We start from the raw sequence: 144,179 nt of genomic DNA on the forward strand, positions 1-144,179 counted from the left end.
ACTCAACTTGTATGCATACACAATGCAGTGTTTCCCCTAGGTTTACAGCTTTTTTTGGAGAGAATAATCCTGTCAGACGCAGCACTGCTGTGAACTCGCATTCACGTTTAAACACAATTTAAAAAATGTATTATTCAATGCATTACTTCTATATAATTATATATTAAGTTGCTCAGGCGAGTGGTAAAATATTTAACCATGCACTTATATTAAAATCGCATAGCCTACATTTTAAATTAAAACTTAAAATTGACAAAAACAACTGACTCTCATGCCTTTTCTTTTGCATTTAAATATTAATACAATAAATCTTGCATGTCACAAAGAACTTGTTTTTCCACCTCCGCGAATAAGACGAGTGTTCATTATGTCGCCTTGTATAGGTAAATTGTAGTTTTCCTTGCTTTACCGGTCTTAAAGTGAAAAAAGTAGTATTTAATTAAATACATTTATGGTGAGATTACTACATTTTATTTAATTAAATCCATTTATGGTGAAATTACTACATTTTCAGGTCAATCTGTATTCATTTTGACCACAAAACATGTGTTGTCACTTTAATTCAGCGAGTGTAGCTCAGCAAAAATAGACTCGTTGCGGAAACGATCGCTGCACTGCTGTATACGCACCGCAACTGGAACGGATTGACGGACTGCAACCGCGTTGCGGTGCGTATACAGCAGTGCAGCGATCGTTTCCGCATCGAGTCTATTTTTGCTGAGCTACACTCGCTGAATTAAAGTGACAACACATGTTTTGTGGTCAAAATGAATACAGATTGACCTGAAAATGTAATAATTTCACCATAAATGGATTTAATTAAATAAAATGTAGTAATCTCACCATCAATGCATTTAATTAAATACTAGCCTACTATTTTTCACAGTCATCTTTTTACTTTAAGACCGGGGTAAATCAAGGAAAACTACAATTTACTTCAACAAGGGACATAATGAACAACACTCGTCTCTTTCTTCTTTGAAAGTTCTTTGTGACATGCAGGATTTATTGTATAAAGATTTATATTATGCAAAAGAAAGGGTATGAGTCTGCTGTTTTTGTCAATTTTAAGTTTTAAGTTAAAATGTATGCGATAAGTACATGGTTAAATATTTTACCACTTGCTTGAGCAACTTAATATATAATTATATAGAAATAATGCATTGAATAATAGTTTGATTAAATTGTGTTTAAATGTGAATACTAATAGTAATATTTTTTAAAATAAATTTGCTGATAACTTCTGGATTTGAAATACAATGTGTTTGTGGGACAGCCGGATCAGTTACACACTGCAAACGCAGCTTATGTGAAAGCACTTTAGCGCGTGCTGCTCCTGCACCGCATACGCACTGCAACACGCACTGCACACGGAGTATGTGTGACTTGGAGCAGGAGAGCTACTCCGGCTGCTACTCGCAGTAGAGCGAGTGTTGCCATCTTCAGTTCAGCGACATATTTCCCGCCGCGCACTCTCTGTCCACTAGTGCTCATCTGTATGTGACGCAAGTGTTTGTTTGTGTGTGAGTGTGCGTGAGTGCGCACTCATTGGGATAATTGTAAACGCGCAAACACAGACAGAAAAGACATGCCATCGTTGAAATAAGATAAATAACATATTACTTAAGGGCTATTTAGTTTTTTTAATAAAATAACAAATTGTAATCTGGCGCTATAAAGAAAATCGAATCAAATTTGATGGGGCGGGGTGCCCCCCTTATATAATGGTAGGGGAAACACTGCAATGGAGTTGCATAAAGTTCCTGGAATATCTAATTTGGTCTGACAGAGTTAATGTTGGACATGTGTTCCTAATATAATACAATGTTCACAAATTTAGTTTTTTTGGTGTATCACATGTAATTGTGTTAACAATTCGTTATAGCCTAAATAGTGCAATTAAATTATTCGGCACAGGAAGTCAGTAGGAAGAGGTTGCGACTTAAGCCGGAAGGTGTAGCACTGCAACATGTGCGTAGTGCCACAGACAACACGTGTTTTTTGGAGGCACGATACATAAATCCAATAAAAGGCAAGTTTAACATGAAATGTTTTACAAAATATTTGATTTACCACAATTCTGGATTATTTATGCAGACCTGCCAACCATAGCGGATACGCATTTTGACTTCAAAGTACGCTGGTACGATTTGTCACTCTAAACTACGCAAAAACCTGGTGACGCCTCTGTGCACGTGCAGTCCTCAAATCAAGCTACAACAAAAGAAGAGTTCGACCAATCAAAGCGCTGGGTTCATTCCCCAAATAGCAAGCAGGGATGATTGACAGATGCGTAAGGCCTATCATTAAAAAGAGACTGAAAATCGACACCAATAAAGATTCTCGCTCGATCCCCCTTCCACTCCCGCGGCCGACGTCTGACTGATGTCATAAGCGAGGACAGTACAGTACGGTACTTCTGACTCCTGATTCTGAAGGTAAACGGCCTGGGGTGGATGTGGAAAGTTGATTGTTGAGTTAACTTAATCTTATGGATTCGATGATCACACAGATCGCATGGATTATCTTAAAGGACAACTCCAGTGAAAAATGAACCTAGGGGTAATTAACACATGGTTACCGAGTCACGAACGCCGTCGATAGGAGTTACAATTGTGAAATCTAACGTAGCACGGTGTTCGTCGCTCGATTAGTCGAGACTGTTTACCAAGATGGATCCTGCATGTAAAGGCGTAATGTACTGTCTTTATAAAGTATCTTCTTATTAAACTGTCTGTACACTTACAAAGTTCTTAATGCTTCGGTTTGCATGTAGGGACCCTCATTATGTTACCGTGTTAGTGTGAGGCTATTTTGAGCCTTGTTAGTGGTATTAACTAGCGATTTACTTTTACTTACTCTATGCCCTATATACTACTGCTATGAGCTAATCTGTTTTTAGAGATAAAACTCTATACATTCCATTTTCATGAAAACCCATCGCAGGGAACGATCGACTCGGTAACCATGTGTTAATTACCCCTAGGTTAATTTTTCACTGGATTTGTCCTTTAAAATACTCCGTTAAGTTATTCATGGTCACTCAGAAAACAGGAAGACATCATTCAGTCATGCATATAATAAAATGCTCAAGTAATGCTTAACTATAAATCTTGAAATCGCTATGGTTTAGTGATTATGAAAGTGCTGTGATTTGTGGATTAGCCTACCGATAAGCACGAGTCTGGAGAAACAGGCGTTTATTTATTCATTCTCAGTGTTGAGAAACATGTTACGTTATTGTGTTAATTATGTTACATATATTTATTTTGTATGAAAACTAGCGTGTTAGTTACTTATGGATTAAAAAGTACCGTTGTCTCAGTGCTGCGCGAGCTCTCTCACAAACATGGACGCACGCACACAGAGAGAGAAGATCATTGTAAAATGAAAATTGACTGGCTAAGTTTAAATTTTGTTCTTGCTTGATTTTTTTGTCAAAAAGCATTTAGTATTATCCATCCCTGCTTTTAAAATTCGTTAAATGACGGACGTTTTACTGTTAACACAGCCCGGATTTGGAGCTTATAATTTATATTATTTTTAGAATAAGTGATTCGTTATGCTATTATTTGACTCCTGTCTATTCATTGTCAACTGTTTTCTATAAATATGTTTGTATTGGCTAACATTTATTCAGCTAATGCGTGTCCTGTTTAAAATGTGCAATGTTCAAATGCAAAGACAGCACGTCACAAATAGAAGCCCTTTTCCCTGTGGTATTTAGTATCATATTTGGATATTGGAAAATAAATTATCTAAATTATAATAAATCTTGTACACAATTTTGCTATGTTTTTATATTTTTCTATATATATTTTTCATTTTACTGTGTTCTAGGGGTTTCTTAATTTTAGACTAGTTGACCAGCACACATTATATGCAATGCAATTATATAATGCATGTGTGTCGTCGTCCAAACCGCCCATACAATCACCCGCCCCCCCTGGCGTCGGTACGCAAAAATTTTTTGCAAGGTTGGCAGGTATCTTTATGTATATTTTTGTACAATGAATTTAGATTGCCTTTACTGTCAATAACAGTGGTTATTGACAGTAAACGCTTGCATTCTTGCCACATCAGATGTGATATCTTTATGCATTTTTTGTTGATAGGTCGTGGTGTGTTTGCCCTGTCCCCATTTCAAAAAGGGGATTTTGTTGTGGAGTACAGAGGAGAAATGTTAGACTCTGCTGAATCCCAAGCCAGGAGGAAGAAGTATCATCCATCACAGGCAGTTTTTATGTTTGACTTCTACTGGCATGGCAAACAATGGTGGTAAGAATCTAGTCAGCATTCAAACAGGTTACTTTTTCAATAGCATACATGAATCCTTCAATAACAAGTTCACTTTTTCAAAACTCTGTAAAAACTTATCGACCATATTATGTACCCAATTGAAAAAATATGAATGGACAGTGTTAAATGGGAACACCAACAAAATTCTTTAATTGGTCTATGTTCATAAATCACTTTAAGTCATAATTTGACTCTCTTATCAAGCAGCTCTCTTACCAAGGGAGATCAGAGCTGGTAGTATTGCTACATCAGCTGGAGACATGGACTATGTTCTGTCCAATGGGCTAAGATGGAACTTTGTGAAATAATGAGAAAATGTGTGAAATAACACAACCATGGCAGCACAATGGCTTTTGGGACACAACATTTATGTTTTATGTGATAAATGTTGGTCGCATGGCTTATAGCTAACCTTTCTGACTTGTCTGCTAAAGACAGAAAAAAGCCAGCTTGCGGGCTTCATGCACATCCACAGTTGTTGCGTGCACTACAGATCTACCCGGGGAAACATTAGAGGTTTTTTTTTTTCCATTCAGTCGGTTACCTTTGAACTTAACGGATCCTTCTCCCTCTCGCTGGTCTATGTGTTCCGGGACAGGGCTCCAGACTAACTTTTTTCACTAGGAGCGCTGTAGCCCCTGACTGAAAATTTTAGGAGCACAAGCAGAAAATTTAGGGGCACACCTTAAATCAGCTTGCAAAGCAATTATTAAAATTTCCCCCAAAATAACTGTAATACTGACAAATTCTTTAATAATAAATAGACTTAACGTACAGAAATTACAGTGTGCAGTTTTATCTTAAGTTCACAGGCTCCAGACTAACATCTGACGGCAGCAGCATCGCAGACACTGAGCTGGGGCTGACAATAAAGCACTAAGCTTAATTTAGAGTGTAGATGAAATTAACTTTAATTATTATCATTCAAAATGTCTTTATTAATTAAAGGGGTGGTAAAACACCTTTTTTTCGAAGGCTTGATTGTGTTTATGGGGTTCACTGTAACATATGTTCATGCTTCGTTTGTAAAAATTCACATTATTTTTCACATATTTAACCATTATTCTACTCTGCTCTGTCCCTCCTTGTAAAAACGGTCGGATGATTTCCTGGTTCTATGAAGCCCCGCCCTCAAAAATACGCAATGGGCTCAGATTGGTTAGCTGGCCCAGTGTGTTGTGATTCGCTCCTACCACAACAACTCTTTTCAAAAGCAACATAAAATGGCCTTGCCCCCTTTATGTATTGTGGTCCCAGAGGAGGGGTTTATGTAAATATTGGGCTTAGTGATGTCAGCAAGCCCACAGGAATGTCGTGTAGTCTCTATCAGCCGTTTCTGTAGTTCTTAGAAATTGATTTATTTAAAAGCAAATATCTCCCTTTGCTTTAAACTTTGAACGTTGTAACTTTGCAGATGTTGTTTATGCTCAAACAGCAACATTACACACTAACTAAAGTTAGAAAAGTGAAATCGTGTTTTACCACCCCTTTAAAAAAGCAAAACGAGTAAAAAAATGATATTAGGGAGTGAAAATAGCCAACAAGCATCCTACTGTTTACAATGGTATTTATTTTTTTAAACAAGTGTTTAAATAAGAGTTTTCCTACACAGGGTTCCAGACTGCGACCATTTTTTGAGAATGTGCGAGTTAAAATTGTGTGTGGTCGCATTTGTGCGAGTGCATTGGCATGTAGCTTACTAAGATAAATTCACGCATGAATTTTCCAGCATTGAACTTGTTTTAGCGCCCGCCAAAGTGAATTTTTGTCCCGCCAAAGTCTTATTTGATCGGTGAGTAATGTAGATGAACTGCCGCACTTGTGACAGGGCTTATGTTCAACTGAAAAAACGAGCAGAGAGAGAGGGAGAGAGAGCCCCGGTCGCGCGCACACTCTCTCTTCGGAGCCAGGCGAAGGTGTAAACAAGACTTCACCGTCTCCAAACTAGACGCTGTCTTGCTCTCTCTCCCTCGCACATATTAATCAAAATAAATCGACACGGTGGTAAAAGGTCGGAGGACCAAAGTTTCATGTAGAGCATTCAGAGTTTTTTTTTATTTATTTTTTATTACCGCTGGGTGTGAATTAGAGACCTGCGCGGGACACAATTTTCAGTCCCGCTTGCGCCCGCTCCTGCAGTGTTCAGTTCTGCTCCCGCAAAGATTTGTCATTTTTTTTCCCGCTCCCGCCCGCATCTGTGATATTATGTCCCGCTCCCGCCCGCAAGACGGCAGGCAAGGATGTATGTTCACTTTGTCTCACGAAAGGTCTTGGAAAAAAGAGATTTGTGTCCGTTGTATGTAAACACCTTTTGGTATTTATCGCAGCAGGCAAAAGGTAGGCTATGATTCCCCTCTCCATCATGCACAACCGAAAAAGACTGCCAAATGTCTGATTTGAGGTTTCGTGATATTTTTTTTGTAGTAAATGTGCCTTTCTTTAGAGAAGTGCTTACATCTGAAGCGCTTAGGCCTATATCTGAAGCACTAGAGGTGCTCTTTTCCTCGTCCATGCTGTCTATTTTAAACTTGAAGCTTTCGAACACGGAGCAGCAGGAAGAAACTGTCTCTAAACAAGTGTGCGTGAGATTAGGCCCCGCCCTACCCCAAACGACAACATCCAAGTTTAGGCTGCTTAAAACATTTTTATTGCTGCCAAACAGAATCTCCCTCACAACTACAAATTATGTACGCTACTTTAATCATTTATATATTTTACTTTACACTAATATTTAATTTGCGGGAGTGCAGCGTAACATCCCCCCGCCCGCACCCGCAAGTGCACCTTTATCATCCCGCCCGCTCCCGCAATGACCTTTCAAAATTTGTCCCGCGCCGCTCTGTTTTGCATCGGGTCCCGCGGGTGCAGAACTCTAGTGTGAATTATGCTAAATAACATGTCCTGAATGCTGGAATAATCACACAACGTGCATGACACGTCCAATTTGCGAACTAATGACTCCTTTGAACAGATTCATTTTAATGAATGGTTAAAACAACTGATCTTTCCAACAGTGAACTTCTTTGAAAAGCATATGACTACATTTTTCCACACAGTGCTATCAAGAATCGATAAGAGAATTGTTCAAGAATCGGATCGATAAGCAGAATCATCAGTGGCATTATTATTAGAGATGCACCGATTACAATTTTCTAGGCCGATTTCCGATTTTTCATTGAGTTTGACCTGCCGATACCGATTTTAGCCGATTCCGATTTAATTTTTTTCTAACCACTTTATAGCACACACAAATATTTATTTTCGATCTTTTTCTTAACCCTTTCACGCGTAAGTTTAAAATATTCTAACTGACACCCCCTCCCCCACCCCAGGAGTGAGTTTTTTCAAGGCGAACGTTCCCTTTAATGTTTCCATGGCGACGCGTCACGCGATACACCGCAGCCGCAATAATACACAGGACAGATGTTTCGCTTTTATTCCGCTTTTCCTTTTTTATTCAAAATATTCACAAACTTGCTTACCATGTCATCAACTAGCCTATCTGATATTCCGATTCTCAAATACATGTAAGTTAGTGTGTTTGGTCGTTTAAAAACCATAAATAATCTTGATCTATAACATGAGATGGGCGCCGCAATGTTGTCCTGTCAGTCGGATTTACAACACGTGAATGAATCAGTTTCTCCCGAAATAAATGAAAGAAAGTGGCCAGTGAACTGAGAAGAATAGAGTAAACTTTATAGTTACTTCCACTATGTTTGTCTGATATGAATAACACATGTCGGCGAATTATATTTGATTAGATTGTTATTGCTGCTTCCACAGACTTCATTGTGTATTTTACAAACTCCAAATGTATTGTTTTACTCGTGCTTATGTGTATTTAAATATCTGAAACCTAAAATAAACATTATGAGGTTGAAAACACTGCTTAGTGGTGATATATGACAGCGCTGAACGCGTCCGACTCTGGCTCAGCGCCAGGCAACGCGCAAAAACACAGTTTGAATCTGGCAGTGATGCGACGTCACTGAACATTATAAATGTGCCGCTGTAACGTTACTCTCAGGGGCACAGAAATAAAAATCCCATATATAAGACCGTACCGCTCAAAAGGTTAATCGAGTGCATTTGACCGGCAAAAAATCGGCATATGTCGGACTGACCGGCCGGTCACCGGCCATGGCCGATCACGTGAAAATCGGCCAATTCCGGTCACCAGCCGATCAATCGGTGCATCTCTAATTATTATTGATAAAATATTATCAATTCCCATCCCTATGTGAAGACAGTAAAATTATAATCAAACATTAAAGAACATACATTTTTTTTAATAGTTTTTTTGAGAGATAAAAGATTTAAACATTTTGCTAACATGAGGTCTTTCTTATGTCACTGTCAGTCTTTTTACATCAGTGCAAAACTAGGGTATGCAGATTAAGACCACTATTCATCAGCATGCATTGATTAATCCCATGGCATGTAGCAAAAAAAAAAAAAAAATAGGTGTGGCCAAATCATATGCTGGTGCGACCAACTTGAGAAAGTTGGTAGCACCAGTGCAACCAGTGGAAACGTTAGTCTGGAGCCCTGCTACATCTTAATTTTTTGTTTTAGGACAATCTTTGAAGGATGAACAAAAAATGTGTTGGTCATCACATTAAAAATAACATTTATATATGATATTATAGTTTTGAAGTGCTGGAAAATGATGTGTAGTAGGCTACTTGTACTGTAAGCGTTTGACTATTTCTGTCACAATACCATAGTTATGGTTAGAGTACTACATTGGCCTAAATCCATGGTGGATGTTGCTGATTTGTGGACTGAAAGCCTTCTATAAGTGTTTATACTGGTTTCCACGTCAGGGCTGTTTGATCTGATATCTATGGTTTAGAACAGAACTATGCGCCGAATCAGAATGTTTCTCACTGGATCTTGCAGAGATGATGTTATTAATTCTGAGGCGAATTCAATGGATTTCTTCACTGGATCTCCTAGTAACAGTATCGCATGACCGAGCTCGGCCCGTGACTGGCAAGTTCGGGGGGCTGCGCTGTTATTGGTCTTGAACTAATAAGCGGTCCGTAAAGCATAATGAGTAGCGCATTTTCGTTCCGCTTTCATTTTGTTTGCATTCGCTGCTCGGCAACATTGTTGTCGTGTCAGCGCGACCTAAATAAATATCTTGTCGCACCGGGCCGGCAGGAAAAATGGACGCAAACTGCGACCAATTGGTCACAGTCTAGAGTCCTGCGGGACCTTTGAATTTACAAAATAAGCACTGCTATCCATCCCACAAGAAATCCAGGATTTGATTCAACCACACACAAAAATCATGTGACCTTTATCTCAAGCTTATGTTGAGCTATAGAAAGGCCTTTATATTCTTTTAGGTCCTGTAAATTATTTGTATTTATCATTTGTTTTTGGCTTCTTTTAGCATTGATGCTGCTGTGGAAAATTCATCATTGGGGAGGCTGGTCAATGATGACCATGTTAATCCTAACTGCCGGATGAAAAAAATTGTTGCAGACGGAAAGCCACATCTAGTACTGTTTGCTTTACAAAACATAGAGAGAGAAGATGAACTCACATATGATTATGGAGGAAGTGATTGGCCTTGGAGGGTAAGGTATACTATATTAGAACATGTGGGTTAAAAAAAAATGTTACTTAGCATTTTGTCATCTTTTCCATTGTAATATTACAACATGTAATACATTTCCTAGCAGAGTTGGACAACTATTGGTTGCTTGAGCAATGATTAAAAAATTGACTGTAATCCATGTTTTAGGTTGATGAACACAGCAACCAGGTACTGATGGAAAGTTCCAACACAAGGGTACAAGACAGCATTGAGGTTTCCCCTTCAATTCTGAAGGTGAGTCGTCTTGTTTGGTGAACATGCCAATACACTTTCACCATTCAAGTGGGAAGCAGCAATCATATTCCAGGTTAATGTTACTTCTCTTGTCCAGTGGCACAAGGTAGTTATTTGTATTTGCTTCAGAGTGTTTGTGTAGTTTGAAAAACACTTTCTCTAGTTCACCCTTGTGGGAACCATGTATGACATTTGGGCTAAAAACCTACTTTAAAATGTTACATTCCTATTCATTTTGTTCTTCTAATGTGGAAAAATCCTTTTAATTGTTGGTGTCTCTTTTAGTATTGCCCAAAACAGAGTTCTTCCATCACTTGGTCACATGTTAGTGTATAAGTACATGTTTATACACACATAGACTGGTCTACCCTTGTGGGGTCCAAATATCAATATGGCTGATAAAAGTCTTCTATATTTCTTATTTCCTATATATTTTGTCATTATAACAAGAAACATTCCTATTAATTGGAGTTTCTTTTGGTAAAGACAGATTTAATCCACCACTTGGTCATATGTTAGTGTATAAGTACATGTTTATACACACATATACTGGTCTACCCTTGTGGGGTCCAAATATCAATTCTAGAAATTCTGAATTCTTATTGATTTTGTCATTGTAACAAGAAACATTCCTATTAATTGGAGTTTCTTTTGGTAATGACAGATTTAATCCATCACTTGGTCATATGTTAGTGTATAGGTACATGTTTATACACACATAGACTGGTCTACCCTTGTGGGGTCCAAATATCAATATGGCTGATAAAAGTCTTCTATATTTCTTATTTCCTATATATTTTGTCATTATAACAAGAAACATTCCTATTAATTGGAGTTTCTTTTGGTAAAGACAGATTTAATCCACCACTTGGTCACATGTTAGTGTATAAGTACATGTTTATACACACATAGACTGGTCTACCCTTGTGGGGTCCAAATATCAATATGGCTGATAAAAGTCTTCTATATTTCTTATTTCCTATATATTTTGTCATTATAACAAGAAACATTCCTTTTAATTGGAGTTTCTTTTGGTAATGACAGATTTAATCCATCACTTGGTCATATGTTAGTGTATAAGTACATGTTTATACACACATAGACTGGTCTACCCTTGTGGGGTCCAAATATCAATATGGCTGATAAAAGTCTTCTATATTTCTTATTTCCTATATATTTTGTCATTATAACAAGAAACTTTCCTATTAATTGGAGTTTCTTTTGGTAATGACAGATTTAATCCATCACTTGGTCATATGTTAGTGTATAAGTACATGTTTATACACACATAGACTGGTCTACCCTTGTGGGGTCCAAATATCAATATGGCTGATAAAAGTCTTCTATATTTCTTATTTCCTATATATTTTGTCATTATAACAAGAAACATTCCTATTAATTGGAGTTTCTTTTGGTAAAGACAGATTTAATCCACCACTTGGTCACATGTTAGTGTATAAGTACATGTTTATACACACATAGACTGGTCTACCCTTGTGGGGTCCAAATATCAATATGGCTGATAAAAGTCTTCTATATTTCTTATTTCCTATATATTTTGTCATTATAACAAGAAACATTCCTTTTAATTGGAGTTTCTTTTGGTAATGACAGATTTAATCCATCACTTGGTCATATGTTAGTGTATAAGTACATGTTTATACACACATAGACTGGTCTACCCTTGTGGGGTCCAAATATCAATATGGCTGATAAAAGTCTTCTATATTTCTTATTTCCTATATATTTTGTCATTATAACAAGAAACATTCCTTTTAATTGGAGTTTCTTTTGGTAAAGACAGATTTAATCCATCACTTGGTCACATGTTAGTGTATAAGTACATGTTTATACACACATAGACTGGTCTACCCTTGTGGGGTCCAAATATCAATATGGCTGATAAAAGTCTTCTATATTTCTTATTTCCTATATATTTTGTCATTATAACAAGAAACATTCCTTTTAATTGGAGTTTCTTTTGGTAAAGACAGATTTAATCCATCACTTGGTCACATGTTAGTGTATAAGTACATGTTTATACACACATAGACTGGTCTACCCTTGTGGGGTCCAAATATCAATATGGCTGATAAAAGTCTTCTATATTTCTTATTTCCTATATATTTTGTCATTATAACAAGAAACATTCCTTTTAATTGGAGTTTCTTTTGGTAATGACAGATTTAATCCATCATTTGGTCATATGTTAGTGTATAAGTACATGTTTATACACACATATACTGGTCTACCCTTGTGGGGTCCAAATATCAATATGGCTGATAAAAGTCTTCTATATTTCTTATTTCCTATATATTTTGTCATTATAACAAGAAACATTCCTTTTAATTGGAGTTTCTTTTGGTAATGACAGATTTAATCCATCATTTGGTCATATGTTAGTGTATAAGTACATGTTTATACACACATAGACTGGTCTACCCTTGTGGGGTCCAAATATCAATATGGCTGATAAAAGTCTTCTATATTTCTTATTTCCTATATATTTTGTCATTATAACAAGAAACATTCCTTTTAATTGGAGTTTCTTTTGGTAAAGACAGATTTAATCCATCACTTGGTCACATGTTAGTGTATAAGTACATGTTTATACACACATAGACTGGTCTACCCTTGTGGGGTCCAAATATCAATATGGCTGATAAAAGTCTTCTATATTTCTTATTTCCTATATATTTTGTCATTATAACAAGAAACATTCCTTTTAATTGGAGTTTCTTTTGGTAATGACAGATTTAATCCATCACTTGGTCATATGTTAGTGTATAAGTACATGTTTATACACACATAGACTGGTCTACCCTTGTGGGGTCCAAATATCAATATGGCTGATAAAAGTCTTCTATATTTCTTATTTCCTATATATTTTGTCATTATAACAAGAAACATTCCTTTTAATTGGAGTTTCTTTTGGTAAAGACAGATTTAATCCATCACTTGGTCACATGTTAGTGTATAAGTACATGTTTATACACACATAGACTGGTCTACCCTTGTGGGGTCCAAATATCAATTCTAGAAATTCTGAATTCTTATTGATTTTGTCATTGTAACAAGAAACATTCCTTTTAATTGGAGTTTCTTTTGGTAATGACAGATTTAATCCATCACTTGGTCATATGTTAGTGTATAAGTACATGTTTATACACACATAGACTGGTCTACCCTTGTGGGGTCCAAATATCAATATGGCTGATAAAAGTCTTCTAGAATGTTCAATCTTCTGTCCAAAATCAATGCATTGAATTTCATTGTCTTTTGATGATTAAACATCTGATTTTGCACATGTATTGGTCATGTGTGTTTTAATGAGTACAAACATATTGTTGTTCATGAGTTTACTGCTCTAGTGTTTGATTTCACAATTATTAAATGTAATTCATGTTACAGGTTGATGGTGGGCATTCTACCCATGTGGCCTTTGAACACAGCAACAAGGAAAGTTCCAACACAAGGGTACAAGACAGCATTGAGGTTTCCCCTTCAATTCTGAAGGTGAGTCGTCTTATTTGGTGAACATGCCAATACACTTTCACCATTCAAGTGGGAAGCAGCAATCATATTCCAGGTTAATGTTACTTCTCTTGTCCAGTGGCACAAGGTAGTTATTTGTATTTGCTTCAGAGTGTTTGTGTAGTTTGAAAAACACTTTCTCTAGTTCACCCTTGTGGGAACCATGTATGACATTTGGGCTAAAAACCTACTTTAAAATGTTACATTCCTATTCATTTTGTTCTTCTAATGTGGAAAAATCCTTTTAATTGTTGGTGTCTCTTTTAGTATGCCCAAAACAGAGTTCTTCCATCACTTGGTCACATGTTAGTGTATAAGTACATGTTTATACACACATATACTGGTCTACCCTTGTGGGGTCCAAATATCAATATGGCTGATAAAAGTCTTCTATATTTCTTATTTCCTATATATTTTGTCATTATAACAAGAAACATTCCTATTAATTGGAGTTTCTTTTGGTAATGACAGATTTAATCCATCACTTGGTCATATGTTAGTGTATAAGTACATGTTTATACACACATATACTGGTCTACCCTTGTGGGGTCCAAATATCAATTCTAGAAATTCTGAATTCTTATTGATTTTGTCATTGTAACAAGAAACATTCCTATTAATTGGAGTTTCTTTTGGTAATGACAGATTTAATCCATCACTTGGTCATATGTTAGTGTATAAGTACATGTTTATACACACATAGACTGGTCTACCCTTGTGGGGTCCAAATATCAATATGGCTGATAAAAGTCTTCTATATTTCTTATTTCCTATATATTTTGTCATTATAACAAGAAACATTCCTTTTAATTGGAGTTTCTTTTGGTAATGACAGATTTAATCCATCACTTGGTCATATGTTAGTGTATAAGTACATGTTTATACACACATAGACTGGTCTACCCTTGTGGGGTCCAAATATCAATATGGCTGATAAAAGTCTTCTATATTTCTTATTTCCTATATATTTTGTCATTGTAACAAGAAACATTCCTTTTAATTGGAGTTTCTTTTGGTAATGACAGATTTAATCCACCACTTGGTCACATGTTAGCGTATAAGTACATGTTTATACACACATAGACTGGTCTACCCTTGTGGGGTCCAAATATCAATATGGCTGATAAAAGTCTTCTAGAATGTTCAATCTTCTGTCCAAAATCAATGCATTGAATTTCATTGTCTTTTGATGATTTAAGGCGAGACACGGCAGGCAAAAACATTGTTTTTTTTTTACTGGTCAATTTTGAGATTTTTGGATATTTGTCTTCAATAACATGTCTTCTTTCAGACTGTGGTGAAAAAAAGTCCGAAATACACATTTAGGTCTTTATTTTATTATACTTTGTCTGTTTGCGTCTGTAGATTTCGCGTAAATTCAACAAAAGTTGTCGTTGTAAATCCTCCCGCCGATCCGCGATCTCTGTCTGCTCTCTGTCATCACAGGCACGGCTGGAAAGCTCTCTCTTCACTGTACAATGCTGTTGGATCCAAATATGGTCATTTCCTTTTTATCAGCAACCAATCGCGAAAGTAAAAGGGCTGAATGCGCAATCTCATTGGCTGATGATAAATCTTTAAAGCCCGTTTTCTCAAAATGACTTTTCTCTCATACTCCAAGTCCGAAATCTCCACTTCAGTAGCACCTATATACACAAAACTTTCCAGTCTTGTACATAGTTATATTATGAAGACATTTACAGAGGGATTTGTAAATATATTATTCCTAGCCTGATTTATATAACATTTTATTCCAAAAAACATGGCGAAAATCATTTTTTTAAGGCTATTGACAGTATATTCTGATTTACAGGATAACAGAAGTAGATATGCATAAATCCCTCTGTAATTATTTTCCCATCTAATATGTAAACACAATGAAAAAATAATTTTTAACCTGGCTTTATCCAATACTCAGATTTCATTTTTTTTAAATATATGCAAAATAGCGCATATTTAATAAGAAATGGCCTAATTTGCATATTTAAACATTAAATTACAGAAAACTTGTAATACATTTTTTTATCATCTTAATGTAGGCAATCAACTAGGAAAGTTTCATGGTGATATCTGCTAGTTAAAAATTTTACCCTATTCACCTGTAGTGTCTCGCCTTAACATCTGATTTTGCACATGAATTGGTCATGTGTGTTTTAATGAGTACAAACATATTGTTGTTCATGAGTTTACTGCTGTAGTGTTTGATTTCACAATTATTAAATGTAATTCATGTTACAGGTTGATGGTGGGCATTCTACCCATGTGGCCTTTGAACACAGCAACAAGGAAAGTTCCAACACAAGGGTACAAGACAGCATTGAGGTTTCCCCTTCAATTCTGAAGGTGAGTCGTCTTATTTGGTGAACATGCCAATACACTTTCACCATTCAAGTGGGAAGCAGCAATCATATTCCAGGTTAATGTTACTTCTCTTGTCCAGTGGCACAAGGTAGTTATTTGTATTTGCTTCAGAGTGTTTGTGTAGTTTGAAAAACACTTTCTCTAGTTCACCCTTGTGGGAACCATGTATGACATTTGGGCTAAAAACCTACTTTAAAATGTTACATTCCTATTCATTTTGTTCTTCTAATGTGGAAAAATCCTTTTAATTGTTGTCTCTTTTAGTATTGCCCAAAACAGAGTTCTTCCATCACTTGGTCATATGTTAGTGTATAAGTACATGTTTATACACACATAGACTGGTCTACCCTTGTGGGGTCCAAATATCAATTCTAGAAATTCTGAATTCTTATGGATTTTGTCATTGTAACAAGAAACATTCCTTTTAATTGGAGTTTCTTTTGGTAAAGACAGATTTAATCCATCACTTGGTCATATGTTAGTGTATAAGTACATGTTTATACACACATAGACTGGTCTACCCTTGTGGGGTCCAAATATCAATATGGCTGATAAAAGTCTTCTATATTTCTTATTTCCTATATATTTTGTCATTGTAACAAGAAACATTCCTATTAATTGGAGTTTCTTTTGGTAAAGACAGATTTAATCCATCACTTGGTCATATGTTAGTGTATAAGTACATGTTTATACACACATAGACTGGTCTACCCTTGTGGGGTCCAAATATCAATTCTAGAAATTCTGAATTCTTATGGATTTTGTCATTGTAACAAGAAACATTCCTTTTAATTGGAGTTTCTTTTGGTAATGACAGATTTAATCCATCACTTGGTCATATGTTAGTGTATAAGTACATGTTTATACACACATAGACTGGTCTACCCTTGTGGGGTCCAAATATCAATATGGCTGATAAAAGTCTTCTATATTTCTTATTTCCTATATATTTTGTCATTATAACAAGAAACATTCCTATTAATTGGAGTTTCTTTTGGTAAAGACAGATTTAATCCACCACTTGGTCATATGTTAGTGTATAAGTACATGTTTATACACACATAGACTGGTCTACCCTTGTGGGGTCCAAATATCAATATGGCTGATAAAAGTCTTCTATATTTCTTATTTCCTATATATTTTGTCATTATAACAAGAAACATTCCTATTAATTGGAGTTTCTTTTGGTAAAGACAGATTTAATCCATCACTTGGTCATATGTTAGTGTATAAGTACATGTTTATACACACATAGACTGGTCTACCCTTGTGGGGTCCAAATATCAATATGGCTGATAAAAGTCTTCTATATTTCTTATTTCCTATATATTTTGTCATTATAACAAGAAACATTCCTTTTAATTGGAGTTTCTTTTGGTAAAGACAGATTTAATCCACCACTTGGTCATATGTTAGTGTATAAGTACATGTTTATACACACATAGACTGGTCTACCCTTGTGGGGTCCAAATATCAATATGGCTGATAAAAGTCTTCTATATTTCTTATTTCCTATATATTTTGTCATTATAACAAGAAACATTCCTTTTAATTGGAGTTTCTTTTGGTAAAGACAGATTTAATCCACCACTTGGTCATATGTTAGTGTATAAGTACATGTTTATACACACATAGACTGGTCTACCCTTGTGGGGTCCAAATATCAATTCTAGAAATTCTGAATTCTTATGGATTTTGTCATTGTAACAAGAAACATTCCTTTTAATTGGAGTTTCTTTTGGTAATGACAGATTTAATCCATCACTTGGTCATATGTTAGTGTTTAAGTACATGTTTATACACACATAGACTGGTCTACCCTTGTGGGGTCCAAATATCAATATGGCTGATAAAAGTCTTCTATATTTCTTATTTCCTATATATTTTGTCATTATAACAAGAAACATTCCTATTAATTGGAGTTTCTTTTGGTAAAGACAGATTTAATCCATCACTTGGTCATATGTTAGTGTATAAGTACATGTTTATACACACATAGACTGGTCTACCCTTGTGGGGTCCAAATATCAATATGGCTGATAAAAGTCTTCTATATTTCTTATTTCCTATATATTTTGTCATTATAACAAGAAACATTCCTTTTAATTGGAGTTTCTTTTGGTAAAGACAGATTTAATCCACCACTTGGTCACATGTTAGTGTATAAGTACATGTTTATACACACATAGACTGGTCTACCCTTGTGGGGTCCAAATATCAATTCTAGAAATTCTGAATTCTTATTGATTTTGTCATTGTAACAAGAAACATTCCTTTTAATTGGAGTTTCTTTTGGTAATGACAGATTTAATCCATCACTTGGTCACATGTTAGTGTATAAGTACATGTTTATACACACATATACTGGTCTACCCTTGTGGGGTCCAAATATCAATATGGCTGATAAAAGTCTTCTAGAATGTTCAATCTTCTGTCCAAAATCAATGCATTGAATTTCATTGTCTTTTGATGATTAAACATCTGATTTTGCACATGTATTGGTCATGTGTGTTTTAATGAGTACAAACATATTGTTGTTCATGCATTTACTGCTCTAGTGTTTGATTTCACAATTATTAAATGTAATTCATGTTACAGGTTGATGGTGGGCATTCTACCCATGTGGCCTTTGAACACAGCAACAAGGAAAGTTCCAACACAAGGGTACAAGACAGCATTGAGGTTTCCCCTTCAATTCTGAAGGTGAGTCGTCTTGTTTGGTGAACATGCCAATACACTTTCACCATTCAAGTGGGAAGCAGCAATCATATTCCAGGTTAATGTTACTTCTCTTGTCCAGTGGCACAAGGTAGTTATTTGTATTTGCTTCAGAGTGTTTGTGTAGTTTGAAAAACACTTTCTCTAGTTCACCCTTGTGGGAACCATGTATGACATTTGGGCTAAAAACCTAGGTTTTTCTTCAATTCTGAAGGTGAGTCTCAGGGCTCTACACTAACCTTTTCCGCTACTAACTTTTTTAATTACTGGCTCAAAAACATGATTTGGTGTCACAAATGTTTTCGCTGTGCGCCTATGACCTAACTTCAAATCCCATGAATGTCATTGCTGGTTGTTACTGACAGCATAGGGGATTTTCTATTAAGATAGTTATGGTGATTTATATTATTTTTGTGATTTTTTTTATTTTATTTTTGTGATTCTTTTTTTTATTATTATTATTTTTTCATCTATAATTATGTCAGTTTTTCAATAATAATCAGATCTTTATTTTTGAGCATTAGAATAATCATCAATGTATAGGTTTATGACCATTTTACAAGTTCTCTTTTTTAAAACAATTTGTTATTGCATTTCTATATTCATACAGGTTACAAAGAAACCAATGAATTCCTTAGTTGAGTACACAGACTCTGATGAAGTCAGCTCTGGACAAGATTTTTCTTTTCCACAACCTGATACCATTTCAGATTTACCATCTAGCAGCATACAGGTTGGTTCTTTCTGATTTGCATTAACTGATTCATTAATCTGTTTTTCTTTTTTCATTACAAAACTGCACTTTCAGTAGATGTCATCCTGTTTATAATTTGTTTTCCTTTATAGCATCTCATTAGTAAAAGTACTGTGGAAGGAGAACATGTGCCGCAGCATTTTTACAGATAGCTGTTCTATTTATAGGCACCACCTATTGCATGTTTGGTCCCTATTTAAAATTACTCTCCGTCAGTCAAGTCCAATGTTTTTATGTGGTGAAACTGTGTGAACATGCCATTTACAAAACGCCTGCCTCTTTGACAGCTTTGCTCTGTCAAGTACATTTTAAACAAATACGTGCTCTAGCTCTATATTTTTATTTGTAAATTATTCATGATTTCACCAAACAGTTTTATTTATCAGCCACTGACCTGTTGTAGTGTTTTGTAAGAAAATGGTACAATTATTCCACAGAATCTGTGAAATTTTAACATTTCATTAATTGTTTTTAAGATGGAGGAGACTCTTAATTGGTCTGAAGAGCTTTTTGACAGTCCAGATGAAGAAAATATTCAAATGAATGTGCTACAATTTAAGCGGACAAGAAAAAGTTTTGACTCAAGTACAGATGAGGAGGAAGAAAACGTTGTACATAAAATTTTGCCAAGACTTAGGAAGTCCAGAAGCATTTTGGTAAGCTCCCATAGTGCAAGGCATGATGTGCAAGAATGTATGTTCCTTGATAAGTAGTGTTGTTTCTGAAAATTTACACTGTTACTATGAAATGTTTTATAAATATGCATTACCCATGATCAGTGCAACAAACTGCATCAATGAGTAGGTTAATTATTTTTGCCAGTAAATCCTTAAATGGCAAGTAAACAAGCCTTTTTATTCTGCCAATACTCAGGGGTTGAAACAGGGGGCTCTATCTTGCAACCGGCGCAGTGCAGCACAAAGCCCGACACAAGCTGTGTTTGCTAGTATAAGATCAATGCAGTTGTCAATTTCCCATCAAGCGCTCACGTCATTAAAATAGCAACTCGCCCTGAGCTAATTTTTGCGCTCATGGGCGTGCTGGTCTTACTGGGAGTTGTTCAGGATAATCCTTGGCATATTGCTATCTTAATACATCGGAAAGTGATCGCGCCATTGACCCACAAAAACCTGGTCTAAAGTCAGTAGCGCACATTCTAGTATTATTTTAACAGCACATCAGTGAAATGCGTCTCTAGGAGAAAACATTGTTTTGTTAAGAACAAAAAAAAAAAAAAGAACTCTGTTCTTTTTTTACATCGATGTAAGCTAGGGGATTCGTTTTGCCTTTATGGTGAAAACACTTGAACTGTTACTTCATTATAGAATAAACGAAACCAAGGACAACAAAAACGTTCTTGTGTTTCTGTTTTTATTTTGAATTCGTAAAGTGGTGTTGGCCTTCTACCAACTCGGTTTCACAGGCGGAGAAGACAACGGGTCATCCAAATCTTTCCTGATTGCTTAGCAAATCCGCCATCATAATAGCAATGTGCCATGGTACAAACGGGCCTGGCTCTTAAAGGGAATGAAAAGCTCTTAAAGACGACACTCTGATTGGATTATTGCATGTTACGCCCAAACCACAACTAATTATTATTTATGCAACAGAGTACAACCCTTTTAGACCACTCTTTTCCACCATCAAACTAGCAAAAGAGGATTTGGACACACTCAAATGTGTACTGTGCTAAGCTGTGCGCTTATATTGTTAAAATAGGGTCCAAGGTCTCTCAAAACAATGAGTATTGAGTAGCTTAACTTAGCCAGTTACTATGAACACAATTGTAATACATTCCTATTGTTTAAGACCCACGTGATTTTTTTTATTACAATCAAGAGAGATATATCAAAAGCGAATTCTTACTCAAATGCATTTTTTTGTACAAAATTAAGAAATGTAGACTTACAAGAACTAAAATAATAGACATCAGAGACGAGAATGCGCATGATAATATAAGGTATTCTTACATAATTATATTGGCATTCTGTGACTTTTTTGTGAACAACAACAGGCTTCAGCCATATTAAAAATGGAAAACAATTCTAATCAATAATATTTAGATTTATACATTATCAGTGTAGTCATCTGTGTAGCTATAATTAAGCTATTCCTGTTGTATTGGAAAAACCTAGTTGTGTGTTGTGTAGCTTATTTGTTATGTTTTTTATAGGTTAATCAGAAGATTTCTGCTGGATCTGAAAAATTAAGCGAATCAAGCCAGGACAGTGGAGAAGAATATGTTCCATCCACAAGTGGGGATAGTACGGATAGTAACGTGAGCAAAGAACTATCATTAAAAAGTCAAGCTGATGCAACAGTACTTCCATGCAAGCGCAAATTCAAGACACCTCTTGCTAAGTTCCAGGACAATGACAGAATTGCTGCTATAACACAAAGCCAACATAATGCTCCTGACAGCACCACATCAGGTAAATCAGTACTTGTTCCTGCTGTCGTCAGAACGAGTAATGGAGCTCGAATGTACAACAAGCGACAGTACTGCCTATATTGTAGATCAGCGGTCCAAAAAATATCTAGGCACTTGGAGCGTGTTCACTTAAAAGAGATAGAGGTTTCAAGAGCATTGAGTTTTCCAAAGGGATCCCATCAAAGGAAATTGCAGCTTGAATTTCTGAGAAACAAAGGAAACTTTGCACATAATGCTGAAGTTATAAAAACAGGGTCTGGAATTCTTGTTCCATTCAAACAACCAAAAAATAAGTGTGAAGGTCAAGACTTTATTCACTGTGTGTACTGTCAAGGGTTGTTTATGAAAAGAGTGCTTTGGAGACACATGCAGAGCTGTAAATTCCAACCTAGCAGTGTTAAAACTAAACCTGGAAAAACTAGAGTCCAATCCCTCTGTGCGTTTGCTGAACCGGCACCCTCTGCGGTTAGTGAAAGTGTTTGGAAGCTGGTGAGCAACATGACACAAGATGATATCTCTTTTGAAGTAAAAAATGATCACTGCATCATGGAGTTTGGAAAACATCTATTTAACAGGCTTGGAGCGGATGTCAGCAAGCATGAATACATTCGGCAAAAGTTGAGGGAGCTTGGTCGGCTGTGTTTACATGGTAGAGAGGTCACACCACTGCAAACTATCAAAGATTATGTCACACCAGAGAACTTCATGCTAGCAGTTACTGCAGTAAGACACACAGCGGGTTTTAACGAGGAAACTAGCAAATACAAAACTGCAACACTTGCTCTAAAGCTTGGACATGGACTGAAAAATGTGTCCATGCTCCTTGAAACCGATGCAATGATGAAAGGTGATAATGATGGTGCAACAGCGGCTCGCTGCTTTCGTCAAGTGTATGATTCCAGGTGGAATGAGCTTATATCAGCCAAAGCCTTACAGGGCCTAACAGAGTCCAAGTGGAATTCCCCACAGCTGTTACCTTTTACAGAAGATGTAAAAACTCTGCATTGCTACCTGGATGACAAGCAGCGCCAGTTCTACAGTGACTTGACATCAGAGTGCTCTTCTTGCAACTGGGCTAACTTGACAAAAGTGACTCTGGCACAAGTTATTTTATTCAACAGGCGCAGAGAAGGGGAAGTCTCCAAAATGCTTCTTTCAACATTCATCCTAAGAGACAAATCAGATCCTCATGAAGATGTCAATGTAGCTCTCTCTAAGTTAGAGAAAAGTCTCTGCAAGCATTTTGTGAGACTTGAAATTAGAGGGAAGAGAGGGCGGAAGGTGCCTGTGCTCTTAACCCCTGCGATGGTGGATTCCCTTAATTTGCTTGTGGAGAAAAGAATAGAATGTGGAGTGGCTGATAACAACTCATACATGTTTGCACGTCCATATGCAGTGTCCCACTACAGAGGGTCAGATTGCATTCGTTACTTTGTGAAAGCTTGTGGAGCCAAGAACCCTCTCTCACTCACCTCTACAAAGCTCAGGAAGCATGTTGCTACACTCTCAAAAGTACTCAATCTCAATGACACAGAGCTTGACCAACTGGCAGATTTCCTTGGCCATGACATCCGAGTCCATCGCCAGTTCTATCGCTTACCTGAGGGCACTCTCCAGCTTGCGAAGATCAGCAAGATTCTCATGGCCCTTGAGCAGGGGCGTTTGTCAGAGTTTAAAGGAATGACCCTAGATGATATCAACATCGCCCCAAATGGTACCAATGCCTTTTTATTAGACAAATATAAGGAAATGCAGATATTGTTTTTCCAGTACACTCCGAATAGCGCTCTGATGGTTTTGTTACCTGCCTTCTTTTTATTTTAGAGACAATCCTGTGTGACAAAGAAATCCAAGAGGCCAGGCTGGAGGAAAACATGCCAGGTATCTATTTCAATACTTGCTGTATTTGTAGATGCATGTCTGCATCAGTTTTTCCTGTCTGAGGTATTTGCTTCCAGAAAAATATGATTTAAGTTTGAGTATGATTTTTACTACACTTTTAACAGAATTTGGGTTATCAAAAAGAAATGTTCCCTTTCTTTACTATGCCAAATCCTAACTCCTGCTTCCACCTAGAATGGGGTGTAAACTTAGCTTTGAGGTAATATAAAGCAGCAGCTTCTGAATTCCTTTCCAACATCATAAATTAGGCTGTGTTTATCTATATCATGATGGTCAGAGCGTGAAGGAACTTTGGTTGAGATTCACAGGCCTTAAATGACCCAAAGCTGACAAATATTTTTTACAGTGTAGGGCTGGCAAGATTTTTTGCAGATTTGTTTTTTGTAAACAAATTAATCTAACCTCTCAACCAACTGACTAGTCAAAATTGAAAAGTTTCAAGTTTTACATTTTTCAAATGATCAGAAGACTGCAGGTGTTCTTGCATCTAGAGTGAAAATATTGTTCCCGGCTCCAACTCCAACAATGCAGAAATAATAATAAATAACAAAAAATAAAATGTAAGAATGTGCAAAAGAAAATGGGCACCATCTCTATCAATTACCATATTATAAGAAGGTGGCCAGAGTATTAAGCATAATATATAAATATATACAGTGGGGAGAACAAGTATTGGATTGCAGGTTTTTGCAGGTTTTCCCACTTATAAAGCATGTAAAAGTCTGTAATTTTTATCATAGGTAGTACTTTTTAACTGAGTGAAATGAATCTAAAACAAAATCCAGAAAATCACATTGTATGATTTTTAAGTAATTAATTTGCATTTTATTGCATGACACAAGTATTTGATACATCAGAAAAGCAGAACTTAATATTTGGTACAGAAACCTTTGTTTGCAATTACAGAGATCATGTGTTTCCTGTAGTTCTTGACCAGGTTTGCACACACTGCAGGGATTCTGGCCCACTCCCCCATACAGACCTTCTCCAGATCCTGCAGGTTTTGGGGCTGTCGCTGGGCAATACGGGCTTCCAGCTCCTCCAGAGATGTTCTATTGGGTTCAGGTCTGGAGACGGGCTAGGCCACTCCAGGAGCTTGAGATGCTTCTTGCGGAGCCACTCCTCAGTTGCCCTGGCTGTGTGTTTCGGGTCGCTGTCCTGCTGGAAGACCCAGCCACGACCCATCTTCAATGCTCTTACGGCGCTGATCCACTTGTCCGTGCGACACTTCTGTCGCGCCGCGCTCCACTATATTCCTATGGGTGACGTCAAGCGAGTTTGTCGCACCCGCAAAGCATTCCGGGAAGGCGGCGCTTCATTTGAAAAAGTGCTGCGCGTCAAAAAGCTGGCCGATGCCCATCTTTATGCAAATGAATTCCGTTAAACGCGGTGCGTCTATCCGATAGAAGAACAGCATATGGAGACGGAGGGAAGTCTCTTGCTGGTCCTCTGTTCTAATACGCTACATTTCCCGCTCGGTCAGAACCACGCCCATAGCGGTAAACGCCCTCAACTTACCAATGTGGGGAGGCGTCGCGACACCACGCGACAGTCGTGTCGGACAAGTGGATCAGCGCCGTTACTGAGGGAAGGAGGTTGTTGGCCAAGATCTCACGATACGTGGCCCCATCCACCCTCCCCTCAATACGGTGCAGTCGTCCTTTCCCCTTTGCAGAAGAGCATCCCCAAAGAATGATGTTTCTACCTCCATGCTTCACGGTTGGGATGGGTTTCTTGGGGTTGTACTCATCCTTCTAAAACACGGCGAGTGGAGTTTAGACCAAAAAGCTCTATTTTTGTCTCATCAGACCACATGACCTTCTCCCATTCCTCCTCTGGATCATCCAGATGGTCATTGGCAAGCTTCAGACGGGCCTGGACATGCGCTGGCTTGAGCAGGGGGACCTTGCTTGCGCTGCAGGATTTTAATCCATGTTGGCGTAGTGTGTTACTAATGGTTTTCTTTGAGACTGTGGTCCCAGCTCTCTCTTCAGGTCATTGACCAGGTCCTGCCATGTAGTTCTGGGCAGATCCCTCACCTTCCTCATGATCATTGAGGCCCCACAAGGTGAGATCTTGCATGGTGCCCCAGACCGAGGGAGATTGACCGTCATCTTGAACTTCTTCCATCTTCTAATAATTGCGCCAACAGTTGTTGCCTTCTCTCCAAGCTGCTTGCCTATTGTCCTGTTGCCCATCCCAGCCTTGTGCAGGAATTCTTACTGGTTGGTAGGCGATCAAATACTTATGTCATGCAATAAAATGCAAATTAATTATTTAAAAACCTAGGATAAAAATGACAGACCTCTACATGCTTTGTAAGTAGGAAAACCTGTAAAATCGGCAGTGTATCAAACTTGTTCTCCCCACTGTATATAAGTAAAAGTATGTACATGTAAACATTAGACAGTAGCCACAGTGTACTACTTGTGGATTCAGTAGTCATATCATTATCTTAAGTGACGCAGTAAAATAATGTACATTGCCTATAGAAAATCATCATATCCCTTTGAAATAGTTAGTTTTTGTCTTACAGCCTGAAATCAAAAACATGTTTTTGTTTTGTTCCAACTTTATTTACACATTCTGCCTTGCAACATTCAAATAAAGTAAAAAGGCAACAGTTCGGATACGTAAAAAAAAAAAAATAACAGAGTTGGAAAACTGGTCAGTCCCATGATTTAAAGGTTGTATCAGTGATTTCAGGCCCAAACATAAATTATCACATTCATCTAATCTTTCCTAACGACCCGCTAGCTGCCCGCCCCATAAGCAGGTCGTCAAAAAAAAACGCCTCTCTGTAGGCAGCCTAGGCTCTGAGATCCTGCACACAAAAACAATTGGTTTCACCAATATGGAAGTAAAAGAATGTCAAATGTTTTTGAAATTAAAAAGCCTGTTGAATTGCACTACTTGAAAAAACTTGAGATTATAATGTTATTCCCCGATGCGGATGTATGGATCCAATGTTACATTTTTGAGGTTGACATATTTCTCTTGGTTGTTTAGTTGCCTTAACTTTATATTGTGGCGATGTGCTGCATGCAGGCTATTAGCATACCTGCCGACCTGTACGCATCTTGCGTAGCGGATACGCATTTTGACTTCAAAGTACGCTGGTACGATTTGTCACTCTAAACTACGCAAAAACCTGGTGACGCCTCTGTGCACGTGCAGTCCTCAAATCAAGCTACAACAAAAGAAGAGTTCGACCAATCAAAGCGCTGGGTTCATTCCCCAAATAGCAAGCAGGGATGATTGACAGATGCGTAAGGCCTATCATTAAAAAGAGACTGAAAATCGACACCAATAAAGATTCTCGCTCGATCCCCCTTCCACTCCCGCGGCCGACGTCTGACTGATGTCATAAGCGAGGACAGTACAGTACGGTACTTCTGACTCCTGATTCTGAAGGTAAACGGCCTGGGGTGGATGTGGAAAGTTGATTGTTGAGTTAACTTAATCTTATGGATTCGATGATCACACAGATCGCATGGATTATCTTAAAATACTCCGTTAAGTTATTCATGGTCACTCAGAAAAGAGGAAGACATCATTCAGTCATGCAAATAATAAAATGCTCAAGTAATGCTGAACTATAAATCCAACATGACATCATGACTTTGCGTAAACATAACACGCTAATTTTGACTTGAAAGTGGCGTGTATATACGCATTTTGAGCTATTTGCGTGTATGTTCACGCCGAAACGAACCATCATCTTCCGCGTGTCTACGCCGTTAAATGTCCGAACGAAACAGAGCAAAATGTACGTGAAATAATCATGTTGGTCCCCTTTGGAAAACGTGTCGATGTCACAGTTTAACAGCCTCAGACATGAATCTTACACGTACCATTATCCCCGGACGTTTGCTAATCCTACCATCTAATCATAACCATTTCTTAAATTTACGTAGGCTACAATTATAAAGAAAAACAACAGACAGACAAGTATAATCACAATAATTTATTTAATGAGAAAATGTCAAAATCGGTACCAAAAGTTGTTCACGTGACGATGTGTCGCAGTCCTCTCTGGCAGTGGTTTTGTATGAGGTAACAGAGCAGAATTTAAGTTATTAATTCAAATCCATGAAAACGTTAATCCGTCTTCGGTTCGGTTCGCTCTGAGGGCTGCGCGGCGGCAGTGTACGCGTCATTTCAAATGTGAATGTGCATGACGCAATCTGTGACGAAGCAGGCGAGGCGAGAGCCAATGAGCGTTTGATATTACTGCCGTAACCATAGTAACCTGTCGTAATGCTTCTTGAGGGCGCAATTTTTGAATTTGAATTCATAACAAGCACGGGGTTTGACGTTTACGGTCAAGATGACGATTACTGGATAAAGGGCCAAGTTTGGATCTTTTTCTTGCAAATAATGGATTCTGAAGGTTTGGATTACATCAAGCTAATAAAATTGGTGTATTTTGTGAATCGATGTTGTGTTGTAAGGTTAGTATATTAAATTATTGTGATTATACTCGTCTGTCTGTTGTTTTTCTTTATAATTGTTGCCTAGGTAGTTATAAGAAATGGTTATGGTTAGGTTTAGGAGTAGGATTCGTGGCTCAAACTATCTTTTAATGCCATATTGTTCATAAAAATGCCATTTTCCTACATATCTGTCCATTACGTTTTATCATTTTAATATTGTCCATAAAATGGGTATGTTTAGGTGTGGGAGTAGAGTTAAGGGATCTTACATTTATAATCTATACATGGTATTAACCCCAGTGACGGGTAGGTTTAGGGACGGATTTGGGCAGGTCATATTTATACAGTAATGTAACGTTCGGTCAACGGTGTTGATAAACACGCTAAAAAGCGATTATGCGTGTTGATAGCACGCCAAAAATGGAAATCGAATTGGCGTGTCATACATACGCCATTTCATGAGATCAGTCTGATAAATCTTGAAATCGCTATGGTTTAGTGATTATGAAAGTGCTGTGATTTGTGGATTAGCCTACCGATAAGTGCGAGCCTGGAGAAACAGGCGTTTATTTATTCATTCTCATTGTTGAGAAACGTATGTGTTACGTTATTGTTTTAATTATAACTAAAGTACCTAATTATGTTACATATTTATTTTGTATGAAAACTAGCGCGTTAGTTACTTATGGATTAAAAAGTACCGTTGTCTGTGCTTCGCAAGCTCTCTCACAAACATGGACGCACGCACACAGAGAGAGAAGATCATTGTAAAATGAAAATTGACTGGCTAAGTTTAAATTTTAAAATTCACGGTTCGGTTTGATACGATACACTTGTCACGGTTCGGTATGGTTCGATACATTTTCGATACTGCAAAAAGAACGAAATGCCAGAGAAATTTCCTTGATTTATTTTTTTTATTCTTTTTTTTTTAATTAAAACTAACATCATAAAGTATGATTTTTTTTTTTTACTTTGAGCAATTCTGGAGCTATAATCGACTCTTCTTAGGAGCATATAAAACAAAACAGTGAAAAAATGAAATTTAATATTGTAGTAGTTATAAACAAAGGTTTATTTTAGTTCAGATTAATATTTGAGGGCAGCAAATGCATTCATAATGTCAAAATAAAACCGACGTAATGTTACTTGAAAGCATTATAGCCCACTATTCCTGCCAAACTTCCATACCTTGCAGTTAGTGTTACTACAGTAAATCCACGGTGAATGTTGCAGATCTGTGGACACTGGATAGTTCATTAATGCCACAATGTTTCTTCTGGTTTCCACGTCAGCACTGTTTGATCCGTTAATAACGGAGAAATGTGAATGTTTCTCACTATATCACACAGCGATGTTATGACTTCTGTGGCGAATTAAAATGCTTTCTTTACTGGATCTCTTACTATCGCTGTGTAGTAACAGTGTTGCTTGATCAAGATCGGCTTGCACTGCTTTGGTTAAAACTGATAAACGGTCCGTCAACCACACAATAACGAGCAGTTTCGTTCCGCTTGCATTACGTTAGCCATTTGATGTTGGGCACTGTTGTGGTCGCGCCGGCGTCTCTTACATGTATGCCAGGCAACGCGCCTACATTTAAAATAACGAAATTTTGGTTGGCAGGAAAAATGGTCCAATGCGTACCGAAAACCGAACCGAAAGCCTCGAACCGAATGGTTCAATACGAATATGTGCGTCATTACACCCTAGCTCACGTGCAATATTTGTTCTTTTTAATTTAACAGATTGTGTGGTGAAGCCACCCTTGTGCAGTGTGACATCTCAAAATGAAAGTCAGCATCCAAGGAACAAGGACTGTGTTGAGGACACAGCCAAGTCACCATTTGCTTCAGGCAGTCAGATGCGAAATGAGACAAAGAAAAACTCTCAAGCTATCCAATTATCTCAAAAAAATGGTGAGTGACTTGTGTGAATGATCTGATTAACTGAAACAGTGCTGCTGTTCTCTAACAGTATTTGTAGTGAAGAACTCAGTTTAATTTAAAGGAACTGTTTTGGCAGGTGATTTATTTATGGGTTTGGTTATTGGGTTGTGAGAATGCTAGCAAAACTTATAAATTTGTTCTGCTTTTAAGTTCAGTAATTTCATTCTCATTTAGGTCGCAAACCAGTCAAGAAAAAGAATTGGCAGAAGGTGGAGGTTGATGCGGTCGAAAAACACATGATGCACTTCATTGAATCCTGTCGTGTTCCAGGAAAGGCTGCCTGCGATTTGTGCCTCAAATCTGAGCCTGAAGCCCTAAAACGGAGGGACTGGCTGGCTATTAAATTTTACATCAAAAACCGGATATCTGCCCTGCAAAGAAAAATTTGAGCTATGCTCCTGATCTGCAAGTGTAAAGTACTCCCAAAGTATAAAGTTGTACATGGCTAAATGTAAAACGGTCAGATTTTAGGGAATTTTAAATGTTTTCCCATAGTGAATGCTTTCAACATCTGGGAAAAATGTTGGTTTTGAAATCAGTCTTTTTTAGTTCAAAGGTAAAGGATTCAGAGAGACAGGGTCAGTTTTATAGTAGGAGTGCATTTTACCAAATATATTATCTTATGCAACACTTGTGCTCTTATTAATATTTGGGAGAGGTTAAAGTTTGATGTAGTTCCAAAATACATGATGCACTTCATTTATTCCAGTTTTGTATGATCAAAGGCTATATCAGATCATTGAGTCATGATTTAGGATATCAGGCCATTGAGTCGTAGTTTAGGATTTCAGATCATTCAGTTGTGGATTAGGATATCACGTCAATGAGTTGTGATTTAGCATATCAGGTCATTGTGGATTGAAATCTATAGTAGTTGTCAGTTGTTGTTGATTCTTCAGTCAACTAATTCTTCAGATTCCAGCTTGTTCTTTTACCGTCTACAGTTATAGACGAGTGTTTTCCTGTCCATTTATGGCGTTATTAGCTTATAAGCGACAGTGTTACATTGTAATGAGTTTAGTCTGTAAGAGGTCAGTGAGCACTTGGGAGTAAGAAAGTGTCACAAGGAAATCCTAATGCAGATACAATTTTAAACAATGCTCCTGAGCTGCAGGTATAATTCACAGAAAGCAGTGTTGAAAATAACTACACTGAACAAAAATATGAACGCAACACTTGTGTTTTTGCCCCCATTTATCATAAACTGAACTCAAAGATCTACAACTTTTTATATGTAAACAAAAGGCCTGTTTCTCCCAAATCTGTCTAAACCTGTGTTCGTGAGCACTTCTCCTGTGCCGAGATAATCCATCCACCTCACAGGTGTGGCATATAAAGATGCTGATTAGACAGCATGATTATTGCACAGGTGTGCCTTAGGCTGTCCACAATAAAAGGCCACTCTAAAATGTGCAGTTTCATCACACAGCACAATCCTACAGATGTCGAAAGTTTACAGGGAGCGAAACTGACAACTCCCATGCAGTGATTTAAAGCCACAACAGGTGGATTCAGCTCCATGGCCGCCTAAGGAATCACAAACAATTCAGTAGGCTGCGAAGCAGGCCATGGAGCTGAATCCACCAGTTGTGACTTTAAATCACTGCATGGGAGTTGTCAGTTTCATCACATCTGTGGCATTGTGCTGTGTGATGAAACTGCACATTTTAGAGTGGCCTTTTATTGTGGACAGCCTAAGGCACACCTGTGCAATAATCATGCTGTCTAATCAGCATCTTTATATGCCACACCTGTGAGGTGGATGGATTATCTCGGCACAGGAGAAGTGCTCACTAACACAGATTTAAACAGATTTGTGAACAATATTTGGGAGAAATAGGCCTTTTGTGTATATATAAAAAGTCTTAGATCTTTGAACAAAAATATGAACACAACACTTGTTTTTGCCCCCATTTATCATGAGCTGAATTCAAAGATCTACAACTTTTTATATGTACACAAAAGGTCTATTTCTCTCAAATATTGTTCACAAATCTGTCTAAACCTGTGTTCGTGAGCACCTCTCCTGTGCCGAGATAATCCATCCACCTCACAGGTGTGGCATATAAAGATGCCGATTAGACAGCATGATTATTGCACAGGTGTGTCTTAGGCTGTCCACAATTAAAGGCCACTCTAAAATGTGCAGTTTCATCACACAGCACAATGCCACAGATGTCGAAAGTTTACAGGGAGCGAAACTGACAACTCCCATGCAGTGATTTAAAGCCACAACATGTGGATTCAGCTCCATGGCCGCCTAAGGAATCACAAACAATTCAGTAGGCTGCGAAGCTGGCCATGGAGCTGAATCCACCAGTTGTGGCTTTAAATCACTGCATGGGAGTTGTCAGTTTCATCACATCTGTAGGATTGTGCTGTGTGATGAAACTGCACATTTTAGAGTGGCCTTTTATTGTGGACAGCCTAAGGCACACCTGTGCAATAATCATGCTGTCTAATCAGCATCTTTATATGCCACACCTGTGAGGTGGATGGATTATCTCGGCACAGGAGAAGTGCTCACTAACACAGATTTAGACAGATTTGTGAACAATATTTGGGAGAAATAGGCCTTTTGTGTATATGAATTTCCTCAAATTAAACGATAAGAAAACCGAGATATTAGTGATTGGTTCAACTGCCTCAGTCAAAAGGATGGACCAGTCCTTTGATATTGATGGTATTCACGTTAAGCCTTCATCGTCAATTCGTAACCTTGGTGTCTTATTCGATCCAACTCTATCTTTTGGCTTTCATATTTCTTCTATTGTTAAAAACTCTTTTTTCCATCTTCTCTCACTTTAGCCGATGCTGAAACATTAATTCATGCATTAATCACATCACGCCTGGACTATTGTAATGCCTTATTTCTTGGTCTTCCCAAAAAACTTATTTCAAGATTACAGTATGTTCAAAACTCTGCAGCAAGAGTTCTCACCTCCACTAGGCGTTCTGCTCACATTACTCCTCTGCTTCATGAACTTCACTGGCTACCTGTGGCATCACGTATCCACTTTAAGGTATTGCTCTCAACAATTAAAGCATTAAATGGTCTTGCTCCCCAATATTTGTCTGACCTACTCTACTCTACCCTTACCGCCCTGCCCGGTCCCTTAGATCAGCTGAACTTGGTTTATTGTCCATCCCTCGTTTCCGGCTGTCTACTGTAGGTGGAAGGTCATTTAGTGTTAATGCTCCTCAATTGTGGAATTCGCTACCTCTCACACTACGTAATACCTCATCTGTGGCTACTTTCAAGACCCAGTTAAAAACATCTATATAATATGCATTTTGGATAATGTGACTATCTGTATCCTATGTGACTGTAATGTATGTGTGAGTGTTTAGATGTATTGTAATTTACAATGTAAAGCGACCTTGAGTTTGGAAAGGCGCTATATAAATAAAACTTCTTCTTCTTCTATATGGAAAAAGTCTTAGATTTTGAGTTCAGCTCATGAAAAATGGGGGCAAAAGTGTTGCGTTTATATTTTCGTTCAGTGTATATTATAAATGGTCAGATATTAGTGAATGTTAAATGTTCTCGCTTAGGGTCCCCGAAACATTTGTCTAATGTATTATCTCATGAAAAACGTGTTGTTTAATTGTCTTAACATGGAATGTAATACATTATTGTTAACTACACATACTGATCCTGCTTGTGATTTCACAGTCCTGCAAAGTACTAAAAATAAGATAAGTGGTACTGTTAAATTACTGATGATTCATTAAATTGTGTTGTGCCATTTGATTAAAAATAGATGACTCCCCACACGACTGTTTCTCTCAGACAGATTTTCAATATTTCACAGGGCAAGGTTAGTTTGTAACTGAGACAATTGTGGTTTATTGGTGTTGGTTGGTAAAAGACAAACCAATCAAAAGTGATTGTGCCTCAAACAGCAGGCAGAATGAAGACTGTATGTCTAAAACAGTTGTCAACTGACTTGTTTTTGTTTTTGTCCGACTTGTTTTTTCACTGTGAAGTAAAGGATATAGATTTTTATTCAACTGAAAGACAATGTGCAAAGGGCCCCACAACTACTGAATAGTTAGGCATGGCCTCACAAAGTATGTAAAACTCGAAGTGTGTGTAGGTGGACCCACAAGGAAGGAAAACCAGTTTGGGACCCCACATGTGACAGCCCAGTCAGGTCTTGTGCAAAAGTTCTTAAATTTGAGATTATCAAGTGAGATCTGTGTTTATGAATGTGTTCTGATCTTGCCTGATTTTTTTAAGAAGTGTACCTCTTCTAGAAAGGGTGGACCCCACAAGTGACGTCCCAGTCATGGGGCCTCACAAAGTAACAAAAACAAGGATGTGTGTGTGTGCTGTGTGTCAGTGTAAATAACTGTGCTGTGCGTGTCGGTGTAAATAACTGTGCTGTGCTGTGCGTGTCAGTGTAAATAACTGCTGTGTGTGTGTGTGTGTGTGTGTGTGTGTGTCAGTGTAAATAACTGGTGTGTGTGTGTGTGTGTGTGTCAGTGTAAATAACTGCTGTGTGTGTGTGTGTGTGTGTGTGTGTGTGTGTGTGTGTGTGTGTCAGTGTAAATAACTGGTGTGTGTGTGTGTGTGTCAGTGTAAACAACTGTGCTGTGTGTGTCAGTGTAAATAACTGCTGTGTGTGTGTGTGTGTGTGTGTGTGTGTGTGTGTGTGTGTGTGTGTGTGTGTGTGTGTGTGTGTGTGTGTGTGTGTGTGTGTGTGTGTGTGTGTGTGTGTGTGTGTGTGTGTGAACAGTTAAGTCTGTCTTTATTTTGTATGTCTTTATGTCTTTATGTTCATATATATAATATATAATAACATATATATAATATATGTTCACACAGGCATCAGAGATCACAATATGCATAGTTAAACATATACAATAAATTTTTTTAAAAAAGAATGACGAACATCATCAGTTATCAAAAACTTAATTGCTTGAGGAAAGACCATTTAAATCTACAACGGGGTAAAAAATACAGACGGCCCGGCTGTAATAAGGATCCACTGAAGGCAAGTGTAAATGAGAACCCAAATGCAGTTTATTACAAACAAAAGCAAAGATAAAACAAAAACATGGTGTGGCGTGAAAAAAAAAACTAAAAAACCAGAACATGAACAAAGACTTACAAACAGTGGTCTACAGGAAACAATACTTTACAAAGACACATGGAAAACATGAGGGCTAAATACAAAGACTAATGACAAGACAAGGGACACCTGTGATGAACAGTGATCACACAATTAACCAATGACAAGACACATGGCAGGATCACATGACAAACAGGGAATCACATGACAGACATGGAAACATGACATGACACAAAAACATGACAAGAACAAACCCAAAATCGTGACACCGGCAGCAGCAGTTCAAAATCAGAGGCGAGAATATCCTCTTATCATTCATAATATTATTTTTCTTATTTAACACTCTCTCTTCAGAGATACTTTCTAAGCTTGGTTATGCAGTCCCTAACAATTTACTTGTCATTGTTATGTGCCATTGCACACACACACACACAAGAGGGGATCTGCAACTCAATGTTATAATTATAATGTAATTATTATTATATTATTAAGATATTGCAACTGATAGTATTGGCTGCATATTAATTAAAACATAATTTCTACTGTAATAAATTCAGTAGACATGTCCTTATTTTTTTTGTTTCCTTTGTTTCTAGGATGTTGATGTACAGAGATATTAAGTGTTTGAAATATTGCTCAATTTAAATGCAACCAAACATGTGTCGCTCGTTACCATCCAACAGTGGACCTTTCTTGAAGATCAAATTCAAAACTTTTAAGTTGACTTGCTGCATCTCGTCATTTTGAAGAAACAAAAATGAAATACACAATTTTCTTGTAAGGTCTTTTTTCATAATATAACTTCAAATATGCAAAAAAAAAAATTTTTAAACATGCCAAGATGGAATCTCAACTCTGAACGATGTCTACCTATACAAGTGGGGACTTTCTGAACGATCTCTACCTATACAAGTGGGGACTCACAATAGCCTGCAATGGAGCTGTGTGTGTGTGTGTGTGTGTGTGTGTGTGTGAACAGTGAAGTGAACTGGCAGTGAAGTCTGTCTTCATTATGTAACTATATATATATATATATATATATATATATATATATATATATATATATATAGTATATGATATATTATGCCTTTTATCATTCATAATATTATTTCTCTTATTTAAAGCTTATTTTCTCTCTTCATAGATACTTTCTATGCTTGGTTATGCAGTCCCTTTAGGGTTTATGGAATTAATCAAACAGAAATAGCTCTTTAAGGTAACAATTTCAGGTGACCTATATTTAGTATAGTGTAAAGCATACTTTAAACAGTGAATAATGATTTTATTAGTCAAAATGAACTTCGCGTCCCCAGTTGGATGGTAAAGAACGATACGTGTTTGGCTGCTTTGTACATTTCTTGCCATCACAAACACACTGTAAAGATTTTGGAGGTCAATCTCAAAATGTTATGTAGACTTGCTGCACTGAACATTTTTAGTTGGTTCAGTTTAAATATATGAAGTAGGGATGTTCATTTAACATTTTGTTTTCTGACTGACAGCTGATGCTTGTTTACCAGTCAGATCAGTTAACTGACATGATTTGAAGGTTAGATTAGAATTAAATGGAATTAGAATAGATAATAGTCTGTGACCGATTCAAATACCTCAAACATGTAGACTTACATGTGCAAATAGCAGCATAGACAACAGAACATGAGGATTCACACACCGTCACATCAAGCACCCGCAGTGCTTCTGTGAACACAGTAAACCAGAATAAAACTGTATATATAACTGTATAATAAATAGGCCAACTTAAATGAACAATTAACAAAACTAAAGTGCAATAAATAATAAACGCTTTAGGGTCTGTTTACACAACATCATTTTCAACTGAAAACTGAAAACGTTTTGGCCGTTCATTTCAACGAAAATGCCATTTTGGGGGCCTGACAATGCAAGCTTTTGAAAACGAGTTTTAAAGTGCAAGGTTTTGAAAATTATGCCTTTACCATCTGCATGTAAACAACATAAACGGGAATTTGTGAAATTGGTATGTCATTCCAACCCGGTCACACTAAATGCTTCTCTATAGCAGACATTGGGCCCTATCTTTCACCCAGCGCAATTGACTTTGTACAGCGACGCATGTATCATTCCTATTTTGCACCCGCGCAAAGCGGACTTTTCCCTCCACAGACGCACGTCGGTTAACTAAGAAATACACTTGCGCTCCCCGGGGCGGTTCAGCGCAAAGAGGAGGCGTGTTCCAGCGCAAACGTTCCCTCATGCTATTTTACAGGTTTAGAAAACAATTGCGCCACTGACCGAAAAAAAAAACAGTTTAAAGTAAGTGGCGCGTTGCGCATGTTATTCATATGCTATTTTAAGGGCGCATGCTTGGCCATAATCAATGTAGCGTGTGCACAACATACACTTTTATTCTCTCATCTACACAGAAGCAGCAGTTCTCATTTTTGCAAATCATACATTATTACGATAGATAGATAGATAGATAGATAGATAGATAGATAGATAGATAGTTTATGTCATGATCCTGGTTCTTCCTTTACTTTGTCTCCCCCCTCTGGTCACACACATTCTCACACACACACACACACACACACACACACACACACACACACACACACACACACACACACACACACACACACACACACACGCTCACACATTCCTGATTACTTCATTGGTGATTACGCACACACATCGCTTTCTTCCCAGGTGTTATCATTCATTACTTATTATCCTCATCATCAGTTCCTCACCAGTCATCGCTTTCCCTAATTATCTTCTCTTTTTCTAGCCTTGTTTTCCCCTGTCTCTTTGCCAGATTATTTCAGAAGCTATGCGTACGAATTGTCTGCCAAACGTCCTGCCGTGTCTGTCCTGTCCTGTCCTGTCTGTTCTGTGCACGTAAGAGGATTGTTCTACCACTGTGAATTGCTACTAAGCTATACTTGTTACAGAGTACCTGTGACTGTGCTCGTTGCTTTCTGTTCACCTGGAGATCCCGGAGTCGGCTGGCTTTCTCACGGTACCCTCTACTACCAGAGACGCTCCGCTGCTTAGACGGAGGAATTCAGTTAAAGTTCCCGGCATCAATTTTCCCGGAAGATTTTCGTTGTCTATTATTTTTATGCTGAAGATTTCTGTTCTTACCTCTGGACATTCTGACTCTGTTACTTAAAGACTGCTTGCTGCATTTCGCTCTTGGGTCATCTTTCTCTCCACTTATAACAGTTTATTATAAAAGCATACATCTAGCTTACTGTCACATTCACTGTCTGTCATCGTCCTGTCTGCACTACAGTTCCCAGAATCCTCCTTGTTTCCACACCTGAACTCACTCCCTTCATTACCCACCTGTTCATCATCATTATCTGCATCACCTGTCTTGTGTTCATCTGTGTGTGTATTTAAGTTCCTGGTTTTCACTCATCACTTGTCGGTCAATGTTGAATGTTAGGTTTTCACTGTTCTGAGCACACGCTCCCTTTTGTTTGTATTTGTTTAATATTGAGAATTAAAACCTTGGAATTCATCATCTTCGTGTTCGTCTCCTACTTCATCCACCCAAGAAGCCTGACAGATTGACCGACCATAAAAAAGGAGAAGATGGAGCTATGGAGGCAGGCCTTTGTGGGAACCCGCCAAGCTGTGTTCCGGGGTATCCGTGGAGGTCACAGGGGAGGATATGGGCGATATATCTGCACAATCAAACCTATCTCCAGGGATGACTTCTCTGATCTCCCTCCTCTCATCAGCCCAACCAAGCCTGCACTTCACGCCAGTCCAGCCGAGCCTGCACTTCACGCCAGTCCAGCCGAGCCTGCACTTCACGCCAGTCCAGCCGAGCCTGCACTTCACGCCAGTCCAGCCGAGCCAGCACTTCACGCCAGTCCAGCCGAGCCAGCACTTCACGCCAGATCTGCCGAAGCCAAGGCAGTATGCGTCATGCCCGCCGCCCCTGAGACTGTGAGTGTTATGCCCGCTGCACCTGGGACTGACAGCGTCATGCCCGCAGAGATTTTGTTTTCTTTTATTCCGCCGAGCTTGAAGCTCCCTTCGCCGCTGGTTCCGTCCAGCTCAAAGCCTTCTTCGCCGCTGGTCCTGCCCAGCTCAGAGCCTTCTTCGCCGCTGGTCCTGTCCAGCTCAGAGCCTTCTTCGCCACTGGTCCTGTCCAGCTCAGGGCCTTCTTCGCCGCTGGTCCTGTCCAGCTCAGAGCCTTCTTCGCCGCTGGTCCTGCCCAGCTCAGAGCCCTCTTCGTCGCTGGATCTGCCCAGCACAAAGCCCTCACCGCTGGATCTGCCCAGCACAAAGCCCTCACCGCTGGATCTGCCCAGCACAAAGCCCTCACCGCTGGATCTGCCCAGCACAAAGCCCTCGTCGCTGGATCTGCCCAGCACAAAGCCCTCGTCTCTGGATCTGCCCAGCACAGAGCCCTCGTCGCTGGATCTGCCCAGCACCGAGCCCTCGTCGCTGGATCTGCCCAGCACCGAGCCCTCGTCGCTGGATCTGCCCAGCACCGAGCCCTCGTCGCTGGATCTGCCCAGCACCGAGCCCTCGTCGCTGGATCTGCCCAGCACCGAGCCCTCGTCGCTGGATCTGCCCAGCACCGAGCCCTCGTCGCTGGATCTGCCCAGCACCGAGCCCTCGTCGCTGGATCTGCCCAGCACCGAGCCCTCGTCGCTGGATCTGCCCAGCACCGAGCCCTCGTCGCTGGATCTGCCCAGCACCGAGCCCTCGTCGCTGGATCTGCCCAGCACCGAGCCCTCGTCGCTGGATCTGCCCAGCACCGAGCCCTCGTCGCTGGATCTGCCCAGCACCGAGCCCTCGTCGCTGGATCTGCCCAGCACCGAGCCCTCGTCGCTGGATCTGCCCAGCACCGAGCCCTCGTCGCTGGATCTGCCCAGCACCGAGCCCTCGTCGCTGGATCTGCCCAGCACCGAGCCCTCGTCGCTGGATCTGCCCAGCACCGAGCCCTCGTCGCTGGATCTGCCCAGCACCGAGCCCTCGTCGCTGGATCTGCCCAGCACCGAGCCCTCGTCGCTGGATCTGCCCAGCACCGAGCCCTCGTCGCTGGATCTGCCCAGCACCGAGCCCTCGTCGCTGGATCTGCCCAGCACCGAGCCCTCGTCGCTGGATCTGCCCAGCACCGAGCCCTCTCTGGTACCCGGGACTTTTCCCAAGTATTTTTTGGGGGGGGGCCATAGGGCTCCGTCCTGGCCACTCGAGGGGCCATGGCCACCTGAAGGGTCTTCACCGCCGTGGCCACCTGAGGGGTCTTCTCCGCCATGGCCACCTGAAGGGTCTTCACCGCCGTGGCCACCTGAAGGGTCTTCTCCGCCATGGCCACCTGAAGGGTCTTCTCCGCCATGGCCACCTGAAGGGTCTTCTCCGCCATGGCCACCTGAAGGGTCTTCTCCGCCATTATTATTATTTCATTTTTATTTCACACACGTCATATTAAAGACAAATACAAAATTGCAGTAGTTATAGGATGATTATTGTGTGAAAAGGGGGAACCCCAAACAAGCTATTAAAAGCTTTTAATAGGGGGCCCAATACCAACATACAACAAATAAATAACATACAAAAAAAAAAAAAATAGATAAAATAAATAGACTAAATCCATAGACACAAATAAATAATATAATAAATACAACAAGACACAACAAACAGACAATCCCAGCACAAGTATAATACTGAAGTATTCAAATGGTGTATGTTAATAGCATTTTTACCTTAAGATGTTTCTTAAAAGCGGAGATAGAATGCAAAAGTTTAAGATTTTCCTCAAGCTCGTTCCAAATCTGCGGACCTCTACAGACTACACTCAGGCTCGTACATTTCAATCGTCTTATTTTTCCAGTAATTAAATGTTTTTCCCTTGTATGATGTGTATGCTGGGGTCGACTGATTGGGACAAGTTCACACAATCGGTAATTTAGCTTATGGACAACCTGAAATATTGTACAGGCATTATGAAAAGCATTATATTCTGTAAGTCTTAATAAACCAAGGCGATAAAACAAAGGACGCGAAGGGGTATTTTGCTCAGACCACGTTAATACCCTAATAATTTTTTTCTGTAAAGACTGTATTTTTATCAAGTAGCTAATAAAAGTGTTACACCATATAACGTTACAATAATTTAAATGTGACTCAAACAAGGTTTTATATAAGATGACAAGTGCTGACTGTGGGAGAAAATGTCGTACTTTGAAAAATAGTCCAACGTATTTTGATAATTTGTTTACTAACTGATCAATATGATATTTAAATTGTAGACATTCATCAATAAAGACTCCAAGAAATTTAGTGGTGTTTACTCTTTCAATAATTTGTTCATTAATTTTAAGACAAACATGCTTATTAGCCAATTGATTCTTTTTGGAATGAAACACAATGTAGTTTGTCTTGTTTATGTTAAGAGATAATTTATTACACCGAAACCAGATAGCAACATTTCTTAGCTCTCTATTTATTGTTTCTTCCATCACATCTGGATTCTTATGAGCCATAAATAGGTTTGTGTCGTCAGCAAATAAGACCCTGTGTAAAGCCATTGTTGAATTTTCAAAATCATTTATATATATTAAAAAAAGAAGAGGGCCCAAAATGGATCCCTGAGGGACTCCACATTTAATGGGTTTACTTATAGAAATTTGGTCATTGATACTTACATAGTGCTTTCTATCAAGTAGGTAACTTGTAAACCAGCTAAGGCCTATTCCTCGAACTCCATAATGGTTTAATTTATTCAAGAGGATATTAAAATCAATAGTATCAAACGCCTTAGATAAATCTAAAAAAATACCAGTAGCGGTATCACCTTTATCGATGGCATCATTGATCTTTTCAATCAAATCGAGTACCGCCATACATGTGCTTCTTTTTTTTCTAAAACCATATTGAGAAGAAGAAATAATATTAAATTTATCAAGGTAGCCATATAGCCTATTGTACACTACTCTCTCTAAAACTTTTGAGATTGTGGGCAAGATTGATATCGGACGATAATTGCACATATCATTTTTATCTCCAGATTTAAACACTGGTATAATTCTGGCAATTTTTGTCCTTTTTGGTACAATTCCAGAGAACAGAGAGAGATTAATACAATAAGTCAATGGCTCCATGATATTATATGCTATGGCTTTCAGAACTTTACTACAAATTTCATCCTCACCAGCAGTGTACGTGCTACGTAAATTTGTAATTATTTTATAGACTTCATCGCAATTAGTTGGTTTCATAAAAAAAGAATTTACATAGGAGCCCCGCAAGTAGTGGTCAAAAGTGATACCCAGAGGTTGAACTATTTTGTTAGAAAGTTTTTCCCCAATAGAGTTAAAATAGTTATTAAAATTATTTGCTAAATCAATGTCATGCGTATATTTATTACCCAAATTTAAGTGTATGCCCACAGAATCTGGAAACACAGCGTTGTTTTTGCTCTTGTTAAGAACTTCATTTAGTACTTTCCAAGACTTCTTAGAGTCACCATGTGCCGCTTTTAGGAGGTATGTATAGTGGTTACTTTTACTTTTCCTTATTATGTTAGTAAGTTTATTCCTGTAAGTAGTATATGTGTCCTTGTTCGTAGCACTTGGACATTTTAAGAACCGTTTATAAAGCTTATTTTTATGGGTAATAGATTTTAAGATACCCTTTGTAAGCCAAGGGTTGAGACCAGTTGCGCGGTGTCTGGCGTTCTTTTCAGAAATAGTACAACCAATAGAGCTTGTAATCTCCTTTATTAAGTTATCATACGCAATATCAGCATTGTTGCTGTCATAGACTGCTTTCCATGTTTTAGCCTGTAAGTTTTCACTCAGTAGTTTCAGGGTTCTCTCATTTATTACTTTAATTTTTGTTTTTTTCCGTGGTAATTCGTTCTTATTTGCAAGATCTAGAAACAATACAATCGGAAAATGGTCAGTAATGTCAGATAACACAACTCCAGATTCTAGTCTAGTATTTCGAATGTTTGTGATGATATTGTCAATAACTGTCCTAGTAGAACGCGTTACTCTGGTAAATTGATTTATAGTACAAAAAAAAGAAAATGAGTGCAAATTATTAACAAAGTTTCTTTTTACAACGTCATCTTTGGAGACATCAATATTGAAGTCCCCAAGTATGACACAATCTTTGTTTTTCTTGTTTATGGAAAATAAAATGTCCTCCAGTTTACCCTCGAAAACATCAAGGTCAGAGTCAGGAGGACGATAAATCACTCCTACTATAATTTTTTTTGCATTAGGGAGGTTTATCTCAATAAAAAGTGAATCAGAATGATTGTCATCTAAGACAACATCATCACAAACATTAATATGATATCTAGAGTGAACATATAAACAAACACCACCACCAGTACGGCCAAGCCTATTCTTGGTAATGAGCTTATATCCATCTAGGTTGAGAATATCAGTAAAGGTCTTATCATTAAGCCAGGTTTCACTGCAACAAAATAACATCAAAGCTACAGTCAGAGTTAGAAAGTAAAGTAACTAATTCTTCATGGTGTTTACCCAAGCTTCTAATGTTAAGGTGCAGAAATGAACAACTGTTTGTATTATTTAAGCTTTTTAATTGTTCAGGAGTGTAATATCTGCAATTTAAATTATTATCTATATCAGTACAATGTTTTACATCCTCTCCATCATAATTCAATTCATCAAAGGCCATAAAATAATAGTATCGTATTTGATTTGATTAGTTTGATAAGTTGATTAGGCAAGAAGTTTGCTGGGATCATATAAAAATAAAAATAACATATACACACAAAACCCATACATACATACACAGACATGTTTACACAGATAATGTTAATCTACTGCTATAATAAACTAAACTAGCTCCCTATTTAATTAGCTCTCTACCCACAGCATTACATTGAGAGCTTATAAGGAAAATAAATTAAAAACAAATCTGAAGGATAACGTCAGGCGCTGTACTTCAAAAGAAAACAAAATAACTCTCCCCTTTATGAGATGCATACAATAAAATACCAGAACACATGATAGGGGAAGAGTGAGTCACCTCTGAAAAACAATGTCTCAATAGTAAAGTCTTAGAGCGTCATTAATCAAAATCAAGTCCATGATCATCAATACTTTACTTAACAGTCTGACAAGCATACTACTGTTTTACGAACTAGGGTATACACACACACTCCCCGGGGCAGACAAATGCAATCGTGCACAGTGATTAGTGAAGTGAATAGCATGGTTTAACGAAAAGATGCTATATAATCTTTGGCTTCCGCGACTGATGCAAATCCTTTCCTGCCTCCCTCTTTCAGTTTAATGGTGAGCCTGGCAGGGAACAGCAGGGCTGGTTTAAGTTCTAGTTTATATAGCTCAGTCATTACCTCTCGGTATTGTTGTCGTTGTTCCAGAACCTCCGGAGCGTAATCCTCATATATGGAGATCAGGTTATCCCGGTACTTCAGCTTCCCTCTCATTGACCGTGCTTCGCGAATTATTTTATCCTTTACCTGGAAACTCTGAAGGCGGATGATCACCGGTCTCGGCCGCTGACCCGGCTGTGGTTTCCCAATGAAGGTCCGGTGAGCTCTGTCGCATTCCGGCGGAGAGTCAAGAATCTTATCGCCAAAGATCTCAGCAAGCATCTTTGAAAAGAAAGTAGTGGGATTGTCCCCCTCGATCGATTCCGGAAGACCAAGCACTCTGATATTCTTGCGCCGACTACGAGATTCAAGATCAATAACTTTAGCAACAAGTTTAGCATTGCTCTCAGTTAGCTTGGTACATGTAGTTTCCAGAGCTAGCAGACGTTCGTCCTGCAGGTTAGCATTCAATTCGAGATCTCCGATCTTCACAGCGTGATCCGTCACCGTAGTTTGAATACGATCAAGCTTTTTTTCAAGTTTCACCATGCAAGCGTTGAAATCAGCTGTAAGGGCTTTTCGGTTCTCCTCTAACAGGGTGGCTATGGACGCCAATGTCAGCACTTCTCCCCCGTCGTCAGAACTTGTAACTCCTTGATCAACTCTGCTCTTCCCAACTTTTGGAGGCATAATCCAGCAGGATGGTAAAGTTTCTTCCGTTGTGAATGAAGTTCAGTTAAAGCATAGCTTAATTTAAATAGTTAATGCAACATAAGTTGTGGGAGCATAGCTCGGCTTGCACGTGTACATGTAGTTACGTCATTTCCGCCATTAGTGACGCCCATTAGTGGCCATGGCCACCTGAAGGGTCTTCTCCGCCATGGCCACCTGAAGGGTCTTCTCCGCCATGGCCACCTGAAGGGTCTTCACCACCGTGGCCACCTGAAGGGTCTTCTCCGCCATGGCCACCTGAAGGGTCTTCACCGCCTTGGCCACCCGAAGGGTCCGGACCGCCATGGCCACCTGAAGGGTCCTCACTGCCGTGGTCGCCTGAGGGGACATCACCGCCCTGGCCACCCGAAGGGTCCTCTCCGCCGTGGCCACCCGAAGGGTCCTCACCACCGTGGCCGCCCGAGGGGTCGTCTCCGTCCTGGCCACGCCCACAGCCTGCTCCACCGTGACCACACCCACAGTCTGCTCCGCCCTGGAGGCTTCCTGCCTTGTCTCCCTTGCCTTGTCTTCCCCGTCAGCCTCCAGGGCGCCCACCCTCCCACCCCTTTGGTCTTTCTACGGCGCGAGGACGCGCCTACCGGGAGGGGGGAGTAATGTCACATTCACTGTCTGTCATCGTCCTGTCTGCACTACAGTTCCCAGAATCCTCCTTGTTTCCACACCTGAACTCACTCCCTTCATTACCCACCTGTTCATCATCATTATCTGCATCACCTGTCTTGTGTTCATCTGTGTGTGTATTTAAGTTCCTGGTTTTCACTCATCACTTGTCGGTCAATGTTGAATGTTAGGTTTTCACTGTTCTGAGCACACACTCCCTTTTGTTTGTATTTGTTTAATATTGAGAATTAAAACCTTGGAATTCATCATCTTCGTGTTCGTCTCCTACTTCATCCACCCAAGAAGCCTGACACTTACACATTTACCCAAATTATCATACGCCTGTTTAATGTTTAACCGAAGTTAATTTGGGTGTGTTTCTCCATCCCCAACGTCCCTGATGAGAACGTCGGTCTCCTCGGCTGTGAACCGCTCCTCGCGTGCGCCTGGCAAATCCGCCGTTATAATAGGACTCCGCTATAGAACAAGCGCGCCTGCTCTTAAAGGGAATGTGAGATGACGCTCTGATTGGTTTATTTCACGTTACGCCCAAACCACACCTATGAATAATGAAGCTACTTCAGACCAACCCCTTTTAGATTTGCGCCGGGCGCAAGAGTCATTTATCCCGCCGGGAAAATAGCAACAGTGCCGAGATCCGTCCACAAAGTTACTTGCGCTTTGCGCTTTGACACTTGCGTTTCAGATCGTTAAAATAGGGCCCATTGTGTTTATTGTGCAATTTATACGCGGAAATGAGTTTTTACGTGTATGTGATACGCATGGGTGGGTTTAGGGTAGGTTTAGTAGTGGTGTGTAATATGTAATATGTATTATATGTTTGGTTAGGATTAGTGCTGTAGGGTGTGTGTACACGCAAATAAAGTGCGTATCATATGCATGTAAAAAACTAATTTTCGCATAAAACATTGCACGATAAACTGTGTGCTATAGAGATGCATGTTCATGAGATCAGGCTGGTCATGCACAAGTATATAACATGTTCACATGTGTACTTATCATCAGGTGTTCACATGGTCATGAGTATTACGTGTTTGCCGTTTTTTTTTTTTTGTACAAAGTGAACTACTGGCCTGGCTTGCATAATACAGCCCTTTTAGTGTTTATAGGGTTTGTTTGTAAACAATGTTATAGTTGTATTTAACAATATTTTACATTTTGCACGCAGTTGTGTAGTGTATTACTTTAGTTTGAAAATTACTTGCATTATCTTTTTAACTGTTTCTCATTAATTTCTCTTTCATTATGCTTAGATGAGGTTAAATCTTGGCTTGCTCAAAACTTTTTGTCTTTAAATGAAGACAAAACTGAGGTGATCGTTTTTGGCCGGGGGTGAATAGAGCAGAAATATTACTTTAAGGTAACAATTGCAGGTCACCACACAAGTTAAACTGTACATGATCTAGACTCTAGATAAATATAATGCGACCGCAGCAGTAAGTCAGGGGAATGCTTATATTTATTCCTTTGGTTTCAATTTTTGAACATGTTGCCGTTCTTTTTAAAAAGGTACACATTTTACATTTTTTCTCGATTGCTTAAACACTATAACCAGGCTTTTGAACTAAATTTTCAAAACCATAACGCCATTTATCAAAAAGCACACCCATTTCACTAAACTATAAACACTATTCCCTGTTTTGACACATGAGTCAGATTTGTTGAACTGTCACTGCAAAACTCTACACACAAATCCCTTCATTTTTCATTGCTTAGACCATGTTGTCATTTAGAAAGCACTAGCATTCAATATTGTTCACTCAAGTCAGCACATCTTCAGCTCAGTTAGCACACAATTACCCAAGTGGAAACACTAAGAGTCAAAATTTAACACACATCAATCAGAACCTTCAATAGATAGATAAAAGGGCCCAGATCAGTTTATTGCGTTTTGGAACAATGGATCCAGAAAGACATGAAGGAAGAGGGATAAGAATGAGGAGGCAAGGACAAGAAGACAAGCAGTCTCAGATGAAATTCAAGCCACTCTAGTTGCCCATGTCTTTATCAATGGTATGACTATGAGGGAGGCTGGGCTACGAGTAAGGCCAAATTTGAGTCGCTTTACCGTCACCTCGAGAACCTTCAGGGAGGTGTGGTGGCAAACAAAATTCTATAACTGAATATGAGACAAACATTTCCAATAGTCTTTGATGAGGTTTATTTTCTTGCAAGAAAAGGCCAGCAGTCATACAGTCAGACAGTGTGGCTGCAGAGTGTGACAGTGAAGGGAGGGCATCCTTTCTCCTTTATAGTCTTGACTCCCAGAATGTTATCTTTCTAGGTATTTCAACCATATGTGGAACATTCTTAGACGTGTCCATCATATTGTATCCTTGAGTGGAGGCCCTCCTGTTACGTCCCAACACTCTTTACCATTCCAATACAATTCGAATTCCATATTAGAATATGGATTGTGTGTGCTCTTTTACTGTCATATGTTGGTCACACACATCTTACTGTAAGTAAATATAAAAAAAAATTAGAGGAGAGAGTAAAAAAAAAAAGAGTAAAAAAAGAGTAAAACAGAAAAAAAAAGGTTTTGTGTGTGTGTGTTTTCTGTGTATGAATAAAAATGTGACAATGTATCCACTGGTTGTGTCTTTTGTGTTCATAATGTGAAAAGGTTTGTGAGAGGGGGAACCACAAGCAACATAACTTAGCAGTTTTGGAAATGTTGTTTTGAATTTATTGCACCAGTGTGTTAGACTATGTTGTAGTGTGTGTGATTTTGAGGGCTTGTGTGTCCTGTCTGAGGGCAAAGTTTGGTTTTTCAGCAAGAGTGAATGGTTTTGAGTGTAGAGCTTCATTTTGACCTGAAAATAGGATGTTTGGGGAATTGGGTGAGACGTTATGGATTTGTGTTTATAGTTTTGAGAATACTAGGCATAGTTTCAAGAAATGTGTTTAAGCAATCGAGAAAAACTGTAATACAATTATAAAATGATATAACATGATTTGATACTGTATATTAGCAGCAATTACGGTACACATTTTTCACTTTAGCAACAAAGAGGAGACCCTCTTTTCTGTAATGAAAGACCAATCTTATGGGTTGTGGTCTCTCAGACATTGGCAGTAATAAAAATAAAATAAATACATTGTTTCCCTTTGGACTTAAATTACACTTGATACTGGGCATCATTACATTTTTCCCCTGACTGAAAGGGGATGCTTGTAACCCGATCATAATCTGTTATCCGACAAGATTAGAATGTTATATTCTAATTAAATTAAATTAGAATGTATGTATTTCTCAATACTTATCACTTCTTCCAAAGCTCTTCACTCCCATTGTCTTAACCAACTTTCAGCTTCACTGCAGTTAATTTCACATTTAAACACATTAAAACTACCAGAACACATCATTCATGTCTCAAATTATGTCATTCTTTCAGAACTGTGAAGGTTTCAGCCAACAAACATAAATTAAATATACAAAACAAAACACACACAAACAACAGGCAGCAATATGCACTATTTTCTGCTGTTCAGAATTCAATGCAGTTTATGTTACATGGTTCATGTTTACATTAATGTACAAAATTATTTCCTTTTGTATAGATGGTGATGAAATTGAAAGACTAAGACCTGTGTATGTGTTTAGTTACATCTTCATTTTTCAGATTTTTTTTTTTCAAAAAAGAATATTCAGAATATATATCAATGTGGTATACGGTAGAAATATTGCACATTTCAGTCTAGCTTAGGTTTTTAAATTAAATAACACAGTCTTGGAAAAATATGTAAGCATGTGCAAATAAGCCTGTATAGTAAATCAAGTTCTGTTGGTCTTTGTGTTTAAGTGAGAAATTAATTCATTTAAATTGAAAGATCTCAATGTTTATAAGATCTTTCAATTATGTTTAACAGTTTTGAGCGTATAAAATAGTGTATAAAAATGGGCTCTGAGTTTTGGCAGTGGTTGTGTCTAAGTGAAATATGTAGTTTGGAAGATGTAGTCACTGAATGCATTAATACAACATTGAATGACACAGACATTTGCAACACTTCTACAGTAATACCGTATTAAAATATATTCAGAATCTAAAAAATTAAATACTATCAAAACAATTAGATGTAGCTGAACACATACAGGTATTAAAAAACCAGCATAGACCAGCATAGCTGGTCATACCAGCTAGACCAGCATATGTTGTGTTTTGGTGCTGGTATGCTGGTGACCAGCATGGGATGCTGGTGTGACCAGCATGGTATGCTGGTGTGCTGGTGTGACCAGCCTGGGATGCTGGTGTGCTGGTGTGACCAGCATGGGATGCTGGTGTGCTGGTGTGACCAGCATGGGATGCTGGTGTGCTGGTATGCTTGCTGTATGCATTAATTAAATGCATCCCATGCTGGTCACACCATCACCAACATTGGATGCTGGTTACACACATTGGAAACTATGCTGGTAAACAGTAATAGATGTTAAGGATGGTAGCCTGTTCACCAGGGTGGAATGCAGGACAGCTACATTGAATTTTGGTATGATGAAAATCATGAAAATACAAGCTTACATTAATACATGTAACAAGTTCATTTAATAATAACAAATAAACATTAATACGTTAATACAATAATAACAATTATTTAACAAAAAACAACACTCTTCTGGCTCAACAAGCAAATTACAATAAAACGCATTAACAACAATTGATCTTAATTAAGTGCTCACTATGGGGTTCTAAAAATGAGTCGACTGCTTTGTGCTTTGTACTACACATTTGTCCTTGTCAACAGTAACCTGCTAACAGTTGCCTACTTTTTCAGATAAATTAGTATAAGTTGATGTGTATGCTCTCCGTTTATGTCGTTTTGTTCTGTTATCCTTACTGTATTGATCCTACTTTTTCAGGTAAATTACTAAATGTTGATGTGTATGTTCTTTGTTTATGTCGATTTGTTCTGTCGTCCTCAGTGTCATCTTAACTGTCGTCTTGTTCTGTCATCTTAACTGTTGTCTCTTTCTGTCGTCTTGTTCTGTCGTCTTAACTGTTGTCTCGTTCTGTCGTCTTGTTCTGTCGTCTTGTTCTGTCGTCTCTTTGTCGTCTCGTTCTGTTGTCTCTTTCTGTCGTCTTGTTCTGTCGTCTTAAATGTTGTCTCGTTCTGTCGTCTTGTTCTGTCGTCTCGTTCTGTCGTCTTGTTCTGTCGTCTCGTTCTGTTGTCTCGTTCTGTTGTCTCGTTCTGTCGTCTTGTTCTGTCGTCTCTTTCTATCGTCTCTTTCTGTCGTCTCTTTCTGTCGTCTTAACTGTTGTCTCGTTCTGTCGTCTTGTTCTGTCGTCTCGTTCTGTCGTCTCTTTCTGTCGTCTTGTTCTGTCGTCTTGTTCTGTAGTCTCTTTCTGTAGTCTCTTTCTGTCGTCTCTTTCTGTCGTCTTGTTCTGTCGTCTCTTTCTGTCGTCTTGTTCTGTCGTCTTGTTCTGTAGTCTCTTTCTGTAGTCTCTTTCTGTCGTCTCTTTCTGTCGTCTTGTTCTGTCATCTCTTTCTGTCGTCTTGTTCTGTCGTCTTAACTGTTGTCTCGTTCTGTCGTCTCGTTCTGTCGTCTTGTTCTGTCGTCTCTGTGTCGTCTCGTTCTGTCGTCTCTTTCTGTCGTCTTGTTCTGTCGTCTTAACTGTTGTCTCGTTCTGTCGTCTCTTTCTGTCAACAAGACGACAGAACGAGACGACAGAACGAGACGACAGAATGAGACAACAGAACGAGACAACAGTTAAGACGACAGAAAGAGACGACAGAAAGAGACGACAGAAAGACGACAGAACGAGACGACAGAACGAGACGACAGAACGAGACGACAGAACGAGACGACAGAAAGAGACGACAGAAAGAGACGACAGAAAGACGATAGAAAGAGACGACAGAACGAGACGACAGAACGAGACGACAGAACGAGACGACAGAACGAGACGACAGAAAGAGACGGCAGAAAGAGACGACAGAACGAGACGACAGAACGAGACGACAGAACGAGACGACAGAACGAGACGACAGAAAGAGACGACAGAACGAGACGACAGAACGAGACGACAGAACGAGACGACAGAACGAGACGACAGAACGAGACGACAGAACGAGACGACAGAAAGAGACGGCAGAAAGAGACGGCAGAAAGAGACGACAGAACGAGACGACAGAACGAGGCGACAGAAAGAGACGACAGAACGAGACGACAGAACGAGACGACAGAACGAGACGACAGAACGAGACGACAGAACAAGACGACAGAACAAGACGACAGAACAAGACGACAGTTAAGATGACACTGAGGACGACAGAACGAGACGACAGAACGAGACGACAGAACAAGACGACAGAACAAGACGACAGAACAAGATGACAGAACGAGACGACAGAACGAGACGACAGAACGAGACGACAGAACAAAACAACAGTTAAGATGACAGAACAAGACGACAGAAAGAGACGACAGAACGAGACGACAGAAAGAGACGACAGAACAAGACGACAGAACAAGAAGACAGAACGAGACAACAGTTAAGACGACAGAACAAGACGACAGAAAGAGACAACAGTTAAGATGACAGAACAAGACGACAGTTAAGATGACACTGAGGACGACAGAACAAATCGACATAAACAAAGAACATACACATCAACATTTAGTAATTTACCTGAAAAAGTAGGATCAATACAGTAAGGATGACAGAACAAAACGACATAAACGGAGAGCATACACATCAACTTATACTAATTTATCTGAAAAAGTAGGCAACTGTTAGCAGGTTACTGTTGACAAGGACAAATGTGTAGTACAAAGCACAAAGCAGTCGACTCATTTTTGGCACAAATGGAACCCCATACTCACATTTTAAAGTTTTTTTTTTAGTCTGTTAATGTCCATTATTTTTTCTGTGATGAACCGTTCGGCCTTCATCCATCTGGCCTGCAACTCTGTCTCCTCCACATTCTTTCTGTCAAGCCACTCCTTGAAGCAGACTGAAAAGAAATGAACAGATAAATAGTGATGCTTGTGTCGCACCAGAACAAATAAAAATGTATTACTCCATAACCCAGTACTTGGCATCCCACAAAGACCTTGTGGCTACTGCTACCTTTTAATGTCTGAAGTTTCTGGGGGGTTAAAGGCTGCCTGCTGGTTTTGGTTGTGGGGCATTCCTTCCCTGTGAGACTTCTTTCCCCCAGAGTCTTAGTGCCCCAGATTGCCACTGCCAACTCCTTGACAAATAAGGAATCCCGCGTGCTGTTTTGAATCCTTGACCAGGCCTCTCTGCGCACTCGAACATCTCCCCCCAAGTGAATCTGACAAAATTAAAAACAAAAATAATCAAGGTACTAGATTGTACAAATGCAAACAAACTTTATTAAAACTTTAAGTGTACTGTAGTTGGGGGTTCTTATATTAATCCATGCACACAGATGACGAGCCTTAGGAAAATATGTTTATTCAAGTGTTCCATTAGTATACTTCTTTTAAACTAAAAATAAGAAAGTATACTTTCAGTCTACATTTTATATACTTCTCAAAAATATACTTAAACATTACTTAAAGGAACCGTATGTAAGAAATGTATTTCAATTAATCATAAAATGGCCCTGATATGTCACTAGACATTAAGAAATCATGTTGACCATTCCTTTGAAAGATGGAGACGGCTAAAAACGGAGAAGAATTTGAAGACAGATGCCAACGTTGCAGCCTATCTGGCAACCTTGAGTCAGGGGGGAGGGGGAGGGGATACACCGCTCTACAGTAATTTGAAAGTGATTGCAGTACCAGTTTTGGCCACAATCTTACATACGTTCCTTTAAGTATACTTTATAAAATGAACTTAAAGTATACTTCTTTTTCGTAAGGGGAGGGCAATACTGTACCTCATCTCCTTTTGAAGACACAGATGGTTCCACCAAACAGTTAGACTCTGCAACGTATGCAAAATAATGTCAATGTACTCAATATACATATTTACCCTCTTGCATCAGGGCCTATAGTTTGGTAAATATGGACCATGATAGATTTCAGATATCTGTGACTGTGAGTAATATATTTGTTATATATACACATGTATATCCTTACTTTGTAAGGTCTCCTTTGGGCTTCGGGCTCCAGGGTCTTTGACAGTTAAAAAGAAAACAAACATATCACAAATATGACAGATGATGGAAAACATGACAACAAAAAATATACTTATAAACCCTCAAAGATCACAGCTAAAGTACTCCAATAACTTATAGTCTTTCCCAATCCCAATGCTATTCCTTTAATTTGTATCTTATTAGCTGGTTTAAATGATGATTGGGGGGGGGGGCTGTCCTCTTTACCACTGCACTTTGCTGTTGATGAGGATTTCAGTGCCTTCAGCAATTGTTGCTGCAATTGCATGTTTAGAGAACGTAGTTCTTTATTCTCTGCCTCAATTTCTGCTCTGAGTTTCTCCTGCTCCTCTAACCTATAATAGACGGACATAGTGTATGTCATGATTAGCTGACATTATAAGAAAGAAAAAAATATATATATTTTAATATATTTGGTGTTATCTAGATACTTATAGTATAACCACCTAGTTCTGCTATGGTGCTCTGACAAGCAGGTTAAATCAAACATTGGGCTAAAGATCAATTCTCTTGTCAGAACACATTAAAGGAGAAGTTCACTTTTAAAATGAAAATTCTGTCATTATATACTCACCCTCATGTTGTTTCAAACCTGTATGAATTTCTTTCTTCTGCTGAACAGAAAGGAAGATATTTAGAAGATTATCAGTAACCAGACAGTTTTTGGGTCCCATTGACTTCCATAGTAGGAAAAAAATATAATATGGAAGTCAATGGGACCCAGAAACTGTCTGGTTACTGACATTCTTCTAAATATCTTCCTTTGTGTTCAGCAGAAGAAAGAAATTCATACAGGTTTGAAACAACATGAGGGTGAGTATATGATGACAGAATTTTCATTTTAAAAAGTGAACTTCTCCTTTAAGGCTATTCAAAAATCACTTACTTGTTTGTAGTTTCCTGTAGTTGCAGAGACATATTGTTTATTTTTTTTAGGTAGAGATGTTGCTTCTTTTTTGCCTCCTCAAAAAGTTTTTCTGGTACAACCCCACCATCATCATCATCATCATCATCCTCTTCTGACAATGAGTCAGACAGGGTTTGAGCTCGCATTATCTTGCTTGGAGTTGGGCAGAGTGGAGACTGTTTTCTTCTCATTTTTCTCTCTTTTAGCAAGGTTAAGAGATTATTTTGTTTGGCCTCTTCTGCAGCTTTTTTCTGATTTGTCTATAAACATGGATAAAAGCATAATTAGGAAAAAGCATCACAGTGTATTGCAAGACCCCCACACATCCAAACAAAACAAACAAAGCATTGAAAAAGCAATTACCCTATATGATTATTGAATTGATTAATGATTGGAGCCTAATATTATCACCTGATAATGGTGATAATTTGATAACCTGTATGTGGTCAGAGACACAAAAATACATTGCAGTACATACATGGTTTATGGAGTACACCCCCCCCCCCCCCAGTTATATTTTCACTATAACTTGCATTCTGTAGTTACATTCAAGTGCCACAAGATGGCACTAGCTGTAATTACAGTTAACAGGAAAAACGATAGCAGATCAGCAGCAGCCAATAACATTCATTTACCAATTTTACACAACTAAAAAGTTAGCTAACATCGGAACTATAACAGGAATATCAACTTTACATTTATTGCTTTGGCTTCCTCTGCCTCGGAGCGCGACCGTGGAGGCGTGGTCTCCTTCAGGAGTCTCACACGGACCCGCTTACCCTTGGCCAGTTCCTCCTCGATCTCTTCTCTGGACTCTGTAATGTTAATAACACTGAATGTAAGTACTTGAAAGCACCTGCTATAACGTTATACTCTGTCATGCAATACTAACACTGTTAGCATTGCGTCCTCTGTCCTAAGCGCTTACTAGCTTTGCTAGCGCGTTAGCCAAAACTCGTATCCCAGTAATAATAGACGTACTACTAACGTTAGTAAGTTATTAAAGTATTTCCAAGTTGGACATTTATGTTATTTATGAACTATTGGAGATAACGTTATTATGACTCACCCTTTAGGAACAATATTTGTCCCTTGAAAAACTTCTCTTGCCAGCGCACCCAGTAAGTTTTAGTGAGGTCACTAACGTTAAGGTCAAAGTCCTTAATGTAGGATATGGGGACGATTTCTTTACACCCGTCCTCTATATATTTCACATAGGCGAACATATTTTCTATTCTGTTGTATAGTTAGGTAGATTTAGGTAGATTTGTTGAGTGAAGTTGTCTGTAAAATGACAAGTAACGGTTACCTCACGAGCGAATTTAACTCTAACGGCGGGAAGCACGAGACGCACTGTTGCCTTGGTTACAGACTACAGTCATATAGCCTGTATAGTGTGTCTTAGCTCCCACTATAGAATGATAAAGTTAAAGGGTTTATTAAACACGTCTGTATAACACAGCACAGTTCCACAATGATTATAATGTTGAATCAACAACTCTCTAAAGCAGTTTCAACAATAGCAGTATAAAGCAGTCTTATAATCTTCATGGAGTAGGATTTATTACAGAACTGTTGAATTGAGGCTGCATCAGTTGTACAAAATAATCTGGCAACTAAGTGTCACACTTTTTAGTGCAATAATCCTAGTTATCTAGTTGGCAAATTGCTGGTAAACTAAAAAGCTCAATTAATACAGACAGACAAAGGATTAGAAAACATTTCCAACAATGTTACCTGATAAATATGATTTATTAATACCCTTATTTTAGTAACGTAATTACTTTGTAAATTCAACATCCTATTCATGAATATGTCTGATAATTATTATGTCCTTTTTTTAATTTTAGAATGTCAAAACGCAAGTACAAATTGTACTTAGAGCCTAAGAGCAGAGTTACATTTCCCTGTGCAAGACTGAAAAGAGGATCTGAGACATTTTGTAAATGTTGTTTTTATTCAATGGACATTTTTAAAGATCTTCTTTTTGTGGCGAAGCGGTGTTCACTCATGCAGTTCTAATTAACCTATTTTCGACTACGCCACCTGGGGAATTTCACCCCAGGAATCTAACGGTACCTCTAATGTAGAAGGCACGCACAGGTCCTAATCACGTTGAGTCAGAGACACAGATGAATTGCAAGAAAGATATACATTTTATTAATCATTAAAAGACATTTGTCATTAAAAGGTGTTGACCAGCAATCACTTCAATTTGCTAAATTCTAATGTTGGCGGTGGAGAGACCTGGGCACACCCAGGAGGCAGTCTCAGGATATCACCTTTTTGGAAATTACTCTACTCAGTGCACACACACACCAGCACAGCACACTCAGCGACTCATGTCAGAGAAGACCACGACACACAGTGAGGACACCACCACCTAATTGTCACTTGTCTGCCCCCGGGTGCCCAGGACCTACCAAAAAGCAAAAGAAAAGAGACATTAACCAGTGATATATAAACAAAATAATATATAAACAATATATAAACAAAATAATATGTTAACAAAATAAACTTGGTTTACATTCAGCCACATAAATCAACCAAAAATAATATATAAATTCACCAACACAATAATTGAGTCGGAAACAAATATGAATTCAGAAAAACCACTCACTCATTAACATGAATCAAAGTAATAAACAAAAAGAAAGCAAAATAAACTCCAAGCATACCACGGTTACAAAGTCACAGTCAGTGGAAATAGTTCGTTTGAAACGATTCACTTGATGCGGTTCACCGAAACGATTCACTTGATGCGGTTCACCGAAACGGTTCTCTTGAGATGGTTCACACAGAATGGATTACTCAAGATGATTCTCAAAAACAGTTCGCTCGGAGGATTCGCTGGAAGCGATTCACTTAGAACTATTCACCTGGCGTGAAACAAAACAAAACAGAAAACAGAACCAAAACAAACCGCACAAAACAGAACAGCACAAACAGAACAGCACAAACAGAACAGCAGCTAGTAAGGCACAGCGCAAACAGGCTCCACAATGAAGCACCAGGCAGATAACTCTCGTTCAGAATGGCGATATTGTCCTTATCGCATGCCTAAAAACAAAACAGAGGATGTTACACAGAGTTCTTCCCCCTCGGCTTCATGCTCTAACAGTAACTCTATACTCACAACTGAGCACGCTGTCCCGGGATCAATATACGATGAATAGGGCCGAATGCCTCCGACAACACTCACCGGCGCAGACAGAGCTCACACTACAGTAACAGTGGGCATACGAATTAATCAGACTAATCGCTCAGTCAAACAACGCATAGAAACGTGGTTTACAAAACGCTATTACACGCAAATGCTTCTCCTACCTGTCTCAGATGTCCACATTCAACTCTCCCGACAGCAGTGACTAGCAAACAGCACTGCCAGTGGCTAGCAGCCTCGGCGAAACTTTTACGAGCGGCAACACGGCTGGCCGTGACTCGATCAAACAGCAGCAGGGCACATGGATGACATCACGTCCCTGGACAATGACGCATGCCAAAGAGCAGGTATGCCGTGCTCTTATTTGCACCGGACGCTGGGCCATTGGCCACATATTAAACAATTACGAGTGGGAGGGGCGATAGACCGTCCTGCTACATTTAAAAAAAAAAAAAATCTATTTAGTGACAACAAATGCATTGTTAAAAGAGAATTTTTTTTTTTTTATATGGAAAAGGTTCTAGTGTACAGATTTGTTTGAACATCCTAAGACGTGATTTATACATTTGTTATTTATACATTACAATCTGTTTTTAAAGATAAAACACTTTATATTCGATTATCATGAAAACGCATCTCAGGGAACGATCGACTCGGTAACCATGTGTTAATTACCCCTAGGTTAATTTTTCACTGGAATTGTCCTTTAACAACACTTTTTCACTTTCTCCGATCACTCTCTCCACCTCCGACGTACGAGTCCTAGTCCTCCTCTCTCTCGTCTCTGAGTCGACAGCGGCTTATATCCCGTCTCTCCACGCCAATTACTGCAATAAGACACAGGTGTTTGTCATTTGCACTTGACCTACTTACATACCGCTTGTCTCCTTTCTCTCTCTCCCATTATAGACCGCGCTGAACCACGCCCCCCTCGCCACAGTTTACCTTTACCTACCTTCCTCAATTAATAAAATATCATGAGTTACCGTTGGAATTTCTGTAACTCATATTTATTTGCATCATAAAGGTTTATGGAATAAAGAATAAGTTAACGCTATAGTTTAACTGCTTAGTAAGGTCATCACTCTTCCAGTGACAAACATGGCATTAGCTAGATTTGTGGGTAATCTAATTTAGCAAATGTAAGCGATGTTAAAGAGTATTTAGAAGCGACAAATTAGGGAGAACCATTGTCATTAATTGGCTGTTATAAACCCCAATACCGATTTAAATTAAATTAGTTCAGATTGGCCAATAATATCGGACAGCCAATTAAAGGAGAACTCCGGTCAATTTTAACATTGAGCTAATTTTTTTGTCAATTTGGAGTGCTGTCAATACAGAGAACAAAGACAAAAATCTTTGTTGTCTACACCGTGTTATCCTCTTTTTAAAATTTGCACCCTGTTGACTTCAATGGGGCAAGTTTTAAACCTGCTTTTAGCCTCTTAACATCCTTGATGTGTCACTACAAGTGCCCGGCCAATGTGAGTGATTCCTTCAGAGTGAACACGGTGAATCTGACTGCAGTAGATGTGAAAGATATGAATAAAAATGATGTTTATTCAGCCAGCGCACATACCTGTATTTACATCCTGTTTTCGGTTGAAGTCCAAAGTAGTCGATTGCCGAGTTCACGCGCGTGATCATAGGTAACTAAACCTATGCGCGTGAACTCGACATTTTTTAAAAAGAGGATAACACGGTGTAGGCAACACAGATTTTTGTCGTTGTTCTCTGTATTGACAGCACTCCAAATTTACAAAAAAATGAGCTCAATGTTAAAATTTACCGGAGTTCTCCTTTAATCGGTTGGGCTCTACGTCAAACGCCATATACCGTCATATTGCACAGCCCTACTGGTCAGTCATACATTTCTTAGTTTGTATCGAAACTTGTCAAGACCTGGTGGAATTCTGTCAGATCCAGACAATTTGTCGTATAATTTCAATTCTGATGGCTCGCCTGTGTACAAGTCTTCCAGATTTTCTATATGGCCCATACACCTGCATTTAAACGAGCTCCCTCCCAAAATGAGATTTCAGAATGTAGTGCTTGCAGGTCTTTGGTTTGGTACTCAAGAGCCAGTTATGTCTATTTTTCTCAGACCCTTTGTTGATCAGGCCAAAACACTGGCATCCAGAGGTGTGTCTTGGAGAAAAAATGGAACATGTGTGTACAGCAAAATTGTTGGGTTATGTTGTTGTGTAGACTCAAAGGCAAGACCAGCCATGCAAAACACCACACAGTTTAATGGGTACTTTGGTTGTGGCTTCTGTTTACATCCTGGTACTCTAGTAGAGAAACAGGTGAAGTACACTGTGACTGACACAGAATATCCTGACAGAGAAGCGAAGAAAATGCTGGCAGATATGGAGCAAGCAGTAGCACAAAACAGAAGTGTCAAAGGAGTGAAAGGTCCATCACCACTCATAAACATGCCCTATTTTGATATAGTGTGGTGTTTTGTTCCAGACTATATGCATGCTGTCTTACTGGGTGTCATTAGACAGCTCACAGAGCTTCTTTTGCTAGAAAACAGGATCAAGGACATAAAGCAACCACACCTGATAACACGACTACCCAGACCCCTTGCAGAATGCAAGTACTGGAAAGCCTCAGAGTGGCGAGCATGGCTCCTGTTTTACAGCTTGCCAGTCCTGAATGGTGTACTTCAACCACGTTATGTGAAGCACCTAGGCCTTCTGGTATCAACAGTATTTCTACTTCTGAATGAGAACATTACCTTCCAAGAAATCAACAAAGCAGATAACATGCTTTTTGAGTTTGTGGCAAGGTTTCAGTTGCTGTATGGCGAGGCATCTATGACATTTAATGTACACCTGCTAACTCACCTTGCAAAATCAGTGAAATTGTGGGGGGCACTCTGGGCACACTCAGCATTTGTGTTTGAAAATGCAAATGTTGGTCTGTTGAAACTGGTGCATGGAACAAAGTGTGTAGCTCTGCAGATTGTGAACAAATTCCTGTTGCACAGAGCAATACCACTCTTTACCACAAGGTATGCAGTAAGTGAGCAAGTTAAGGAGTTCTGTTTGGAAATGACAAATGACCGAAGAGTAAAGAGTTTCACAAAATGTCAAGACACAACTGTTCTGGATAGTGGCAGAGTGACAGAGACTACTGATGATGAAAAAAGAGCCTTCATTTCTGCACAGAAACATCCACCAGACGAAATGGTAGTGCACAGGAGAATGGTGCATAAAGGACTGGTTTATACCAGCAAAAGCTATAGCCTCAGTAAGAGACGCAGAGACTTTTTTGCAAAGATGAGTGATGGTGTTTATGGAGAAATCCAGAATATTGTATCCTTTCCTTCAGAAGGGGGTACAGAAATTGCTGTCCTTTTCAAAAAGCTCTATACAAATGCCTCCTTTCCTTTATCACAAGGTTATGGGTTTGTGTCACATATCCGACTAGTAAGTGGAAGCCTTTTTTCGCCAGTGTGTCTGATTTCAGTAGACCGGTTAGAGCAGAAATGCATGGTTTTGAAAACGGGTGATCAGACGTACATTTGTGACTTTCCAAATGCATATGAGAGAGACTAGTCTTAATCTTAGATGGTCATTCTGTGAGTTGTTGGTGTTAATATAAGCCCTTTCTGTTTAATATGATTTCTGGCCTTGAGTGCGAAGACCTTTCCATGAATGGAACTGGTTAAGGTGTCATTAGACGGCCTAAATGTGAACTTGGGTCATGTGATAACAGGAGGGGGTGGGAGAAATAATATCTAAAGTCCGAAGAAATATCTAGGAGGACATTCACACTCAAGCCTCTTTTTCTCTAGCTTATTGATCTCCCTTCTCTGGGTGACTTACTATTTCATATCTGTCTGATACTGTTTTGCCACCCCTTTTTTGCATTCTTTATTTGAGTCTGATACTTTATTGACACCTCTGTTCGACTATATTATCTTTGAGTCTGATAATGCTTCGACATTTCTATTCGACTAAGCTATATTATATTTGAGTCTGATACTGCTTCGACATTTCTGTTCGACTATATTATCTTTGAGTCTGATACTGCTTCGACATTTCTGTTCGACTATATTATCTTTGAGTCTGATACTGCTTCGACATTTCTATTCGACTAAGCTATATTATATTTGAGTCTGATACTGCTTCGACATTTCTGTTCGACTATATTATCTTTGAGTCTGATACTGCTTTGACATTTCTATTCGACTAAGCTATATTATATTTGAGTCTGATACTGCTTCGACATTTCTGTTCGACTAAGCTATATTATCTTTGAGTCTGATACTGCTTCGACATTTCTGTTCGACTATATTATATTTGAGTCTGATACTGCTTCGACATTTCTGTTCGACTATATTATATTTGAGTCTGATACTACTTCGACATTTCTGTTCGACTATATTATCTTTGAGTCTGATACTACTTCGACATTTCTGTTCGACTATATTATCTTTGAGTCTGATACTGCTTCGACATTTCTGTTCGACTATATTATATTTGAGTCTGATACTGCTTCGACATTTCTGTTCGACTATATTATCTTTGAGTCTGATACTGCTTCGACATTTCTGTTCGACTATATTATCTTTGAGTCTGATACTGCTTCGACATTTCTGTTCGACTATATTATATTTGAGTCTGATACTGCTTCGACATTTCTGTTCGACTATATTATATTTGAGTCTGATACTGTTTTGCCACCCCTTTTTTGCATTCTTTATTTGAGTCTGATACTTTATTGACACCTCTGTTCGACTATATTATCTTTGAGTCTGATACTGCTTCGACATTTCTGTTCGACTAAGCTATATTATATTTGAGTCTGATACTGCTTCAACATTTCTGTTCGACTAAGCTATATTATCTTTGAGTCTGATACTGCTTCGACATTTCTGTTCGACTATATTATCTTTGAGTCTGATACTGCTTCGACATTTCTGTTCGACTATATTATATTTGAGTCTGATACTACTTCGACATTTCTGTTCGACTATATTATCTTTGAGTCTGATACTACTTCGACATTTCTGTTCGACTATATTATCTTTGAGTCTGATACTGTTTTGGGGGTTTAATTAAAGACTGTATTTTACTGGAGTAGGTGGATTTGTATCCGCACTGGTGTGTCGGTAAGAACACATACGACTCAGAGTTTGAAGCAGAGTTTGTAGTTTACTCTTGATTCAGGTTGAATAGTAACAGTGAGTGGTAACAGTAAGTGGTCTGAAAATAATAAAGAATAACAATCATATTAGATATACAGCTAAATCAATAACATTCACCAAGGCAATAGAACTGGCTACATTATTAAAGTTATTGCAGTTCCTAGATAATCCACAAGGTGGCGTTCAAGGGACGCACATGGAGTTAGTTGTTATGTGAGACGCCATTATAGTTTCATTACAGGCAGTAACATATACACCCGATATAAGAAACAGCACATAACACAATATTTACACAAATATAGGCAAATAACCTTATAAATAACCATCCAGAGATATATCTCACACTATGAAAGTGCTCATGCATTACTTATATTAAACAAAGGATGAACTTTGGCGCTTAGGCGCTAGCGCGAGCTGCCGCGATGGTAAGCAAACGTCCTCGTGATAACTCAAAGTACACAAATCTGCTTTTAACGCATATATAACATCACAAGATAAAAGGAAATAAACAACTTACATTCTTGTCATTAACTCGCTCACATAGGACCACTACTGAAGGAAAGATGAGGTATTAATCTTCTGCATAGGAGCATTCATATTTCGTTCGTCTCTTACTGACTAGGCACTGACAGACGTCATACCTTAAACGACTCTCTGATTGGATGAAACCTTCTTAACATTGCCGCCCCCAAATATGCCAAGCATATTTGAACTCTATAAATTAATCAGTCTGAGGGGCTAAGACAAGTTCCCTTTGATCCGTGAATGCAGGAAGGGGGATCAAGCGAGAAACAGGCCGGATGTAGGTCTTATCCTTAATTTGAATCTCAACAGATCTGATATGGCCATCAGAACCTGGGAAGGTCTTCGCAACTTTGCCTACCAACCACAATGCTCGTGGTAGTTGTGGATCGATGAGCATTACCACTGTTCCGGTAGAAATGTCACCGGCATCTGTGTGCCACTTGTTGCGGGTCTGTAGCGTAGGCAGGTAGTGCTGGATGAAACTTGACCAGAACTGATCGGCTAGAACCTGACTCTGCTTCCACCTTCTTCGACCCATGAGCTCTGTAGCAGGATAAATTACGAGTGGTAGTGAGCTATCTGGCCGCCCCATCAGCAAATAATTTGGTGTAACAGGGTCAAGGTCAGCTACATTGCTGGAAGTGTAACCCAGGGGCTTGCTATTAAGCATTCCCTCTACCTCAATGAGGACTGTTGGGAGAACTTCCTCAGTTACGACTTGGGAGCTGACTGTGATACGAAGAGCAGTCTTGACCGACCTAATTTCTCTTTCCCACACACCTCCAAAGTGTGGGGCTCCAGGTGGGTTAAAGTGGAAAGAAATCTTTTGTTTAGCCAAATGTAGCTGGATCTGTGGAGTAAGTGATGCAAAGGCTTCTTGCAACTCTCTCTGTCCTCCGTGAAAGTTAGTGCCATTGTCTGAATATAACTCGCGAGGTGTGCCACGGCGAGCTATAAACCTCCTTAAGGCCATCAGAAAGGAATCAGTGTCAATGGCTGTAAGGAGGTCTAGATGAACGCTTCGTGTCGTGAGACACTTAAAGATGATTCCCCACCTTTTCTCACATCGTCTGCCAATCTTAATTTGGAATGGCCCGAAACAGTCCATGCCTGTACTGTAGAATGGGGGTTTGAGCAGTCTGAGTCGAGCTGGAGGTAGATCTGCCATTCGGGGAATAACTGGTTTGTTCTTCCATTTCTGACAATCTTTGCACAAATATTGTTGTTTGCGTATAGCTTCTCGTCCTCTCAGTATCCAAAAGCTTCTCCTTATCTCTCCGAAGACTCTTTCAGGTCCTGGATGGCAGAGTTTACTATCAAAGTCTTGGATCAGTAACTTGGTAACCCAGTGATGTGGGTCAAGGACTACAGGGTGTATAACTGACATCTCTAGTCCTTCAACTCGACGTAAACGGCCACCAACTCTTATAAGCTGACAAGAGTCGTCAAATTCTGGGGCAAGAGCAAGTAGTCGACTACTGAAAGGTACAGATTTACCAGCTTTTAGCAGTTTGTAGTCATCTGGAAAACTATCAATTTGAGATTTCTGCAGGATATGCCATTCTGCAGTTTGATAGTTCACTGCTGATGGTGGTCCTGTATCTTTTAGCCCCTGAACGGTGGCCTCTACTAACTCACTCCAGGTATTGTGTGTGGTAGGGTCAGGAATGTCAGGAACAACCACTTCTGTCATAAGGCCACAGAAGATTCCTTTACGCTGCTCTGTTTTGATTTCCGGTGGTTGTATGGGAGGAGTGACAGGCCATACTGACTCAGACTCAAACAGGAATGATGGTCCCTGACTCCATCTGTTAGGCAATGATAACTGAGAAAGAGTTTTACCTCTGGTGAGGTCATCCGCTGGATTACTGCTGGAATCCACATATCGCCAGGAACATTCTGCAGTCAGCTCTTGAATTTCGGCTATCCTGGTTCCAACGAACACCTTGAATCTGTATGATTCGGAGTTGAGCCAGGCTAGAACAGTGGTGGAATCTGTCCAAAGTGTCACTGTATTGATCTTTAGAGTGAGCTCAGTTTGCAAGAGTTTAGATAATTGGGCACCGTTCAGGGCAGCACACAGCTCTAGTCGGGGGATGGTCAGACGTCGTTTCGGGGCAACCTTGGATCTTGCTAGTATAAAGGCTAACTGGACATGACCACTGTCATCCTCAGTACGTAAGTAAGCGACAGATCCATAAGCTTGCTCAGAAGCGTCACAAAAGATGTGAATCTGTCTGGTGTTGTGGGAGTGATTAATGTCTGAAGATGTGACACAGCGGGGAAGTGAAATACTTGCTAACGTAGGGAGTTCTCTCTCCCATTCCTTCCAGGATCTCAAAAGGTCATCAGGTAGATTTGGGTCATCCCATTCTCGTTGCTTGTCCCATAATCTCTGAACTAAAACTTTGGCCCGAGTGGTAAATGGGAGTATGAAGCCTAGGGGGTCGTACTGGGTTGCAAGTACCTTGTAAACGTGTCGAAGGGTACATGGACCAGACTTGACAGGACGAGTTTTATATCCAAGGAGATCTGATTTGCAGTGCCACCTTAAACCTAATGCGGATTCTTGCACATCGGTACGATCTTGAGATAGCCACAATTCGGTACTGCTGGATCTCAATTCTGTCGGTAGGTGATCGACCACACTGGGATCATTACATGCCCACTGGCGCAGTTCAAAGCCACCGCTGGCAAAGAGGGTACAGAGTTTGTCTACAAGCTGCCTTGCCTCTTGAGATGATGGTAGGCTCTTCAAACAATTGTCCACATAGAAATTCCTTTCTACTATGGTTCTGATATTGTCATCAGGAGTGCTGTGATCTGTAACATGTCGCTGGACAGCATAAATGGCACAACACGGACTGCACGTAGTGCCAAAGGGAAGCACTTGCCATTCATAGATGTCCGGTGATTTAGATCTGTCCAAGTCTCGCCATGCAAAGCGGAGAATATGCCTATCTGCTGGAAGGAGACGAACCTGATGGAACATCCCTTTAATATCTCCGCTTATTGCCACTGGATGTTCACGAAAGCGCAGAATTACTCCTAACAATGATGGGCCCAAGGCTGGTCCTGGCAGCAGATAGTTATTCAGATTATGGCCTTCAAAGTCAAATGAACAGTTAAAGACCACACGGTTCTTACCGTTGTGCTGCACAAGGTGGTGAGGGATGAACCATGACTCTCTTTGCGAATTAGCTGTTTCAGGTGGGAGTTTGACAACATAGCCAGAGGTCTCTAATTTCTTTATCTCTTGTTGGTAGGCAGCTGCTTTACTAGGGTCTTTCTCCAGGCGTTTCTCTGTGTTCCTAAGGTTAGGAAGTACTGCCTCCATAGGAGCATGAAGTATGGGCATATCCTTCTTACGCAGGAGTGGAGTTGCATAGCGACTTACGCCATCGATCAGTACTCTGACAGTCTGTGACTGGAGCAAGTCAAGAGCTCCTTGGTCCTGCTTAGACCGCGTGACAGATTTCTCATTTCGATTGGGAATCACGTCTACTTGCCAAAGTCTCTCAACATTCTGGAACAACTCTGTCATTGAGGGATTAATGGCAATGTGCAGACACTGTTGAGATTTCACATTATCTCCAAAGACTCTTGCTGGTCCTTGTAAAGTCCAACCCAGCCTTGTCTTGACAGCTGCCGGACCTCCAGGTGGACCGAGACGAACTGGTTCAATTGGAGTGATAAGGTGAGGATGGTCTGCTCCAATCAGTAACAGGGGACACGCTTTGTGAATAGGCTGTAAAGGTAAACCTTTCAAATGCCGGTATCGTCGCTGAAGGTCTGCAACAGGGTAGGAATGTTCAGCTAAGCTAAGTAGTTCTGCGGTGAAGGCTCCCGTTATTTTGTAACTCCTGCCAGGCTGGGATGGAGTTGAAATCTGAAAAGATACTGAGGTACCGCAAAGCTTAGTGATGTCTTGCCTTATAGTTCTCAAGGCTAAGTCCTCTGCCTGGCCTGTAAGTCCCAGCCTCCGGGCTGCCGCTGGTAACAGCATTGTCCGTTCAGAACCATCATCAAGCACAGCATAAGTATCTAGGCTCTGTCCCTTATGCTTCAGAATGACTCTGACCACTTTCAGAAGGACGCTGCTGAGTCCTTGAGGACGGTCTAGGTATAGCATTTTGCTAGTTGAACTAACTAAACAGGTCCCTTCTTTCACAGGCTTAAAGTTGACCTCATGGAGGATTTGGAGGTGCTTTCCATTACACAGATGGCAGAGTTTCTTGAGGGTACACTGTGCAGCTCTATGGTTACGTCCACACTTCCAGCATCTGTTATTAATCTTAATCCAGTCAATCACTTGGTCTTTGGTTAAGGATTGGAATGTGGCACATTGACTCAGATAATGTTCTTTACTGTCACAGTATGGACAGAAGGCAAAGCTTTTGCCTTGACTCTTGGTTGGCACTGATGGTATTGAAGAACATAATTCGTTCGAGCCATGAAGGATTGTAGTCTGTCTGACCTTGGCTTTAGTTTCCTTCTGTTGATCCACTCGGGAACGGGCTCTATCTTTCTGGGGCTTATATCCACCAAAGCTCTCTGGATCCTGGCACCAGGATTCGAAATTAAGCCATTTAGCTAGATCAAGAAGCGTGTACACTGAGCCAGGTTCATAACTCATGTGCCTGCGGAAGGATGCTCTTTGTTCTGGAGGGAGCTTGGACAAAAGTCGAGCCACGTGGAATCCACAATGTAATTCAATGTCTCCTTCTGTTCCTAATGTTTTAAGGAATCCTACTAAGGCTTGTATCTGAAGAGCGAAGCGTTCAAAGCCTACAGTGTCGCCAGGCTGAATATTTGATGCATCCATAATGGCAGCAATTTTACTCAGGGCAAGCTGGTGAGGTCGACCGAACCGCTCAGTGAGGGCTGCCATGGTATCTGAGTAGGGAGTGGATGAATTCAAAAAGGAATCAGCAATGAGGCGAGCATCTGCTAACTTTAGGTGATCTACCAAAATTTGGTACTTGAATAGCTCTGTAGCTTCATCAGGTAGTAGGTTATTCAAGGCAAGTTTGAGACGGGCAAATTCACCAGGCTCTCGACGGGTAAAATCTGGAATGGTTGGCTGTGGACCTCTATAAATTATCTCCTGTCTTGCAATGTTAGTCTGGATCCGTGGAAAGTTAGCTGGTGCTACATGCGGCTGACTGGAGCTAGGAGGAGGTGGTGTGTAGATGATAGAAGCACTCCTTACTGTTGTTGGCTGCCTTGTGTCCCGCGTAACTCTGTGAGTGTCAACAGGGCCTGAGGGAATCTGAGTAGCCACATTATCTGAAACAAAGGCATTTGAGTAAGGCTGCATTGGAGGAGTATGCTGTGCGTAGCTGACTGTATCTACATAAGGATTTGTATTCTTAGATGTAGAAAGGCGGCGTGGTGCAGGAACTGGAAAGGCTCTAGGAGTCGGTGTAGGCCCTGGAGACTCTGACTGTCTGCTTGCAACTCTAGGCAAAGGAACTGGAGGGGTTAATACTTGGAACTGTGAATTAGGCTTAGGAGTTGACCTCTGGCTTTGCGACTGGTTTATCAACATCTGCTGCATACTTTTCTGGATTTCTATAAGTTGGCTGATCTCTTCCCTCATGGATAGCTGAGTAGCACGGAGATGTCTATTCTCTTGTTCCAGATCATGCACTGTGTTTTGGACATCAGGAGGTAAGGAACGTCCATACCAGTGAGGGCTGCGTTCATCTCTCTCACTCCAACGATCTGTGGTAAGGTACCAGGGCTCTAAAGCCAGTCGTGGTGATTCTAATGAATCAGGTGATCCAACAGCCTCTTCTCTTTGATCATGATAAGAAATAGATGCCTGCGGATGGTCCATAGGAATATCTCTGTCCTCATCTCCATGTTGATAGTCATCTGACCCATGTGGTCGCGGTGAAGACTGAGGCAGAAGGACATTATCTCTAGGCAGTCCAGCATACTGCAGTTCGAAATCTTGTAAGTAGGCTGGTTGACGAACTACACGTTTAGGGCGAGCTCCTTCAACTTGATACTCTGCATTCTGATCCTCTGACATCATGAGTCCAGTGTAGATACAGCATCCGGCTCGAAGGACCAAATGTTTTGGGGGTTTAATTAAAGACTGTATTTTACTGGAGTAGGTGGATTTGTATCCGCACTGGTGTGTCGGTAAGAACACATACGACTCAGAGTTTGAAGCAGAGTTTGTAGTTTACTCTTGATTCAGGTTGAATAGTAACAGTGAGTGTTAACAGTAAGTGGTCTGAAAATAATAAAGAATAACAATCATATTAGATATACAGCTAAATCAATAACATTCACCAAGGCAATAGAACTGGCTACATTATTAAAGTTATTGCAGTTCCTAGATAATCCACAAGGTGGCGTTCAAGGGACGCACATGGAGTTAATTGTTATGTGAGACGCCATTATAGTTTCATTACAGGCAGTAACATATACACCCGATATAAGAAACAGCACATAACACAATATTTACACAAATATAGGCAAATAACCTTATAAATCACCATCCAGAGATATATCTCACACTATGAAAGTGCTCATGCATTACTTATATTAAACAAAGGATGAACTTTGGCGCTTAGGCGCTAGCGCGAGCTGCCGCGATGGTAAGCAAACGTCCTCGTGATAACTCAAAGTACACAAATCTGCTTTTAACGCATATATAACATCACAAGATAAAAGGAAATAAACAACTTACATTCTTGTCATTAACTCGCTCACATAGGACCACTACTGAAGGAAAGATGAGGTATTAATCTTCTGCATAGGAGCATTCATATTTCGTTCGTCTCTTACTGACTAGGCACTGACAGACGTCATACCTTAAACGACTCTCTGATTGGATGAAACCTTCTTAACAGATACTGCTTCGACATTTCTGTTCGACTATATTATATTTGAGTCTGATACTGCTTCGACATTTCTGTTCGACTATATTATCTTTGAGTCTGATACTGCTTCGACATTTCTGTTCGACTATATTATCTTTGAGTCTGATACTGCTTCGACATTTCTGTTCGACTATATTATATTTGAGTCTGATACTGCTTCGACATTTCTGTTCGACTATATTATATTTGAGTCTGATACTACTTCGACATTTCTGTTCGACTATATTATCTTTGAGTCTGATACTACGACATTTCTGTTCGACTATATTATCTTTGAGTCTGATACTGCTTTGACATTTCTGTTCGACTATATTATCTTTGAGTCTGATACTGCTTCGACATTTCTGTTCGACTATATTATATTTGAGTCTGATACTGCTTCGACATTTCTGTTCGACTATATTATCTTTGAGTCTGATACTGCTTCGACATTTCTGTTCGACTATATTATATTTGAGTCTGATACTACTTCGACATTTCTGTTCGACTATATTATCTTTGAGTCTGATACTACTTCGACATTTCTGTTCGACTATTTTATATTTGAGTCTGATACTACTTCGACATTTCTGTTCGACTATATTATATTTGAGTCTGATACTACTTCGACATTTCTGTTCGACTATATTATCTTTGAGTCTGATACTGCTTCGACATTTCTGTTCGACTATATTATATTTGAGTCTGATACTGCTTCGACATTTCTGTTCGACTATATTATATTTGAGTCTGATACTGCTTCGACATTTCTGTTCGACTATATTATATTTGAGTCTGATACTGCTTCGACATTTCTGTTCGACTATATTATCTTTGAGTCTGATACTGCTTCGACATTTCTGTTCGACTATATTATATTTGAGTCTGATACTGCTTCGACATTTCTGTTCGACTATATTATCTTTGAGTCTGATACTGCTTCGACATTTCTGTTCGACTATATTATCTTTGAGTCTGATACTGCTTCGACATTTCTGTTCGACTATATTATATTTGAGTCTGATACTGCTTCGACATTTCTGTTCGACTATATTATATTTGAGTCTGATACTGCTTCGACATTTCTGTTCGACTATATTATATTTGAGTCTGATACTGCTTCGACATTTCTGTTCGACTATATTATATTTGAGTCTGATACTGCTTCGACATTTCTGTTCGACTATATTATATTTGAGTCTGATACTGCTTCGACATTTCTGTTCGACTATATTATATTTGAGTCTGATACTGCTTCGACATTTCTGTTCGACTATATTATATTTGAGTCTGATACTGCTTCGACATTTCTGTTCGACTATATTATATTTGAGTCTGATACTACTTCGACATTTCTGTTCGACTATATTATATTTGAGTCTGATACTGCTTCGACATTTCTGTTCAACTATTTTATATTTGAGTCTGATACTGCTTCGACATTTCTGTTCGACTATATTATATTTGAGTCTGATACTGCCTTGCTACTCCTGTTTTAATGATTGTTCTCAGCTTTGCTGTTTCTATTGTGTTTTATGTGTTGCTATGTAGGTACTATTTATTTATTTTTATTTTTATTTTAATCTTTAATCTGGTTGTTCAACCAAAGCACTGTAAAACACTTTGGTCAGCCAAGTGGCTGTTGTAAACATGCTATATAAATAAAGTGACCTTGACCTTGACCTGAAAAAAAAACAGAAAAGAAAAAACAGACAGGGCTTATCATTACTATCAAACACCCCCCAGTGTTTAATTTTTATTTTATTTCAAAGTGTTTTTTATTGTTTTAAATGTAAGTGTTTAATTTTTGATTAAACATCCTCCACAATACATTGACACCGGATGCTTGTAGGAACATGTTAATGTAATCTCTTATATTGGTGTACATTGCTTGTTAACTGACTGTTTTTTAAACTTAAAAAATTCCCGGAGTTCTCCTTTAAGCATTATAATTTATTAATGTGAATACTGAATGCACTGTATATATTGTCTTGGTAGTAATGGTATCAAGTAATTCCTATAAATGTGAATTTAACATGTAAATATTCTGTTGCAGTAATAAACTTATTTCGAACAGATGTTAATGTTCTAAGAATCTTTAGTTTATTTATTGTAATGAATTTGTATGAGAAAAATAGTGTTATGTGTTGGCCAAGTATTTATATACTGCCCTTAAAGAACTTATTGACATTGCTAGCCTAATTTCTATTTAACTGTCTTCTTTTTTTGTAATTTAAACAAGTTAACTTATTAAATGGACCATGTAAGTACTGGCTGCATAAATGTGTACAAAATAATGAGCTAAAGTAAATCACACAAGACCATGCTGGTAGACCAGCATCATTAATGAGACCTTGCTGGTAGACCAGCATCATTAATGAGACCTTGCTGGTAGACCAGCATCATTAATGAGACCTTGCTGGTAGACCAGCATCACCAGCAAGACCATGCTGGTAGACCAGCACCATTAATGAGACCTTGCTGGTAGACCAGCACCATTAATGAGACCTTGCTGGTAGACCAGTGAAGGGAGTGGATTGGAATCCACTGCTGCTTCAATGTATATGTAATGAGTGATTATAATCAAGGTATTAATCAATACTTTTCCTTCTAAAAATCAAATGAGTTGAATGACTTCTCTGGAGATTTTACTTTGTTATAGATGTTACCATGTGTGATTGCGGAAATGTTCTTTTCATGTATTCTTTAATGTCTGTATTTGATATTTGAATGCAGTAACAGTGCTTGCCTATTTATCCCAGCTTCCAGAAATGAAATAGGGACTGGTTTTGTGTTTGAGAAAGGTCTTCAACATGTTAAAACACATAGGGGTCATTAAAGTCTATAGTTTAAGGGACCATTTGTCATTTAAAGCCTATACTTTCCATTTAGAATAAATTGTCCTGTCCTGAGAGAAAGAACTTGTTATCTTGATGTTTTGAGACGAGACTCCTGTTTATAGTTAGAGCCTGGCCATATTCAACCTTGGAAAAGATGTCTGTTGGGTGTGTGTGTTAGTCTTCTTGCTTACAGGTTAAGGAACCACTGGCATTATTGGAGATTGACTGAGTTGTTGTTCGGGACATGCTGGCACCCAGCCACCCAAATCTGCGACCTGGAAGGTCATGACGTGCCTAACTTCAGGGTCTGAGTGTCAGCTGCATAATCTATGGAGATATGCTTCTGTCTATCTGTATATGTGTGGAAAATTAATATGTTTATCAATTTCTTAGCCAATGAGAATCATTCAACCTGTAAGCAATGACGTAGCTTAGACCTTGGTGAAGGGTATAACTGCTGTGATCTGTGTAACTGTTAGCGGGGCGGCCTACGAACTCCTGTGTGAGTCTTGAAGCTGAACTTCTGCTGATGAAACTGCAAAATATCTTCAGTAAAACTTTTCTTCTATTTTTTTTATAATTCTGACTCCGGGTCTTCTTTCAAACATCTGGTCCTTGGGTCCTAAACTGTTAACCCCCTAACACCAGCATCATTAATGAGACCTTGCTGGTAGACCAGCATCATTAATGAGACCTTGCTGGTAGACCAGCATCACCAGCAAGACCATGCTGGTAGACCAGCACCATTAATGAGACCTTGCTGGTAGACCAGCACCATTAATGAGACCTTGCTGGTAGACCAGCATCACCAGCAAGACCATGCTGGTAGACCAGCATCACCAGCAAGACCATGCTGGTAGACCAGCATCACCAGCAAGACCATGCTGGTAGACCAGCATCATTAATGAGACCTTGCTGGTAGTCCAGCATCACCAGCAAGTCCATGCTGGTAGACCAGCATCACCAGCAAGACCATGCTGGTAGACCAGCATCACCAGCAAGACCATGCTGGTAGACCAGCAAAACCATGCTGCTAGACCAGCATTGTCTTGCTGGTCCACCAGCTAAACCAGCACCAAACCAGCATAGACTAGCATAAACCAGCATAGACCAGCATAGACCAGCATTGAAATTATGCTGGTCTATGCTGGTTTTTCCAGCAGGGTGATAACATCTGCTTTAAGAGAAACATAAAACACGCCAAAACATTAACAGTTTTCTGTGTTGTTTTTTGTCATTGGAAAGAACGACATATTTGGCTTTAAAGCATGATTTAAAAAGAAATGTGGCAAATGTTATACAAAACATATGCCATCATTAATTATCATTTGAATATTGACAACATTAAGCTACATTTGAAAACATAATTGTGTATAAAGAGGCATGCTGTTTTGACCAATATTCTCTCTAGATTTTAAGATAGTCAAATTAACTATAACAAACAGGTTAAACAAGCCATAGCTTACTTTTAGACGTGGTGAATGAAGTTCGACTGTTCAAGGTTGTGATGGTCATCCGATATCCCTTGCCTGTAATCATGCGTACAGCAAATCTTCTTGTATGAATATGGTCCATTTTAGTGTTTATATCCAAAGAGAAACGATGCTGGGAGATGTTTTTGTATTTAGCGCGCTACCGCGATGAATGTTTTATCTGGGCTTGTGCAGCGCCACGCAATCGTGCAGAATCTGATGACTGGCGTCAATGGTTCTGTTGCTCTAATTTTGTTCATCAATTGATGTTGCGATGATAGGCTAAATGGGTAACGCTTTAGATTACAGCCCGGAAAGTAGGCTACTGTGTAATTAAAATTAGGGCTGGACGATTTTGGAAAATAATCTAATTGCGATTTTTTTACCAATATTACGATTTAATACGCGATTATTTTTTAAGATCTTTATCTTTTCTATTATTCAACAAAAACAAACAATAAATCATTGTAAAATAGGGAAGGGAATCTTTAGGCGCCTCATGAGCCGATCTTTTTTTTTCTTTAATTGATCTTATTAATAAAACTTAAATTATTTACTTACATAATTATAAGTAGGCCTACTTATAATAATTACACATTAAAAAACTAAATTAATACAATTACATGTTAATAATTTTAACAAATATAGCTTCAAAACAAATAACAAAGAGGGAAAAAAATATTACAAGCAATAAACAAAGAGTACTTTCAGTATTTAAGAGTAGGCTGTCTGAACGTTTTCATTTCTTTTGAAATTATAAGATGTGGTTTGTCCTGTCTGTTTAATAACTGACTGTGTCACATTAATTTCGCGTCATAAAAGCATTTTGAGATGCAAGTACATTTAACCACGTAGACGGAGTCGCTCACAGCCGCATGCTCAAACGCTCTTTGCAAAGCGCACGTGAGTAGGCTATTTGAAATTGAAGGCAGCTTCTGTCGGTGATTTTCATATTTTTAATATATAAGCCAACTGCATTCCAAGACATATGATGCCTTCCTAGAACATTTGTAAGTAAAATACCGACGGGCGAGACCGCGCACTACTGAAGTAACATCACGCAGACCGCGCGTCTCTCATATCTTGTGTAATGAAGCCCGTGAATGTCCTTGTAATTCGCTTCAACTTTTCCGAACTTTATTAAAGATGATTTCTCGTAAGGTTCAAGTGGTGTCGTGTGTGTGTGTGTGTGTGTGTGTGTGTGTGTGTGTGTGTGTGTGTGTGTGTGTGTGAGGATTTAGAAGCAAGCAGAATACGGTTGTTTATAAAGCACACGCGTCATCACGTATCTGTGTTTAAAACTAAGCTCAGACATAAATCTGAAATTATCTTAATCGATACAGAATCGTTGGAGAGAATCTATAACACAATATCACATAAATTAAACATAAACTGTCATTTCCTGTAGCCAGGTCTATATGCGTTGCGCGCCAAGTTGATGCTTCATCTGCAGTGCAGACTGGTTTACTCTCGCGTGTCACGTGACCAGACTATAATCGCAGCTCTGCGGTTAAAAAAATCGCAAATGCAATTAATCGCTCAGCCCTAATTAAAATGAAATTACAGTATAACTTTCGGTAAATACAGTGTACCTATAAAGTACTTACGTGTAAGTATAGGGGAACAATACGTAAAGTCTTGGGAATAAAGGTGTAACAACCAGGAAAATACTGCGTAATTAAAACGAAATTACAGTGTAACTTTCGGTAATTACAGTGTACCAATAAAGTACGTACGTGTAAGTATAGGGGAATAATATGTAAAGTTTTGGGAATAAAGGGGTAACCAGGAAAATATCAAATTATTTAGGCAAATTATTTAGACTGTAAGTATTCCATGTAGTTACAGGGTAAGTATGACATTGCGGGCTGTAAATTAAAGTGGTGCTTCTTACCCTCTTGTTTCATGCACCACTTTACTTTTTTTTGTCGTTATTCAGCCTGAGGGTGGCGCAGTACCAGTTCTCTTTAGTACCGAATCGTCCTGAAGAACCCTTTATGTGCTCAAATGGTTCTGCACGACTACTACACACTCTCAACAGGTGCATGATTTATTTCTTAAAATGTCTATAAGTTATAACTTTAAAAATTGTAACAATCATTTCCTACAATCATGTCTATTTCTATTTTTAATTAAACAGAACATGTAAATGTGAGCAGCTCTGTTCAGTTAAAAGATACTCATCTACTCTTCTCTTCTCCACAACGTAAGTAACATAGATATGGAATTTATGATCCATATTGTTTGATTTTTTTATTTAATTATGACTTTATGCCTAAACATACCCAGTCGCAAAAAACATTAAAGCTATCCCATGACTTTAGCACATTTTCCATTTAAAGGGGTGGTATAATGCCCGTTTCACAAGATGTCAAGTCAAGTCAACTTTATTTATATAGCGCTTTTCACAATACAGATTGTATCAAAGCAGCTTCACAGTATTAAATAAAATAGTACATCAGTGTTTGTTTGTGGTGTAAAACATCCACGTTTGGTAATGCTGATCAATAGCACTATTGAATCGATTAATCAAATTAATTATCCCCAACTGAGCAAGCCAAAGGCAACAGTGGCAAGGAACCGAAAAACTCCATCAGGTGACCTGATGGAGAAAAAAAAAAAACCTTGGGAGAACCCAGGCTCAGTCGGGGGCCAGTTCTCCTTGGATACGTTTATGAAGTAGAGACCGGATTAAACTGTAAGATTAAAAATGTTATATAAATGCCTGGCTGAAGAGATGCGTCTTTAATCTAGTTTTAAACTGGGAGAGCGAGTCTGAGCAACGAACAGTATCAGGAAGACTATTCCAGAGTTTTGGAGCTAAATGTGAAAATGCTCTCCCTCCTTTGGTGGATCTGGATATCCTAGGTATGACCAAAAGCCTCGAATTTAGTGATCTTAAAGAGCGCGATGGATTATAGGGCGATAGAAGATCCGTTAAATAAACTGGAGCTAAGCCGTTCAGGGCTTTATAAGTCAGTAGCAATACCTTGTAATTAATACGGAACTTTATAGGTAACCAATGTAGTGATGATTAAATTGGTGTTATATGGTCAAATTTTCTTGATCTAGTAAGAACTCTAGCGGCGGCATTTTGGACTAACTGTAGCTTGTTTATTGAGGATGCAGGACAACCAGCTAATAAAGCATTACAGTAATCTAGTCTCGAGGTCATGAATGCATGAACTAACTTTTCTGCATCAGAAACTGATAGCATATTACGTAACTTAGCAATGTTTCTAAGGTGGAAAAAGGCTGTTCTTGTAACATATGAAATATGATTTTCAAAAGACAAGTTACAATCTAATATAACACCCAGGTCTTTTACTGTAGAGGGTAAAGTAACAGGGCATCCTACTATGTTAAAGTTGTATTGTGAGAGGTTTTGTGGGTGGTTTTTTGAACCGATGATTAGTACCTCTGTCTTATCTGGATTTAATAAAAGAAAATTGCGCATCATCCAATCTTTTATATCTTTAACACACTCTGTCAATTTGGATAATTTAGCGTTTTCATCCGGCCGTGATGAAATATATAGTTGAGTGTCATCAGCATAACAATGGAAACTAATTCCATGTTTCCTTATAATATTTCCAAGTGGCAGCATATACATTGAGAATAATAGAGGGCCTAACACAGATCCTTGCGGCACTCCATAGTTTACTGGAGTTATGATAGATTTTTCTCTTTTTAAATAGACAAAATGGTAGCGGTCAGATAGGTATGATCTGAACCAGCTTAATGCTTGTCCTTGAACACCGGTATAGTTTTGTAGTCGATCTAAGAGTATTATGTGATCTATAGTATCGAACGCAGCACTAAGATCAAGTAAAACTAGTATTGAGATACAGCCTTGGTCAGAAGCTAAGAGTAAATCATTTGTGATTTTAACGAGCGCAGTTTCAGTGCTATGGTGCGGCCTGAACCCAGACTGAAACTTTTCATAGGTGTCATTTTCTTGCAAGAAAGAGCCCAGTTGGGCAGACACAACTTTTTCTAATATTTTGGACATAAAAGGAAGATTTGAAATGGGTCTATAATTTGCTAGGTTATTTGGGTCTAATTGTGGTTTCTTAATGAGAGGTTTTATAACTGCCAATTTAAATGTTCTTGGAACATGACCTAAAGTTAAAGATGAGTTAATAATATTGAGGAGAGGCTCTTCCACTATAGGTAACACTTCTTTCAATAGTTTAGTTGGTATGGGATCTAATAAACATGTTGTTGTTTTAGAGGAAATGATAAGTTTATTTAACTCTTTTTGTTCTATAGTTGTAAAGCACTGTAATTGTTATTGCGGGGTGATAATCGAGGCTGAATTATAAGGCGCGATTGAGGATTGAACGTTTACAATTGTGGATCTGATGTTTTCTATTTTCTCAGTGAAAAAATTCATGAAATCATTACTACTAAACTGTAACGGGATATTTTGTTCAGGAGACATCTGTTTATTTGTTAGTCTAGCCACGGTGTTAAATAAGAACCTAGGATTGTTTTGGTTGTTTTCTATTAGTTTGCGGAGGTGCTCAGCCCTGGCCGCTTTTAGGGCCTTTTTATAGCGTGACATACTGTCTTTCCAAGCGATTCTAAAAACCTCTAAATTAGTTTGTTTCCATTTACGCTCTAAATTACGGGTTTCTCTCTTTAGAACACACGTAGTATTGTTGTACCATGGTGCTTTAATTTTCTCTCTAACCTTTTTTAGTCTCATAGGTGCAACAATATCCAATTTTCCAGAGAGAATGGTGCTCATAGCGCTAGTTACTTCCTCAAGTTCATCTGTTTGTTTGGGTTCAGGCAGCAGCTGAGACATATCCGATAAGCAATTTGAAAAATTATCTATGGTGGATGGAAGAATTGTTCTGCCTAATCGATAACGTGGCGCAGCATGATATATTACCGGGGTATGTAATATGCAAGTTACCATGTAATGGTCAGTTACATCATCACTTTGCGGAATGATATCTATATCGGTTGGATCGATTCCATGTGATATAATTAAATCGAGTGTATGATTAAGACGATGAGTTGGTCCGGTAATGTTTTGCTTAACCCCAAAGGAGTTTAATAAATCTATAAACGCAGCCCCTAACGTATCATTTTGATTATCTACGTGTATGTTAAAATCTCCAACAATTAATACTTTATCGACATTGACCAATAGATCTGAGAGAAAATTTGCAAATTCTTTTAGGAAATCAGCGTAAGGCCCAGGCGGTCTATATACGGTAGCCAAGGCTAGAGATAATAGGGATGTTTTTCTTTCTTCTAAGAGCGTAACATTTAGTACAAGTACTTCAAATGAAATAAACTTATAACCCGTTTTCTTAGTAACACTAAGAAAATCTCTATAGATAGTTGCAACACCGCCGCCACGACCAATCAGACGGGGCTCGTGCTTATAGGAGTATCCTGATGGAGTAGACTCATTTAGACCGAAATAATCATTTGGTTTAAGCCAGGTTTCAGTAAGGCAAAGTACATCGATGCTATTATCTGTGACTATTTCATTTACAATAACTGCCTTAGGTGTGAATGATCTAATGTTTAAAAGACCTAGCTTTAGAAATTGTTTTTGTTTACTAATAGCAACATTTTCTGTTTTAATAACAATTAGATTTTTCCTAAATCCTACAGTAGATTTATTATTTGATCGCACTAAACGAGGAATAGACACAGTTTCGATGCAATGTTCTACACTAGTATTTATATCATTTAAATTGGTGCAGGAGAGACTATGATTTGGACTATTGGTTACTAGTCATTTAAAATAAGATGTAAAATAAGTCTCTGATGTCCCCAGAGTGTGTGTTAAGTTTTAGCTCAAAATACCCAACAGATAGTTTTATATAGCATGTTAAAACTGATAATTTGAGGATGAGCAAAATGCACCGTTTTGTGTGTGTGTCCCTTTAAATGCAAATGAGCTGCTGCTCCCGGCACAGGGGACGGAGCTTCAACAGCTGCACTCACACACACACACTGAAAATTTCAAAAACTTTAGCCTTTTATGTTCAAACCGGAGTCGGACAATGATGGAGAGACTCAAGAAGAAGTGACAACATGTAGAAGCAACAGGACACTTCTGAATGGTTAGTTGGTGAATTTATGCAGCTGATGTGTAGCTATCTTCTAGTCATTGATTAGCATATTCTGTCTTGATAATCTATAAATCATGTTCATGGGGCGGGGTTTATGTAAATTCTAGGGTTGGTGATGTCACTAACCCGGGGGCGGGGTTTATGTACATTTTAGGGTTGGTGATGCCACTAACCCGGGGGCGGGGTTTGTGTAAATTTTAGGGTTGGTGATGCCACTAACCCGGGGGCGGGGTTTATGTAAATTTTAGGGTTGGTGATGCCACTAACCCGGGGGTCGGGTTTATGTAAATTTTAGGGTTGGTGATGTCACTAACCCGGGGGCGGGGTTTATGTACATTTTAGGGTTGGTGATGCCACTAACCCAGGGGCGAGGTTTATGTAAATTATAGGGTCTGTGATGTCACTAACCCGGGGGCGGGGTTTATGTAATTTTAGGGTTGGTGATGTCACTAACCCGGGGACAGGTTGTATGTAAATACTAGTAGTTTCTACCAGCCGTTTGTTGTAGTTCTTAAAAAGCAATTTCTGTGAAAGCAAATATCTCCCTTTGCTTTGAACTTTGAGTCGTAACTTAGCAGATGTTGTTTATGCTCAAACAGCAACATTACACACTAACTAAAGTTAGAAAAGTCAAATCATGATCAACCACCCCTTTAACACGGGAAACGGCTCATTCTGTCCATTTTTGCTAATTTGTGCCTTCATGAACATAATTGTTTTTACATAGTCAACTGAAAATGGCCAGAACACCTTCTGTGTGAATGCAAACACGACCCGGGATTGATGCCAGGATTACATGTCACGTCGATGGCACGTGTCTTTTACGGGATTTTTACAGGTTGTGTTTGAACGCACTCTCTGATTCCGGAAAAATCACTGGCAGTGTGAATGAACTAAAATGAAACGAACCCGGGTCACTTTATAACTTTAGGGTTAGGGCTAGGGTTAGCACACACACATCTGAAGTGTCACACACACACACATACATGTCTATATTACTAACAGGGGACTATCGCTCTACACTGGCCAAGAGGGGACTAGTGTTTCTGGTCATTTTGAAGAACCAAAAATGACATACAAAAAAAATTTTTAAGCTCCTTTTTCATAATATAACTTCAAATATGCATTTTTTTATTTTTAAAAAAAACATGCCAAGTGGGGACCTGAAACTCTGAACGATCTCTACCTATACAAGTGGGGACTCTTATAGGCTGCAATGGAGCTGTGTGTGTGTGTGAACAGTGAAGTGAAGTGAACTGGCAGCGAAGTCTGCCTTCATTATGTAACTATATATACAATATATATATATATATATATATATATATATATAAATATACAATATATATATACATACAATATATATATATATATACACAATATATATATATACAATATATATATATATACATAACCCATCAGTTATCAAAAAATAAAAAAAAATGATTTTTTTAGGAAAGACCATTTAAATCTACAACGGGGTAAAAAATACAGACGGCCCGACGGCAACATTTCAAAAGCAGAGGCGAGAATATCCTCTTATCATTCATAATATAAATTTTCTTATTTAACGCTCTCTCTTCAGAGATACTTTCTAAGCTTGATTATGCAGTCCCTAACAATTTACTTGTTACTACTTTTCTTAATAATTTCTTCTGTACCTCAGTAGCTGTTCCATACCAACAAATAATACAGAATATCATAACACTTACAATGAAAGCACTATAAAACGTCTCGGTTACGGATGTAACCCTCGTTCCCTGAGTAGGGAACGGAGACGTTACGTCGGATGACGACGATTGGGGTTTCGCTTAGAAAGCCTCTCACCTTCGAGTATATAAAACGAGCCAATGGCAATGAAATGCCATGGGTCTGCGGAATTTGCATAGCGTATCTCCGCCCACCGCAGGGGGTATATAAGGAAGTACGCTGCAATATGCAGATTCGCTGAGGAGCCGAGACTGAACTCAGGCGTTTTTCAGCGATACAGCGGAAGTGGCAGGAAGACGTAACGTCTCCGTTCCCTACTCAGGGAACGAGGGTTACATCCGTAACCGAGACGTTCCCTTTCGTGGTCACTCCGAGTTACGTCGGATGACGACGATTGGGGTTCCAGTCTAATCACGCCACCTCGGCTGTCATCCAGTGCCCTGCGTAAGTCTGAGCTCCCTGTTGTGAGACTAGCACGAACGAAGGAGTCCTACTTAACACAGGAATACCAAGGTACACTGGGAAGCATATCTCAGGAGAAATATGCAATTATGCCCAACCATTAAGGGGGGGACTTGAGAGACACATATGACCCAGAGGGATGCATATGGGGTATCACTGAGGTGTCCAGCCGCAGGTGGAATATTTAAACCCCAGGGGTGGCAAGGTGGCTTGCCAAGGGAAAGACACACGCTCAAAAGAGACTTACAGTGGAATACACATGTGGGGGTCGCCCAAAGGGGGGACCATGCACATGGAGGCACCTAGTCAAGCGCAAGAGCTGTGTTATGGCAGATTGGCATAACTCAGGCGTTGACGTAACCAGTGCTGGAGGAACTCAGAGCTTATCAGACTCACCTGAGAAGATGATCGCACGTATCCCGTCCGTGGAGAGGAATGGCGAGCAAGCGAAGACACCTGAGCAGAATCTAGTACCGGCTGGTTGAAGCGAGTACATGAGAAGAAACTGGCTCTACTCGGAGATTATAGAATCTCTCGAATGTGTTGGGTGTCGCCCAGCCTGCAGCTCTACAAATGTCTGTTAGCGAGGTGCCATGCGCTAGAGCCCAAGAAGAAGCCACACTACGAGTGGAGTGGGCTTTCACACCAAGGGGGCATTGACGACCTTGCTGCTGGTATGCCAAAGCAATGGTATCCACTATCCAGTGAGATAACCTTTGCTTTGAGAGAGCCTTTCCCTTCAGCTTCCCACCATAACAGACAAAGAGCTGGTCTGAGGTCCTGAAACACCGCGTTCTGTCTACGTAATCATGAAGGGCGCGTACTGGACAGAGCAGTGCCAAGGCTGGGTCTGCCTCCTCCAAGGGCAGCGCTTGCAGGTTCACTACCTGTTCTCGAAAGGGTGTGGTAGGAACCTTGGGCACGTATCCAAGCCGGGGTCTCAGGATAACGTGAGAGTTAGCCGGCCCGAATTCCAGGCACGCTTCGTCAACCGAAAATGCCTGCAGGTCCCCTACCCTCTTGCTGGAGGCCAATGCAACCAGGAGCGCTGTCTACATAGACAGGAACTTAAGCTCCACTGATTGCAAAGGCTCAAATGGAGCACTCTGCAGGGCAGTTAGAACCACTGAGAGGTCCCAAGAGGGTACGAGGGGAGGACGAGGAGGATTTAGTCTCCTCGCTCCCCTCAGGAACCTGACGATCAGATCGTGCTTCCCCAAAGACTTACCATCGACTGCTTCGTGATGTGCGGCAATGGCGGCAACATACACTTTCAGGGTGGAGGGAGACAGCTTTCGCTCCAACCCTTCTTGCAGGAAGGAAAGCACGACACTGATCGGGCATTTCGTGGGTTCTTGATGTTTAGAAGAACACCAGTTGACGAAGAGGTTTCACTTCAACGCATAGGCATGTCTCGTGGACGATGCTCTAGCGGAAGTGATGGTAGCCACCACCGCAGGTGGTAGGGTACTCAAACCTGCCTCGTCCCGTCCAGGAGCCACACGTGGAGGTTCCAAAGATCGGGACGAGGGTGCCATAAGGTGCCCCGTCCCTGAGAAAGGAGGTCCTTCCTCAGAGGAATTGGCCAGGGAGGTGCTGTCGCGAGGAGTACTAGTTCGGAGAACCAGGTCCGGTCGTGCCAATACGGGGCAACCAAAATGACCTGCTCCTCGTCCTCCCTGATCTTGCGCAAGGTCTGAGCAAGGAGGCTCACTGGGGGAAACGCATACTTGCGTAGGCCCCGCGGCCAGCTGTGCGCCAGTGCATCCGTGCCGAGCGTGCCCTCGGTCAGGGAATAAAACAGGTCGCAATGGGACGAGTCGTGGGAGGCAAACAGGTCTACCTGTGCGTCGCCGAACTGATCCCAAATCAGCTGGACCGTCTGGGGATGGAGTCGCCATTCTCCAGCGAGAGGCCGAACTCGAGACAGCTCGTCGGCCGCCTGGTTCAGGTGTTCCGGGATATAAATGGCTCGAAGCGACCTCAGATGCTTCTGACTCCATATGAGGAGGTGGCGAGCGAGTTGCGACATACGGCGGGAGCGTAGACCACCTTGATGGATGATGTACGCTACTGTCGCGGTATTGTCTGATCGGACTAGTACGTGCTGACCCCTGAGCAGCGCATGGAAGCGGTGCAGGGCGAGACGTACAGCCAGCAACTCGAGGCAATTGACATGCCAAAGGCGCTGGGGTCCTGTCCAGGAGCCCGCGGCAGCATGACCATTGCACATGGCGCCCCAGCCCGTGGTGGAGGCATCTGTTGATACAACAACATGCCGGGAAACTCGTTCTAAGGGCACTCCGGCCCGTAGAAAATTGAGGTTCGTCCACGGGGTGAAGGTCTGACGGCAGGCTGGATTCACTGGGACTTGGAGCGTGCCGTGTTGCCATGCCCACCTCGGGACTCGATCGCGAAGCCAAAGCTGAAGCGGTCTCATATGAAGCAATCCCAGCGGCGTTACTGCGGCTGCGGATGCCATATGCCCCAGGAGCCTCTGAAATAGTTTCAGTGGAACCGCACTCTTGCCCTCGAATTGGCGAAGACAAGTCAGCAGTGACTGCGCGCGCTCGCTCGTAAGCTGCGCGCACATGGCGACCGAGTCGATCTCCATACCGAGAAAAGAGATCCTCTGCACGGGGCAGAGTTTGCTCTTCTCCCAGTTGACCCGAAGGCCCAGACGAGCTAGGTGCCGGAGCACTAAGTCCCTGTGTTCGCAAACCCGGTCTCGAGAGTGAGCTAGGATTAGCCAGTCGTCGAGATAGTTCAGGATGCGAACCCCGTGTTCCCGGAGGGGAACAAGGGCTGCCTCGACGACCTTCGTAAAGACGCGAGGAGACAGGGCTAGCCTGAAAGGGAGAACCGCGTACTGGTATGCCTGCCCCTCGAAAGCAAACCGTAGAAACGGTCTGTGTCGAGGTAAAATGGAGACATGGAAGTAGGCGTCCTTCAGGTCGATCGCTGCAAACCAATCCTGCGGCCACACACACTGGAGGATGTGTTTGGCCGTTAGCATCTTGAACGGCAGCCTGTGAAGGGAGCGGTTCAAGACGCGCAGGTCGAGGATTGGCCGTAACCCACCGGACTTCTTGGGTACAATGAAGTAAGGGCTGTAAAAGCCGGACTTCATTTCGGCTGGAGGGACAATCTCGATCGCACCCTTCGCCAGCAGGGTGGCGACCTCCGCTCTCATGACAGGGGCATTGCCACCGACCATAGTGAAGCGGACTCCCCTGAAGCGGGGAGGAGATCGCGCGAACTGAATCGCGTAGCCGAGCCTGATGGTTCTCGCGACCCAGCGGGACAGTCTGGGAAGCTCTAGCCAGGCCTCCAGAAAGTGCACCAGCGGGGTCATACGAACCACAGACGTACCGTCGGTGGGGCAGCGAGGCGGAATGACCGGCACCGGCGAGGGTGGCATAGCGGCCCTGTGCGGGGGCACGGTCATAAACCGCATCCTGCCAGAGGAGGCCAGGGGAGGGCGCGCGTCCCACGGGGGCGTGCTCTGGCAGGGGTCTGGCGACAGAGGGGGGATGAGAGGAGCGTGGCCCGTGGGCGGCGCGTGCTGTCATCCACTGCCTCTTAAAGCTCAGAGAAAGAGCATCAGTTCTTTAGAACAAGATTCTCCCCCAGCCCTCCACTGGGGGAAGGAGTGGTCCTGCTCCCAACTCCCCGAAGAACTGAGCCCTAACTCCAAGCTGCCCATCTCAGGAGTGCTGCTTAGCCAGGTGTTAGCCGGCTAAGGGGCAGAGACAGGCGGTGCCAGCCTCCAGCGACCTCCTCGTGCTCGGACCGGTGAAGGCTCGAGGGAAGGAGCCGCATGGAGGTGGCGTCGGCGGGAAGCGGACTAAGCAGACCACACCAACGGATGACCGTCAGTGCATAGCCTCAGTCCGCTTCTGGAGTGATCGAAGACTGTTGGGCGCAGTCCTCAACCACACCGCCGACCAGGCTGCCCGCCTCAAGGGTGCTGCTTAGACTGACGTGGCAGTCTAAGGGGCGGAGACGGGCAGCGCCACCCTCCTGCGACTTCCTCCTACTCAGAGCTGGTGAAGGCCCGAGGGGAGCAGCCGCATGGAGGGGGCCTTGGCGGGAAGAAGACTAAGGAGACCGCACGGATGGATGACCATCGGTACAGAACCTGAGTCTGCTTCAGGTGGCCGAAGCCACACCGCCAAAGAGCTCAGCCTGGGACATGGGGGAGCTGAGAAAATTAATTCTCAGACCCTACCACATCAACCTGGCTAAGCCCATGTCTGGACCACATAGTGGACATCACCTGACCCAGGATCACGCAGGTACCGATGTCGCCCGAGAGCGAGGTCAGTAGTGTGCGTGGCGGAACAACCAGGCCGGGCATGGGAGGCATAGCGTCCCAGCATAGGGGCGTGGTTAAAATTTTCCGCGTTCTGCCAGGGTTGGCCAGGGAAGGACTAGCGTTCCACTGCGGTCGGTTCGACAGAACTCCCGGGACAGCACTGCATCGAAGGCGCAGGCGACACACAGTACTGCATGACTGTGCCACGATAGTGACGGGGAACATACAGACCATGATCACCATGCGATCGAAAGCAGCGAAGGCGGAGGACACCCGCGAGCCGCGAAAGTCACGTGGAGTCTCGCGCAGCGCAGGCGTCCTGATGCACGTCCGAAGCTTACAGCGCTCGGGGGGAGGGCGGGGCCACTCCAGCCGATGCTTTCAGCTGCCCGGGAAAGCATGGCTGACAGCTCTGGATCGGTCCCGGCAACGATGGCACTCCCGTGGGAGGCAACGCAGTCGAAACTTCATTTCCAGAGGAATCAAGCCCACCTTGTGATGCTGTGAGTGCATGGTCTGCGATGTGGAGGGGGGTGTGGCCCGAGGAATTGACTCGTCGGTTGTTGTGCCACACCAAACCCTCAGATCACCCTGGCCACCAGCCAAAGTATCCCTTCTCGAGGAAGAGATAAATTGGGGTGTGGCAGAGGGGACTCTACTCACATGGAGATCATTGAGTCTTGATCTATAAACATCGCGATGGTCATGTTCCCTTCTTTTTCTTTTTTTTTTTTTTAGTTTTTTTTTTGCAATGAAAACATGACTCATCAACGAGCGCTGCCAAGCGTGATTAAGCCCAACACGCAAAACAGCGCTCGCGACCGTTAGGCAGATGACCGCACAGTGCGCACACACATCCAGAAAATGCACGGGCGAACCGTCTTGAAAAAGACGTGCCGCGTGCAGCTCTTTTAGAGAGTGGAAAAGCTCAGCAGAGTGCTGAAGCGCCCAGGGAGAAACACACTCACTGTCGGCAGATTACTGCACAAATCAGCAGCAGGAAATGCGATCTCGCTGGAAAGCGGCGTCACACAAACACACTGAAGAGCCGCTCGTCTCGAAGAGATTTGAGATGACACTCAAAAGGCTTGTGGAGTGAAGTACTGAACTTGGCTCCGAAGCGAAAACATATCTGCATATTGCAGCGTACTTCCTTATATACCCCCTGCGGTGGGCGGAGATACGCTATGCAAATTCCGCAGACCCATGGCATTTCATTGCCATTGGCTCGTTTTATATACTCGAAGGTGAGAGGCTTTCTAAGCGAAACCCCAATCGTCGTCATCCGACGTAACTCGGAGTGACCACGAAAGGGAACATCAGAAGCTTTATGTTGTGGACATTACAGCAAAGTTATTGCTTTAAGAAATTCATTCTCTGTTGTGGCCTATTAATTAAAACCTAATTTCTACTCTAATAAAATCAATAGACATGTCATTTTTTTCTATTTCCTTTGTTTCTAGGATGTTGATGTACAGACATATTCAGTGTTTGAAATATTGCTCAATTTAAATGCAACCAAACATACTGTATGTCGCTCGTTACCATCCAACAGTGGACCTTTCTTGAAGATCAAATTCAAAACTTTTAAGTTGACTTGCTGCATCTGGTCATTTTGAAGAAACAAAAATGAAATACACAATTTTCTTTTAAGGTCTTTTTTCATAATATAACTTCAAATACGCAAAAAAAAAAAAAAAAAAACTTAAACATGCCAAGATGGAATCTCAACTCTGAACGATGTCTACCTATACAAGTGGGGACTTTCTGTACGATCTATACCTATACAAGTGGGGACTTTCTGAACGATCTCTACCTATACAAGTGGGGACTCACAATAGCCTGCAATGGAACTGTGTGTGTATGTGTGTGAACAGTTAAGTCTGTCTTTATTTTGTAACTATAATTTATTGCTACAACGGGGTAAAAAATACAGACGGCCTGGCAGCAACATTTCAAAATCAGGCGAGAATATCCTCTTATCATTCATAATATTATTTTTCTTATTTAACGCTCTCTCTTCAGAGATATTTTCTAAGCTTGGTTATGCAGTCCCTAACAATTTACTTGTCATTGTTATGTGCCATTGCACACACACACACACGTCTATATTACTAACTGACCAATGTCGCTCTACACTGACAAAGTGGGGACTTTCTGAACGATCTCTACCTATACAAGTGGGGACTCACAATAGCCTGCAATGGAACTGTGTGTGTGTGTGTGTGTGTGTGTGTGTGTGTGTGTGTGTGTGTGTGTGTGTGTGTGTGTGTGTGTGTGTGTGTGTGTGTGAACAGTTAAGTCTGTCTTTATTTTGTATGTCTTTATGTCTTTATGTTCATATATATAATATATAATAACATATATATAATATATGTTCACACAGGCATCAGAGATCACAATATGCATAGTTAAACATATACAATAAATTTTTTTAAAAAAGAATGACGAACATCATCAGTTATCAAAAACTTAATTGCTTGAGGAAAGACCATTTAAATCTACAACGGGGTAAAAAAATACAGACGGCCCAGCTGTAATAAGGATCCACTGAAGGCAAGTGTAAATGAGAACCCAAGTGCAGTTTATTACAAACAAAAGCAAAGATAAAACAAAAACATGGTGTGGCATGAAAAAAAAAAACTAAAAAACCAGAACATGAACAAAGACTTACAAACAGTGGTCTACAGGAAACAATACTTTACAAAGACACATGGAAAACATGAGGGCTAAATACAAAGACTAATGACAAGACAAGGGACACCTGTGAACAGTGATCACACAATTAACCAATGACAAGACACATGGCAGGATCACATGACAAACAGGGAATCACATGACAGACATGGAAACATGACATGACACAAAAACATGACAAGAACAAACCCAAAATCGTGACACCGGCAGCAGCAGTTCAAAATCAGAGGCGAGAATATCCTCTTATCATTCATAATATTATTTTTCTTATTTAACGCTCTCTCTTCAGAGATACTTTCTAAGCTTGGTTATGCAGTCCCTAACAATTTACTTGTCATTGTTATGTGCCATTGCACACACACACACAAGAGGGGATCTGCAACTCAATGTTATAATTATAATGTAATTATTATTATATTATTAAGATATTGCAACTGATAGTATTGGCTGCATATTAATTAAAACATAATTTCTACTGTAATAAATTCAGTAGACATGTCCTTATTTTTTTTGTTTCCTTTGTTTCTAGGATGTTGATGTACAGAGATATTAAGTGTTTGAAATATTGCTCAATTTAAATGCAACCAAACATGTGTCGCTCGTTACCATCCAACAGTGGACCTTTCTTGAAGATCAAATTCAAAACTTTTAAGTTGACTTGCTGCATCTGGTCATTTTGAAGAAACAAAAATGAAATACACAATTTTCTTGTAAGGTCTTTTTTCATAATATAACTTCAAATATGCAAAAAAAAAAAATTTTTAAACATGCCAAGATAGAATCTCAACTCTGAACGATCTCTACCTATACAAGTGGGGACTCACAATAGCCTGCAATGGAGCTGTGTGTGTGTGTGTGTGTGTGTGTGTGTGTGTGTGTGTGTGTGTGTGTGTGTGAACAGTGAAGTGAACTGGCAGTGAAGTCTGTCTTCATTATGTAACTATATATATATATATATATATATATATATATATATAGTATATTATATATTATGCCTTTTATCATTCATAATATTATTTCTCTTATTTAAAGCTTATTTTCTCTCTTCATAGATACTTTCTCTGCTTGGTTATGCAGTCCCTTTAGGGTTTATGGAATTAATCAAACAGAAATAGCTCTTTAAGGTAACAATTTCAGGTGACCTATATTTAGTATAGTGTAAAGCATACTTTAAACAGTGAATAATGATTTTATTAGTCAAAATGAACTTCGCGTCCCCAGTTGGATGGTAAAGAACGATACGTGTTTGGCTGCTTTGTACATTTCTTGCCATCACAAACACACTGTAAAGATTTTGGAGGTCAATCTCAAAATGTTATGTAGACTTGCTGCACTGAACATTTTTAGTTGGTTCAGTTGAAATATATGAAGTAGGGATGTTCATTTAACATTTTGTTTTCTGACTGACAGCTGATGCTTGTTAACCAGTCAGATCAGTTAACTGACATGATTTGAAGGTTAGATTAGAATTAAATGGAATTAGAATAGATAATAGTCTGTGACCGATTCAAATACCTCAAACATGTAGACTTACATGTGCAAATAGCAGCATAGACAACAGAACATGACGATTCACACACCGTCACATCAAGCACCCGCAGTGCTTCTGTGAACACAGTAAACCAGAATAAAACTGTATATATAACAGTATATATAATAAATAGGCCAACTTAAATGAACAATTAACAAAACTAAAGTGCAATAAATAGTAAACGCTTTAGGGTCTGTTTACACAACATCATTTTCAACTGAAAACTGAAAACGTTTTGGCCGTTCATTTCAACGAAAATGCCATTTTGGGGGCCTGACAATGCAAGCTTTTGAAAACGAGTTTTAAAGTGCAAGGTTTTGAAAATTATGCCTTTACCATCTGCATGTAAACAACATAAACGGGAATTTGTGAAATTGGTATGTCATTCCAACCCGGTCACACTAAATGCTTCTCTATAGCACACATTGGGCCCTATCTCGCACCCAGCGCACTTGACTTTGTATAGCGACGCATGTATCATTCCTATTTTGCACCCGCGCAAAGCGGACTTTTCCCTCCACAGACGCACGTCGGTTAACTAAGAAATACACTTGCGCTCCCCGGGCGGTTCAGCGCAAAGAGGAGGCGTGTTCCGGCGCAAACGTTCCCTCATGCTATTTTACAGGTTTAGAAAACAATTGCGCCACTGACCGAAAAAAAACAGTTTAAAGTAAGTGGCGCGTTGAGCATGTTATTCATATGCTATTTTAAGGGCGCATGCTTGGCCATAATCAATGTAGCGTGTGCACAACATACACTTTTATTCTCTCATCTACACAGAAGCAGCAGTTCTCATTTTTGCAAATCATACATTATTACGATAGATAGATAGATAGATAGATAGATAGATAGATAGATAGATAGATAGATAGATAGATAGATAGATAGATAGATAGATAGATAGATAGATAGATAGATAGATTATGTCATGATCCTGGTTCTTCCTTTACTTTGTCTCCCCCCTCTGGTCACACACATTCTCACACACACACACACACACACACACACACACACACACACACACACACACACGCTCACACATTCCTGATTACTTCATTGGTGATTACGCACACACATCGCTTTCTTCCCAGGTGTTATCATTCATTACTTATTATCCTCATCATCAGTTCCTCACCAGTCATCACTTTCCCTAATTATCTTCTCTTTTTCTAGCCTTGTTTTCCCCTGTCTCTTTGCCAGATTATTTCAGAAGCTATGCGTACGAATTGTCTGCCAAACATCCTGCCGTGTCTGTCCTGTCCTGTCCTGTCCTGTCTGTTCTGTGCACGTAAGAGGATTGTTCTACCACTGTGAATTGCTACTAAGCTATACTTGTTACAGAGTACCTGTGACTGTGCTCGTTGCTTTCTGTTCACCTGGAGATCCCGGAGTCGGCTGGCTTTCTCACGGTACCCTCTACTACCAGAGACGCTCCGCTGCTTAGACGGAGGAATTCAGTTAAAGTTCCCGGCATCAGTTTTCCCGGAAGATTTTCGTTGTCTATTATTTTTATGCTGAAGATTTCTGTTCTTACCTCTGGACATTCTGACTCTGTTAATTAAAGACTGCTTGCTGCATTTCGCTCTTGGGTCATCTTTCTCTCCACTTATAACAGTTTATTATAAAAGCATACATCTAGCTTACTGTCACATTCACTGTCTGTCATCGTCCTGTCTGCACTACAGCTCCCAGAATCCTCCTTGTTTCCACACCTGAACTCACTCCCTTCATTACCCACCTGTTCATCATCATTATCTGCATCACCTGTCTTGTGTTCATCTGTGTGTGTATTTAACCTGTTAAGCTGCAACGCCACTTTTGAAAAATCCCCAGAAATGACATACCCAAACTTAAACAGATACAGTTCATGAACCCTTTGCACTAAAAGCACAAGTAGGATCTCATTTGAAAGCTGACACCTGGCAGTTTATTGTAAATGTAGAATTAATTATTGTCATAATGAAAAAAAAATTGTTATAAATAGCTTCAAAGTTTTGTAAAGTTATTAGAAATTATTTTTTATGAAACATCCTCATGAAAATAAAATTGAAGTTGGCATTGGAGCAATCTAGAAATGCACTACAGCTAAAGCCACATGTCTAAACATTTTATGTTTAAAATCTGAAGATAATAAGTCCAAAACTCTGTATTTAGTTACATGTTTTTCAAGACCATGTCAGTTGACTTTATTTTGATTTGACGTTAAAGATGCTTCTGATGTTTATTGCCATCTTCTAACCATCTATCCAGTATATTGTCTCTATTGTTTTGTGGTGCAAACGAGCCCCATTCATTCTCAGTCTCCCCCTGCACACATTAACACCTCTCCAGCCTGGTTATGGCTGTAAATATGCATTTCTTTTGTCTGCATTATAGTTACTAACGACTGGCTATTCATAGGGTTTCAATCCCTAATTTCTTTTATCAAAGTTCTTACTTAACATTTAAAAACTGGATCAAATGCCCTGCTTGAATAATGAAACATTTTAGTAAGCATATTTAAAAAAAAATTATAAAAGGATAACTGCAATATGTGGCAGGTGCACCTAGAGCTAGCTAGCATGTTAGCTTAGCACACCATCAATACACGACAATTTATGAGATTAAAACCATTTTTGTGCTTCAGACTTAATTTATAACGCAAGTAGAGTGTTTTAAATAATCTTCTGTGATATAATTTCGCTTAAGATTAAAAAATCAGACAGAAAATATAGATTTTTTATTATTCTGCACAATGATAAAATCTATATCGATTAGCAATACATTATAAATATAATATATTATTATGGAAATACCTGACATTATTTGAAGAACACAGGTAAACCAAATATCATTTCAATCATGTTTATTGTCTTCAAAAAGTCTTTTTTCTGCATGTAACAACGATCTCTGATAGCTTTGTGTGTGTTCGAGACTTCCTGGATTGTCACATGATCATGGTTCTTCTTCATGTTACATAAATGGACTATTATTGTGAATGTAGCGCCCTCAGGCTGTTGGTATGGATTGAAAACACAATACATCACAGTGTCCAGCGCTCATAATGATTACATCGACGCATTTGGGCATAAATTCAATAAATATTATTCCTGTCTATAGAAATCTGATGAAAACTTATGAAAATATATCAATATTTCTCCAAATCTGCACATTTTTGAGCTAAAGCCCTGAGGGACGTTGTTTTGTGTATCGCTGTCATGACGACAGCACGGGAGTTTTTTTATGAATGAAAGCGGCTGACGCGCATAATTCATATTAAAGGTATCGACTCATTTTTTCATTTCATAACTCCTGACACAAATTAAGACATAACTGTCACTATAAGTTTTTCAGAATACAATAGTGGTCAAATACTGAAACTTGAGTCTTATATCTTTTTAATGATGTATAGTTTGTCAATGTATAACATTAAATCTGATAGAAATTTTTAACTAAATAAAAAAAAAAACGCTTCAGTGCGCCGACGCACTGGTGAGGCTTAACAGGTTAAGTTCCTGGTTTTCACTCATCACTTGTCGGTCAATGTTGAATGTTAGGTTTTCACTGTTCTGAGCACACGCTCCCTTTTGTTTGTATTTGTTTAATATTGAGAATTAAAACCTTGGAATTCATCATCTTCGTGTTCGTCTCCTACTTCATCCACCCAAGAAGCCTGACAGATTGACCGACCATAAAAAAGGAGAAGATGGAGCTATGGAGGAAGGCCTTTGTGGGAACCCGCCAAGCTGTGTTCCGGGGTATCCGTGGAGGTCACAGGGGAGGATATGGGCGATATATCTGCACAATCAAACCTATCTCCAGGGATGACTTCTCTGATCTCCCTCCTCTCATCAGTCCAGCCGAGCCTGCACTTCACGCCAGTCCAGCCGAGCCTGCACTTCACGCCAGTCCAGCCGAGCCTGCACTTCACGCCAGTCTAGCCGAGCCTGCACTTCACGCCAGTCCAGCCGAGCCTGCACTTCACGCCAGTCCAGCCGAGCCAGCACTTCACGCCAGTCCAGCCGAGCCTGCACTTCACGCCAGATCTGCCGAAGCCAAGGCAGTATGCGTCATGCCCGCCGCCCCTGAGACTGTGAGCGTTATGCCCGCTGCACCTGGGACTGACAGCGTCATGCCCGCAGAGATTTTGTTTTCTTTTATTCCGCCGAGCTTGAAGCTCCCTTCGCCGCTGGTTCCGTCCAGCTCAAAGCTCTCTTCTCCGCTGGTCCTGCCCAGCTCAGAGCCCTCTTCGCCACTGGTTTTGCCCAGCTCAGAGCCCTCTTCGCCGCTGGTCCTGCCCAGGTCAGAGCCTTCTTCGCCGCTGGTCCTGCCCAGGTCAGAGCCTTCTTCGCCGCTGGTCCTGCCCAGCTCAGAGCCTTCTTCGCCGCTGGTCCTGCCCAGCTCAGAGCCTTCTTCGCCGCTGGTCCTGCCCAGCTCAGAGCCTTCTTCGCCGCTGGTCCTGTCCAGCTCAGAGCCTTCTTCGCCGCTGGTCCTGTCCAGCTCAGAGCCTTCTTTGCCGCTGGTCCTGTCCAGCTCAGAGCCTTCTTCGCCGCTGGTCCTGCCCAGCTCAGAGCCCTCTTCGTCGCTGGATCTGCCCAGCACAAAGCCCTCACCGCTGGATCTGCCCAGCACAAAGCCCTCACCGCTGGATCTGCCCAGCACAAAGCCCTCGTCGCTGGATCTGCCCAGCACAAAGCCCTCGTCGCTGGATCTGCCCAGCACAAAGCCCTCGTCGCTGGATCTGCCCAGCACCGAGCCCTCGTCGCTGGATCTTCCCAGCACCGAGCCCTCGTCGCTGGATCTGCCCAGCACCGAGCCCTCGTCGCTGGATCTGCCCAGCACCGAGCCCTCGTCGCTGGATCTGCCCAGCACCGAGCCCTCGTCGCTGGATCTGCCCAGCACAGAGCCCTCGTCGCTGGATCTGCCCAGCACCGAGCCCTCGTCGCTGGATCTGCCCAGCACCGAGCCCTCGTCGCTGCCCAGCACCGAGCCCTCTCTGGTACCTGGGACTTTTCCCAAGTATTTTTTTGGGGGGGGGCATAGGGCTCCGTCCTGGCCACTCGAGGGGCCATGGCCACCTGAAGGGTCTTCACCGCCGTGGCCACCTGAGGGGTTTTCTCCGCCATGGCCACCTGAGGGGTCTTCACCGCCGTGGCCACCAGAAGGGTCTTCTCCGCCATGGCCACCTGAAGGGTCTTCACCGCCGTGGCCACCTGAAGGGTCTTCTCCGCCATGGCCACCTGAAGGGTCTTCTCCGCCATGGCCACCTGAAGGGTCTTCTCCGCCATGGCCACCTGAAGGGTCTTCTCCGCCATGGCCACCTGAAGGGTCTTCTCCGCCATGGCCACCTGAAGGGTCTTCACCGCCGTGGCCACCTGAAGGGTCTTCTCCGCCATGGCCACTTGAAGGGTCCTCTCCGCCATGGCCACTTGAAGGGTCCTCTCCGCCATGGCCACCTGAAGGGTCTTCACCGCCGTGGCCACCTGAAGGGTCTTCTCCGCCTTGGCCACCCGAAGGATCCGGACCGCCATGGCCACCCGAAGGGTCCTCACTGCCGTGGTCGCCTGAGGGGACATCACCGCCCTGGCCACCCGAAGGGTCCTCTCCGCCGTGGCCACCCGAAGGGTCCTCACCGCCGTGGCCGCCCGAGGGGTCGTCTCCGTCCTGGCCACGCCCACAGCCTGCTCCACCGTGACCACACCCACAGTCTGCTCCGCCCTGGAGGCTTCCTGCCTTGTCTCCCTTGCCTTGTCTTCCCCGTCAGCCTCCAGGGCGCCCACCCTCCCACCCCTTTGGTCTTTCTATGGCGCGAGGACGCGCCTACCGGGAGGGGGGAGTAATGTCACATTCACTGTCTGTCATCGTCCTGTCTGCACTACAGTTCCCAGAATCCTCCTTGTTTCCACACCTGAACTCACTCCCTTCATTACCCACCTGTTCATCATCATTATCTGCATCACCTGTCTTGTGTTCATCTGTGTGTGTATTTAAGTTCCTGGTTTTCACTCATCACTTGTCGGTCAATGTTGAATGTTAGGTTTTCACTGTTCTGAGCACACGCTCCCTTTTGTTTGTATTTGTTTAATATTGAGAATTAAAACCTTGGAATTCATCATCTTCGTGTTCGTCTCCTACTTCATCCACCCAAGAAGCCTGACACTTACACATTTACCCAAATTATCATACGCCTGTTTAATGTTTAACCGAAGTTAATTTGGGTGTGTTTCTCCATCCCCAACGTCCCTGACGAGAACGTCGGTCTCCTCGGCTGTGAACCGCTCCTCGCGTGCGCCTGGCAAATCCGCCGTTATAATAGGACTCCGCTATAGAACAAGCGCGCCTGCTCTTAAAGGGAATGTGAGATGACGCTCTGATTGGTTTATTTCACGTTACGCCCAAACCACACCTATGAATAATGAAGCTACTTCAGACCAACCCCTTTTAGATTTGCGCCGGGCGCAAGAGTCATTTATCCCGCCGGGAAAATAGCAACAGTGCCGAGATCCGTCCACAAAGTTACTTGCGCTTTGCGCTTTGACACTTGCGTTTCAGATCGTTAAAATAGGGCCCATTGTGTTTATTGTGCAATTTATATGCGGAAATGAGTTTTTACGTGTATGTGATGCGCATGGGTGGGTTTAGGGTAGGTTTAGTAGTGGTGTGTAATATGTAATATGTATTATATGTTTGGTTAGGATTAGTGCTGTAGGGTGTGTGTACACGCAATAAAGTGCGTATCATATGCATGTAAAAAACTAATTTTCGCATAAAACATTGCACGATAAACTATGTGTGCTATAGAGATGCATGTTCATGAGATCAGGCTGGTCATGCACAAGTATATAACATGTTCACATGTGTACTTATCATCAGGTGTTCACATGGTCATGAGTATTACGTGTTTGACGTTTTTTTTTTTTGTACAAAGTGAACTACTGGCCTGGCTTGCATAATACAGCCCTTTTAGTGTTTATAGGGTTTGTTTGTAAACAATGTTATAGTTGTATTTAACAATATTTTACATTTTGCACGCAGTTGTGTAGTGTATTACTTTAGTTTGAAAATTACTTGCATTATCTTTTTAACTGTTAAATTCTCATTAATTTCTCTTTGATTATGCTTAGATGAGGTTAAATCTTGGCTTGCTCAAAACTTTTTGTCTTTAAATGAAGACAAAACTGAGGTGATTGTTTTTGGCCGGGGGTGAATAGAGCAGAAATATTACTTTAAGGTAACAATTGCAGGTCACCACACAAGTTAAACTGTACATGATCTAGACTCTAGATAAATATAATGCGACCGCAGCAGTAAGTCAGGGGAATGCTTATATTTATACCTTTGGTTTCAATTTTTGAACATGTTGCCGTTCTTTTTAAAAAGGTACACATTTTACAGTTTTTCTCGATTGCTTAAACACTATAACCAGGCTTTTGAACTAAATTTTCAAAACCATAACGCCATTTATCAAAAAGCACACCCATTTCACTAAACTATAAACACTATTCCCTGTTTTGACACATGAGTCAGATTTGTTGAACTGTCACTGCAAAACTCTACACACAAATCCCTTCATTTCTCATTGCTTAGACCATGTTGTCATTTAGAAAGCACTAGCATTCAATATTGTTCACTCAAGTCAGCACATCTTCAGCTCAGTTAGCACACAATTACCCAAGTGGAAACACTAAGAGTCAAAATTTAACACACATCAATCAGAACCTCCAATAGATAGATAAAAGGGCCCAGATCAGTTTATTGCGTTTTGGAACAATGGATCCAGAAAGACATGAAGGAAGAGGGATAAGAATGAGGAGGCAAGGACAAGAAGACAAGCAGTCTCAGATGAAATTCAAGCCACTCTAGTTGCCCATGTCTTTATCAATGGTATGACTATGAGGGAGGCTGGGCTACGAGTAAGGCCAAATTTGAGTCGCTTTACCATCACCTCGAGAACCTTCAGGGAGGTGTGGTGGCAAACAAAATTCTATAACTGAATAAGAGACAAACATTTCCAATAGTCTTTGATGAGGTTTATTTTCTTGCAAGAAAAGGCCAGCAGTCATACAGTCAGACAGTGTGGCTGCAGAGTGTGACAGTGAAGGGAGGGCATCCTTTCTCCTTTATAGTCTTGACTCCCAGAATGTTATCTTTCTAGGTATTTCAACCATATGTGGAACATTCTTAGACGTGTCCATCATATTGTATCCTTGAGTGGAGGCCCTCCTGTTACGTCCCAACACTCTTTACCATTCCAATACAATTCGAATTCCATATTAGAATATGGATTGTGTGTGCTCTTTTACTGTCATATGTTGGTCACACACATCTTACTGTAAGTAAATATAAAAAAAAATTAGAGGAGAGAGTAAAAAAAAAGTAAAAAAAGAGTAAAACAGAAAAAAAAAGTTTTTGTGTGTGTGTGTTTTCTGTGTATGAATAAAAATGTGACAATGTATCCACTGGTTGTGTCTTTTGTGTTCATATTGTGAAAAGGTTTGTGAGAGGGGGAACCACAAGCAACATAACTTAGCAGTTTTGGAAATGTTGTTTTGAATTTATTGCACCAGTGTGTTAGACTATGTTGTAGTGTGTGTGATTTTGAGGGCTTGTGTGTCCTGTCTGAGGGCAAAGTTTGGTTTTTCAGCAAGAGTGAATGGTTTTGAGTGTAGAGCTTCATTTTGACCTGAAAATAGGATGTTTGGGGAATTGGGTGAGACGTTATGGATTTGTGTTTATAGTTTTGAGAATACGAGGCATAGTTTCAAGAAATGTGTTTAAGCAATCGAGAAAAACTGTAATACAATTATAAAATGATATAACATGATTTGATACTGTATATTAGCAGCAATTACGGTACACATTTTTCACTTTAGCAACAAAGTGGAGACCCTCTTTTCTGTAATGAAAGACCAATCTTATGGGTTGTGGTCTCTCAGACATTGGCAGTAATAAAAATAAAATAAATACATTGTTTCCCTTTGGACTTAAATTACACTTGATACTGGGCATCATTACATTTTTCCCCTGACTGAAAGAGGATGCTTGTAACCCGATCATAATCTGTTATCCGACAAGATTAGAATGTTATATTCTAATTAAATTAAATTAGAATGTATGTATTTCTCAATACTTATCACTTCTTCCAAAGCTCTTCACTCCCATTGTCTTAACAAACTTTCAGCTTCACTGCAGTTAATTTCACATTTAAACACATTAAAACTACCAGAACACATCATTCATGTCTCAAATTATGTCATTCTTTCAGAACTGTGAAGGTTTCAGCCAACAAACATAAATTAAATATACAAAACAAAACACACACAAACAACAGGCAGCAATATGCACTATTTTCTGCTGTTCAGAATTCAATGCAGTTTATGTTACATGGTTCATGTTTACATTAATGTACAAAATTATTTCCTTTTGTATAGATGGTGATGAAATTGAAAGACTAAGACCTGTGTATGTGTTTAGTTACATCTTCATTTTTCAGATTTTTTTTTTTTCAAAAAAGAATATTCAGAATATATATCAATGTGGTATACAGTAGAAATATTGCACATTTCAGTCTAGCTTAGGTTTTTAAATTAAATAACACAGTCTTGGAAAAATATGTAAGCATGTGCAAATAAGCCTGTATAGTAAATCAAGTTCTGTTGGTCTTTGTGTTTAAGTGAGAAATTAATTCATTTAAATTGAAAGATCTCAATGTTTATAAGATCTTTCAATTATGTTTAACAGTTTTGAGCGTATAAAATAGTGTATAAAAATGGGCTCTGAGTTTTGGCAGTGGTTGTGTCTAAGTGAAATATGTAGTTTGGAAGATGTAGTCACTGAATGCATTAATACAACATTGAATGACACAGACATTTGCAACACTTCTACAGTAATACCGTATTAAAATATATTCAGAATCTAAAAAATTAAATACTATCAAAACAATTAGATGTAGCTGAACACATACAGGTATTAATCTTTCAGTTTCATCACCATCTATAAAAAGGGGAAACTTGGGGGGAAATGTGTACTGTACTGTAAACAATGAACATGTGACATAAAATGCTGTGAATTCTGAACAACAGAAAACAGCAGAAATATGTTATAATACTACCTGTTATTTGTGTTTTTTTTATTTAACGTGTGTTTTTTGGGTAAAACCTTTTCTAGTGTTCTGGAAGAATGAGTTGATCTGAGACATGAATGAAGTTTCAGTGCATTTTGAATGTGAAATGAACTGCTGTCAAGCTGTAAGTTGGTTTGGAGAAGATATCATGGTCTTTTAACTTGATATCATTTAAGATATCATTTAAGACTGTGGTATAAATGATTGAATGATTTAACTATAACTCATTATTATCCTTGATATTCTAAAATAGGTATGTTTCATGTGTATGTAGACTCTAGTGTGTGTGAATTGAGTTGTTGCACTTCCCCCCACACACAATTTACATATCAATGCAGGAAGGCCTGAAAGGCCAGTGTTTGTCTCAGGTGAGAAAACAGGCCAACAACCCTCACAGTACTGTTACCAATATATGTGCAACTTCTCAAATAAACTAAAATAAACTAGAGAAAACACTGGGATTTACCCTGCCAAATTAAATTATATTACAGGTTTTTACAATTGCTAGGACACATTTCTCAATATTTAGGTACATTTTCAAAACTCTTCACTCAGTTCTCCTAACCAACTTACAGCTTGACAGCAGCTCATTTCACATTCAAAATGCACTGAAACTTCATTCATGTCCTAGATCAACTCATTCTTCCAGAACACTAGAAAAGGTTTCACCCATACACTTAGTGCATTTTGAATGTGAAATGAACTGCTGTCAAGCTGTAAGTTGGTTTGGAGAAGATATCATGGTCTTTTAACCTGATATAATTTAAGATATCATTTAAGACTGTGGTATAAATGATTGAATGATTTAACTATAACTCATTATTATCCTTGATATTCTAAAATAGGTATTTTTCATGTGTATGTAGACTCTAGTGTGTGTGAATTGAGTTGTTGCACTTCCCCCCACAAACAATTTACATTTCAATGCAGGAAGGCCTGAAAGGCCAGTGTTTGTCTCAGGTGAGAAAACAGGCCAACAACCCTCACAGTACTGTTACCAATATATGTGCAACTTCTCAAATAAACTAAAATAAACTAGAGAAAATGCTGGGATTTACCCTGCCAAATTTATTTTGTAAAGTTTTCTTTTGTAAAAATGTATTTAAAAATAAATAAAACAAGAATTACACTATCTACTGTTCACTGCAGTTAATGTTACATTATCCACGTTTACAATACTGTACAAAAATATGAAACTGAGAGTAACACTTGTATAGGTTTAGTTTTTTTTTTTTTTTTTTTTTATTCAGAATATATTTAAATATTAGGTTTTGAACATCAGTTTTGATTAGAGAATGTAAACATCTGCAAATTGGCCTGTATATAACATAAATATCTGTTGGTGTTTGTGTTAAGTGAGAAATAAATATTTTTTTTTGCCAAAGCAATAATAAATGATCCACAGTTTGGCTCACATAAGCCCCATTCACACAGAGATTCCGGAAAATACACTGATAATTTGTCCCGGGATTGTTTGATTTCTGTTCATTCACACTACCAGTGATTTTCTGAAATCAGTGTGTGTATATATCATAATATAATATTTAAATATAAAATCTTAGCACTATGTTTACAATGACACTAAATTAATGATTATTCCAAACACAAATAAAATTTCAGTTTCTCAATACTAATGTCACTTTTTCAAAACTCTCTTCACACAGTGATCACACCATCCGTCTATGTGAGCTAAACTGTGGATCACTGCTTTGAAAGATGTCATTGAATGCATTTTGTGCCATTTACATGAATTATTCTTAAACACAAACTCCAACAGAACTTTATGTTCTATACAGGCTAATTTGCACATGTTTACATACTCTTTTTAAAACTGTTAATAATAATAGTACTGTTAAACTGTTAAAAATAACAAGTAATATCAGTAATATCACATTGAAATAGATATTCTGATTCTAAAATATAATATTATCAAACTAATTAGATGTAACTAAACACCAACACAAGTGTTCACCTATACAAAAGGGGAAACTTAGGAATATTTTAGTACAGTAATGTTAAAAAGTTAGTTAGTATACTTTACTTTATTGCCCTTTTTCAGTAAATCTGTCTTGGACTCATAGCTGCATTAGTACACAACATATACATACACACACAAACCAAAAAGAGTTTAAAAAGACGACTACATTACTACATCTTGCTATTTAACATATTAATAGATACAGGAATAAATGATTTTTTGTAATGGTTACTCTTACTCAGTGGGACTCTATACCATCTCCCTGATGGCAGAAGCTGACACATTGGAAATAAAAGATGGCTTGAATCACTCACTATTGTCTGTGCATTTTTAATAACCATCGATTCGTAAATTGATTGAAGTGATGAGTACTCTCTTACACCCATAACTTTCATTGCAGTTTTCACAAGACGTGCAAGCTGTGATTTTAATTGGACCGAAAGATTGCCATACCAAGTTTGCATCCAATAATTTAAAAGACTACCTAAAACGGCATAATAAAATAATTGCATAATTCTCTGATTTACACCAAACAGCCTAAGTCTTCTTAAGAAATACAATCGGTGCCAGAATTTTGAACAAAGATAATCAATGTGGGCTTTCCAAGTAAAGTAGAGTTGATCTGAGACATGAATGAAGTTTCAGTGCATTTTGAATGTGAAATGAGCTGCTGTCAAGCTGTAAGTTGGTTAGGAGAACTGAGTGAAGAGTTTTGAAAATGTACATAAATATTGAGAAATGTGTCCTAGCAATTGTAAAAACCTGTAATTTAATTTAATTTGGCAGGGTAAATCCCAGTGTTTTCTCTAGTTTATTTTAGTTTATTTGAGAAGTTGCACATATATTGGTAACAGTACTGTGAGGGTTGTTGGCCTGTTTTCTCACATGAGACAAACACTGGCATTTCAGGCCTTCCTGCATTGATATGTAAATTGTGTGTGGGGGGAAGTGCAACAACTCAATTCACACACACTAGAGTCTACATACACATGAAACATACCTATTTTAGAATATCAAGGATAATAATGAGTTATAGTTAAATCATTCAATCATTCATAGCACAGTCTTAAATGATATCTTAAATGATATCAGGTTAAAAGACCATGATATCTTCTCCAAACCAACTTACAGCTTGACAGCAGTTCATTTCACATTCAAAATGCACTAAGTGTATGGGTGAAACCTTTTCTAGTGTTCTGGAAGAATGAGTTGATCTGAGACATGAATGAAGTTTCAGTGCATTTTGAATGTGAAATGAGCTGCTGTCAAGCTGTACGTTGGTTAGGAGAACTGAGTGAAGAGTTTTGAAAATGTACCTAAATATTGAGAAACGTGTCCTAGCAATTGTAAAAACCTGTAATATAATTTAATGTGGCAGGGTAAATCCCAGTGTTTTCTCTAGTTTATTTTAGTTTATTTGAGAAGTTGCACATATATTAGTAACAGTACTGTGAGGGTTGTTGGCCTGTTTTCTCACCTGAGACAAACACTGGCCTTTCAGGCCTTCCTGCATTGATATTTAAATTGTGTGTGGGGGGAAGTGCAACAACTCAATTCACACACACTAGAGTCTACATACACATGAAACATACCTATTTTAGAATATCAAGGATAATAATGAGTTATAGTTAAATCATTCAATCATTTATACCACAGTCTTAAATGATATCTTAAATGATATCAGGTTAAAAGACTATGATATATTCTCCAAACCAACTTACAGCTTGACAGCAGTTCATTTCACATTCAAAATGCACTGAAACTTCATTCATGTCTCAGATCAACTCATTCTTCCAGAACACTAGAAAAGGTTTTACCCAAAAAACACACGTTAAATAAAAAAACACAAATAACAGGTAGCATTATAACATATTTCTGCTGTTTTCTGTTGTTCAGAATTCACAGCATTTTGTCACATGTTCATTGTTTACAGTACAGTACACATTTACCCCCAAGTTTCCCCTTTTTATAGATGGTGATGAAACTGAAAGATTAATACCTGTATGTGTTCAGCTACATCTAATTGTTTTGATAGTATTTAATTTTTTAGATTCTGAATATATTTTAATACGGTATTACTGTAGAAGTGTTGCAAATGTCTGTGTCATTCAATGTTGTATTAATGCATTCAGTGACTACATCTTCCAAACTACATATTTCACTTAGACACAACCACTGCCAAAACTCAGAGCCCATTTTTATACACTATTTTATACGCTCAAAACTGTTAAACATAATTGAAAGATCTTATAAACATTGAGATCTTTCAATTTAAATGAATTAATTTCTCACTTAAACACAAAGACCAACAGAACTTGATTTACTATACAGGCTTATTTGCACATGCTTACATATTTTTCCAAGACTGTTATTTAATTTAAAAACCTAAGCTAGACTGAAATGTGCAATATTTCTACCGTATACCACATTGATATATATTCTGAATATTCTTTTTTGAAAAGAATCTGAAAAATGAAGATGTAACTAAACACATACACAGGTCTTAGTCTTTCAATTTCATCACCATCTATACAAAAGGAAATAATTTTGCATATTAATGTAAACATGAACCATGTAACATAAACTGCATTGAATTCTGAACAGCAGAAAATAGTGCATATTGCTGCCTGTTGTTTGTGTGTGTTTTGTTTTGTATATTTAATTTATGTTTGTTGGCTGAAACCTTCACAATTCTGAAAGAATGACTTAATTTGAGACATGAATGATGTGTTCTGGTAGTTTTAATGTGTTTTAAATGTGAAATTAACTGCAGTGAAGCTGAAAGTTGGTTAAGACAATGGGAGTGAAGAGCTTTGGAAGAAGTGATAAGTATTGAGAAATACATACATTCTAATTTAATTTAATTAGAATATAACATTCTAATCTTGTCGGATAACAGATTATGATCGGGTTACAAGCATCCCCTGTCAGTCAGGGGAAAAATGTAATGATGCCCAGTATCAAGTGTAATTTAAGTCCAAAGGGAAACAATGTATTTATTTTATTTTTATTACTGCCAATGTCTGAGAGACCACAACCCATAAGATTGGTCTTTCATTACAGAAAAGAGGGTCTCCACTTTGTTGCTAAAGTGAAAAATGTGTACCGTAATTGCTGCTAATATACAGTATCAAATCATGTTATATCATTTTATAATTGTATTAAAATGTGTACCTTTTTAAAAAGAACGGCAACATGTTCAAAATTGAAACCAAAGGAATAAATATAAGCATTCCCCTGACTTACTGCTGCGGTCGCATTATATTTATCTAGAGTCTAGATCATGTACACTTTAACTTGTTTGGTGACCTGCAATTGTTACCTTAAAGCAATATCTCTGCTCTATTCACCCCCGGCCAAAAACGATCACCTCAGTTTTGTCTTCATTTAAAGACAAAAAGTTTTGAGCAAGCCAAGATTTAACCTCATCTAAGCATAATGAAAGAGACATTAATGAGAATTTAACAGTTAAAAAGATAATGCAAGTAATTTTCAAACTAAAGCAATACACTACACAACTGCGTGCAAAATGTAAAATATTGTTAAATACAACTATAACATTGTTTACAAACAAACCCTATAAACACTAAAAGGGCTGTATTATGCAAGCCAGGCCAGTAGTTCACTTTGTAAAAAAAAAAAAAAAAACGGCAAACACGTAATACTCATGACCATGTGAACACCTGATGATAAGTACACATGTGAACATGTTATATACTTGTGCATGACCAGCCTGATCTCATGAACATGCATCTCTATAGCACGCATTGTTTATCGTGCAATGTTTTATGCGAAAAATTGTTTTTTACATGCATATGATACGCACATTATTGCGTGTACACACACCCTACAGCACTAATCCTAACCAAACATATAATACATATTACATATTACACACCACTACTAAACCTACCCTAAACCCACCCATGCGCATCACATACACGTAAAAACTCATTTCCGCGTATAAATTGCACAATAAACACAATGGGCCCTATTTTAACGATCTGAAACGCAAGTGTCAAAGCGCAAAGCGCAAGTAACTTTGTGGGCGGATCTCGGCGCTGTTGCTATTTTCCCGGCGGGATAAATGACTCTTGCGCCCGGCGCAAATCTAAAAGGGGTTGGTCTGAAGTAACTTCATTATTCATAGGTGTGGTTTGGGCGTAACGTGAAATAAACCAATCAGAGCGTCATCTCACATTCCCTTTGAGAGCAGGCGCGCTTGTTCTATAGCGGAGTCCTATTATAACGGCGGATTTGCCAGGCGCACGCGAGGAGCGGTTCACAGCCGAGGAGACCGACGTTCTCGTCAGGGACGTTGGGGATGGAGAAACACACCCAAATTAACTTAGGTTAAACATTAAACAGGCGTATGATAATTTGGGTAAATGTGTGAGCTAGATGTATGCTTTTATAATAAACTATTTATCTATCTATCTATCTATCTATCTATCTATCTATCTATCTATCTATCTATCTATCTATCTATCTATCTATCTATCTATCGTTCGTAATAATGTATTATTTGCAAAAATGAGAACTGCTGCTTCTGTGTAGATGAGAGAATAAAAGTGTATGTTGTGCACACGCTACATTGATTATGGCCAAGCATGCGCCCTTAAAATAGCATATGAATAACATGCGCAATGCGCCACTGACTTTAAACTGTTTTTTTTCGGTCAGTGGCGCAATTGTTTTCTAAACCTGTAAAATAGCATGAGGGAACGTTTGCGCCGGAACACGCCTCCTCTTTGCGCTGAACCGCCCGGGGAGCGCAAGTGTATTTCTTAGTTAACCGACGTGCGTCTGTGGAGGGAAAAGTCCGCTTTGCGCGGGTGCAAAATAGGAATGATACATGCGTCGCTGTACAAAGTCAATTGCGCTGGGTGAAAGATAGGGCCCAATGTCTGCTATAGAGAAGCATTTAGTGTGACCGGGTTGGAATGACATACCAATTTCACAAATTCACATTTATGTTGTTTACATGCAGATGGTAAAGGCATAATTTTCAAAACCTTGCACTTTAAAACTCGTTTTCAAAAGCTTGCATTGTCAGGCCCCCAAAATGGCATTTTCGTTGAAATGTTTTCAGTTTTCAGTTGAAAATGATGTCGTGTAAACAGACCCTAAAGCGTTTATTATTTATTGCACTTTAGTTTTGTTAAGTGTTCATTTAAAGGAGAAGTTCACTTTTAAAATGAAAATTCTGTCATCATATACTCACCCTCATGTTGTTTCAAACCTGTATGAATTTCTTTCTTCTGCTGAACAGAAAGGAAGATATTTAGAAGATTATCAGTAACCAGACAGTTTTTGGGTCCCAATGACTTCCATAGTAGGAAAAAAATATACTATGGAAGTCATTAGGACCCAAAAACTGTCTGGTTACTGATAATCTTCTAAATATCTTTAGAAGATTTTTAGGGGGGGGGGGGTATAAACTGGTATTTTTATTTAAAGGAATTAATTATAAAAGCGATTTAAGGGAATAAAGAAAAAAAAGCTTATTGTATTAGTGAAATAATTGTAACTATTTGCAAATAATATTTTATTTTTTATTATGCATGCATTCTCTCTAAATGAATCAAAGAAATTATAGCATATTTTCAATTCAAAAAGGCTAAATTTAGTAAATAAATAAAAAAAAGTTGAGTAATTCGCGTCACCGGATACTGTCGGTAGTTGAACATTTCTATTGTAAAACAGTCAAATATTAAATGTTTTCCACTTACATTTTGCCAGGCATTCGTTCACTTCTTTAATCATTCTGACATTGAAGAGCTAGACCGCTGAACTTTTAGTCATCCTAACACCAAACAGAGCGGTGCGTAATGGAGCGCATTAGAACAGCATCAAGAATATCAAATACATTGCAGTGAATCTTTTATTTGCATCTTAAGTTTATAGGCAATAATAATGACAGGTTTGCGAAAGTGTAGAACTCGGTGAGCTCGCGCAAAACACATCTTCAGGACAGCGACTCATTTAAATGCCTCTGATTGGCCAATGCGTTCAACAGACATGTCAGTGATTGGCTACAATGCTCAACGCTGCCGTAGGCCGTGTGTGCGCTACGGTTTCTGTCTCGCATGCGTGCTCGCTCTAGATTCCGGGAGATTTTAACTAATTTGTGCCATAAATAGTGGTCCATCCAGTAGTTAAGAGCCTGAATTGTTTATAGTAATTCTGAAATTTAGTGCACACCCTGTAATGCTGTGTGTAGTTAGGGTTGCAGGATATATGAGGTATTGGGGGGATTGTGTGTGTGTGTGTGACACTTCAGATATGTGTCTGTGTGTGTGTGTGTGTGTGTGTGTGTGTGTGTGTGTGTGTGTGTGTGTGTGTGTGTGTGTGTGTGTGTGTGCACTTGTCTACCTATCTAAGTGGGGACCTTGATGTCGTTACACACTCACCAACAGGGGACCGTCGAGCCAAGTGGGGACTTTTTTCAAGTCCCCTGTTGGTCATGCTTTAAAACATGTTAAAATCAGCTAAAACACGCTCTGGTGAATTTTTTACATTTTTGACCAAGTGGGGACCTACATGTGTGTGTGTGTGTTTAAGTCCATACTCAGCAGCGCTCCTGTAGGCTGGAGCAGGAACTGCAGTGGCCCATTAACACACGTCGTTCACACTTCTCTATTGTTTGAATGGCTGCTGTCCTAGAGGCTCTGAGACTGTAGAGCTGATGTTTAACTGGAGCTTTCAGTAACACTTTATAATAACTCCACACTATTAATCATTAGTTAAGAATTAGTAAACAGTTAATCATTTTATAAAGTTTTATAAATGAATAGACATTAATAAGCAGTATATAAATACAGATATAAATGCTTTATTCTTGTTTTAAAAGCATATCTATAATGTGTTTAATAATTGTATTTTCATACTTTATTAATGATCAATTTATCATTTCTAAATAAAGTATAGGATCATTTACAAAGCAGTTATTTAGGAGTTGTCAGTTGTTCATAAGATCACTTAGAAAGTGTGAGTAAATGATTAAACTATTTAAATGTACATTCATACATATTATTCAGACATATAGTAATAGTTACTCAGTGTGTTAATAAATGCTTTATTAACATGTATTTCTACTGTAAATCAGGTAGTTATAAAGTATTTAGTAGTGGTCAGTTCACTATTTTTGAGCTCATCTAAAGTGAGGACTAGTTATGCCTTGTAAAACATTTATAAAGGAGATTTAAAGGCTGTTAATATTTCTATGTTCTGTATCACTGTGTGTGTTTGTTTCCTTTTTCTGTTTAGAAGAAAAATGAGTCTTTAAATCTCCTTTATAAATGATTTACAAGGCATAACTAGTCCTCACTTCAGATGAGCTCACAAAATAGTTAACTGAACACTACTAAATGCTTTATAACTCATGAATCTACAACATTTACTTACACTTTCTAAGTGATCTTACGAATCACTGACAACACCTAAATAACTGGTTTGTAAATAATGCTATACTTCATTTAGAAATGGTAAATTGATAATTAATAAAGTACGAAAATACAATTATTAAACACATTATAGATATGCTTCTAAATCAGTAATACAGCATTTAAAGCTGTATGTATAAACTGCTTATTAATGTCTGCTTTATGAATTATGATTTAACTGTTTACTAATGCTTAACTAATGATTAATAGGATGCAGTTATTATAAAGGTTTACCATATATATTATATTTTTCATAATATAACTTCAAATATGCATTTTTTTTTGTCAAGAGGGGATCTGCAACTCAATGTTATAATTATAATGTAATTATTATTATATTATTAAGATATTGCAACTGATAGTATTGGCTGCATATTAATTAAAACATAATTTCCTGATGTCCTGAATAGAAGATGTCCTGAAAAGAAATAGCTCTTTAAGGTAACAATTTCAGGTGACCTATATTTAGTATAGTGTAAAGCATACTTTAAACAGTGAATAATGATTTTATTAATCAAAATGAACTTCGCGTCCCCAGTTGGATGGTAAAGAACGATACCCCCCCCCCCCCCCCCGTTGGAGAAGTCTCACTCCGAGCTAAACTCAAAAGTTGGCAACCCTGCATTATCAAGATCAAGCTTTTGCAGGAAATGGCGCACACAACTACACACTGCTGGGCGTGATGAAGAGCACTCGCATCTTCGGTATGAGTCGCCATAATACTAAAATAGTTCAGATTGTGGACAATTCTTTAGATTGTTCACAAGCACAGAAATATTTGCAGACACACACATACACACACATGCTGTTGAAACATTTATTTTTATATTTTCTCCAAACTATTCAGAGCAACACACGCACAGCGGATATATTTACACTGGCCTGGACACAGATATGCTCACAGAAAACAGTACACTGGAGAAGACTGGAGTGTTGACAGTTAAGCATTGAGGAGTTTGGTCAGGTGACACGTGTGTCGGCCAATCAGATCATGGAGTGTCGTTTTCAGTTTTGCAGTGTTTTGAAATGTCAAACGTGACTTTATGTCAGATTGTGTGTGTTACACAGAGAACCGCGTTTAAAAAGTGCAAAATGTGTGTAAAGCAGAAAATGTGTTCAGACTTTTGGAGACTTTTTTGCAGGTTTTGCTCTGTGTGTGTATAATAACTGTGCTGTGTGTGTCAGTGTAAATAACTGTGTGTGTCAGTTTAGTGTGTTAGCAACTGGAGAAAACTAATATATCCTGCTCACTTCACGACTTAAAGTAGTCTAGAAAACCTGAAAAAATATTTGTTGCAGAATGCTGAACACATTGATAATTTATTATTAATTCAGTGTATATAGAGGTCACTGTGTGGATGAATAGTGTTTACAGTCGAGCAGTTGCTGATTAATATGCGTATTGACAAGGAATAATGCATTATGCCAGACTGATGACAAACTGGAAGTGAATGTGGTCAGGACAGGTATGTTGATTTACTGTAAATACGCCTCGGGCTTACATCATGTGAAAGAGTGTTCATCTGAATCTGTCAATCATAAAGACACTCATTCTGAATCTGTCAATCATAAAGACACTCATAAAGATGTGCTGACGTCAGTCTGAAGAAGAGATGAACCCATCGACAGGTTCCCATGATGCTTTAGGCAGCAGTCTTTACTTTACGCTGAAACACAATCTAGAATCATAATCATAATCTACGTTAGACTGTGTTTCAGAGTAAAGACGTTAGACTGTGTTTCAGAGTAAAGACATTAGATTGTGTTTCAGAGTAAAGACGTTAGATTGTGTTTCAGCGTAAAGACGTTAGACTGTGTTTCAGAGTAAAGACATTAGATTGTGTTTCAGAGTAAAGACGTTAGATTGTGTTTCAGCGTAAAGACGTTAGACTGTGTTTCAGTGTAAAGACATTAGATTGTGTTTCAGCGTAAAGACGTTAGATTGTGTTTCAGCGTAAAGACGTTAGACTGTGTTTCAGCGTAAAGACATTAGATTGTGTTTCAGCGTAAAGACGTTAGATTGTGTTTCAGCGTAAAGACGTTAGACTGTGTTTCAGCGTAAAGACGTTAGACTGTGTTTCAGCGTAAAGACGTTAAATTGTGTTTCAGCGTAAAGACGTTAGACTGTGTTTCAGCGTAAAGACGTTAGATTGTGTTTCAGCGTAAAGACGTTAAATTGTGTTTCAGCGTAAAGACGTTAGACTGTGTTTCAGCGTAAAGACATTAGATTGTGTTTCAGCGTAAAGACGTTAGACTGTGTTTCAGCGTAAAGACGTTAGACTGTGTTTCAGCGTAAAGACGTTAGACTGTGTTTCAGCGTAAAGACGTTAGACTGTGTTTCAGCGTAAAGACGTTAGACTGTGTTTCAGCGTAAAGACGTTAGATTGTGTTTCAGCGTAAAGACGTTAGATTGTGTTTCAGCGTAAAGACGTTAGACTGTGTTTCAGCGTAAAGACGCTAGATTGTGTTTCAGCGTAAAGACGTTAGATTGTGTTTCAGCGTAAAGACGCTAGATTGTGTTTCAGCGTAAAGACGTTAGACTGTGTTTCAGCGTAAAGACGTTAGATTCAGCGTAAAGACGTTAGACTGTGTTTCAGCGTAAAGACGTTAGATTGTGTTTCAGCGTAAAGACGTTAGATTGTGTTTCAGCGTAAAGACGTTAGACTGTGTTTCAGCGTAAAGACATTAGATTGTGTTTCAGCGTAAAGACGTTAGACTGTGTTTCAGCGTAAAGACGTTAGACTGTGTTTCAGCGTAAAGACGTTAGATTGTGTTTCAGCGTAAAGACGTTAGACTGTGTTTCAGAGTAAAGACATTAGATTGTGTTTCAGAGTAAAGACGTTAGATTGTGTTTCAGCGTAAAGACGTTAGACTGTGTTTCAGAGTAAAGACGTTAGATTGTGTTTCAGAGTAAAGACGTTAGATTGTGTTTCAGAGTAAAGACGTTAGACTGTGTTTCAGTGTAAAGACGTTAGATTGTGTTTCAGCGTAAAGACGTTAGATTGTGTTTCAGCGTAAAGACGTTAGACTGTGTTTCAGCGTAAAGACGTTAGACTGTGTTTCAGCGTAAAGACGTTAGATTGTGTTTCAGCGTAAAGACGTTAGACTGTGTTTCAGCGTAAAGACGTTAGACTGTGTTTCAGCGTAAAGACGTTAGATTGTGTTTCAGCGTAAAGACGTTAAATTGTGTTTCAGTGTAAAGACGTTAGACTGTGTTTCAGCGTAAAGACGTTAGATTGTGTTTTAGCGTAAAGACGTTAGACTGTGTTTCAGCGTAAAGACGTTAGACTGTGTTTCAGCGTAAAGACGTTAGATTGTGTTTCAGCGTAAAGACGTTAAATTGTGTTTCAGCGTAAAGACGTTAGACTGTGTTTCAGCGTAAAGACGTTAGATTGTGTTTCAGCGTAAAGACGTTAGACTGTGTTTCAGCGTAAAGACGTTAGACTGTGTTTCAGCGTAAAGACGTTAGACTGTGTTTCAGCGTAAAGACGTTAGATTGTGTTTCAGCGTAAAGACGTTAGACTGTGTTTCAGCGTAAAGACGTTAGATTGTGTTTCAGCGTAAAGACGTTAGACTGTGTTTCAGCGTAAAGACGTTAGACTGTGTTTCAGCGTAAAGACGTTAGACTGTGTTTCAGCGTAAAGACGTTAGATTGTGTTTCAGCGTAAAGACGTTAGACTGTGTTTCAGCGTAAAGACGTTAGACTGTGTTTCAGCGTAAAGACGTTAGATTGTGTTTCAGCGTAAAGACGTTAGACTGTGTTTCAGCGTAAAGACGTTAGATTGTGTTTCAGCGTAAAGACGTTAGATTGTGTTTCAGAGTAAAGACGTTAGATTGTGTTTCAGCGTAAAGACGTTAGATTGTGTTTCAGCGTAAAGACGTTAGACTGTGTTTCAGCGTAAAGACGTTAGACTGTGTTTCAGCGTAAAGACGTTAGACTGTGTTTCAGCGTAAAGACGTTAGACTGTGTTTCAGCGTAAAGACGTTAGACTGTGTTTCAGCGTAAAGACGTTAGACTGTGTTTCAGCGTAAAGACGTTAGATTGTGTTTCAGCGTAAAGACGTTAAACTGTGTTTCAGCGTAAAGACGTTAGACTGTGTTTCAGCGTAAAGACGTTAGACTGTGTTTCAGCGTAAAGACGTTAGATTGTGTTTCAGCGTAAAGACGTTAGACTGTGTTTCAGCGTAAAGACGTTAGATTGTGTTTCAGCGTAAAGACGTTAGATTGTGTTTCAGAGTAAAGACGTTAGATTGTGTTTCAGCGTAAAGACGTTAGATTGTGTTTCAGCGTAAAGACGTTAGACTGTGTTTCAGCGTAAAGACGTTAGACTGTGTTTCAGCGTAAAGACGTTAGACTGTGTTTCAGCGTAAAGACGTTAGACTGTGTTTCAGCGTAAAGACGTTAGACTGTGTTTCAGCGTAAAGACGTTAGACTGTGTTTCAGCGTAAAGACGTTAGATTGTGTTTCAGCGTAAAGACGTTAAACTGTGTTTCAGCGTAAAGACGTTAGACTGTGTTTCAGCGTAAAGACGTTAGACTGTGTTTCAGCGTAAAGACGTTAGACTGTGTTTCAGCGTAAAGACGTTAGACTGTGTTTCAGCGTAAAGACGTTAGACTGTGTTTCAGCGTAAAGACGTTAGACTGTGTTTCAGCGTAAAGACGTTAGACTGTGTTTCAGCGTAAAGACGTTAGACTGTGTTTCAGCGTAAAGACGTTAGATTGTGTTTCAGCGTAAAGACGTTAGACTGTGTTTCAGCGTAAAGACGTTAGATTGTGTTTCAGCGTAAAGACGTTAGACTGTGTTTCAGCGTAAAGACGTTAGACTGTGTTTCAGCGTAAAGACGTTAGACTGTGTTTCAGCGTAAAGACGTTAGATTGTGTTTCAGCGTAAAGACGTTAGACTGTGTTTCAGCGTAAAGACGTTAGACTGTGTTTCAGCGTAAAGACGTTAGACTGTGTTTCAGCGTAAAGACGTTAGATTGTGTTTCAGCGTAAAGACGTTAGACTGTGTTTCAGCGTAAAGACGTTAGATTGTGTTTCAGCGTAAAGACGTTAGATTGTGTTTCAGCGTAAAGACGTTAGACTGTGTTTCAGCGTAAAGACGTTAGACTGTGTTTCAGCGTAAAGACGTTAGACTGTGTTTCAGCGTAAAGACGTTAGACTGTGTTTCAGCGTAAAGACGTTAGACTGTGTTTCAGCGTAAAGACGTTAGACTGTGTTTCAGCGTAAAGACGTTAGACTGTGTTTCAGCGTAAAGACGTTAGATTGTGTTTCAGCGTAAAGACGTTAGACTGTGTTTCAGCGTAAAGACGTTAGACTGTGTTTCAGCGTAAAGACGTTAGATTGTGTTTCAGCGTAAAGACGTTAGACTGTGTTTCAGCGTAAAGACGTTAGATTGTGTTTCAGCGTAAAGACGTTAGATTGTGTTTCAGCGTAAAGACGTTAGACTGTGTTTCAGCGTAAAGACGTTAGACTGTGTTTCAGCGTAAAGATGTTAGACTGTGTTTCAGCGTAAAGACGTTAGACTGTGTTTCAGCGTAAAGACGTTAGACTGTGTTTCAGCGTAAAGACGTTAGATTGTGTTTCAGCGTAAAGACGTTAAACTGTGTTTCAGCGTAAAGACGTTAGACTGTGTTTCAGCGTAAAGACGTAAGACTGTGTTTCAGCGTAAAGACGTTAGACTGTGTTTCAGCGTAAAGACGTTAGACTGTGTTTCAGCGTAAAGACGTTAGATTGTGTTTCAGAGTAAAGACGTTAGACTGTGTTTCAGAGTAAAGACGTTAGATTGTGTTTCAGCGTAAAGACGTTAGACTGTGTTTCAGAGTAAAGACGTTAGATTGTGTTTCAGAGTAAAGACGTTAGATTGTGTTTCAGCGTAAAGACGTTAGACTGTGTTTCAGTGTAAAGACATTAGATTGTGTTTCAGTGTAAAGACGTTAGATTGTGTTTCAGCGTAAAGACGTTAGATTGATTGATTATGTCTCCTCCTCTAATGGGCCTACCCCTTTTCTGATATGTTTCTATATGACTAGGCCTAGACTACTTGTTCTGAGCAGGTGTTGTCAGTGAACAGCCTGTAAAACTGTTGGCTAACTTATAGACACTCATGAAAAACTGATGCTAATTATCTGGGAAACATTCTCTAACAGAAGTCAAGTTGTGAATTTGTTGTAACGTTAAAACAGGAGATCATAACTCATGACTCAAAGTGATACTCAGAGCTGTGGGTGAACAAAACTTTGAATGAAGACGTTGTAGCAGAATCATGTGAACAATTACAGATATGCTTTTTTTTCATTGGTTGTTGCGTTAAATCTTACCCAGATACAATAGTGCTATTTTCTGATTGGCTATTGTGTAGCCCCTTTCTTTTTTTTGATTGGCTGATAAGTGGCAGGCTCGACTAAGAACTCCAGGGGAGATGATTTTTTTTAGATGATTAGCAAAAAAACGCTTTGTTCTTTCAAAAGTATAATGTGCTCAATCATGTGTTATTACTTCCACCAACTAATCAACTATTCTCGTAAGCGTAGAATCTGCCATTCAGGATACACACGAGCGAGTCGCTCGAATGGCGGCAGCCATGTTGCACCTCCATCTTGAAAATACATTAGCCAAAGAGGGACATACCTTGAAATTCAAGCTTTGCCTTCCACGTTTTTACACTCAGTGGCACTGTGACGAATGCGAGGGGAGATCACTCATAACACGACCGCCGTAGATTTAACAATGTAGACTGTTCCAAGGCAGCTTTACAGTGATAATGGGAAATTAAAGTAAAGTGTTTTGGCTTTATAGCAGCTCTAGAATAAAATTATTGTCCAAGTTAGTTTGATTGATTCACTTCCGTCGCATCGATCATTAGTTATTAACTTAGCAGCCTGCTAACACGACACCGTTCTGACAGAAAACTCTTCAGTTCTCTCTGCGCAAACTTCAAAAGCGTGTAGTCCTTCCCTACAAACCAACCTTCAACATACTACTTGTCTGGCCTTAAAATTTATAATACAGAATTTTTATCGCGAACCGGAATTAGCCCGACAACGCTTTATCTGTATTCTATAGCAGTATAAGTATATAATACAGTATAAAAGTGGTGTTTATGACTGGAAATCTGAAATAAAACGCAATTCCTCGAGTCTTGGATTTGTTGAGATGCAAGGGTAACAAGAGTAACAGTTTTTTATGTATATTTTGTATCTCCTTTTTTTATATTGTATGATGTGTTATATGGACCTGTGTCTGCAATAAAGTTTATATATATATATATATATATATATATATATATATATATATATATATATATATAAAACAAAACTGTTTTCATGTTTGTTGCTTTTTGGAATTGGCAAAAACTTCATCGAACCCTAACCTAGTGAAGTAAATAATTTGCCAGTGTCTTGTTTGACTCCTGTTCTCAAGAGATTTATTTCTGGAATTGCTTTTGTGATGCGTATAATCAAGATCAGTTATTGGCATGACTCACCATCCCACCGCAATGAGAAAACTGACCAAACCACATTCCACCTCTGTGTGTGTGCCGCAGGAGAGCAAGAGTTATTGCTTGAAGGTTATGCAGAATATGAAACCTTAATTAAAACACCAGGGAACACCTAAAAGTGTGCAAAAGCCAGGAGAGAGGGCTGGCAAAAAGTAGCAGACAAATTAAATGTGCAAGTGCTCACCATGTTATGGTTCTATCACTTATTACAGAATATAGTGTTGTATTTTAATAATTTCATAATTGCTTAATGTCAGAGCCACCTCAGGACCCAGTAGAACATGGGAACAAGTAAAGGTGAAGTACAAGAATATTCTTCAAAATGGTAATCTTTTCTACTTCTACTGTTCTTTGTCTCTTTTGCAAAAGAAAAACACCATTAGATGATGTGTTTGTCTGTTTATAACAGCAACCAAGAAAAAGGCTGAGCTGAAAAAAAAACAGGTGGTGGTCCTGCTCCCCCACATTACACCCCAGCAGAAGAGCTGGCCCTGGGGTTGAATCTGTCTTCCTGTGTGCGGAAATTTGTTTATGTAGCCGAGACAACGAAACACGTGTATGCGCGCCTGTGTTTCACGAGTTCACATCTACATATAATTAATACAATAAGTTTATGCGTATTTGGCGTGCTGTCCGGGGGGAGGGCTCCGAGCTCGGAGTTAGGCCCGAACCCAGAGTACTCCCCCCAGTTGGTAAGTGTAGATGGAACTGTAAGTGAGGAGATGGGGTGGAGGAGGGATGGCGACAAACTTTCAATGAACAGAGATAGGTCTGCTGTGAATTTATACTCTGTCATTGAATTGATTACTGGTTAATCTCCAGCTGTGCATAATTTGGTTAATTATCTGAACCTGCTCCTCCCGAACTTTGTTAATAAAACATCATAAAGTGCGCTTGTTGCTCCGTGCTCGCTGATGCACTCATCCTGTTGACATTTTCGAATGCCTTCCAGCAGTTGCTTAATAAAAGCGGGCTTTCCACACAAACAAACGTACATGTGTCATTAGTATGAGAAAAAAATGTGATTTTAACTGTCAGGCTCGGGTCGGGCTTGGTTACTGCTCTGTCGGACGCGGGCTGGGCTTGGACAGAAAAACATTCGGCCCGATCCGCACTCTGATGTCTAGAGAGGCCTTGTTGAGAGCATCCTCACCAGCGTTATCACAGTGTGGTTCGGCAGCACCACCCTGGCTTAGAGGAAATCACTGCAACGAGTCATAAAAACTGCAGAGAGGATTATAGGCTCTAACCTGCCCTCCATGGATACTATATACACCCCGCACTGTAGAAGGAAAGCACAGAGCATCCTTAAGGACAAACACCAGCCAGTGTATGCTTTGTTTAAGTGGACACAGGCTATAACCTGAGACACCGCTTCAGCACTCACAAGGCCGTCTGTTTAACAGCTTCTGTCTAGCCACTGTTAGGCTGGTGGCACAGGACATTAAGGAGGGCAAACGTACCCTACTCCATGTTTTAATCATTGTAATGACTAGAGCTATAGCAATTTATGTTATCTAGAGTTTTTACAACGTGCACTATTATTAACTAAATTTTTTTGAGTTTTTTTGAAGAACCAGGAGAGTTTCTAAATTTATTTTAATTTTTTTGTTCTCTGCTCTACCTTAATATATATATATATATATATATATATATATATATATATATTATTTTTTTTTATTTTTTTTTTAAAGCTGACTCTGAGAAACACTCAAGAATTCCAATGTACCTGTACTAAAACGCACCTGTGGAAATGGCAAGAAACTTTGAATTTGAATGTGATCTCTGACAGTCATTCAGAAGGATAATGTCTTCTTCTCTTCCATTTATTGACCCTAATCAGGCTCTCAATATCAATCTGAGTACAGATGATCTGTTCTGGTTCAGTACAGCGCTTTCACGGTTCACATTAGCTTTATTTAGTGGAAGAATCAAAGACTGTCAGACTGTGTTTCTGTCAGCTGATGAAGGGAATGTCGACGGGTGTCAAACACGATTTACCAACAGAGAGAACAGGTTGATCCACGCAAGCTGAATATTTCTGTCATTTCAGAGGACTGATCATATTTCATGCCATTGCAATACCTTTGCATTACATATATACTTGAATGACTTGTATGGCATAATTTATAACGTTTTAGGGTAGTTTCTCAGCTCTACTTTAAGCCTGACTGAAACATCGTTGGCCAGTGGAGAACTGAGCGACTGAGTCTGGTTTCTCTCCAAGGGGTTTCCTTCATTCTGTCACTGTTGCCTCTGGCTTCATTAGTTAATATTCAAAAACATTACTGATCTGACAGTATGAGAACTGCACTGAGTGATGACATCACCATTTTCTGAAAAACTGAATGCATTTCATCTGTTGTTCAGCTGAAGTCAGCAGTTATTTTCCAGTTTTCACAGTTAAGCTGCTTAGAAACAGACTGTACTGTATAAAACGCAATAGAAGTAAAGGCGACTGACTAAAGCCTATCCCAAAGTTTTCCATGATCTTGATGTCCGGAGGATGGATCAGGACTGTCACGTGATCATCTGAAGCTGTGATATTTGCCCATGGGCGTTGGTGTGTCACTGTGTGTCAGATGCTTATCAATATTAATGCAAGGATTCCAGCAAGCCAGATTTCATACCTGATCCACACGCACACAAAACAACACAGAACACAAACCACACACTGACTTACAGGTGAGAGATCTCGCCTCCAGCTCATTCACATCTCTCACTACGACTCCAAACAATACTGAAGGTGAAACTCTGCCGACAAAGATCTGGGGTATGTAGGATAATACTTACAAGTTATTAAATATTGCAAATTGCATATGGTATAATTTCAATAACAGGATATACAGGACGTGTATACAGAGAGCATAAATTGAACTGATTGAGTTATGACTATCGGCAGATATTTATTATGTCTTTGTCTACAGATCTTTTTTCGTTCAGACATTAATTAACTAAGTGAGAAATAACACAGATGTTCCTGTAACATGAAGTTCACTAGCGATCATCATTCTGGGGTCAGGAACATGTGGAGGGTTTTGAAAGAAGATTAATATGTTCACCAAGGGAACGTTTGATTAGAAATCCACATTTTATTCAAATTACTATTTTCTATTTGAATACATTTTAAAAAGACGAATAATGTTAAAAAGCACAACCTTAATTTATAGAAATTGAAATCTTTTTCTTTTTTTTGTTGAGTCCTCGCTAAATAAGACAATTAATACAGTATATAGTATATATAGGAAAAGTGCATATTTCAAGATGCTTTAAATGGTCAACCTAACCTTAACCCTATTTCACTTAAATCTGATATATAATAAATAGTCCTGGGGCCGTATTCACAAAGCATTTTATCTTACCACTAGGAGTACTCCTAAATCGCACTAAAAGATTTTAGTACGGAGCCCGGGAAGTCACCTCTGGGAAAAAAAAAACAATCCGTGGCGACGGTTTTGCAATCCGTCCTCTCAGTTTATAAACCGTACTGACGAATTCTCAAACTGTTGCCTCGGTTTAACAAATCGTGCCCATGGGTTAATAAACCGCACCCATGAGTTTCTAATCCGCGCTCTCAGATTTGTAAACCGTGCCTTCAGTTTTTGCAGTCTGTACCCACAAATTCATAAACCGTGCCCATGCTTTCGCAATCCGTTCCCATAGGTTTGTAAACTGTACTCACGGATTTGTGTCTCGCCCTCATTTTAGAAGAACACCAGGAGACCGTTGTAAACGAATCATATTTTATATTGTTTTATTGAATATTAAGTGGAATCAAATTGTCTTGTTGTTTAAAGTGATTCTCAATTGTAGCGGGTATATGAATGACGTGCATCAAAATATTTTGTTTATTTGTGATAATATTAGCACTTTATTATTATTGTCTAACCTGTAGCCTATTATGACTGAAATTTGTCAAATTGCTTTGTTCCTTTTTTTTGTAAGTTTCGGACAAAAGCATCTTCTAAATATGTAGCCTAAAATGTAATAATAATAATAATAATAATTATTATTATTATTATTATTATTATTAGCCTATTATTATTTGAGTTTATAACTATAAATAAGTTCACATAAGACAGACATTTATCATGAAATAATTTGTGAATGCTTTATTTTTAAGCAAAAATTATGCAAAAAATATAGGCCTATTTTATCCAAAACTGTAAAAGGTTAGTTTATAGCCTATACAAATAAAGCATTGATAAATTATTTTATGAAAAACATATTACTGTATTACTAAGTTAACTCATTTATAGTTATAAACTCAAATAATAATAATAATAATAATAATTATTATTATTATTATTATTATTTTTAATTATGCCTACATTTTAGGCTACATATTTAGAAGACGCTTTTGTCCAAAACTTACAAAAAAGGAACAAAGCAATTTGTCAAATATACTGGTTAGACAATAATAATGAAGTGCTAAGATTATTACAAATAAACAAAAGACTTTGATGCACGTCATTCATATTAAATAGTAGCCTATATTCTATTCCACCCCATACCAGCTACAATTGAGAATCACTTTAAACATGCAGACGCAAGACAATTTGATGTGTTCCACTTAATATTCAATAAAACATTATAAAATTTTATAAACTGAGCGGACGGATTGCAAAACCGTCGCCACGGATTGTTTATTTTTCTCCCACAGGTGACTTCCCGGGCTCCGTAATACCGCCTTTAAGACCTACTCTTAGTAAAGAAAAACGACAACTCCTAAACTAAGAGTGAGTCTTCGTTGCTATGGATGACGTCATTACTCATGCACGAGCTTGACTGAAGTGACCACTTTGATTGGCTGATGATTGTAACGAGGGAATGATTCCAAACACCTCCCCTACGATGATGAGTGACAGGTGACAGGTCTGAGAATGCGTTACACAAGTAGTGCGAAGGACGGAAGATGATGAATAACTGAATAAATAGCCTAAATGAATAAAGAGTAAGGCAAAACAAATAGCCTAGTAGCCTAATGAAACATATGGATTGATGCATTGCAACATTATTGAATTAATCTGTCACTATATGCCTCTCCCTACATTTGCAAAGAGAAGAACATTTTAACTTGATTCACAATGATACGTTACAATTAGTTTACATGCAATGAGTAGCCTAGTTTTGGTTGTTGTTGGTGGCGTTATTGCATCCCTAGTTATGCCTACAATGCAGAATTGTTCCCTGGCGATGGGAAGCTCCTGTAGCCGCCGCATACACATTTCAAAACATCGCAACGTGAAATGCCACAAAAAGCGGTTTGTGAATAGGTCTTAGTGAGTTAGGAGTCCTCTCGACTTCTTTTAAGCTGTCCCAGGCTTAGGTGCTACTTTAGGGCTAAAATGCTTCGTGAATTACTCTTAGTCAAAAAAATTAGGAGTCCTAAAGTTAGGAGTGACACGCCCATTATTTTTAGGAGTTGCTCCTAAATTCGCCAGTTAGGAGCTACTTTTAGCCTTAAAATTCTTTGTGAATACGGCCCCTGGTCTCCTAGTAAATCATGTAAATATATTCCTACCCCCGGTTTCACAGACCAGGTTTAATCTAGTGCAGACTAAACTGCATGTTTGAGCTGTTTTAACTGAGAGCAGATCTTAAAATATGTCAGTGCCATTGTTTTGTCTAAAGATGAACACCAGTAATGTGTTTTTTTCCTAAGACATGTTTATAAAAGATAGTTAAATGTCCTAATTGAACTAAGATCTAATCCTGGCTCAATCTAAACCCGGTCTGTGAAACCGGTCCTAGTATCTCAGATAACTCATGAAAGTATGATAATATATTGTACAAACTTTAGTAAACTGTTGTGTAGAACATATAATGACAGTAAAACATACTATACTTAATATGTTGACTGAATATCTGTTGTTGTCATTCTAGATATAAACACCATGAAATAACACGATGACGTCAACAACGAGAAAAAAACTGCTCAGAAACGATGCTCTAATCCTGTTTGTTCTCTTCTGTGGTGAGTTACACACACACACACACACACACACACACACTCACACACACACACACTCAGCACGCTCCATAAACCCATGGGCCTCGTGTCTGGCGTGTCTCACACACTGAAGCTCGTGTTCTTCTCCGCTCAGCTCTTCAGGACCGTCACACGCGCCACAGAAACCTAATCTCACACACACACACACACACACACACACACACACACACACACACACACACACACACACACACACACACACACACACACACACACACACACACACACACACACACACACACACTTCAGGAGCTCCATAGAAACTCAATCACACAGTTTTAATGAAACTCATCAACTACAGCAATGCATTCAGTAGATCTGCAAGATCAGCAGCAGCCAAAGCTCTTGTCATCACACACTTCTCCTCCAACTCCCCCGTTTCATTCGATTCTCAAATCTATAAATTAAAAAGACTTATTTACACATTTTAAATGTGAACTGTTTTTTTTTTTTTTTTAATGAATCCAAGTCAATAATGAGGTACATGTGCTAACATTCCCTGTTCTCCTCATAATGAAAGCATGAAACAATCCTGTGGTTTCTGTGTGAGAGAGAGTTTGTTCATCAGCGCCCCCTGCTGGCGGGTTTGTTAGTGCGCTCTGATATTCTGTTCACTGGGAAGAGTTTCCACTCTTTCAGCTGGTCCTTCAGCGGATGAGTGAACTAGTCATATTAGTGAACTAGTCATAATAGTGAACTAGTCATAGTCAGTACAGCAGGATTTGAGTGAGATGATGTTAAACGAGGAAGTTAAAAGTACTGATTTACTGATCTGCTAACAAAGTGCACTAAGAACATACTCAAATGTTGCTTATTTTGAATTAAGAAACATGCAGGCTTTGTCAGCTCTTACAGGAATTATTCACCCAAAATAAAAATGTCTATGGGCCAGAATTCATGCTGTTAGATTAAATACAGCATGGCTACTTATGAGAATATTTTGTAATGCTGCTTATCTCTTCATTGTTGGTAAAGAATAGAAATAACATTTGTGGCATGGTTACATGAAAGATGCTCTTCAGTTCTCTGCATAAATGAAGAACCATGAGCTGTAATGAGGCTTTATACCAGTGACAGAATAAGATGAACAAAACCTTGTTTCTGCTGCAATAAAGAAAGATGAATGACTGATTTGATCTTTTCCTCAGGCTGCTTTACTTCAGTGCTGCATGGACAGGTGAGCAGAGCAAATACATAATTACAATAATGATTATAATGATAATGAAATGTCTGAATCATAGAACTGTGGAAACTTCTGCATGATGCGGGTAAACTGTCAAAAGATTGAGGCACATGTGCACAACATTAATGTGTAGTGAAGATGCTTTTAAAAGTAATGCGACTAATAAACAGTTTTTATTTGATTTAAGTCCGTTTGTAGGTTGGTTGTTCCAGAAGTCGCCACAGTTCTTCTTTTGAATTATTATTTAACATAATATCATTTAATCTATGTTTCCCACATCTATATACATAAGTTTCATTATTAACTCATGCATTTACATAGAATATTTGATTTAGTGTTTTACATGAATGACTCGTATCTTTTCATTTATTCCTCCTGATGATAAACTGCACTGGATGATGCGGCATCACTCCAATATCCAAATGTGTTTTATCTTTAGAACGTCACAAATCATTTCAGCAGTAAGTTTTTTTATATTCATCTCAGTATCGAAGCAACAGCATAATTGTGTTGTAGCTGAAGAGAATAATCTGATCTGTACACTCTGTTTCCCAGCAGAATATGAGCCTCTCCTAGACAGGACTGTGAATGTGTCGATGCAAACCTGTGTTTCGGCGGAGGAGAACCACACAACCTCAGCGGTGAGATAATTCATCACTAAAACACCTCACAAACACCGTGTTCATGTTAATGACGCAGATCAGCAGCTGCTTCAGTGATATCTCTGACTCTGATATACTGGTTCCCTTTCGAGTCGGTCTCTCGACACTGCGTCACCATTAGGTGGCCCTATGGAGTTATCCCTCCTTCTTCCAATCTACTGAAGCCTTATGAAATCTCGAGGGGCGAGAATATGCCCGCCAATAGCATTCGAGTGTGCGAATAGAGGCGGCTCCCCCGCACTATAGGGCGGAGCTGAGTGCCATTGCCTCAGAATCTTTTCCTTCAGCTGTGAGAAGCCAGCTCGCCGTAGACCTACGCGCTCCTCAGGGTCGGAGCCCAAAAGGATTGCCGCTCCCGATAAACATACTGAAGTGACCGCTCTCGAAGGGAACAAAAAACCAGAAGCCAGTCTCGAGAGGCTGGTAACACTTGTAGAGTTTTTGGCAGCGTGGAGGCTACTGCCAAATGTTTCTCGTTGGGTCCTGCAGACCATAGAAAAGGGTTATCAAATACAGTTTGGGTCTCGCCCGCCCAGGTTTATGGGGGTCCCATCCACCACGGTGGGTCCCAAGCTGGTTCTGGTAATGGAACAAGAAGTGAAAACCCTGTTGGAGAAAGGGGCCATAGAACGTGTACCTCACTCCAGCAGGGACACCGGGTTTTACAGCCGGTATTTCATCGTTCCAAAGAAGGATGGGGGTTGCGTCCCATTTTGCATCTGCGAGTGCTGAACGAGTCAGTCATGCAGCCAAAATTCTAAATGTTAACCTTGAGACAAATCATGCCACAGATCAGATCCGAGGACTGGTTTGTCACGATGGATCTCAAGGACGCATACTTCCATATTTCCATCCTTCCATGTCACAGGAAGTTCCTGAGGTTTGCTTTCGGGGGCAAAGCATACCAATATCGAGTTTTTCCATTTGGCCTAGCACTATCACCCCACACTTTCACGAAATGCGTAGATGCAGCTCTGGCGCCTCTGCGTCTGCAGGGTATTCACATCATGAACTACATCAACGATTGGGTGATTTTGGCTCAGTCACATCAGTTGACGGTTTCGGCATCGAGATGTCGTTCTCGCCCAGATGAGAGAGTTGGGGTTACGGCTAAACGCCAAAAAGAGTGTGCTTTCTCCACTTCAGAGGACCACTTTTCTAGGCGTGGTTTGGGACTCAATGTCTCTCTGACCGGCACGCATAGAGCCCATCCTGTCGGCTGTGAAAAGAATAACGCTAGGCAAATCAAGCACTGTCAAACGGTTTCAGAGTCTGTTGGGTCTGATGGCAGCAGCGTCCAACGTGATACCTTTTGGCCTGTTGTACATAAGAACAATGCCGTGGTGGCTCAGGACTAAAGGGTTTCCCAGAGGGCCAACCCCTTTCACACGATCAGGGTTGCGTGGCGATGCTTAGGTGCCCTAGTTATGTGGAAGAAGCCTTGTCTCAGGGTCCTGTGCTGGGAGCTCATTGTCATTGCTTAATGCATACGACAGATGCTTCCCTCACGGACTGGGGAGGGATCATGGATGGTTGCTCCTTGCCCGTGGATGGGTCACCGTCTCACCTGGTACTTAATCACCTGGTGATGATGGCTCAGACTCTACCTCCCTGAGCACCAGATTCAGGGAGCAGACACCCTGTTGAGGCAGGGGCTGAGGCCCAGGGAAGAGAGACTCCACCCCGAGGCAGTGGAGCTCATATGGAGGTGCAGACGTGGCTGTGCTGTGCCTGTACATGGTTTCCCTGATTGTTCTTCTTCCGGGAGTTCTGGAGAACAGAGTTATGGAAGGCCCAACTCATAGACTCAGGTCTCTCAAATGAGGTTGTTGAGGCCACAATCACTCTAGATCTCCCTGCACAGGAACAAACCGGTTTCTTCCGTGGTGCGTTGGAGCTGGAGGAGTATGGTGGCTTTGTAGCTTTGTCTTAGGGGTATCCCTACAAGAGGTGTGTGATGCTGCGGGCAGTTCCTTTCCACACACACTCGTTGGGATTACAACCTAGTTTTGGGCTTCACTCCTGGGTCCCAGGTGATTCTGTCTTTGTTGTGCTCACCTGATTTCACAGCAGACAGGCACTGGTCACTATGGTGGCATTGGTATAGATGTTCCCACAGCGTCATCCCGACGAAACACGAGTTCCCTTGATAGGGAACGCCTCTGTAATGACTGTAACCTCGGTTCCCTGAAGAGGGAACGAGACATTGCGTCGCCTTGCCTTACTTCCTGCGTGCCTGTGGTTGACTTGCTTCAACCTATCAGAGGTCTCATCTGTTCAATGATATCTGTGATAGTAACACTGGTTTCCCTCAGGTGATCAGAGATCTTGATGTTTTCTCTTCTTCAGGTGATCAGAGCTGCGGGCCGCATGAGCTCTCAGGCGCTGTGTGTCGTGACGAGTGACAGAAACGTCTCCAGTGTTAAACTACAGCGGCTGCAGACACACCTCACACACATCATCCAGTCAGTGCTGAGCTTCTCCAGAGAGCTGGTCAGTAGCGCACACACATACACACACACACACCTCACACACCACACACACACACCTCACACACCACACACACACACCACACACACACACACACACACACACACACACACACACACACACACTCAGACACACTCACACTCACACACCACACACAGGTCCATCTCTCCTCTGTCTGCCTCTGAATCACTGCTCTTCTTCTCCTCCAGAGCCCGCAGACTGACATCAGTGTGACCGACCTCTTCACCCCTCTGGACGATCTCACGGAAACGAGCGTCCTCAGTCTGCCGTTTGTGGAGAACTGGCTCTATCTGAAGTTTCTGCCAGTTCTGCCATATATGACTGAGGAGATCATGACACGACTGAGCCAGATGAGCTTCACCTGTCAATCCTTCCAGCTGATGTACATGACATTTCACACACAGACACACACACACACACACACACACTGGCTGCAGATTGGAATATTTAAGATCTTACTGACCACAAACTTTTAAATGGCAGTGTCTGATGATCTCTACATTAACCTGAAGCAGCATAGCTGTTTTCAACATTCATAATAATCATAAATGTTTCAAATCACCATAATAAATTACAATTTACAATACATTCACATAGAAAACAGCTGTACATTACAGCTTTAAATTACATATTATATTTTTATTTAACATTACCACTGTATTTTTGATCAAAATAAATGCAGCCTTGGTGAGAAGAAAATACTTTTTTCAGAAACATTAAAAAAATCTTACTCATTCCAAACTTTTGACCTGCAGTGTATAAATAATGAGCATTATTTGTATCGTAACACAGTGAGTGCTTATACAGTAATGTGTGTTTCTCTCTGAATGGACAGAGTGAAAGTCCTGAGCAAGGAGGAATCGCTGATCACAGACAGCCAGCAGAAACTGATCTTCACTCACCTCATTCACCCTTACCTGTCCAGGACAGACACAGCAGGTACTCACACACTAACACACAAGTGTGCTGGAGAGGTTTATGGAGGATTGCATGTCATTGTGCCAAATGTTCAATTTCAGATCCAGGCTGCTTTTCAAAGATCACCAGGATCAATGAATGGCTGCAGAGGAATTTTGGGATCTTCTCTAAATATGCAACTGCCAGTCAACTGCAAACGCTCTACAGCCATTTCACTGTGAGTGAGCCGAGTTCTGCAAATAACTGCACATAGCATCTGCTGTGATGCTCATGGGCTTCGGCTAATGACTCTTGTACTTTGCAGCTGGATTTGTTAATGTTAATGAGTCCGTCTGAAGTGGCAGAGTTTGCTGTGACTTCTGGAGCGCTGAACAGCGTCAATCTGACCAACATCATATTTGACCGTCTAGAGGAAGGTGATGCTTTCCAGAATACTGATGCGTTTCTCTGGACACTAATTCAATCTGAGGTAAACATCATCTCACTAAAGTCCTACTTGAACAGAACGTCATTTATTCCGTTGATCAAACTTAAGTTGAGTTTAACCCACACTATTGCAGTATAATAAACTTTCACTGTTTTTTATTTTCATAAATAGTATAGTTATACTGTAAGTCCCGACCCCCCCCCCCCCCAGAGATACATTCAGAGTATACATAGTCTAAGAAAAAGTGCAGATCAAAAACCAAATACAATAAATAAAAATTAGAACATGAGATAAAGGTCTTAAAGATGCTCCTTAATTTTGGAAATGGCATGTAACCATGCTAAAATAGTCCTCTCAGAAGCTCCATGTAGTCTTGCCACTGAGAGCTCCATGTTTGCAATGTCCAAGAAAGAATACATCCAGTGAGTCCACGCAAGAGAGTGTGGAGGTTTCCAGCGCAAGGCAAGCATTTTCTTAGCAGCAGTAAGCCCACAAAAAAATAACTTTTTTTGAGTTAGAGAGAAAGTATAAGAGGAATCATCACTTAGAAGCAAGAGTCTCGGACAGCATTATATCTCCAACTCCAAAATGTCCTTCAGCGTGGTGGTAACCTGTCTCCAAAACTCATTGACTTCAGGGCAATCCCAAAACATGTGCATATATGTCCCTATGCACCCAGTAGAGCGCAACTCATATTTAGGAGAGGTGGAAAGCTTCATTAAGTGACGTTTCCTGGGAGTGAGATACATCCTATGAATCATCTTGAAATGAATCAATTGATGATTAGGATTTTTAGAGACATGTTTGAGGTTAGACCATATTGAGTCCCAACATATGTCAATACTGTCCTCTGAATCAGTCCTGATCAGACCAATCACTGCTGCAGAGTTATTAGAAAATTAGTTTTAAACAAAGAAATGAATTCAGATTCTCAGCTATAATGCATCATGTCTTCAACACTATAATTCATGTCTGGTTTCTTTCCGCATGTCCTTAACATGTTTTTTAGAGGTTCAAATAAAATATTGCCATGTTGTCCTTAAAATTCCTATTTACAACAATTTTTGTAAGTTGGAAACATAATCAACAGTTCTATATTTAAAAAGTGGAACTGGCCAATAACAGGTTAACTTAAATCATCTCAAATCTTTGAATAATCAAAATTATTTTGATAACTTTTTGTCATGAGGGTCTGGGGATGATACACGCCATGATTTGTGGGAATCTGATCAAACGCCTAGATTGAGTTTGAAACATTCTTTTTTAAACAAATTAGATTTGTGGACAATCTTTACAGATTATCATAAAAATTATATTTACTCTTCAACATTTTTAAAGCAAGGACTCGAAAGAAACAAGAGTTTTCATTCTATCACATGTTGCAGCCTTACTAATTAAAACAAAAGTTGCTAATTATAGTGCCACCTAATGGCAGATTTTCACAAAATTCAGCGTACATATTAATTTTCACACAATGTACAAATGCATTTGGTAAAAGTATGAAATTCGGATTTTATGTTATTAGCCACCAAAGAAAATCCATACCTACTTTCAACTTCAGGGATCATAACGTTATGAAGTTATAGGGCCCTATCATACACCGGGCGCAACAAAAACCTGGTCAAAAGTCAATGACGCAATATTTTTTTTGTTATTTAAAGAATGCGTTAGTATTGTGCGCCAACAGGCAGGTCCACAACACTCGTCAACTCTGCTTATTAAACACACAGGGATGCACAGCAGCACACAAACATGGCAAATATTAAAAATAAAAGGATTAAAATGTAAAAGATTAATATTGTATACATAAAAACTTGTCCTGTGCATGGTCTGTTTGCGCGTTTTAACCTTGCACACGAGCAGATCCATTTTTCCGCATGGCGCAAGCGCAACTGGCTTTTAAAGAAATGGGAGATGAGTCTCTGGTTGGTTTATTTCACGTTACATCCAAAACACAGCCATTACTTATTAAGAGAATGGGGACAACCCATTTAGACCATGCGCTGGGCACGCCGGCCATTTTTCCCGTCGATACTATGCAAAAGTGGATTCGGACACACCCTAAGTCAGGGATAGACAACTCCGGTCCTGGAGGGCCACTGTCCTGCAGAGTTTAGCTCCAACCCTAATTAAACACACCTGAACAAGGCAATCAGTGATTTCAGGATTACTAAATAGATACAGGCAGGTGAGTTTTTATCAAGGCTGAAGCTAAACTCTGCAGGACAGTGGCCCTCCAGGACCGGAGTTGTCTATCCCTGCCCTTAGTGCACTTGCGCCTTGCGCTTTAGACCAGTGGTTCCCAATCCTGGTCCTGGGGACCCACAGCTCTGCACATTTTATATGTCTACTTTATCTGACACACCCAGTTCAGTTCATAGAGCTCTTTCCTAACGAGATGATGATCTGAATCAGGTGTGTTAAATGAGGGAGACATACAAACTGTGCAGAGCTGTGGGTCCCCAGGACCAGGATTGGGAACCACTGCTTTAGACCATGCGCTTAGATTGTTAAAATATGGCCGATAGTGGTTTTTCAGGTATAGCACCCCCTATTGGTGGAATTTTACAAAACTAAGTGTGCATACTCAGAATGTCATGACTATGCGTCAAGTTTCAGTAAGCATGAACATTGCGCTCAGCAGAAATTGGACAGCTCGCAAAAATGGGTGTTATCTGAACAATTAGTTAACTTCTGGAGTTCTTTTGCTGTTATTTTTGGGTTCTTTCAGCATTGCCTGTGCAATTTTGGAGTGATCTCTGCAGCATGCCTGCACCGAATGAGAACAGCAACACTTCAGAATTTTTGATATTTGTATCCTTGGTATCTCATCATGAATTTATGAACATCCAGGTCTTTAGTAAGGAATGATAGTAAATAGAGATTCAAAACGGAAAGCTTTACAGAGCTTACAGACGCAAACCACATGGCAACAAGACAGCGAGGAAGACTCGCTGACTGACAAGCTGACTTTCTGCTTCTGCAACCTCTAAAGCAATCAATCATGTGCATGTCGTTTAACAGAGGAATAAACTCATCGACTGTAGCTACTAAAATATCTTCAAATATTAGGCTACTGGAAGTTAAAGTTTTCACTCACTTCTCATGTGATGCTGCTTTTAAAAGGCTATAATGCATTAATAAGGTCCTGTAAAAACTACAGAGATCAAAGCATGTGTAACACTAAACAGTCTTTCTTAAAAATAACAGATTTGTCAGAAACTAAACGTGTGGCTTTAATTAAAGGCAGGGCACCTGTGCAACACAAGCATCAAATCTCATCACCTTAACTGACGGCAATTAGCTTTTAGAGAAATTGTAACACTGGGGTTAACTTAATTTTTCCAGTTTACTGTAATAGGTTTGAGATGGAAATATTGCTTTCTATTTGCATCGATGGTATGTTTTCAACACTGAGGCAAAAAAAAAAAAAAAGAGCCCAGAAAGGCTTTCAGGACTCAACGTCTGACGGAAATGTCCCTTTCTGTTTGTTTGTCATTTCCTCTAGGCCTTGGACATCGATCCTCTGGTGAGGGACATCATGATGAATCGAGCCTTCTCCATCATCAGCCTTCATTTTGAAGTCTTTGAAACCCCCGACTGGGTTTCCTGGTTCACTGTGAAACTGACTCCTCTGCTGCCCAGCTTGACTGCAGGGATGCTACAGACAACAACATCATACGCAGACTGCAACGCATACCACGTCATGTACGTAGCGCTCCCCAAATGCTGCACAGCTCTGTGAAGCGGGCCTCATGGCATTGGCATTGAAAGCACGAGGGCATTTTACTTGTGCTGGTTTAGTGAGTGGTAGCGAAACGATGTTAAAGAGGCATCAACCTTACCTTACTTTTGATTTGATCTTTCCAATATAGAGTCGGGGCTCTGAGCAGCGTCTTTGACCAGATTGATTCGCCGAGACATCTCACCCCGGTCCTGGTGGACTACCTGAAGCACAGCCACGCAAACGGTAGGTCCAGTGAAGGCGGCCCTTTGCTCTTCATCTCGTGTGCTAGAAGACACAGCACTGCTCTGTGTCTGTCAACATATGTCTCTCCTAACGAGTCTTTCCTGCGCACTGTCATTTTAGGCTCGAGCTGTGGGTCCAACACCGGCAGCCTCAGCACTTGGCTCGGGCAAAGCTTTGGCAAGTTCTCCATCTACGTGGATTTCGAAGACCTGCGCGTGCTCAACAAGGGATTTGTCAGCGTGAGTGGCCCGTCAGCTATGCAGCCTGTTCACGTGACCGTTTTTGTGCAAGCGTGTTGTTTCTACAAACGTTGTTGTTGATCTTATCCCCTGCAGTTTGATGAGCTGGACAATCTGAGCGGTTCTCAGGTCGCTCAACTGACACTGACATCCGGCGCGCTGAACAACGCAGGCCTGATCAGGTTGGTCCTTGACCGCCTGGATGTCGTCAACGCTTTCCGGGACATTGACAAGTTTTTGACAGTTCTCAGCAGGACATCACAGGTATGTTCTCATCACTGAGGTGGGCAGGTCTGAACAAGTGTTATTCTCTGTGTGGCAAATATAAATACAAAAGAGCCCCCAAAGGCTCTCGGGACCCAACGTCTGATGGAAATGTCCCTTTCTGTTTGTTTGTCATTTACTCTAGGCCTTGGACATCGATCCTCTGGTGAGGGACATCATGATGAATCGAGCCTTCTCCATCATCAGCCTTCATTTTGAAGTCTTTGAAACCCCTGACTGGGTTTCCTGGTTCACTGTGAAACTGACTCCTCTGCTGCCCAGCTTGACTGCAGGGATGCTACAGACAACAACATCATACGCAGACTGCAACGCATACCACGTCATGTACGTAGCGCTCCCCAAATGCTGCACAGCTCTGTGAAGCGGGCCTCATGGCATTGGCATTGAAAGCACGAGGGCATTTTACTCGTGCTGGTTTAGTGAGTGGTAGCGAAACGATGTTAAAGAGATATCAACCTTACCTAACTTTTGATTTGATCTTTCCAATATAGCGTCGGGGCTCTGAGCAGCGTCTTTGACCAGATTGATTCACCGAGACAACTCACCCCGGTCCTGGTGGACTACCTGAAGCACAGCCACGCAAACGGTAGGTCCAGTGAAGGCGGCCTTTTGCTCTTCATCTCATGTGCTAGAAGACACAGCACTGCTCTGTGTCTGTCAACATATGTCTCTCCTAACGAGTCTTTCCTGCGGACTCTCATTTTAGGCTCGAGCTGTGGGTCCAACACCGGCAGCCTCAGCGCTTGGCTCGGGCAAAGCTTTGGCAAGTTCTCCATCTACGTGGGTTATAAAGACCTGCGTGTGCTCAACGAGGGCTTTGGCAGCGTGAGTGGCCCGCCGGGCTATGCAGCCATTCCCGTGAACGTTTTATTTGTGCAAGCATGTTGTTTCTACAAACGTTGTTGTTGATCTTATCCCCTGCAGTTTGAGGCGCTGGAACTTCTGAGCCCTTCTCAGGTCGCTCAACTGACACTGACATCCGGCGCGCTGAACAACGTAGGCCTGATCAGCTTGGTCCTTGACCGCCTGGACGGCGTCAACGCTTTCCAGGACATTGACAAGTTCTTGACAGTTCTCAGCAGGACATCACAGGTATGTTCTCATCACTGAGGTGGCAGGCCTGAACAAGTGTTATTCTCTGTGTGGCAAATATAAATACAAAAGAGCCCCCGAAGGCTTTCGAGACCCAACGTCTGATGGAAATGTCCCTTTCTGTTTGTTTGTCATTTCCTCTAGGCCTTGGACATCGATCCTCTGGTGAGGGACATCATGATGAATCGAGCCTTCTCCATCATCAGCCTTCATTTTGAAGTCTTTGAAACCCCCGACTGGGTTTCCTGGTTCACTGTGAAACTGACTCCTCTGCTGCCCAGCTTGACTGCAGGGATGCTACAGACAACAACATCATACGCAGACTGCAACGCATACCACGTCATGTACGTAGCGCTCCCCAAATGTTCCACAGCTCTGTGAAGCGGGCCTCATGGCATTGGCATTGAAAGCACGAGGGCATTTTACTCGTGCTGGTTTAGTGAGTGGTAGCGAAACGATGTTAAAGAGGCATCAACCTTACCTTACTTTTGATTTGATCTTTCCAATATAGCGTCGGGGCTCTGAGCAGCGTCTTTGACCAGATTGATTCGCCGAGACAACTCACCCCGGTCCTGGTGGACTACCTGAAGCACAGCCACGCAAACGGTAGGTCCAGTGAAGGCGGCCCTTTGCTCTTCATCTCGTGTGCTAGAAGACACAGCACTGCTCTGTGTCTGTCAACATATGTCTCTCCTAACCAGTCTTTCCTGCGCACTGTCATTTTAGGCTCGAGCTGTGGGTCCAACACCGGCAGCCTCAGCACTTGGCTCGGGCAAAGCTTTGGCAAGTTCTCCATCTATGTGGGTTATGAAGACCTGCGTGTGCTCAACGAGGGCTTTGGCAGCGTGAGTGGCCCGCCGGGCTATGCAGCCATTCCCGTGAACGTTTTATTTGTGCAAGCATGTTGTTTCTACAAACGTTGTTGTTGATCTTATCCCCTGCAGTTTGAGGCGCTGGAACTTCTGAGCCCTTCTCAGGTCGCTCAACTGACACTGACATCCGGCGCGCTGAACAATGTAGGCCTGATCAGCTTGGTCCTTGACCGCCTGGACGGCGTCAACGCTTTCCAGGACATTGACAAGTTCTTGACAGTTCTCAGCAGGACATCACAGGTATGTTCTCATCACTGAGGTGGGCAGGTCTTAAGAAGTGTTATTCTCTGTGTGGCAAATATAAATACAAAAGAGCCCCCAAAGGCTTTCGGGACCCAACGTCTGATGGAAATGTCCCTTTCTGTTTGTTTGTCATTTCCTCTAGGCCTTGGACATCGATCCTCTGGTGAGGGACATCATGATGAATCGAGCCTTCTCCATCATCAGCCTTCATTTTGAAGTCTTTGAAACCCCCGACTGGGTTTCCTGGTTCACTGTGAAACTGACTCCTCTGCTGCCCAGCTTGACTGCAGGGATGCTACAGACAACAACATCATACGCAGACTGCAACGCATACCACGTCATGTACGTAGCGCTCCCCAAATGCTGCACAGCTCTGTGAAGCGGGCCTCATGGCATTGGCATTGAAAGCACGAGGGCATTTTACTCGTGCTGGTTTAGTGAGTGGTAGCGAAACGATGTTAAAGAGGCATCAACCTTACCTAACTTTTGATTTGATCTGTCCAATATAGCGTCGGGGCTCTGAGCAGTGTCTTTGACCAGATTGATTCGCCGAGACAACTCACCCCGGTCCTGGTGGACTACCTGAAGCACAGCCACGCAAACGGTAGGTCCAGTGAAGGCGGCCCTTTGCTCTTCATCTCGTGTGCTAGAAGACACAGCACTGCTCTGTGTCTGTCAACATATGTCTCTCCTAACGAGTCTTTCCTGCGCACTGTCATTTTAGGCTCGAGCTGTGGGTCTAACACCAGCAGCCTCAGCACTTGGCTCGGGCAAAGCTTTGGCAAGTTCTCCATCTACGTGGATTATGAAGACCTGCGTGTGCTCAACAAAGGCTTTGGCAGCGTGAGTGGCCCGCCGGGCTATGCAGCCATTCCCGTGAACGTTTTATTTGTGCAAGCATGTTGTTTCTACAAACGTTGTTGTTGATCTTATCCCCTGCAGTTTGAGGCGCTGGAACTTCTGAGCCCTTCTCAGGTCGCTCAACTGACACTGACATCCGGCACGCTGAACAACGTAGGCCTGATCAGCTTGGTCCTTGACCGCCTGGACGGCGTCAACGCTTTCCAGGACATTGACAAGTTCTTGACAGTTCTCAGCAGGACATCACAGGTATGTTCTCATCACTGAGGTGGCAGGCCTGAACAAGTGTTATTCTCTGTGTGGCAAATATAGATACAAAAGAGCCCCCAAAGGCTTTCGGGACCCAACGTCTGATGGAAATGTCCCTTTCTGTTTGTTTGTCATTTCCTCTAGGCCTTGGACATCGATCCTCTGGTGAGGGACATCATGATGAATCGAGCCTTCTCCATCATCAGCCTTCATTTTGAAGTCTTTGAAACCCCCGACTGGGTTTCCTGGTTCACTGTGAAACTGACTCCTCTGCTGCCCAGCTTGACTGCAGGGATGCTACAGACAACAACATCATACGCAGACTGCAACACATACCACGTCATGTACGTAGCGCTCCCCAAATGCTGCACAGCTCTGTGAAGCGGGCCTCATGGCATTGGCATTGAAAGCACGAGGGCATTTTACTTGTGCTGGTTTAGTGAGTGGTAAAGAAACAATGTTAAAGAGGCATCAACCTTACCTTACTTTTGATTTGATCTTTCCAATATAGCGTTGGGGCTCTGAGCAGCGTCTTTGACCAGATTGATTCGCCGAGACAACTCACCCCGGTGCTGGTGGACTACCTGAAGCACAGCCACGCAAACGGTAGGTCCAGTGAAGGCGGCCCTTTGCTCTTCATCTCGTGTGCTAGAAGACACAGCACTGCTCTGTGTCTGTCAACATATGTCTCTCCTAACGTGTCTTTCCTGCGCACTGTCATTTTAGGCTCGAGCTGTGGGTCCAACACCGGCAGCCTCAGCACTTGGCTCGGGCAAAGCTTTGGCAAGTTCTCCATCTACGTGGATTATGAAGACCTGCGTGTGCTCAACGAGGGCTTTGGCAGCGTGAGTGGCCCGCCGGGCTATGCAGCCATTCCCGTGAACGTTTTATTTGTGCAAGCATGTTGTTTCTACAAACGTTGTTGTTGATCTTATCCCCTGCAGTTTGAGGCGCTGGAACTTCTGAGCCCTTCTCAGGTCGCTCAACTGACACTGACATCCGGCGCGCTGAACAACGTAGGCCTGATCAGCTTGGTCCTTGACCGCCTGGACGGCGTCAACGCTTTCCAAGACATTGACAAGTTCTTGACAGTTCTCAGCAGGACATCACAGGTATGTTCTCATCACTGAGGTGGCAGGCCTGAACAAGTGTTATTCTCTGTGTGGCAAATATAAATACAAAAGAGCCCCCAAAGGCTTTCGGGACCCAACGTCTGATGGAAATGTCCCTTTCTGTTTGTTTGTCATTTCCTCTAGGCCTTGGACATCGATCCTCTGGTGAGGGACATCATGATGAATCGAGCCTTCTCCATCATCAGCCTTCATTTTGAAGTCTTTGAAACCCCCGACTGGGTTTCCTGGTTCACTGTGAAACTGACTCCTCTGCTGCCCAGCTTGACTGCAGGGATGCTACAGACAACAACATCATACGCAGACTGCAACGCATACCACGTCATGTACGTAGCGCTCCCCAAATGCTGCACAGCTCTGTGAAGCGGGCCTCATGGCATTGGCATTGAAAGCACGAGGGCATTTTACTCGTGCTGGTTTAGTGAGTGGTAGCGAAACGATGTTAAAGAGGCATCAACCTTACCTAACTTTTGATTTGATCTTTCCAATATAGCGTCGGGGCTCTGAGCAGCGTCTTTGACCAGATTGATTCGCCGAGACAACTCACCCCGGTCCTGGTGGACTACCTGAAGCACAGCCACGCAAACGGTAGGTCCAGTGAAGGCGGCCCTTTGCTCTTCATCTCGTGTGCTAGAAGACACAGCACTGCTCTGTGTCTGTCAACATATGTCTCTCCTAACCAGTCTTTCCTGCGCACTGTCATTTTAGGCTCGAGCTGTGGGTCCAACACCGGCAGCCTCAGCACTTGGCTCGGGCAAAGCTTTGGCAAGTTCTCCATCTACGTGGATTATGAAGACCTGCGTGTGCTCAACGAGGGCTTTGGCAGCGTGAGTGGCCCGCCGGGCTATGCAGCCATTCCCGTGAACGTTTTATTTGTGCAAGCATGTTGTTTCTACAAACGTTGTTGTTGATCTTATCCCCTGCAGTTTGAGGCGCTGGAACTTCTGAGCCCTTCTCAGGTCGCTCAACTGACACTGACATCCGGCGCGCTGAACAACGTAGGCCTGATCAGCTTGGTCCTTGACCGCCTGGACGGCGTCAACGCTTTCCAAGACATTGACAAGTTCTTGACAGTTCTCAGCAGGACATCACAGGTATGTTCTCATCACTGAGGTGGCAGGCCTGAACAAGTGTTATTCTCTGTGTGGCAAATATAAATACAAAAGAGCCCCCAAAGGCTTTCGGGACCCAACGTCTGATGGAAATGTCCCTTTCTGTTTGTTTGTCATTTCCTCTAGGCCTTGGACATCGATCCTCTGGTGAGGGACATCATGATGAATCGAGCCTTCTCCATCATCAGCCTTCATTTTGAAGTCTTTGAAACCCCCGACTGGGTTTCCTGGTTCACTGTGAAACTGACTCCTCTGCTGCCCAGCTTGACTGCAGGGATGCTACAGACAACAACATCATACGCAGACTGCAACGCATACCACGTCATGTACGTAGCGCTCCCCAAATGCTGCACAGTTCTGTGAAGCGGGCCTCATGGCATTGGCATTGAAAGCACGAGGGCATTTTACTTGTGCTGGTTTAGTGAGTGGTAGCGAAACAATGTTAAAGAGGCATCAACCTTACCTTACTTTTGATTTGATCTTTCCAATATAGCGTCGGGGCTCTGAGCAGCGTCTTTGACCAGATTGATTCGCCGAGACAACTCACCCCGGTCCTGGTGGACTACCTGAAGCACAGCCACGCAAACGGTAGGTCCAGTGAAGGCGGTCCTTTGCTCTTCATCTCGTGTGCTAGAAGACACAGCACTGCTCTGTGTCTGTCAACATATGTCTCTCCTAACGAGTCTTTCCTGCACACTGTCATTTTAGGCTCGAGCTGTGGGTCCAACACCGGCAGCCTCAGCACTTGGCTCGGGCAAAGCTTTGGCAAGTTCTCCATCTACGTGGATTATGAAGACCTGCGTGTGCTCAACGAGGGCTTTGGCAGCGTGAGTGGCCCGCCGGGCTATGCAGCCATTCCCGTGAACGTTTTATTTGTGCAAGCATGTTGTTTCTACAAACGTTGTTGTTGATCTTATCCCCTGCAGTTTGAGGCGCTGGAACTTCTGAGCACTTCTCAGGTCGCTCAACTGACACTGACATCCGGCGCGCTGAACAACGTAGGCCTGATCAGCTTGGTCCTTGACCGTCTGGACGGCGTCAACGCTTTCCAGGACATTGACAAGTTCTTGACAGTTCTCAGCAGGACATCACAGGTAGGTTCTCATCACTGAGGTGGCAGGCCTGAACAAGTGTTATTCTCTGTGTGGCAAATATAAATACAAAAGAGCCCCCAAAGGCTTTCGGGACCCAACGTCTGATGGAAATGTCCCTTTCATTTTGTTTGTCATTTCCTCTAGGCCTTGGACATCGATCCTCTGGTGAGGGACATCATGATGAATCGAGCCTTCTCCATCATCAGCCTTCATTTTGAAGTCTTTGAAACCCCCGACTGGGTTTCCTGGTTCACTGTGAAACTGACTCCTCTGCTGCCCAGCTTGACTGCAGGGATGCTACAGACAACAACATCATACGCAGACTGCAACGCATACCACGTCATGTACGTAGCGCTCCCCAAATGCTGCACAGCTCTGTGAAGCGGGCCTCATGGCATTGGCATTGAAAGCACGAGGGCATTTTACTCGTGCTGGTTTAGTGAGTGGTAGCGAAACGATGTTAAAGAGGCATCAACCTTACCTAACTTTTGATTTGATCTGTCCAATATAGCGTCGGGGCTCTGAGCAGCGTCTTTGACCAGATTGATTCGCCGAGACAACTCACCCCGGTCCTGGTGGACTACCTGAAGCACAGCCACGCAAACGGTAGGTCCAGTGAAGGCGGCCCTTTGCTCTTCATCTCGTGTGCTAGAAGACACAGCACTGCTCTGTGTCTGTCAACATATGTCTCTCCTAACCAGTCTTTTCTGCGCACTGTCATTTTAGGCTCGAGCTGTGGGTCTAACACCAGCAGCCTCAGCACTTGGCTCGGGCAAAGCTTTGGCAAGTTCTCCATCTACGTGGATTATGAAGACCTGCGTGTGCTCAACGAGGGCTTTGGCAGCGTGAGTGGCCCGCCGGGCTATGCAGCCATTCCCGTGAACGTTTTATTTGTGCAAGCATGTTGTTTCTACAAACGTTGTTGTTGATCTTATCCCCTGCAGTTTGAGGCGCTGGAACTTCTGAGCCCTTCTCAGGTCGCTCAACTGACACTGACATCCGGCGCGCTGAACAACGTAGGCCTGATCAGCTTGGTCCTTGACCGCCTGGACGGCGTCAACGCTTTCCAGGACATTGACAAGTTCTTGACAGTTCTCAGCAGGACATCACAGGTATGTTCTCATCACTGAGGTGGCAGGCCTGAACAAGTGTTATTCTCTGTGTGGCAAATATAAATACAAAAGAGCCCCCAAAGGCTTTCGGGACCCAACGTCTGATGGAAATGTCCCTTTCTGTTTGTTTGTCATTTCCTCTAGGCCTTGGACATCGATCCTCTGGTGAGGGACATCATGATGAATCGAGCCTTCTCCATCATCAGCCTTCATTTTGAAGTCTTTGAAACCCCCGACTGGGTATCCTGGTTCACTGTGAAACTGACTCCTCTGCTGCCCAGCTTGACTGCAGGGATGCTACAGACAACAACATCATACGCAGACTGCAACGCATACCACGTCATGTACGTAGCGCTCCCCAAATGCTGCACAGCTCTGTGAAGCGGGCCTCATGGCATTGGCATTGAAAGCACGAGGGCATTTTACTCGTGCTGGTTTAGTGAGTGGTAGCGAAACGATGTTAAAGAGGCATCAACCTTACCTAACTTTTGATTTGATCTTTCCAATATAGCGTCGGGGCTCTGAGCAGCGTCTTTGACCAGATTGATTCGCCGAGACAACTCACCCCGGTCCTGGTGGACTACCTGAAGCACAGCCACGCAAACGGTAGGTCCAGTGAAGGCGGCCCTTTGCTCTTCATCTCGTGTGCTAGAAGACACAGCACTGCTCTGTGTCTGTCAACATATGTCTCTCCTAACGAGTCTTTCCTGCGCACTCTCATTTTAGGCTCGAGCTGTGGGTCCAACACCGGCAGCCTCAGCACTTGGCTCGGGCAAAGCTTTGGCAAGTTCTCCATCTACGTGGATTATGAAGACCTGCCTATGCTCAACGAGGGCTTTGGCAGCGTGAGTGGCCCGCCGGGCTATGCAGCCATTCCCTTGAACGTTTTATTTGTGCAAGCATGTTGTTTCTACAAACGTTGTTGTTGATCTTATCCCCTGCAGTTTGAGGCGCTGGAACTTCTGAGCACTTCTCAGGTCGCTCAACTGACACTGACATCCGGCGCGCTGAACAACGTAGGCCTGATCAGCTTGGTCCTTGACCGCCTGGACGGCGTCAACGCTTTCCAGGACATTGACAAGTTCTTGACAGTTCTCAGCAGGACATCACAGGTATGTTCTCATCACTGAGGTGGCAGGCCTGAACAAGTGTTATTCTCTTTGTGGCAAATATAAATACAAAAGAGCCCCCAAAGGCTTTCGGGACCCAACGTCTGATGGAAATGTCCCTTTCTGTTTGTTTGTCATTTCCTCTAGGCCTTGGACATCGATCCCCTGGTGAGGGACATCATGATGAATCGAGCCTTCTCCATCATCAGCCTTCGTTTTGAAGTCTTTGAAACC

Source organism: Scardinius erythrophthalmus (genome assembly GCF_964197995.2).
Source record: "Scardinius erythrophthalmus genome assembly, chromosome: 1".
Classification (NCBI taxonomy): Eukaryota; Metazoa; Chordata; class Actinopteri; order Cypriniformes; family Leuciscidae; genus Scardinius; species Scardinius erythrophthalmus.